General features: G+C 37.3%; 13 protein-coding genes across 22 annotated transcripts; 11 read left to right on the top strand and 2 right to left on the bottom strand.

Annotated features, from left to right (window-relative positions):
• Positions 1-5,646: 5,646 nt before the first annotated feature.
• LOC103978011 (putative lysine-specific demethylase JMJ16) lies at positions 5,647-19,686 on the bottom strand. 6 transcript variants are annotated; one of them, XM_009393719.3, is made up of 13 exons: positions 19,485-19,658; positions 18,881-19,015; positions 16,020-16,516; positions 15,522-15,593; positions 15,349-15,426; positions 14,746-15,246; positions 14,156-14,383; positions 13,856-14,017; positions 13,300-13,668; positions 11,877-13,230; positions 11,590-11,693; positions 11,112-11,309; positions 5,647-6,138 (listed from the first exon to the last, which is right to left on the bottom strand). In XM_009393719.3, exons 3-13 carry the CDS (start codon positions 16,509-16,511, stop codon positions 5,812-5,814), a joined length of 3,885 nt encoding a protein of 1,294 aa, XP_009391994.2. In that variant the 5' UTR covers positions 16,512-16,516; positions 18,881-19,015; positions 19,485-19,658; the 3' UTR covers positions 5,647-5,811. The 6 variants fall into 6 exon arrangements, 4 of the variants coding, with proteins under 4 accessions (XP_009391994.2, XP_009391986.2, XP_009392003.2 ...); XR_001978893.2 differs by lacking the exon at positions 18,881-19,015 and adding an exon at positions 7,667-8,103 and having other exon boundaries at positions 6,002-6,138; positions 19,485-19,659; XR_001978895.2 differs by lacking the exon at positions 18,881-19,015 and adding an exon at positions 7,667-8,097 and having other exon boundaries at positions 6,002-6,138; positions 19,485-19,659.
• Positions 19,687-21,651: 1,965 nt separating this feature from the next.
• On the top strand, positions 21,652-24,284 carry LOC135587009 (wall-associated receptor kinase 5-like). The gene is made up of 3 exons (XM_065091495.1): positions 21,652-22,558; positions 22,649-22,879; positions 23,116-24,284. Exons 1-3 carry the CDS (start codon positions 21,652-21,654, stop codon positions 24,282-24,284), a joined length of 2,307 nt encoding a protein of 768 aa, XP_064947567.1.
• Positions 24,285-29,115: 4,831 nt separating this feature from the next.
• LOC135597982 (putative wall-associated receptor kinase-like 16) lies at positions 29,116-31,776 on the top strand. Its single transcript, XM_065091494.1, has 3 exons — positions 29,116-30,031; positions 30,122-30,289; positions 30,548-31,776. The coding sequence occupies exons 1-3, from the start codon at positions 29,116-29,118 to the stop codon at positions 31,714-31,716; spliced, it is 2,253 nt and encodes a 750-aa protein (XP_064947566.1). The 3' UTR covers positions 31,717-31,776.
• Positions 31,777-35,981: 4,205 nt separating this feature from the next.
• LOC135597981 (putative wall-associated receptor kinase-like 16) lies at positions 35,982-38,745 on the top strand. Its single transcript, XM_065091493.1, has 3 exons — positions 35,982-36,942; positions 37,033-37,200; positions 37,457-38,745. The coding sequence occupies exons 1-3, from the start codon at positions 36,021-36,023 to the stop codon at positions 38,623-38,625; spliced, it is 2,259 nt and encodes a 752-aa protein (XP_064947565.1). The 5' UTR covers positions 35,982-36,020; the 3' UTR covers positions 38,626-38,745.
• Positions 38,746-43,108: 4,363 nt separating this feature from the next.
• Positions 43,109-45,652, top strand: LOC103978094 (putative wall-associated receptor kinase-like 16). The gene is made up of 3 exons (XM_009393800.2): positions 43,109-44,024; positions 44,115-44,282; positions 44,484-45,652. The coding sequence occupies exons 1-3, from the start codon at positions 43,109-43,111 to the stop codon at positions 45,650-45,652; spliced, it is 2,253 nt and encodes a 750-aa protein (XP_009392075.2).
• Positions 45,653-47,780: 2,128 nt separating this feature from the next.
• Positions 47,781-50,481, top strand: LOC103978082 (putative wall-associated receptor kinase-like 16). The gene is made up of 3 exons (XM_065091492.1): positions 47,781-48,696; positions 48,787-48,954; positions 49,208-50,481. The coding sequence occupies exons 1-3, from the start codon at positions 47,781-47,783 to the stop codon at positions 50,374-50,376; spliced, it is 2,253 nt and encodes a 750-aa protein (XP_064947564.1). The 3' UTR covers positions 50,377-50,481.
• Positions 50,482-56,386: 5,905 nt separating this feature from the next.
• On the top strand, positions 56,387-59,272 carry LOC103978071 (putative wall-associated receptor kinase-like 16). The gene is made up of 3 exons (XM_009393777.3): positions 56,387-57,417; positions 57,508-57,675; positions 57,877-59,272. Exons 1-3 carry the CDS (start codon positions 56,505-56,507, stop codon positions 59,043-59,045), a joined length of 2,250 nt encoding a protein of 749 aa, XP_009392052.2. The 5' UTR covers positions 56,387-56,504; the 3' UTR covers positions 59,046-59,272.
• Positions 59,273-63,086: 3,814 nt separating this feature from the next.
• LOC103978061 (putative wall-associated receptor kinase-like 16) lies at positions 63,087-65,816 on the top strand. Its single transcript, XM_009393768.3, has 3 exons — positions 63,087-64,005; positions 64,096-64,263; positions 64,522-65,816. Exons 1-3 carry the CDS (start codon positions 63,087-63,089, stop codon positions 65,688-65,690), a joined length of 2,256 nt encoding a protein of 751 aa, XP_009392043.2. The 3' UTR covers positions 65,691-65,816.
• An 8,778-nt stretch (positions 65,817-74,594) lies between these two features.
• On the top strand, positions 74,595-77,489 carry LOC135597979 (putative wall-associated receptor kinase-like 16). Its single transcript, XM_065091491.1, has 3 exons — positions 74,595-75,571; positions 75,662-75,829; positions 76,086-77,489. The coding sequence occupies exons 1-3, from the start codon at positions 74,653-74,655 to the stop codon at positions 77,252-77,254; spliced, it is 2,256 nt and encodes a 751-aa protein (XP_064947563.1). The 5' UTR covers positions 74,595-74,652; the 3' UTR covers positions 77,255-77,489.
• Positions 77,490-80,510: 3,021 nt separating this feature from the next.
• LOC135597978 (transcription factor MYB30-like) lies at positions 80,511-82,265 on the bottom strand. The gene is made up of 3 exons (XM_065091490.1): positions 82,073-82,265; positions 81,808-81,937; positions 80,511-81,173 (listed from the first exon to the last, which is right to left on the bottom strand). The coding sequence occupies exons 1-3, from the start codon at positions 82,254-82,256 to the stop codon at positions 80,681-80,683; spliced, it is 807 nt and encodes a 268-aa protein (XP_064947562.1). The 5' UTR covers positions 82,257-82,265; the 3' UTR covers positions 80,511-80,680.
• Positions 82,266-89,066: 6,801 nt separating this feature from the next.
• On the top strand, positions 89,067-93,194 carry LOC135598317 (actin-depolymerizing factor). The gene is made up of 3 exons (XM_065091909.1): positions 89,067-89,222; positions 90,059-90,324; positions 92,800-93,194. Exons 1-3 carry the CDS (start codon positions 89,208-89,210, stop codon positions 92,948-92,950), a joined length of 432 nt encoding a protein of 143 aa, XP_064947981.1. The 5' UTR covers positions 89,067-89,207; the 3' UTR covers positions 92,951-93,194.
• Positions 93,195-95,026: 1,832 nt separating this feature from the next.
• On the top strand, positions 95,027-95,392 carry LOC135597895 (protein SMALL AUXIN UP-REGULATED RNA 12-like). Its single transcript, XM_065091396.1, has one exon. The coding sequence runs from the start codon at positions 95,027-95,029 to the stop codon at positions 95,390-95,392; it is 366 nt and encodes a 121-aa protein (XP_064947468.1).
• Positions 95,393-100,199: 4,807 nt separating this feature from the next.
• On the top strand, positions 100,200-142,556 carry LOC135598316 (uncharacterized). 5 transcript variants are annotated; one of them, XM_065091905.1, is made up of 22 exons: positions 100,201-100,362; positions 100,608-101,433; positions 101,631-101,766; positions 103,168-103,246; positions 108,524-108,636; positions 108,776-108,833; positions 108,954-109,096; positions 109,332-109,504; positions 109,612-109,751; positions 109,848-110,132; positions 113,504-113,653; positions 119,519-119,773; positions 119,961-120,092; positions 120,177-120,497; positions 120,632-120,805; positions 124,297-125,296; positions 125,393-125,580; positions 132,529-132,633; positions 134,597-136,714; positions 139,024-139,587; positions 139,681-139,888; positions 141,315-142,556. In XM_065091905.1, the coding sequence occupies exons 2-22, from the start codon at positions 100,626-100,628 to the stop codon at positions 142,229-142,231; spliced, it is 8,067 nt and encodes a 2,688-aa protein (XP_064947977.1). In that variant the 5' UTR covers positions 100,201-100,362; positions 100,608-100,625; the 3' UTR covers positions 142,232-142,556. The 5 variants fall into 5 exon arrangements, with proteins under 5 accessions (XP_064947978.1, XP_064947977.1, XP_064947979.1 ...); XM_065091906.1 differs by having other exon boundaries at positions 100,200-101,433; positions 101,673-101,766; XM_065091907.1 differs by having other exon boundaries at positions 100,201-101,433; positions 124,357-125,296.
• Positions 142,557-143,062: the final 506 nt, after the last annotated feature.

Genomic DNA, 143,062 nt, shown 5'->3' with positions numbered 1-143,062 from the left:
ATTTATGCTATTTGAGGTGCTAATATTCCAGTAAGATGATGATATCTCCTCAAACTTCATAGTTAATCAACACCATTGTTAGCATGTCATAAGTTGAAGCTAAAGAACTACTTATGTGTGTTCTTTTCTACTCATATCACTTTCTAGGGCTTTGTGCATGTGAATCTCAGTGCATCTGCTTTCTTCCATATCCTAGAATCTGTGACCAATATTTCCTTTATATCCAATTCTACATTAGAGAAGATGGTGTTCTAACCATTATGAAGTTTCTGATATGGCATCATTGATGAAAACTTGAACATGCATGTCATTAGGGATCAATCACTTCATCACATTATTGCTTCCATTAATTAGATAGCTTATATGCAGCATTAATTATGCATGTTATGGTATAGACAAAGGTTCTATGGCAATGTTAAACAAGTTTAGTTTGAGTCATATTATCAGATGAATTTGGTTACCCTAAAGTGCAATATTTAGAAGTAGAATGATGATACTAAAATGTCCTGACTTCTCTTGATTACTACTATCTTCACTTGGTTACAAGCTCATAAATATCATTTCTCATGAAATTTACAGCAATCATTGATGAATGTCAAAAATGTTCTTATCCTTTTTCCCTTCCATTTGTTTTTAAGCTTAATATTCTGAGCAATCCCCACAAGATAATGTATTACCAAGTTTCTCTCACATAACCCATTTAGATTATGCTTGTGTTGACCTTTTGACATCCAATTTTTTTGTTTGACCATCTTAGATTTGTTAAGTACATGTGCATACTTGGAAGATTATACTCCTAATTTAAAACAAGGCACTTATGTGACTTAATTTGTGACATATCCATGCTATATTATAAATGTGATATCATGAGAAAATGAAGAACAAATCATGCTTAACATGTGAACAAGTGTTCGGGCACGGTAGATCGAAGTTTGATAAGCTTATTCATATGTAGATAAGTGAATGGAGTCTTGAAGTAACAGATGTAAGGTGGCTTTTCTTAGAATAGGTTTCTCTTGTTGTTTTCGTATGCTAATTGTTAGTCGATATTCGCGGTAAATGTATATCGGTAATGTTTTATCCCGGATTGCGAAAGAAACATGAAATTATTTGAGAGAGAAATAGAAAGAAAAAAAATTTAGGCAAAAACATGTCACCATTCATAAAGCATGGAGGCCAAAATTGTTCTGTTGCTTTTTTTTGGCTCTCCCATGTAGACCATTATGTGTTCTATGTATTCAAGATATGCTGACAGTTCTTATTCCTCTTGCTTAGTTGCATAGAAAAATTTGTAGGAAATCATTTTCTTTTACAAACATGTTTACTGATGATTGTTTAAAGGGAAGTAATTTTACACATTGTTTTGATGTAGAAAATGTTTTTCAGATTGATCACAGAAAAAGAAAACTTCTTCTGATGGTATGTCTTATTTTGCATACTTTAGAAATGACTGACTGGGCACATAAATCTTAGGTGACTTTATGTTTGTGTAAACAAAATAATACTTTGAATTTTCTTATGTGTTACTATTGGGATGTTTATGATGTTTGATGGTCTTCATATGATTGCTTAGCACACTGTCCAGGCTTTCATTCTTCCTGTCATTTCTTTCTCTACTAAATACCAAATTGAAATCAATAAATCATTCTGAATCTGTTATGCTAATGATCATCAGCAATGCTTTTCCTATCTTTTAAATGAAACTGGTAAAAATATTTAGATAATAATTTCTTAATTTAAACTAGCCATGTTCTCTACATGTCACAATCCCAGGGCAATAAATGCTGTCATTTTATCAAGGTTGGAGTACTACTAACCATGTGGCCAAACAGCTTACTGCTCAAGTTCCCAGTTAGATTATTTTATATTGTTAGGACATTTAGTAGTAATCTTTACTCTGGAAATAAGCACAAGATTGGTGTGTTGTTTGCAGTGTTTCATGGTTCCATTTTCTGGCATGGCTTAGGGAACAAAAGAGTTTGGCTGGAGATTGGGGTTTAATTTGTTTGTAATTTGTTGGCCTAAGGTTATGATTTGATTGATGTGCAATTGTCATGATATAATACCTCTATAAGATTGACATGGTTGAGTTGGAGATCAAATCAAAGAAACAACTTTGGCTTATATTATGCTCACTCTTGGAATTTATTTGCTTGTGTTTGATTACTCCCATTTGATTGTAACTCTTTGAGTTGTTCATCACCTAGAGAACAAGAAAAGAATACATCTCTATAATGAAAAGAAATGATGTATTCAATCACAACCAAATGCATTGTGATCCTTCTCTTTTATACCTGTGTGCTATCCAATTTACTTGCTCCAGAATCATATTCATAAATCATGAAAACATGAAAAGACTTTAAGAAATATTTCATTAAATATCATGGAAACTAATTAACATTTTATGCTTACATATGTGAGTGTGTGATGGTTAAAAATAAAACCTGGCGTATACATCATCTGTGGAAGTTTAGATACTGTTCTTGTTTCAGGGAGGAAGATACGCACAGACACTGAGAAAGAGAGAGAGAGAGAGAGAGAGAGAGAGAGAGTCCAGATGTACATTGAAGTCTTCCCTAAAACAAATGCTGCTGCTTTTCTTTTCAGGGAGCTGAGCTTTTCATTTGAGAGCGCCAAAGCGGGCACTTGCAGCAGCAGCAGCAGCAGCTTCCTTCGAGGGAATGTACTGCTCACACTTCACGGTTGACGATATATCATACCAGCATCCTTTCCACGCTGCCAACTCTCATCTCTCTCTCTCTCTCTCTCTCTCATCAAAGCGCTGCCACTGAAAATGGTAAGCATAAACTCTTCACTTCTTTTCTTTTTATATTATTATGTTAGAAATAAAATTAAAAAGTCAAAAAACAGTTTTTGTACTTTATTCTATCCCTTTTACTTCATTCACTTTTACAACCCCTTCTAATTGTCCATAAAGCATATAACTCATGTTTTAATTGCCTAAAATTCCTTTTATAATTAACTTTCATTCGATTCCTAATATTTAATTTCCCAATATTTATAAGGCACTATTAAAGTCAATTTGAATTTTATTTTAATTTGTTAACAATAGAGATTATCTATTTGATATTTGCTACTAAACTTAAATTTAGAGTGTTAATATAAAATTATTAACTCCGAAGCGATATATATGTATGTATGTATGTATGTATTTTTGAAGAAGAGATTGAATTGAGTATTACTCAAAATTATTTATTTTTTCTAAGAATTTTTTATTATATTAAATGACATATAAAATATTTATTAGATGAAATTGTATAATCATATTTTTTATTTTCTTAGATCGCGTAAGTCAATAATTTATCAATTTTTTTTATTTAATTATCTTTTTTTTTCTTATTGAGTGCTCTATGAAAATAAATCGATATTTTTTTTCGTTATATATAAATTAAAAATATATTCATGAACTAAACCCAAAAGAAATTATTGCAGTCATGGTGGAAACATCCATCCATGGAGCCTTGATGAGCTCCATGAAGATGGATGGGGACGATGACGTCCGTCACCCTCTTGGTAGGAACACCATGACCGAATGAGCCGAATCCTCCGCTTCAAAGAAAACGGCCCTTCGTCCCATTTGAGCCACCCTATAAAGAGTAGGGTTCCGAAGAGGCTTCCTTCTCACGCAGGAAGACGATGGATGTGACGCCGCTAATCATGGCAAGAAAACAAACGAAAGGAGATCGAGTAGTCAAGTAAAACATCAGATTCGCTCTGATCACCACTCCCACTGTCATCGGCTCGACCATACAACTCAGTCACCTCAAAGAATGACCATTGAGTCTTCGGATCTTGTTTTGGTAGGTGAGGTGATGTACTTCGTCGCTTATTATGCTTGCAACCTCGAGGGATGGATACTTTTGGTGGAATCATCCGACCATGACTTTAAACGATGACCTCCAAACATGGAAGATGATACGGTATACGTGGAAGCAAAGCAGAGAACGACAAGATGATGGAACATGACGCTTGTTCTGGAAGCAAGAGCTCACCTACTGTGTGCCTGATCCAAATTTGCTTCGCTGTCAAGCAGTCCTGCACAGGTTTTAGTTATATGTATATGATGTGAAGACATCTTTCAAGTGGTAAGAAGAGAGACAGAGAGAGAGAGATTATAGAAAATTTAGATGAGAGTTACAATACTCAATTTTGATGACTATATTCATACATTTTGTTAATGTGTAATCTATGGAATGTACTGTTTAACTCTTTTCTTCTCATCACCCATGAAATTTCCATTGGTCTAACGAGTAACTCGAGATTTATTGGGATCAACATAGAACCATCAAATGGATTTAATCCCTTTGACATGCCTATCGCAGAGAAGATCAAGAACAAGAAGTCAAGGTCAAGAATTCTTGTTGAAGGAATCATTGACTACATGGCTGGCACAGGTGTTTTAGGTCAAGAATGTACAGGAAAAGCATGTCCATATGCTGCAGAAATGTGCCCTCGCAGTTTGAATCATCTCCAAACTCGTGAATCCCAACTCTCACATTTAATATGGTCGACAAGACCTTCTCTATCCTCACATAGCAAAACCCTCATTGATGTGAAATAACATCTGACATTGTGGATCTGCTGCTGGTCTTTTATTACAGTCCAACAACATGTGAGGATAGGATGATCGAATGGACTTCGATCTTCTTTGCTTGCCTATATCTGCTCATCATATATATCAATAGAAAGTAAGTGTGTATATTCTTCAAACGAGCTGAAAGACAAAGAAGGCTCTCTTTGTGGCGTTCTTGACGGGTGACAAAACGGTGCTTGAGACGACATGGTGTGGTGTTGACAGGGGAAGGGGGGGGGGGGTGGTGGGGGGGGGGGGGGGGGCGCGGGGAAAGCAGGTAATGTGTAGTCCATCACTCTCCCTCCTCCTTTCTATTTATGTCCACAAGTTGGTCAATCTATCTTCTGCTTCACTACTATTTGGGCTACTATTCGATGATGAAGCTGAGGCTGTAGTCTGCAGCACAAGTACGCAGGCGCAGTTCGTGAATCAGAGTCATCTTTCTCTTCCTTTTTCTTTGATCGAGGAAGTGGTGCCTTTCTGATGTACCAGTAAAGTTGAAGTTGGAAGGACAGCAGCTAGTCTATGAGACTACACTTGTGTCAAGCTTCATGGCATCAGCTTTTGTTTAGGAGCCACACCATTTTTATCTCCATGGCTACGTCGTACAGAGGAGCAGTGGAGAGATGCATGCGTCCATGGCTTTGAGTTTGACCGGGTTGTACGTCCAGTTTGTGTCAAGCTCTGTCAGTCTCCCTCCTCCCTTTCTATTTATGTCCACAATATCATTCTTCCTCTCTCTCTCTCTCTCTCTCTCTCTCTCTTCTGATGCTGAGACTGAGACTGTACACGAAGTACAGAGCGAACTGTTGGTATCAGTAAAGTTGAAGTGCGAGATGGATTGGATGGCGCCGCTGGCAGCTACACTGTAGGTTGTAGGTTTGTACCTGTCTGCACACTCTCCTCACTCGTCAGAACACTTCCTACTGCTAAGCTTTCACCATCACGATATCATCATCTGCTGTGCAGGTTGGTGGGACTGCAGAGGCCTTTTCCTTTTGCTTGTTTTGGTTGTCAACTGGTACAAGAAAGTGGACAGGGAGAGCAGAAAGTTATGGACCTTCCGATCCTGTAAAGTATTTCTCACATTCCAATAGAAAGACAGCTAACAAAAATGAATTCGATGTAATATATATACAATAATCTTGGATTTCCGAGACAGAAACACAAATGTGATTTGAGGTCGGGACAGACAGACGGCAAGAATTCAAACATGTTCAGTATTTTGGATGCTTCCATCGGGAGAGACGACATGCAATTTCATCATTTATAAGTTGGACAAGTTCTTGAAGAGAGGCGTTTGCAAGATCATTATCTGGTAATAGACTTCGCAAAGCATGCAGCTCCTCCGGGTTGGCTTTCTTGAAGAGACACCTAACAGCCAATTTTGAGGCGGCAGGCTGCGGTGGAGTGTGTTGCTCGGTAGGACGAACACTAGGCCTGTGATCTGTTGCCATGATAGCTATATCAGATTGGTTCGATGTATTCGGCGTGGCCGTCCAGTACTCTGTGCAGACATGATTGCAATCAAGCTCCTCGATTGCCTGAGACGAATCAAGAGGCAGTTCTTCAGCTTGGCTCGAATGATCAGCGTGAGTGGAAGAACTTAAAAAAGATAAAAGATAAGGTAGTGTTAAAAAGCTCAATGGATTAAAAATAAAGAACGATGTCAAACAAATATATATATATATATATACATATATTCTCAAATTCAACAAATATTTGAAAGGAAATGTTGACTAAGTTTGTTTAGTTCATACAAACACAACTAATTATCAGCTCAATAAAGAGATTCAGGTCAAACAAACATAACTAGTTATTAACTTCGATAAATAGTTTTCAAGTCAAACAAGTTGCACCCATCGGTGCAGCTTGTTGTGATATGTGGAGCACCTATAATATTTTGAAGGTGGCAATCATCAGCTGGACCTACTAAGTCAAACTCGATCCAACCATTTAAGCTAAGATGACAAATCAAGACTGAACCATCATCCTTGTACTTGACCCACTTGAATGTCAAGTGAGGCCCAACTTGCCCGAACCAAGAATTTCTTGTAATGATAATATAGCATACATAGAAAATATCAATTGCCAACCCATTCAGTAGATAATCCAACCAACCCATTTGTCATGTATCTCAATTCCAATTTGGGGACAGAATTTTCTCAGCTTAATTTGTATGCCTAAGATAAATTGACCCATCTTCACTGCATGAGACAACTTGGCCCATCCTAAGTGTCCAGCCACAATTTGACCAATATTCTATCAATTGAATACATTGTTAAACCAAATTCAAAATTTAAAATTAGCATTATATTCTATTAGCAACTTCTATCAAGGAGCAATTTTCAGTTTCCTATATACCATATAAAAATGAAACTCTCCTATATGTCCCAATAAACCTTGAAATCCTCCCTTCTGAAAACATAGCACTAAATGTAGTTAGATGCCATCAAGACATGTTTGCTTTCAGCTGCCTCAAGAGTGTGAAGAATCCAATGATAATTTCTAAAGGCAAGTCAAATATTCTCCTTTCCATGTTGATATGTGCCAGAGGCCACATTTGATGAAACATAGGTCTGTAAAAGCTTTGGTTATGATACAGTCTAAGGTACAACATCAGTAGGATACAAAAGGCAGTTTAAGAAGGTTCGAATTATAAATCTATTTAGAAATAGATGCAAAGAGGTAATCATGTGTATGTATGTTGCTATTTGTCAATTGCATCATAAAGCCAAGTAACCACTAGAATTGAGTTTGCTTTTCTGTAGACTGATAAAAGATACATTAAATGGTTTTAAAACTAAGTTGATATGACACAAAGATAATTGTGCTCATGTCTTTTGGTTTTTCAATGTCTTCTGGTATGATAAGGACAAAAAGAATTTTGTGTTACAAATTCTGATGTAAACAAGTAAACATGCCAATACCTTCAACAATGACACTGGGATTGGCACTATGGATTTACTTTGATAGGGAAGAACGAAAGTTCAAGGAAAAAAATAACATTCTTAGAAGACGGAAGAAATTCAAGTATCCACCTCATGTGATATCCCAAAATCCTAAAATTACCTTTTTTTTTTCCTCTGCAGCTTGATGGTTTCCTTTTTTGTTCATTGTTCTGTTCCAAAAGCCAATCTCGCCCCTAACAATACCTCCCTTTCTACCAGAAGTTGTTTCACCCACCATAGCATATAAATGCAGATGCTGACCCTCAGTCAGCAATCACTACTTGTCTGAGTCCACATTAAGACCCTCAAAATTGTATGCCTTTGCCATGTCTTCAATTATTGCGACCACAACAATGAACGGGTGACCATCACCCCTAAACATTGACCTCAAGCCTGACATCAATCTTGTTAACCTCCAGCCGATTATAACCACCTAAATCCCCTCGGTTGTGCTAACCTTGCCTTTAACAACTTCGACAACATTGCACCTTGATGTGGTGAAACATCAAGCGACACTTGGCCAGCATGAGTTGTCAGAGTATAAATAGTTAACTGCATCTACCAGATAATCAGAATTGATATGACATGGAAGATAATTGAAAGATACTATTCAAATAGATTCATAAAAAAGAAAATTTCTTACCAACTACCAGTATTCAATTAAAATAACTTGTTTTTGGTTTGTCAGCATAATTACTTGTATGATGCTTCTCTTTGTATATTGGATGAAGTGTGGTCATAATCCTTTGGTCATACATACATTCTCCTTCGTGAGAAAAAGGGGCTTCAGTTTACTATTTTGTATGCAATGCCCTACTACCATAGTTGGAATTTTTCTTTGGTTAGTAACAATGATGATGCAGAGTTGTAATATAATTGTTCTCATGAATATGAATGAGATCCATGTCCATTTTCACAAGCATCCTTAGCTAGTTTAATATGTATATGAATGAGGTCCATGTCCATTTACATTAGAAAATTTTCAACATTGTATATTTGATTTCATACACCCTGATTTGTTTGTTTATGATTTAATATGCTCTAAGTATCACATAATCCTATTATTTTTATCTATAGATAAATGAATTTTAAACATATGACATAATCACTATTTGTATATGTCTGCATATCTAAATCTAGAATTTGTTTTGTATTTTACTTAATTCTCAAGGTTTTATATAATCTTAAAAGCCTTGTAATTTGTTTTCTACAGTCCTATGATATTAAAAAAATCAAAATTAGTAATTGGAAGTTTTATACTATCATGTCCTATATAGCTTCATAGGGCAACTAACTCTGTGTAAGATCATAAACAATTGGGTTAAGGTCCAATTTAGTCCATATGGTTTTAGTCATAGACTTCTTAAACCCTTATGGTTTACTTGTGTCTAAAATAATCCTTACATTTTAAAAAACGTAACATATAAGCCCCTCCCGTCAAGTCTGAGTGAACAGATGTTAGAGTCTACTTACGTGGTATGCTAACTTATAATAAATCATTAATATAATAACATATGTAATTTAAGGTTAAGGTTCATTTTAGCTCCTACGGTTTTCGTCATAGACCTCTTAAACCTTTATGGTTTACTCATGTCTAAAATAACCCATATATTTTAAAAAACGTAGCATATAAGCTTATCTCGTCAAGTTTGAGTTAACAGGTGTTAGAGTCTACTTACATGTCATGTTGACTAACAATAAACCATTAATATAATAATACATGTAATTTAAGTTAAAAAAATTGAGATCTCCATCAATGGCGGCAGGAGACGTCGTCATGGAAGCGACCACTAGCAGCAACACCGAGTCGTTGCTGCTTAATAGGGCATTTATATGCACGCAATCTCTCCCATGCTGACAACGAGCTCAGAAGCTTCCGGTCCTACCTCAAGTGGATGTGCGTCAACCAATCCGACACTAGTCACGCAGTGGTCTCTCGGTCCCTCTTCCTCCTCTTGAGCATCTTCATCCACACCGCCTCCCACTTCGTCCTCTCCTACACCCTCACCCGCCATGCCTACGACGTGATAGTCCAGCTCTCCCTTACCTCCACCTCTGACCTCTCCTACCTCTGCCGCTATGCCTTCGTCCGTCACTTCCTCTTCCTCGACAAGATGGTCGGGGAGAGAGAGTGCGGGAGGGCTACATGGACCAGCTTAACCGTTCCTTCCGTATGCTCTCTGTCTTCGTGATGCCATGCTTCGCGGTGGAGGTGGCTTTAAGGTATCGTGGTACTCGTCGGGATCGGAGTAGGTGTCGTTCGTGGTGGCGAGCACATCCACCTGAGGCAGGACCGGAAGCTTAGCTCATCGTCAGTGCAGGAGAGGCTGCATTCGTATGACGCCCTACTAGACAACAACGGCTTAGTGCTGCTACTGCTGGTCGCTTCCACAACAACGCTTCCTCCCGCCATTAATGGAGGTCTCAATTTTTTTTAACTTAAATTACACGTGTCATTATATTAATGGTATATTATGAGTTAGCATGTCATATAAACAGATTCTAATGTCTGTTAACTCAAACTTGACGAGAGAGACTTATATGCTATATTTTTTAAAATATAGGAGTTATATTAGACACGAGTAAATCATAAGAGTTTAAGAGGTCCATGACCAAAATCATAGGGGCTAAATTGGACCTTAACCCTCAATTACACATGTCATTATATTAATAATTTATTGTGAGTCAACATGTCACGTAAGCAGACTCTAACATTTGTTAACTCAGACTTGACGGGAGGGAGATAAATGCTACGTTTTTTAAAATGTACGAGTTATTTTAGACACGAATAAACTATAAGGACTTAAGAGGCCCATGACTAAAATCACAAGGGCTAAAATGAATCTTAACCCTAAATAATTTGTTCTGTAACAAATGGAAGATGACATTTATACTCAGATTTTCATCATAGGTGACATCATAGTTATATAAAAATGTAGTTTTCATGTTATAATGAAACACAAAGTATTATAAAAAACAAATGAAACACTACATCTATGAAATTATGCATTAGTATGCAGACCACACTGTACATATCCTATGTCATACCAATACAAGATTTAGTAATTGTATTGGTCAGTACCACATTTTTTTTAGTGTCTCATGCATCCATATAAATATAAGGGTGACTTGTCCAGACTGCAAAGATCATGTGAACCATATACATTGCTGGGCGCTATTGCTCTCAAGTAAACTTTAAATCATGATCTGATAACAGTTTCAACTTTCAACTTTCAATAACATCAAACCATTATGGTACCAAGATACTGAGCCAAATGCTACCCTGTACCACCGCAAAATGCATACACAGTAGCTTAAAATGCCCACATAACATGGCTGCCTTTTTAAATACTAGAATAAAGCATACATGTATACCAAGTTTTCTTCAATTCCAAGGGTTCAAAAACTTATAAATATGAAAAAATGTTTGTTAAAGATAATACAAATCTTCATTCACTAATCTAGTACATCGTTGAAAATGAAATAAAGAAAAAGAAATCATGACAAAAGCAGATAGGCATAGGAAACATTGTAACAGTAAGAGATAATATCAAAAAGAGACTAACCTGTATAACTGCTGGTGATAATAAACCAAACATTTCAAGACCATCAACTGATCCTGGAGGCTGCAAGGAAGGGAGATTAAGCGTTGCCATCTTTTGTTGCTTTTGAATTTCCTGGTTCACCCTCTCTCTCACCATATCCCAGCATTTGGTGGCAGAAACATGGAGAAACACTTCACTTGGACATTGCTCAACCACAACCTGATGTTGCAGGAATCTGTTAGAAAGCCCTGCAACTTTAAAATTTTCCTTGCTGGATTCACAAAATTACTATTTCAAATTAATAATAACATGTCAGAAAGATGAACAATTCAATTGTTGATGGAATATCTTTGGAGTTTGATTATACTGTGATAATGTGTCATGCTTATACTGTGATAATAACTTATAATGATGCTTCTTTATCTAACATCATGTACTATTTCTGGATGCATGATTGACATAAACAGTGAAATAGGTACAAAGAGACAAAATTACTCACCATAAATAGAGGCCCAAGTAATCCAGCATCCAAAATTTCAGATATATAGTAACACATCTGCGTTGGATCTAAAATGCTAATGTATTTAACTCGACTTCTATATCCTGCATAATGAGACAAATATCAGGAGAATGAAGAGACAAAAAGCAAAAGTACACAATAACAAGAAAAATTTTAGGTCCAGAGAAACTTTCAACTCCAGCAGAACCTTTGCTGAAATGCATCTAGCATTCTGTTCCCAACATCAACAACTTGCAGACACATAATAAAGTGACTTGCAAACAAACCTTTTGGGAATATGCGGTGGCACGTGGACCATAATTTTCCAGAAAGCACAATACCATACACCAAAACCTCAATATTGCAATTACTTATTTTCACCACCTTTTCCATTTGAGGGCCCATCTTCTCATAGTTACATATATCAAGATTTCTTTGTGTACAAGGTTGGATTTCAGTAGATGAATTGCTTCTATCAAGGTTAACCTCAGAGTTGAACTCAGATTGTACCTTCTTTCTTTTATCTTCTGGTTCTCCTCTTCCATAATTCTGGATAATTTGAAGATGAATAGGTTCAGTACCACAATCAGATGCTTCATTTTCAGGCAACATATCTGCACTTTGTTTTGCAACAGTTACTCTGGCAGAAGATCTCACGCATTCACTTTCCTTTCCAGGAAGGAATTCAAACAACTGTTGACCATGTAAATTGGAGAGAACCTCTCTGCAGTTTTCCTCTACCTGCTCATCATCATCAACCAGTATCACCTTTAACTTATTACGAGAAACTTCCGGGCCAGCCAACAGATCTTTTTCGTTTGCCAACAACACATTAGTCTGGGGCACTAAAAGAATTTTATCCTTGTGAGCATGGGAAGTTGTCTTATCATCACAATCTGTCTGCCTTGAAAACATGTCAGTGTTCTTTTCTGGGGACTCTGCAGTCATTTTATCCGATACCACTCCATTTGTACCTTTATGTTCATTACCATTTAATAAGATAGCAACCTTCTCAGCAGAAGATTCAATCAGTTCTATCCCAGATATCTTAGAAAGTGAGGAGCTGAATTTCTTTACCTCACCCATTGATTTAGAATTGTTTTGCAGCAAAGTGGTGTTCCGGGGACCTTCCGATAAAAGTTGCTGATCCAAAAAGGATGATGAGGTCATATTTGGATTTCCCAAATCAAAATTTTTGTCCATCCCAAGGCTAGGCTCCCTTGTAACAGGTTCAATATCCTTTTGCTCTCTTCCTTCTTTGTCAGTCATACCTATAAGATTTGGTTCATGTGTTTTCTCTCTTGAGATGTATGAACTCAAGCTTAGCCCAAGATCAAAACTGCCCCATCTATGAACTGCACTCGGCTTCCCTCCCAAAGCATCCAATAGGACATTCAATTCTCTGGTATCATAACGGAATAAAAATATCCGCGTGTTCCAAGCACACGAGCATAAATTTTTTGCATGAATCAGGCAAGCAAACCTATCTGGTGAACACAGACAACTAGCAGCAGAAAGATGCAAATCATAGTGGCACAGAACACATTCTCTTTCATTATTAGAATCAAAATCAGTATCCATTTTCTGTGACCGAGATGAGCAAAGGTATTTTCTTCTCATGCATTCCATCTCAATGCGTGCCTAATTAACAAAGAAATTAGTTGTGAGGACACTGAAGAACAGCATAATTATGTCAAGTATAAAGTTCACCTTAAGTGTCTTTGCAAGGATGCCATCTGATGAGCAAAACTTTTTCCATCTTGCATTAACTGAGGGGTTTTTCCTGAAGAACAGTAAATTCCAGTGGGCTCTAACAGCTTCCCTTGCAGCTCCTAGCAACAACTTGTCATGGGATATTGATATTTTTCGTCCCTGTTCACGATAAAGTTCCACAGCATTCTGCCCATGAGGTAACCAATCAAGAGGAGCCACATTTACAGCTTCTGCACAATTGAATCCACAATTAAAACCAGCGTGATAAGCCCGAGGGAAAGTGAGAACAAACTCTCCTGGCCTCTGAACACACCGGTAAACAGGTACACCTTCTAATCTTAACAGTGAGGGTGAAAATTGGGTTACCTAGAAAAGAGGATCAGACAGAAAGTAGTCATTTTAAAATGATATAAACTTGTAGTTAGCTATGAAGTATATACCAGACATGCTGAATATTTTCCAGTTGAATTTCTGACAGAAAATAAGCTAGAAAACATCATCTTCCCAAGATAACATTCTTGCAGAGAGAAAACATAAGGCAAAAAGTTATTACAAGATTGTGAAGCAAGTCTGGTTGTTCTTCGAATTGGTCTGGTAGATGCTTTTTCATAGTATCTTCTAACTTTGACGCATATTTTCCTGGGACCCCATACCAAATTTTGGGAGAACCCCAGTGCAAGTAATTCAATGAGTATAAGTGGTGATCTTCAACATGCTGTAGGAAAAAAAAGGTAACAGTTATAACATAAACCAGAAAATTGTAACAAGGTCTAACCGTTCCTAGATAAGAAAAGATTCACCAGATGCAAAAGACATTACTTTTGTAATAATAACTGAAGATCAACAATCTTACCCAACAAAATGAGGAAAAACACATTCCTATATACAACCATGGCACTAGAACACCAGGAATCTCTCCACTTTCAAAACATAGCATAGAGCCTGGAAGCCGAGCTAGGTTGTTTAGGTTCCAACCAGAATTTATATGTTGATCATCAATTTCAGAATTTTGTAAAGAGAATGATGCTTTGGGAAAACCACTGCCAAAAACGCCTGTGTCCAAATCAGCACCGTAGAGTACCTAAAAAAAGGAACTTTACCATAATAGATCAAGGCATATCAAGCGGATAAAATCAGTAGTTTTGATTAATGCAATATTCTTAAACTGTCAAAATAACAAAATCCAAAAGTCAAGAAATATATACAAGTTATTATTCCTTGAGCTAGCATGATAACAGCACTCTTGTCAATTAATATGTACTAATTTTCTATCAGTAAGAAACTTCATCTCATTGTAAAGAACACATGTATTGGAAGAAGAGACAAGTCCAAATATTTTTGCAATTTTATGCTAAGTATGAAATGCATCTCATAATACTATAATCAACAGAAACACTCATGCACAACAAGATCCGTTACGGTTTGTGAAACCTAGAATAGCACCTCAATCTCCTCAGTTGACTTCTCTACTATCCGCCAATATTCACCTTCAATATTCTCTACTGATGGTTCCTGTTGACCAGATATTACATCAAAGTCTGCATTTGTGTGAAAGTACTGCTCCTTGAAGTCATCTGCATATTTTTGAAATGTTTCCAGAGTGAAATCCGGACCAGTTTCAAATCCAAACCTCTCCGAACTGTTATGGTACCTTTGTCGATTAACTTTTGTAATATTCTCATCACTATTATCCCTCAATTCCTGATGTTTTTGTTTTTTTGTCCTCATAATGTTATGGTTTCCATTGATCTTCTTCAAAGAATCACGATTTTGAAGTTTGTCCACTGGCTGAACACGAGTTGTAAATTTTAAATTTTCCCACACATTCTTCTCTTTGAGAAGGCAATGTGGTCTCCAAGAAGAGGGTGGAACAATTCGACAAATTCCATACTTTTCGGCTCTTTGGCAAACACTTGAAATATATTCCAGGGTATCTCTAAATTCCTGTTCATAAAACCAAAATAAGCAGTCAACTAAAACAATGTATGCTCAAAGGACTAAATTATCAGCCTAGGCTTTAAAAATCTTTTAATAGACAACACGAACCTCTTCACTTGGATAGAATACAGGAGCTTCATCAAGGGTAGGCTTGCACGCATCTTGTGGATGCCATCTTGCTATGACCTGTTATGAGACTCAGCATTCAACTTAGTAATAATTAACGAGTCCTCCCAGAGCAATAAGAAAGAGCAAGAAGAGACATGATGATGTTGAACTACCTTCTGACATGTTTTACATTCAGTACATCCTCGAATAACCCCTTTTGGTAGGCAAGGGGTTGAAGGAATATCCTACAAGGAGAAATAAATACTTATGCATTACAAGCAACCAATGTAAAGGTGTATATAAGTTTGTGACAACAATAAAAAGAATGAGAACTGGCATTGAACATGGTACCAACTACCAAGTACAAATGAAATAACTAGCAATGCATCATGCATGGACATTGTTTACCCTTCCAAAAGGGTCCCTTTCACTAATAAGAGTTAATCCCCCACCTAAAGAACCAACTAGACCAAATCATTGGGCACCACCTGCACAAGAATTTGAACCCAGAATCTCCTCAACAGAAACAGGGGCCAACCACAAGGTTATGGTCCGATTTCTACCAAAAATTGCAATCAATTAGTTCTAATAATAAATGGTGAATTAGATTCATTGTTTCAGTCATCACCTAATTTATTGTCGATGAAACAACTTCTTAAATAACTACTTACCTGCTCAAAAGCCTCATAGTCACACTCTTTGCCTGAGCCATTATCAAATTCACTGTAGTTTACCCAGGGTCTGTATCGAAGATTCTTTCTAGATTTCTCATCTGATATCATGCAATGTACTCTGCAAGAAGCATTTGCAGAAGCCTTCACACCATCTTGCACCCTCTTTAAGGTAAATGATGTAAGAGATGAAAAACCAGGTGGAACTGGAGGTATTCCATCAATAGCTTTAGAAACATGCGCAGACGAAAAACCAGGTGGAACTGGAGGCATTCGATCAATAGCTTTAGAAACATGCACAGATGAAAAACCAGGTGGAACTGGAGGAATTCCATCAATAGCTTTAGAAACACGTGCAGATGAAAAACCAGGTGGAACTGGAGGTATTCCATCAATAGCTTTAGAAACGCGAGCAGATGAAAAACCAGGTGGAACTGGAGGTATTCCATCAGTTGCACCACTAACATCTGTTGTTACATGTTCTGTTCCCATTGGTACTGAAATAAAAGACATAACAATAGTTGACCATTTTAAAATATGCCATAAATAATTTCAATTCATTGCAAATATACATGCAATGATGCAAATCAATTAATTCATGAAAAAATTTGAACCATGTATCAGAATCACAAAAAGATTGTGGTTGCAACCAGATAAGCAATGTAAGGAGGACAAATAATTATTTGCACCACATGTTCAAGTGGAAACCCCTAAATGTAAACATTTTAATGTACAATCAACAAAAATGATGTGCCCGTGCATGGTCTTTAATCATGATTTTCATTCTACAGAACAATTTTATTGCAGATATTCAACAGGAAAATAACAAACATCATGATTCTTATGACTTTTGCTTGAGGTAAGTGACATATCTAAGTAATCGTAACCTTTCAGCAATAACACTCAAGCTGCACTAAAAGTATGGAATCGTCTTTTAGACATAAACACAACTTATAACTTATACCTTGAAAACATAAAGAGAAAATAAGAAGTTGCCAAGATAAACATTCAGATATTAGAAAGAATATGATACAGATACTTCTTTTCACATCCAGATATATGAATTTTGGACTCATGTGACAAGCCAAGGACCTGAAAGAATCATTAAGGAAATACCGCATCTAGAGGCTTATTTACCCTGCAATTTAGACAGAAATGGAATTGTGGTACTGGGATCTTGGGTAAAAGCAGGTGATATTCTTAATAGGTACATTAATGTCTCAAACATCAAACAAATAATTGTATGCTCCAGAGGATACAAAATAACTTGTTTTAAGCCAAGGACCTGAAAGAATCACTGAGGAAATATTGCATCTAGAGGCTCACTTACTCTGCAATTTTGAAAAAAATGAATTGTGATGCTGAGATCTTGGGTAAAAACAGGTGATATTTTGAAAAAAATGAATTGTGATGCTGAGATCTTGGGTAAAAATAGGCGAATTAATACCTCAAACAGAAAACAAACGTTGTATTCTCCAGAGGATATGAAATAATTTGCTTTAACTTTCTTCAATAATTTGTTTCATGTTAAAATCTTTTGATCAAAAGACCAGATGGATAAAGGAAAATCTACTTCTTGCACCACTTACTTTTAAATAATGTGAGGTCCTTGTTTCTAGAACATACCACCAGGTACAGCACAAGAATTTGTTCCTATTCATGAAGTCAAAAAAGCTCCAGCTAGAACTATCTGTCAGCTTTGGTTACAAACAAAAGTAAATTACACAAAACGTTAATGTGTTCCCTCCTCCTAACTAGTCTTCTACTCTCCAAAGGAGAGAAGTGCTTCACAAACTACCATTAAAAGGGAGCTAAACTAAACTCCATTAATTTTACTTGCAACAAAAGAAGTAACAACCATATTCCCCAGGGGAAATGAAGAGATTGCTAGGGAACAACCTACCATCAAGTCTTCTCTTGATGATAATAGACCTTCCACTGAAGAAGAAGGCTTTTTATTTCAAAATGAGTATGTTCTCACATCAAGAAACTGCATATGCATAATATTTTTTCTTAAATTACTGCATAACACAGTTCTAGGCTGGACTTCCAATTTCTAGATACCACTATGTCTTCTAAGTTGTGAGGAAACTCAAAAGCTCTGGGCTGAACTGGATCAGACTTTCAAACCAAAGCTCAAGATAGTAATCATACAAAAAAATAGACCAGTCTTTAGCCAGTCCAGTGGATTACCAGTTAGGATTGGATCAGATAATTAAGACCTTGGACTGAGCCAACTCGATCCTGATTTGACCAGTCTGATAGATTTAAAAACCTTACAGCAGGTAGAAAAAGTTAAATACAGGTAGGATCTGTGTTTAGACACACATTTACATACCAATAGTGAAAAATTAGTGCAATGCATACATTGACTACTAACCCTTAGAATAATAAAAATAAATGAAATTTAATTGAATTCTATATTCAGAACAGACAAGTACATTTACAATATATATGAACAAATAAAACTAATTATAAAACTTCCTAAAATATTCATCACCTTAAGCATAAACTAGAGATGCTATGCTTTGAACATCCCAATTGAAAGTAAACCCTTATGAATATGAATCAAATAGTTGAACTTACATTTATTTTCCACTAGTTTCCAAAAATTTTAAAAATTGCAAAGGAATTAAAATCTCAAAGCAAAAGATTAATAAGAATAAAATTGTGGCCATGTATATACACACAGAGAGAAATGAATGGAATACCTGGAGATCCCCAAAGACAAACATGAACATGAATGATATATCACAATAAACACCAAAAAAATGGCAGGTAAAAAACATATATGTAGCAAGGACATGAGTTTTCAAGTTGTAACAATTTCTCAAGCATTAACATAAGATCAAGGTACACACCTCAGTGTCACTTAAGGGCTCTTAACCACTCTTCCGTTATTCTGAACACACTCAAATAATCAACACAATTAAATGCCAAATAGTTCTCAAACAACAACTGTCATGGCGAAGATCATCCCCACCGAAAGGAAATACCTTTTCATGGCAAAGATTAACTAATTATCACGGAGATGCAACATCCAAAAGACTTGCGTATAATTTCACAAACATATGAACACATCAGATATTCAAGTGTTGACCATCCAAAAGATGCAAAGAAGATTACAATAGACGAAATGCATCACACCTCTCAATACAGAAAGAAATTTCAGTTACAAATTTACGCAACAAGAAAACAATTGCGTATGATTTCACCAACATATGAACATATCAAATATTTAAGTGTTGACCATCCAAAAGATGCAAAGAATATGACAACATAAGAAATGCATCACGCCTCTCAATACAGAAGAACCTTCAATCACAAATTTACACAAAAAGAAAACAATTGATAAATTTAAACCCATCTGAACCTACCAACTGCGATGAATTACAAACAAATAAAATTAATGACGATCAATTCTCAGTGCACCACAGGATGCGGACTACATATATAAAACCCTACCTGCAAATATCGCCGATATCTAGTAGCGAAGACGGTATTCTATCAATAGCTTCTAATGCACATCCGATCACGAGACGCCCCTGCGAGAGGGGCCGCCTGTGGTGGTAACCCTGGCGTCGTTTAGGGCCTGATGGCGAGCGAGCGAGCGAGCGCCGTTCTCTGTAGAGTACGGAGACAAAAGGGCAAAGAGAGGATTAAAGATCGAAGGGACGAATACAAAAGAGGAGAGAGATATAAGTGAGACGGAGGTCGGCCGTTCGCACTACTAAAACTCATGTTTTTATTTTCTTTTTCTTTTTATTATTTATTTATTATTATGTTTTTATTTTTATTTTTTGTTTTTATCTTATAAAGTCCGTCTAATTGAATTTTCCGAAATATCCCTTGAAAAGGGTCTTCGTTATCTTAAACAGGTTCAAAAAATAAATATTTTTTTTATAAATTTATATATATATATATATATATATATATATATGTATGAAACTAAATATATGATAATTTAAATAATAAATTTTGAAAATAAAATAAAAGTATATTTTTAGGATGAAAAGAACATAAAAGGTTTGGGATCAAATAATCAAGAGTAAATTCCTTAAGAGAAATACCTTATTTTCTTTTGAAAGTATTTGATTTTGCCAATAATAAGGTTTATTATTGGTAAGTAATACGGTACTTTTATATTTTTTTTTTAGATATTTGAGTTAATTAGTGTGATGTTATATAAGTAATAGGTCACAAGTTTGAGTCAACGTGTGAGTATTATATATATTATTTGGTATAATATATATTTTTTAATTCTCACACACATACGCGCAAACACACACACACATATATATATATATATATATATATATATATATATATATATATAATTTGATATAATATTTTTTTAATTAGCATATATGTGTATGTATGTACGTATGAATGAATGTATGTATGAAAATATTTATATATAAACATGACTATTATGATCAATAATGCAAAACATCACAATCAATAAGTCTAGGTGTAGGGGTCATAGAAAACCTATTATATTCAATTTTCTTCAAATAAAAATGATTATAATAAGTGAAGTTTAAGTTTTTTCTTTAAATAATTATCCTATTATATGGTATGAGAACAAAAAAAAAAGGTTTCTTTTTTTTATTTACTGATGCTAAAAAGATGTTTGAAAATTTGAGTTAACAAGTGGATTTTTAGAGTTTTCACATATTATCTTGTAAAGGAATTTGATATATTTTATTAAGAACAATTATGTGATTGGAGTTATAAAATAATCTAAATATTCTTCAACTCCTAATTTAATCGATTTATTTGTTACAAGGTAAAATTAATTTCAAAGGCTACATATGTTTAAGTCATACCACAACTTTTCTTTTCTGCTAATCATCAGGCAAAATATTAAAGATATATATAAAAAGTGGCATAAATATATAACACAGAAAATATTATGATAGATTATAAGTTTAGAAATTATAAAGGCAAAAGAATTCAAATCCGAGTCTCCTAAATTAATTTATGAGATGGCTTTCCTCACTTGTCTTTTTTGAGATAATTTTGTTCATAGAAATATTATAATTAATATATCAAAATTGTAGATTTAAAGTTCACAAAAAATCTAAGTCTCATCTGTCAAAAAATAGTGTGACGCACATCATAGCTTTGATTTAGTTGACACTAAGTCAAGATGTTCTAAGTAGGTCTGGAGAATCGAGGAGCACGTACACTAATTAAATACTATTATTTATAAGAACAACTTTTTTTTGTTCTTAGCAAGAACAACTAAATACTATTATTTACGAAATCCTTTGACTGATGGTTGGCGTTTAAGATTATATTTCTATATCCATCATTGGTCTTCGCGTTTTAATTGTTCTAGTCTTCGCCTGGGGCGGATTCCATGGTACTTCTTTGATGAGGCCTCCTGTACCAATCACGGCAATAGCCTTCAGGCTTCGTAATTTGCACGCGTCAAGGTCTTCTCGCATTTGTCGCATCCTGGCTTCGTCTTCGCAAGCCGTCACTTGGGCTGCAGAACGAGTGTTTGATCGAAGAATTATTCCATGTCACTCGATTTCGGAAGGAATTAAGCTCGCTTCGCCATCTGTTGGCTTATAAATCTGATGGAAGCCTGAAGGGTACCATTAATTTCAAGCTAGCATAAGCGATGGGATCCACGCTGCCACTGTTCGCGTTTCAGCTGTTGCTGTTGATGCAGCTGCAAGCAACGACTGCAGCAGCATTGGCACCGCCGTCGCCGAACGTGTTGTCACCAGGTTGCAAAGAGACATGCGGCGGTGTTAGCATCCCGTACCCCTTCGGCATCGGCGATGGGTGTTTCAGGGAAGGCTTCGAGGTCACTTGCGAAGCCATCAACGACTCTGCGACTCCCACAGCTTTCTTGGGCGGCAGCGAGAGGAACATTACAGTTCAGAACATATCCTTGCTCCAGGGCCAAGCACACATGCTGAATTACGTCGCCTGGGTTTGCTTCAACAGTACCGGCGACGTGGTGGATTTAAATGCATCTAATCTCGACCTCAGTGGCCTTCCGTTTAGGGTATCCAGCACGAGGAACAAGTTCACGACCATGGGCTGCAACGTCATTGGCATCCTCTTAGACGGGGACGACTATACATTCGGAACCGGCTGCGCCTCCTTCTGCTCCGAAGAGCCAAGCATCGAAAGCGGATCGTGCCGTGGCACCGGCTGCTGCGAGAAAACCATCCCGAAGCAGCTGGACAATATTACGGTCGGGCTTGCCCATTTCGTCAATCTTTCTTCCTACAAGACCTACAGCCCCTGCGCCTATGCCTTCATTGCCGAGCAGGACTGGTTATCCTTCGACAAGTCCGACCTCGGCTACCACACCTTCGGAGACAAGCACAATCACGTCGTCCCACTCGTGCTGGACTGGGTAGCCGGCGACCAGACCTGCGAGGAAGCTAAGAGAAACCTTTCTTCGTATGCATGCCGCAACAGTGACTGTATCGACTCCACCAGTCTACCTGGCTATATCTGCAATTGCTCCACAGGTTTCCAAGGCAATCCTTACCTCCCGGATGGATGCAAAGGTCAGCTTGCATCTCTCCCCCAACTCTCCTGTTTTCGATTGTCGTATGTGGTCTTACAATATTCCCTTGTGATTCTTTGACAATCCTTAGATATCGACGAGTGCAGCTCGCCAAATCTGTATACATGTCATGGAACGTGCAGCAACACAGCAGGCAACTGCAGCTGCTCATGCCCAAAAGGTCACAGCAGCAAGGACCCTAAATCCGAACCTTGTGTCCGAGATCAAGGAATTCCCGTCCCAGATCAAGGAATTCCTGTCCCAGCTCAAGGAATTCCTGTTCCAGCTCAAGGAATTCTGACATCAACGAAGATAGTTATAGGTGCAAGGTCTCATCCTTCCGTCCATATAAGTTTAAACCTTCTCTTAAAACTTCAATCAGAAGAAAAAATAATCTATTCGGATTCGAGTTTTTATTTTGAATACGTTGTTCTACTTTACAAAAACTTGAAATTTCTTTATCATGTTAATTTTCATTAATAGGCCTCGTCGGTACCGATCTTCAATTTCCGAAAGAGTTTCCAAAATAATTGACATAAAACTCATCCCTATGTGCAGGCAGTTGTGTTGGGCTTGTCTTGTTCATTACTTGTATCTTTTGCATAATATTTGCATTTCAAAGAAGGAAGCTTAGCAGAGAAAAAGATAAATTCTTCCAACAAAATGGAGGCTTGATATTATACGAAGAAATCAGATCAAAACAAATTGATACTGTCAAAATATTCACCAAAGAGGATCTAGAGAAGGCAACAAATAAATTCGATAAAAGTCGAGAACTTGGACGAGGAGGCCATGGCACCGTTTATAAAGGAAACATAGACGGTGACAAAGAAGTGGCCATCAAGAGGTCTAAGGTAATCACCGAAGACCAAAGTGAAGAATTCGTACGAGAGATGATTATTCTTTCTCAGATCAATCACAAGAACATTGTAAGGCTCTTGGGTTGTTGCTTGGAAGTGGAAATTCCCATGTTGGTTTATGAGTTCATCCCCAATGGAACCCTCTTTGACTTCATCCATGACAATAATGAGAAACTAATTCCCTTGACTACTCGTCTACGAATAGCCAGAGAATCTGCAGAAGCACTCGCTTACTTGCATTCATCGGCATCCCCACCGATCGTTCATGGAGATGTAAAGTCGCTCAACATACTTCTAGGTCATAACTATGTGCCAAAGGTATCGGATTTCGGTGCATCGAGGATGATGTCTATAGACGAAACCCAATTCATAACGATGGTCCAGGGAACTCTTGGTTATTTGGACCCGGAGTACTTGTTAGTTCGTCAACTAACAACAAAGAGTGATGTATATAGCTTTGGAGTAGTTTTGGTGGAGCTCGTCACAAGGAAAAAGGCAATTTATTATGATGGGAGCAATCAAGGAAAAGGTCTTGCCTCAAGCTTCATTGAAGCAATGAAAGATAGCCGACTTGAAGAGATATTGGATGATCAAATCACGGGGAAAGAAAACATGGACATCATCCACGAAATTGCCGAGCTTGCAAAGGAATGTTTGAACATGAATGGGGATGAAAGGCCTACGATGAGAGAAGTGGCTGAGAAACTGCATATGTTAGGAGGGTTCCTACAGGTCTCTTCAACACACCATGCACCAGAGGAATGTGAAGCATTGCTTGGTGAATCATCTATGAGCTCTACCTTGGATTCTGTCGGGTACCACAGTTTAGAGAACAAATTGAGATTTGATGTAAAAGCTGGAAGATGAAGAAGATAAAAGAAAGTAGGTTCTCTCTCTATGCTCAAATCGAACTAGCAGAACAGACTGATATTGGTTGCTTGTTTTGTAACTTATGTTACTTCTATTACATACATGATAAATAAATGTATAATGGATTGTAACTCTCGGTATTGTAATCTGTATTTCTTTTTCTATGTAAAACTCGAGTTTGAAGGAAGTATTGGAATATTAACTTAAGCTTTATGATTAGATTATATATTGATTTAAGGGTCCTATTTAAGGTAAGATTATTTGTAGTAGTTGAAATCAAAGTAGTGAAAATAGATGGCTAATGAAATACTAATTTATAAATAACAAGAAGAATGGAGGAGGAGATAAGTGGATGTAAAAGAGACTAAGAGATTTAATTTGAAGTGGCTATCCTTGTGGTTGACTATTCACCGGTCGATCCCAAGTCAACGTCTCGTCCATTGGTATGCATAATTTAAAGACCTGGGTGGCGAAGGTCCCTCAAAAACATGGACATCATCCACGAAATTGCCGAGCTTGCAAAGGAATGTTTGAACATGAATGGGGATGAAAGGCCTACGATGAGAGAAGTGGCTGAGAAACTGCATATGTTAGGAGGGTTCCTACAGGTCTCTTCAACACACCATGCACCAGAGGAATGTGAAGCATTGCTTGGTGAATCATCTATGAGCTCTACCTTGGATTCTGTCGGGTACCACAGTTTAGAGAACAAATTGAGATTTGATGTAAAAGCTGGAAGATGAAGAAGATAAAGAAACAAGGTTCTCTCTCTATGTTCAAATCGAACTAGCATAACAGACTGTTCTTGGTTACTTGTTTTGTAACTTTTGTTACTTGTATTACAGGCATGCTAAATAAATATATAATGGATTGTAACTCTCAGTTTTGTAATCTGTATTTCTCTTTCTATGTAAAACTCGAGTTTGAAGGAAGTATTGGATTGTTAATTTAAGCTTTATGATTAGATGTGATATTGATTTAAGAGTCCTATTTAAGATAAGATTATTTGTGGTAGTTGAAATCAAAGTAGTGAAAATAGATGGCTCATGAAATACTAATTTAGAAATAACAAGAAGAAGAGAGGAGGAGATAAAGGTAGAGGTAAAAGAAGCTAAGAGATTTAGGGTACGACAAATTATAAGATGCGATATTTAACAAAAAATAGATACAAGTCAACCTAAGTCTCTCTACCAAATAATTAAAGTCATGTGTATGCATCAAGACAAAAACAACAACAGGCTTACATACTTCCCATGCATATCCAAAATGATTCCCTTTTTTTTTTTGGCAAAATGAAAAAACACAAAGTAAGCATAAAATATACTAAAGATTTGTTAAAACAATGTTATATGATGACTTATAAACCAATGAATACTCCATATTAAATGATAGAGTTGAAAAAACAACAATATACAAGTTTAATTAGAGAGTTTATTTATCTACACATTCAAGATAGGATATTATGTTTGCATTTGGTTTGCTATATAGATTCATACTTTGTGTTTTTTCTTTTTGCCAAAAAAAAAAAAGAGTTTTTAAATACATTAAGAGAGGCGGAGCATATTGCAACTACAAGTACAGCATGTCGAATAATTTGTCTCGTAAGAATTCTAATAGATCTCCAACAAAAATAAGATGGACTAACTAAAATCTACTATGATAACAAGTCTGCTATTGCAATGATGAAGAATCTTTGTGTTTCATGGCCGCACCAAACACATCGAATAAATTCAATCGTGAACTAGTTGATAACGAAATAAATTCAAATGGACTATTAAGATCAACTTACCCATAAAATGTGTCATGCTTATACTGTGATAATAACTTACAATGATGCTTCTTAATCTAGCATCATGTTCTGGATGCATGGTTGACATAAACAGTGAAATAGGTACAAAGAGACAAAATTACTCACTGTCAATAGAAGCCCAAGTAATCCAACATCCAAAATTTCAGATTCATAGTAACACATCTGTGTTGGATCTAAAATGCTAATGCATTTAACTTGACTTCTATATCCTGCATAATGAGACAAATATCAGGTGAATGATGAGACAAAAAGCAAAAGTACACAATAACAAGAAAAAATTTATGTCCCGAGTAACTTTCAAATCCAGCAGAAACTTTGCTGAAATGAATCAAGAATCCTGTTCCCAACATCAACAGCAAACTTTCCAGAAAGCACAATACCATATGCCAAAACCTCAATATTGCAGTTACTTTTGCACCACCATTTCCAATTGAGGGCCCATCTGCTCATGGTTACATATATCAAGATTTCTTTGTGTACAAGGTTGGATTTCAGTAGATGAATTGCCTCTATCAATGTTAGCCTCAGAATTGAACTCAGCTTGTCCCTTCTGGCTTTTATCTTTTGGTTCTCCTCTTCCATAATTCTGGATAATTTGAGGATGAATAGGTTCAGTAACACAATCAGATGCTTCATATGCAGGCAAAATATCTGCACTTGGTTTTTGCAACAGGTACTACACTGGCAGCAGATCTCACACATTCACTTTCCCTTCCAGGAAGGAATTCAACCTACTGTTGATCACATAAATTGGAGAGAACCTCTCTGCAGTTTTCCTCTACCTGGTCATCATCATTAACCTATTACGAGAATCATGCAGGCCAGCCAACAGATCATTTTCGTTTGCCAACAACACATTAGTCTGGGGCACTAAAAGAATTTTACCCTTGTGAGCATGGGAAGTTGTCTTATCATCACAATCTGACTGACTTGAAAACAAGTCAGCTTCCCTTGCAGCTCCAGTTGATATTTTTCGTCCCTATTCACGATAAAGTTCCACAGCATTCTGCCCATGAGGTAACCAATCAAGAGGAGCCATATTTACAGCTTCTGCACGATTGAATCCACAGTTAAAACCAGCGTGATAAGCTCGAGGGAAAGTGAGAACAAACTCTTCTGGGCCTCTGAACACACCAGTAAACATCAGACACGCTGAATACTTTCCAGTTGAATTTCTGAAAGAAAATAAGCTAGAAAACATCATCTTCCCCAGATAACATTCATGCAGAGAGAAAAGAAGAGGCAAAAAGCTATTACAAGATTGTGAAGCAAGTCTGGTTGTTCTTCGAATTGGAAGAAGAGACAAGTCCAGATATTTTTGCAATTTTATGCTAAGTACGAAATGCATCTAATAATACTATAATCAACAGAAACACTAGTGCACAACTAGATTCGTTACGGTTTGTGTGATCTAGAATAGCACCTCAATCTCCTCAGTTGGCTTCTCTACTATCCGCCAATATTCACCATCAATATTCTCTACTGATGGTTCCTGTTGACCAGATATTACATCAAAGTCTGCATTTGTGTGAAAGTAGTACTGCTCCTTGAAGTCATCTGCATATTTTTGAAATGATTCCAGAGTCAAATCCGGACCAGTTTCGAATCCAGAAGTTCTATTCTTTTTGTCCTCATAATGTTATGGCTTCCATTGATCTTCTTGAAAGAATCACGATTTTGAAGCTTGTCCACTGGCTGAACACAAGCTGTGAATTTTAAAAGATAACAAGCTTGACGAGATGTTGGATGATCAAAAAATGTTGAAGTTGGTGCTTCTCCTGTAACTTGTTTATTCTCTGTTGGCTTCTTGATAATTAAGAATATTATGGATTCTAACACTATGCTATGTAGCAGCTGAGAATTCGTAATAAATTCTAAAAATAAAAATTATTGATGTGTCATGAAGCTAAATAATGAGAACATGCAAACTTTTTGCAAAACAATGAGAACATGGATGGCTCCAATATAGAGCAGTATGAAATATATTACTATCGTCTCTAATATTATTATATAATAATAAGTTTCGGGTTCAAGTGAACACTTGAATCTCAGGTTCAAATTCACAATGTGAACATCCAATAATGAGTCTAAGATTCAAACTCACACGTGAAATGTCATTTAATATAATAAAAATATATTTTATTTTTTTAAAATGTATTATCTTCGTAATAATATTTCTTTCGCTTTTAAAAATAGTTGGCTACGGGTTCAAATTCACATGTGAACTTCCAATAATGAGTCTAAGATTCAAATTCACATGTGAAATGTCATTTAATATAATAAAAATATATTTTATTTTTAAAAATATATTATCATCGTAATAATATTTCTTTGGCTTTTAAAAGGAGTTGGCTACACTCATACGCTATATTCTCATGAACTCTCATATCTAAAATAGATCATCGTCGTGACAAATTTGATGACTACTTCTCGTGATAATGAGATGTATAAGAATTCCTTCAAATAACACATTTACTTGTTCATCAATTTTTGATTTTTTTTTAATATTTATGAACTCCTTATTCAATAGAATAATCAAATTTGACCAGGTCAAATTCCTTACTTACTTCTAGCTCTCTTGTTTTTTCTCCGACTATAAATTTTGAGATGGTGACTTGTTTGACTTTTGATCATTTCAAAAATGGCAATTAAGAAGGTAAGATGATGATGATGATAGGAACTACATAAATTCAACGTTGGGTGTGGATTCTAGAGTCAAACTGCGAGGAGGCCTCCTGTACCCCTCACAGCTCCAACCTTCAGGAATCTTAAAGAAGACTTGGACGGGATCTGTACCGGTCACTGTCCAGATTTCCAAGCGACAGGGTCTTCTTGTATTTGCCGTGTCATGGCTTCGCCTTGACAAGTCTTCACTTGGGCTGCAGAACGAGTTTTCGATCAAGCAATTATTCTAAGCAACAACAGTTGAACGAGGAATTATGCTCGCTTCCCCATCTGTGGGCTTATAAATCTGAAAGAAGCCTGAAGGGTACCATTAATTTCAAGCAAGCATAAGCGATGGGATCCACGCTGCCACTGTTCGCGTTTCAGCTGTTGCTGTTGATGCAGCTGCAAGCAACGACTGCAGCAGCAGCATCGGCACCACCGTCGCCGAACGTGTTGTCACCAAGTTGCAATGAGTCATGCGGCGGTATTAGCATCCCGTACCCCTTCGGCATCGGCGATGGGTGTTTCAGGGAAGGCTTCAAGGTCACTTGCGATGTCGGTAACGGCTCTGCGACTCCCAGAGCTTTCTTGGGCGGCAGGGAGAGGAACATTACAGTTAATAGCATATCCTTGCTCCAGGGCCAAGCAAGCATGCCGAATGACATCGCCTGGATTTGTTTCAACAGTACCGGCGGCGTGGTGGATGATCAAAGTTATTCATTCAACCTCAGTGGCCTTCCGTTTAAGGTATCCAACACGAGCAACAAGTTCACGACCTTGGGCTGCAACGTCGTTGGCATCCTCTTAGGCTTGAGAGACAGTACATACGGAACCGGGTGTGCCTCCTTGTGCTTCGAAGAGGCAAACATAGAAAGCGGATCGTGCCATGGCACCGGCTGCTGCGAGACCACCATCCCGGAGGAGCTGGACTATTTTACGACGGACTTTGTCTATTTCGTCAATGTTTCTTCCCACGTGAACGACAGCCGCTGCGCCTATGCCTTCATTGCCGAGCAGGACTGGTTATCCTTCAACAAGTCTGACCTCGACAACGACAACTTTCGCGACAAGCACAAGGACGGCGTCCCACTCGTGCTGGACTGGGTAGCCGGCAACCAGACCTGCGAGGAGGCTAAGAGAAACACTTCTTCATATGCATGCCGCAGCACCAACAGTGAATGTTTCAACTCCACCAGTTTACCTGGCTATATCTGCAATTGCTCCACAGGTTTCCAAGGCAATCCTTACCTCCAAGATGGATGCCAAGGTCAGCATGCATCTCTCCCCCAACTCTCCTGTTTTCGATTGGTGTATATGGTCTTACAATTTTCCCTTGTGATTCTTTGACAATCCTTAGATATCGACGAGTGCAGCTTACCAACGCAGTATCCATGTCATGGAAAGTGCAGCAACACATTTGGCAACTACAGCTGCTCATGCGCAAAAGGTCGAAGCAGCAAGGACCCTAAATCGGAAACATGTGTCCCAGATCACGGAATTCCGACATCAACGAAGATCGTTATAGGTACAAGTTCTCATCCTTCCTTCCGTATTAGCTTAAACCTTCTCTTAAAACTTCAATCAGAAAGAAAAAAATAATCTATTCGGATTCGAGTTTTTATTTCGAATAAGTCATCCTAGTTAAAAAAAGCTTGAAATTTCTTATCCTTTTAATCTTCATTAATAGGCCTCGTCGGTAACAATCTTCTATTTTGGAAACTCGTAATTTGATCTCCGGAAGAGTTTGCAAAATGATTGATATAAAACTCATCCCTTTGTGCAGGCAGTTGTGTTGGATTTGTCTCGTTCATTACTTGTATCTTCTGCATAATCTTAACGTTTCAAAGAAGGAAGCTTCTTAGAGAAAAAGATAAATTCTTCCATCAAAATGGAGGCTTGAGATTATACGAAGAAATTAGATCAAAGCAAATCGATACTGTCAAAATATATACCAAAGAGGATATAGAGAAAGCAACAGTTAATTTCGATAAGAGTCGAGAACTTGGGCGAGGAGGCCATGGCACCGTTTACAAAGGAAACCTAGACGATGGTAGGGAAGTGGCCATCAAGAGGTCTAAGGTAGTCACCGAGGACCAAAGTGAAGAATTCGTACGGGAGATGATTATTCTTTCTCAGATCAATCACAAGAACATTGTAAGGCTCTTGGGTTGTTGCTTGGAAGTAGAAATTCCCATGTTGGTTTATGAGTTCATCCCCAATGGAACCCTCTTCGAGTTCATCCATGATAATGATGGGAAACTAATTCCCTTGACTATTCGTCTACGAATAGCTAGAGAATCTGCAGAAGCACTCGCTTACTTGCATTCGTCGGCATCCCCACCGATCGTTCATGGAGATGTGAAGTCGCTCAACATACTTCTAGGTCATAACTATGTGCCAAAGGTATCGGATTTTGGTGCATCGAGGATGATGTCTATAGACGAAACCCAATTCATAACGATGGTCCAGGGAACTCTTGGTTATTTAGACCCAGAGTACTTGCTAGTCCGTCAACTGACGGCAAAGAGTGATGTCTATAGCTTTGGGATAGTTTTGGTCGAGCTCATCACAAGGAAAAAGGCAATTTATTATGATGGGAGTAGTCAAGGAAAAGCTCTTGCCTCAAGCTTCATTGAAGCAATGAAAGATAGCCGACTTGAAGAGATATTGGATGATCAAATCATGGGAAAAGAAAACATGGATGTCATCCACGAAATTGCCGAGCTTGCAAAGGAATGTTTGAACATGAATGGGGATGAAAGGCCTACGATGAGAGAAGTGGCTGAGAAACTGCATATGTTAGGAGGGTTCCTACAGGTCTCTTCAGCACACCATGCACCAGAGGAATGTGAAGCATTGCTTGGTGAATCATCCATGAGCTCTACCTTGGATTCTGTCGGGTACCACAGTTTAGAGAACAAATTGGGATTTGATGTAAAAGCTGGAAGATGAAGAAGATAAAGAAACAAGGTTCTCTCTTTATGTTCAAATCGAACTAGTAGAACAATAGACTGTTCTTGGTTGCTTGTTTTGTAACTTATGTTACTTCTATTACAGGCATGATAAATAAATGTATAATGGATTGTAACTCCCAGTATTGTAATTTATATTTCTTTTTCTATGTAAAACTCGAGTTTGAAGGAAGTATTGGAATATTAACTTAAGCTTTATGACTAGATTGGATATTGATTTAAGAGTCCTATTTCAGATCAGATTATTTGTAGTAGTTGAAATCAAAGTAGTGAAAATAGGTGGCTAATGAAATACTAATTTAGAAATAACAAGAAGAAGGGAGGAGGAGATTAGGTAGAGGTAAAAGAGGGTAAGAGATTTAGGGTACGATAAATTACAAGTTGTGATAATTAACAAAAATTAGATGCAAGTCAACCTAAGTCTCTCTGCCAAATAATTCAAAGGCATGTGTATGCATCAAGACGAAAACACAACAAGAAGAACACAAATCCAAACCGGAAGAAAGACCAAGCCCTCCACGAGCTGCTATATTTCGTTCGTTCCAAAGATACATTAATTGTGGTTGCTATCCTTGTCGTTCACTATTGAACAGTTGATCCCAAGTCAACGCCTCGTCCATTGGTATGCATAATTTAAAGACCTATTTATATGGGCGGCGAAGGTCCCTCAACAAATCATACATCTCGCTTCTGATTTCAATCTCAATTGCCCATTTGATTTCATTGTATCGAATTTTTATTCTTTCTTTTTATTTAAAAGAGAGATGATCAATTTCTTTCAAAAAAAATTTAAAAAAATGTGATAGAATAAAATAAAAGAGTATGATATATAGTTTTACCGAGTCCCTTAAAAATTTCACATGTTATATAAATAACATCTTCTTTTAAATTATTTACATACTTATGAGAGTAAGTGATATAATTAATTCTTTTAATCTTTGTTGAGATTCGTAAGTTGGTTAGTGTATTATTATACAAGTGATAGATTTTAAACTCAAATACACGTGTTTGATTAGTGTATTATCCTACAAGTGTTAGGTTTCTGACTTGGATCCATGTGTGAATATTATATGCATCATTTCATGTCATGAAATTTGTTTTCTATTTTTATAAAAAAATTAAGTGTATATATTTGAATTCAGACTTGGATAATAAGATGCTCATAGTATATTTGAATTCAGTAAAAATGAATTCAGACTTGGATAATAAGATGCTCATAGTATCCCAATCTCTCTCAAAAGGAAGGAGAGAAGAAGACTTCTTCCAACATCTAAGAAGGAGCTAATTATCTTAGTTTAATTTTAATTTAAATAAATTAAGAGACTAATTATCTTATCAGATTGCACTCCTTCCATGCTAACTTATTAGCTAGTAAAAACTTTGGATGAGGTTATGAGTTTAAATCTCATTTCATCACTTACCCTCAGAAAAATAATCCTTGGATTTCTTTAGTTCTATAACTAATTTATGTCAAAGCTTACAAAATTAAAATGAAACGACATCTTGATTAAATTATTATTGTTTTGTGTATTCATACTATTCATTCTCTAATTGTGTTTTTTTATAAGCTTTCTCTCTCTATGATTAATTTGTTTAGTTGTTCTAGTTCTTTATAGTTCTTTTAATACTTATGTTCTTTTGTCCTCTCGATCTCACTCAGAGGGAGATCTCTTGGCAATTCGGTGGCAATAAGGATGATGTAGCCAATGCGAGCGCAAAGCCATAGATTTCACATACCGTCTTCAACCCCAATCATCTTAGGGTGAGGGCAAAACCCTAGTAGGAGGCATCACAACGATACCTCATATTTTGGCAAAATTCTTTAGGAATCGTAGAAGAAGCTTTCATTCCTCAACAGTAGTAAGGTCTCTTGGATCTAGATCTCGCCTGACAATGAGGGCCCTGAATCGCTAGAGGCTCAAATCTATTGTCAAATATGGCACCGGAGGCAGGATCTCTTGTAAAATTTGTTCTTTTTTCTTTAAGTTTATATAGTAATAGAAAAGATTATGATAGTAATTCATACTGCCGGTAGCTCAATTGTAGTAAATATATATTTTTTTATGATGAAGGACTAAAAGGATGAGAAGGTTTTAACTAATGAAAAATACTATGAAGATGAAGATCCCATATTTTCATAAGTTTCTCATGTGGACTATGAAATCATTCCATAAGAAAAACAAATACGATTCCTACATTGACACATGCGAAGAACACAATTTATTGATCAATTTTTGGTTATCTATTATAATGTTCCAGTCCTTTTTAAGGGCTCAGAATATATATATATATATATATATATATATATATATATATATATAATTATAATTATATTAAATTAAATATATGGCTCCAATATAGAGTGGAGTAGTGTAGTCTCTATTAAAATATCTGATTCGTTAACTTGTTATTGTACAATAATAAGTCTCAGTTTTAAATAGCATCCTGTGAGTCATTTAATATAATAAAATTTTATTTTATTTTTTAAAAATATATTATCATCGTAATAATTTTTTTTTGCTTTGAAAAATAGTTAGCTACACTACTCATACACTATATTCTTATGAACTCTCACATTGAAAATATATCATTTTTTGTGTCTCAACAAATTTGATTGATATATAAGAGATCCTTCGATACGTCATCATCAATGTTCCAATAAATTTGATAACTCCTTCTCATGATAACGAGATTTATAGGAGATCTTTTTATAGGTCATCATCAGTATTCCAACAAAACAAATTTGATGACGGACTACTTTTGGTACTAATGAGATATATAAAAGATCTTTGATAGGTCATCATCAATGTCTCATCAAATTTGATGATTACTTTTCATAATAATAAAGTATATAAAAGATCTCTAGATAACACATTATCTTCTTCTACTCTTGATTACTTGATTACTTCTAGCTCTCTTTTTTTTTTCGATTATAAACTTTGAGATGGTGACTTGCTTGACTTTTGATCATTTTAAAATTGACAATATAGAATGTAAGATGACGATGATGATGATAAGAACTATATAAATTCAATGTCTTTCTCTTTAATCTTTCGAGGCCTATATTCACTTCCCCTTCTTTTTTGTTTGTCTTTGGAAGTAATTTTCATCGAACGATCGAATTTAAATATATCCAAGCATTTGACTAACTGCTTAATACAATATATCTATCGAGACATTTTAATGGTTATTGTACTGTTTCACAATCGATGGATCTCGATTCCAATTCATGTGAGCATCTTATACACCATTTAATGCAATAAAAATTTCTTTAAAAAATTATTAATATAATATATAAGATTTCGTATAATTAATAATCATCAAAAACTTTATTGGCCTTAATTATTAAAACACAGTGCAAGTAACATGTCGCCATCTTTGAGTAGCTAAATATTCCACCTCTCGTCCATATCAGTCAGTGAGCAGTAAGCAGGAAAAGTCAGCAATCAATGTTGCTGATGTGACTTTTCATGTAGAAAAGTCAGCAATCAATTTTAGGTTGACTCCCGTGAAAAAAAGATAGCAGGAAAGTACTGTTACAAAAATGCTCAAAAACCATCATTTTATATTTCTTTGTATTTTTGCTAATAATAATAATACTGTGTATTAAGAGTTTACTTGGTTGAATTCAAAGACTAAATATGTTTTAGCAACACCGCAGCTTTTTCTTTTCTGCTAATCCTCATGCAAAATGTTAAAGACAAAAATAAAAAGTGGCAGAAATATATAACGCAGAAAACATTATTAGTGTACATTTCTAATAGATTAAAGGTCTAGAAATTATAAAAGCAAAAGAATATTCAGATCCGAGTCTCCTAAATCGTTTTACGAGATGGCTTTCAAGTGTCGCTTTAGGAGGGAAACTTGGTTCACAGAAACATTATAATCAACCTATCACAAGTCACAAAAATCTTTGTCTCGTCTGCCAAGTGATTCTTCTGACACACTGCGTTTTGCAATCGACGCTGGTAATTTTCTTCCATACCCATCCGGCTTCTATCCTTGTCGTTGACGGACTCTCTTGGCAAGTCTTCGTTTTGTCTTTTGGCACCAATTAATTGGAGCTTCATGTCTTATCGAATTTATGTAAAAGGATCTTTGTATTTGCCGTGTGCTGGCTTCGCCTTGACGAGTCTTCACTTGGGCTGCAGAACGAGTATTCGTTCAAGCAATTATTCTATGCCACTCGATTTTGGAAGGAATTAAGCTCGCTTCCCCCATCTGAGGGCTTATAAATCTGATGGAAGCCTGAAGGGTACCATTAATTTCAAGCAAGCATAAGCGATGGGATCCACGCTGCCACTGTTCGCGTTTCTGCTGTTGTTGTTGTTGTTGACGCTGCTGCAAGCAACGACTGCAGCAGCAGCATCGGCACCACCGTCGCCGAACGTGGTGTCAACACGTTGCAATGAGACATGCGGCGGTATTAGCATCCCGTACCCCTTCGGCATCGGCCATGGGTGTTTCAGGGAAGGCTTCGATGTCACTTGCGAAGTCGTTAAGGGCTCTGCGACTCCCAGAGCTTTCTTGGGCGGCAGGGAGAGGAACATTACAGTTGAGGAGATATTCTTGCCCCAGGGCCAAGCAAGCGTGCTGAATGACATCACCTGGGAATGTTTCAACAGTACCGACAACTGGATGGCTGGTGAAAAACCTTCTCTAGCCCTTGGCGACAAACCATTTTGGGTATCCAGCACCAAGAACAGGTTCACGACCATGGGCTGCAACGTCCTTGGCTACCTCTTTGGCGGGGACAACTATACATTAGGAACCGGGTGCGCCTCCTTCTGCCTCGAAGGGGCAAAAATGGCAAGCGGATCGTGCTCTGGCACCGGCTGCTGCCAGACCACCATCCCGGAGAAGCTGGACAATTTCACGACCGGGTTGGTCTATTTCGACAATCTAAATACCTACGAGGAGTACAGCCCCTGCACCTATGCCTTCATTGCCGAACAGGACTGGTTCTACTTCAACAAGTCTGACCTTCGCAACCACACCTTTCGAGACAAGTACAAGGACGGCGTCCCACTCGTGCTGGACTGGGTAGCCGGCAACCAGACCTGCAAGGAAGCTAAGAGAAACCTTTCTTCATATGCATGCCGCAGCATCAACAGTGAATGTTTCGAATTCACCAGTTTACAAGGCTATATCTGCAATTGCTCCACAGGTTTCCAAGGCAATCCTTACCTCCAGGATGGCTGCAAAGGTCAGCATGCATCTCTCCCCCAACTCTCCTGTTTTCGATTACTGTATACGGTGTTACAATTTTCCCTCGTGATTGTTTGACAATCCTTAGATATCGACGAGTGCAGCTCGCCAAATCTGTACACATGTCATGGAACGTGCAGCAACACACCAGGCAACTACAGCTGCTCTTGCCCAAAAGGTCACAGCAGCAAGGACCCTAAATCGGAACCATGTGTCCGAGATCAAGGAATTCCAACATCAACGAAGATTGTTATAGGTACAAGTTCTCATCCTTCCTTCCATATTAGCTTAAACCTTCCATTAAGACTCCAATCAGAAGAATAAAAAATCTATTCGGATTCGAGTTTTTATTTGAATAAGTCGTTCTACTAAAACAAAGCTTGAAATTTCTTTATCCTATTACTTTTCATTTATAGGCCTCGTCGGTAACAAATTTTAATTTTGGAAACTTGTAATTCGATCTATGGAAGAGTTTACAAAATAATTAACATGAAACTCATCCCTTTGTGCAGGTAGTTGTGTTGGGCTTGTCTCGTTCATTACTTGCATCTTCTGCATAATTTTAGCATTTCAAAGAAAGAAGCTTCTTAGAGAAAAAGATAAATTCTTCCATCAAAATGGAGGCTTGAGATTATATGAAGAAATTAGATCAAAGCAAATTGATACTGTCAAAATATATACCAAAGAGGATATAGAGAAAGCAACAGTTAATTTCGATAAGAGTCGAGAACTTGGGCGAGGAGGCCATGGCACCGTTTACAAAGGAAACCTAGACGATGGTAGGGAAGTGGCCATCAAGAGGTCTAAGGTAGTCACCGAGGACCAAAGTGAAGAATTCGTACGGGAGATGATTATTCTTTCTCAGATCAATCACAAGAACATTGTAAGGCTCTTGGGTTGTTGCTTGGAAGTAGAAATTCCCATGTTGGTTTATGAGTTCATACCCAATGGAACCCTCTTTGACTTCATCCATGACAACGACGGGAAACTAATTCCCTTGACTACTCGTCTACGAATAGCCAGAGAATCTGCAGAAGCACTCGCTTACTTGCATTCATCAGCATCCCCTCCGATCGTTCATGGAGATGTGAAGTCGCTCAACATACTTCTAGATCATAATTACATGCCAAAAGTATCGGATTTTGGTGCATCGAGGATGATATCTATAGACGAAACCCAATTCATAACGATGGTCCAAGGAACTCTTGGTTATTTGGACCCAGAGTACTTGCTAGTCCGTCAACTGACAGCAAAGAGTGATGTCTATAGCTTTGGAGTAGTTTTGGTGGAGCTCGTCACAAGGAAAAAGGCAATTTATTATGATGGGAGCAATCAAGGAAAAGGTCTTGCCTCAAGCTTCATTGAAGCAATGAAAGATAGCCGACTTGAAGAGATATTGGATGATCAAATCACGGGGAAAGAAAACATGGACATCATCCAAGAAATTGCCGAGATTGCAAAGGAATGTTTGAACATGAATGGGGATGAAAGGCCTACGATGAGAGAAGTGGCTGAGAAACTGCATATGTTAGGAGGGTTCCTACAGGTCTCTTCAACACACCATGCAGCCGAGGAATGTGAAGCATTGCTTGGTGAATCATCTATGAGCTCTACCTTGGATTCTGTCGGGTACCATAGTTTAGAGAACAAATTGGGATTTGATGTAAAAGCTGGAAGATGAAGAAGATAAAGAAACAAGGTTCTCTCTCTATGTGCAAATCGAACTAGCATAAAAGACTGTTCTTGGTTACTTGTTTTGTAACTTATGTTACTTCTATTACAGGAATGATAAATAAATATATAATGGATTGTAACTCTCAGTATTGTAATCTGTATTTCTTTTTTTTAATGTAAAACTCGAGTTTGAAGGAAGTATTGGAATATTAACTTAAGCTTTATGATTAGATTATATATTGATTGAAGAGTCCTCCTTAAGATACGATTATTTGTGGTAGTTGAAATCAAAGTAGTGAAAATAGATGGCTAATGAATTACTAATTTAGAAATAAGAAGAAGAAGGGAGGGGAGATAAGGTAGAGGTAAAAGAGGCTAAGAGATTTAGGGTATGATAAATTATAAGTTGTTATATTTAACAAAAATTAGATACAAGTCAACCTAAGTCTCTCTGCCAAATAATTTAAAAGCATGTGTATGCATCAAAGACAAAAACAACAAGAAGCTTACATACTTCCCATGCATATCCAAAATGATTCCTTTTGGCAAAAAGAAAGAACACAATATAAGCATAAAATACGCTAAAGATTTGTTAAAAGGGTCTTACATGATGACTTATAATCAGATGCTTCATATGCAGGCAAAATATCTGCACTTGGTTTTTGCAACAGTTACTACACTGGCAGCAGATCTCACACATTCACTTTCCTTTCCAGGAAGGAATTCAACCTACTGTTGATCACATAAATTGGAGAGAACCTCTCTGCAGTTTTCCTCTACCTGGTCATCATCATTAACCTATTACGAGAAACATGCAGGCCAGCCAACATATCATTTTCGTTTGCCAACGACACATTAGTCTGGGGCACTAAAAGAATTTTATCCTTGTGAGCATGGGAAGTTGTCTTATCATCACAATCTGACTGCCTTGAATACTAGTCAGCTTCCCTTGTCTGCACGATTGAATCCACAATTAAAACCAGCGTGATAAGCTCGAGGGAAAGTGAGAACAAACTCTTCTGGCCTCTGAACACACCAGTAAACATCAGACATGCTGAATACTTTCCAGTTGAATTTCTGAAAGAAAATAAGCTAGAAAACATCATCTTCCCAAGATAACATTCATGCAGAGACAAAAGATAAGGCAAAAATCTATTACAAGATTGTGAAGCAAGTCTGGCTGTTCTTCGAATCGGAAGAAGAGACAAGTCCAGATATTTTTGCAATTTTATGCTAAGTATGAAATGCATCTAATAATACTATAATCAACAGAAACACTAGTGCACAACTAGATTCGTTACGGTTTGTGTGATCTAGAATAGCACCTCAATCTCCTCAGTTGGCTTCTCTACTATCCGCCAATATTCACCATCAATATTCTCTACTGATGGTTCCTGTTGACCAGATATTACATCAAAGTCTGCAATTGTGTGAAAGTAGTACTGCTCGTTGAAGTCATCTGCATATTTTTGAAATGATTCCAGAGTCAAATCCGGACCATTTTCGAATCCAGAAGTTCTATTCTTTTTGTCCTCATAATGTTGTGGCTTCCATTGATCTTCTTGAAAGAATCACGATTTTGAAGCTTGTCCACTGGCTGAACACAAGTTGTGAATTTTAAAAGATAACAAGCTTGATGAGATGTTGGATGATCGAATCACAGGGGAGGAGAGCATGGATATCCTCCAAGTAATTGCCGAGCTTGCAAAGGAGTGTTGAATGTTGAGGGAGATAAAAAGTGTTGGAGATGAAGGAGCAAGGAAAAACAGAATACTACGATACGAGTAAAAAGAATCCTTTCGACTCAAGAAAACTGTTGTAGTATTAAAAGCAGGAGGATTGAGAAGAACAATTACAAGATACCAAGTGCACACAGACTCTCTATCTATCTGTCTCTTTCTCTATATCTCAATCTCTATACCTTGCTACATGAACTACAGTCCTATTTATAGGACCTAATGACAACTACCCTATAACTACTAGATACAACTACCCTATAACTACTAGATCATGAGGTGGTTAATGAAACCACCTTATAACTACTAGATCAAATCATCATGTAACCACTAGATCATGATAACAATCTAGATAAATAACTATGAATCAAATCTCAACAAAAAGGCCTCCTCCAATGAGAGAATTGGCCGAGAAGCTCCATATACGCGAAGAGGGCTCTCCAACAACGCTCTTCGATGCAACATGTTCCTGAAGAGTGTGAAAGACTGCTTGGTGAATCATCAACGGTTCCCACCTTACACACTACAGGACACCATAGTTTACAGAACAAAATAGGATTTGATATAGAAGTTGGAAGATGAAGAACTTCCAAGTAAAATGGCAACACTTCCTTTGTTGAAAAGACAATATTAGCAGGATAAAAAAAATATTTAATTTGGTGCTTCTCCTCTAACTTATTTATTCTCTGTTGGCTTCTTGATAATTAAGAATATTATGGATTCTAACAGTATGCTATGTAGCAGCTGAGAGCATTCGTAATAAATTCCAAAATAAAAAATTATTGATGTGAATAATGAGGACATGAATGGCTCCAATATGGAGCAGTATGAAACATATTGCTATCGTCTCTAAAAATATCTGATTGGTTAACGTATTATTATATAATAATAAGTTTCAGGTTGAAGTGAACGCTCGATAAATGAATCTCGTATTCAAATTCACAATGTGAACATCCAATAATGAGTCTAAGATTCAAATTCACACGTGAAATATCATTTAATATAATAAAAATATATTTTATTTTTTAAAAATATGTTACCATCGTAATAATATTTCTTTCGCTTTTAAAAGTAGTTGGCTATGTGTTCAAATTCACATGTGAACTTCCAATAATGAGTCTAAGATTCAAATTCACATGTGAAATGTCATTTAATATAATGAAAATATTTTTTATTTTTAAAAATATATTATCGTCATAATAATATTTCTTTGGTTTTTAAAAATAGTTGGCTACACTCATACGCTATATTCTCATGAACTGTCATATCCAAAATAGGTCATGGTGATGACAAATTTGATGACTACTTCTCGTGATAATGAGATATACAAGAATTCCTTCAAATAACCCATTTATTTTTATATTTACTGGTTCCTTATTCAATAGAATAATCAAATTTGACCGGGTCAAATTCCTTACTTACTTCTAGCTCTCTTGTTTTTTCTCCGACAATAAATTTTGAGATGGTGGCTTGTTTGACTTTTGATAATTTCAAAAATGGCAATTAAGAAGGTAAGATGATGATGATGATAGGAACTACATAAATTCAATGTCTTTCTCTTTCTTCTTCTTTGTTTGTCTTTCGGAATAGTTTCCATTGGACGACTGAACCAAACTATAACCAAGAATGTGACTAACCACTAAATATAATATATTTGTCGAGACATTATAATGTTTACTGTATGGTTTCACAATTGATGGATCTCGATTCGAATTCATGTGAGCATCTTATACTCCGTTTAATGTAATAATGTTTTTAAACAAATTGATAATATAATACGTAGGATTTCACATAATTAATAATAATCATCAACTTTATTGGCCTTAATTATTAAAACACAGTACAAATAGCATGTCGCCATCTTTGAGTAGCTAAATATTCCACCTCTCGACCATGCCAATCAGCGAGCATTAAGTAGGGATAAAACTATTGATAGAGAGAGAGAGAGAGAGAGAACGTCTACGGTTGGGTGTGGATTCCATAGTCAAAACTGCGAGGAGGCCTCCTGTACCGATCACAGCTCGTGTAACACTCCTGATTAGTTTCACATCGAAAATGGGTAAAATTAAGATTGACTTATAAGGATACGATGAGTGTACTATTATCAACTTCAGCTTAAGTATTTTGGTCAGTGGATTAGACCAAACGAAGTTGATAGACTAATTAGCTCATCAGGCTCGAGTCATAATATTTGGTATCAGAGCCGACCTAGCATTTGGGCATAGTGAGGGGGCTCGAGTAGGAAAGGGGGACTTGTCACGACGTGGAGCGGTCTGATCTGGGTTATGTTGGGGCTTGATGTGGACGTCAAGTCTTTGAGTGGGGGTGATTGTAACACCCCTGATTAGTTCCACATTGAAAGTGGGCAAGATTAAGATTGACTTATAAGGGTCTGACGAATGTATTATTATCAACTTCAGCTTAAGTATTTTGATCAATAGATTAGACCAAACGAAATTGATAGGGCTCATGCTCGGGTCATAATAGCTCCAACTTTCAAGAATCTTAAAGAAGACTTGGACGGGATCTGTACCCGTCACTGTCGAGTTTTCCGAGCGACAGGGTCTTCTTGTATTTGCCGTGTGATGGCTTCGCCTTGACAAGTCTTCACTTGGGCTGCAGAACGAGTATTCGATCAAGCAATTATTCTAAGCAACAACAGTTGAACGAGGAATTATGCTCGCTTCGCCATCTGTGGGCTTATAAATCTGATGGAAGCCTAAGGGTACCATTAATTTCAAGCAAGCATAAGGGATGGGATCCACGCTGCTACCGTTCGCGTTTCAGATGTTGTTGTTGACGCTGCTCCAAGCAACAACGACTGCAGCAGCATCGGCACCACCGTCGCCGAACGTGTTGTCACCAGGTTGCAAAGAGACATGCGGCGGTGTTAGCATCCCGTACCCCTTCGGCATCGGCCATGGGTGTTTCAGGGAAGGCTTCGAGGTCACTTGCGAAGTCGTTAACGGCTCTGCGACTCCCAGAGCTTTCTTGGGCGGTCGCGAGGGGAACATTACAGTTAATAGCATATCCTTGCTCCAGGGCCAAGCAAGCATGCCGAATGACATCGCCTGGATTTGTTTCAACAGTACCGGCGGCGAGGTGGATCATCAAATATTTTCATTCAACCTCAGTGGCCTTCCGTTTAGGGTATCCAACACGAGCAACAAGTTCACGACCTTGGGTTGCAACGTCGTTGGCATCCTCTTAGGCTTGAAAGACAGTACATACGGAACCGGGTGTGCCTCCTTGTGCTTCGAAGAGGCAAACATAGAAAGCGGATCGTGCCATGGCACCGGCTGCTGCGAGACCACCATCCCGGAGGAGCTGGACTATTTTACGACGGAGTTTGTCTATTTCGTCAATGTTTCTTCCCACGTGAACGACAGCCGCTGCGCCTATGCCTTCATTGCCGAGCAGGACTGGTTATCCTTCAACAAGTCTGACCTCGACAACGACAACTTTCGCGACAAGCACAAGGACGGCGTCCCACTCGTGCTGGACTGGGTAGCCGGCAACCAGACCTGCGAGGAGGCTAAGAGAAACACTTCTTCATATGCATGCCGCAGCACCAACAGTGAATGTTTCAACTCCAAAAGTTTACAAGGCTATATCTGCAATTGCTCCACAGGTTTCCAAGGCAATCCTTACCTCCCAGATGGATGCAAAGGTCAGCATGCATCTCTCCCCCAACTCTCCTGTTTTCGATTGTTGTATATGGTGTTACAATATTCCCTTGTGATTCTTTGACAATCCTTAGATATCGACGAGTGCAGCTCGCCAAATCTGTACACATGTCATGGAACGTGCAGCAACACAGCAGGCAACTACAGCTGCTCATGCCCAAAAGGTCACAGCAGCAAGGACCCTAAATCGGAACCATGTGTCCGAGATCACGGAATTCCGACATCAACGAAGATTGTTATAGGTACAAGTTCTCATCCTTCCTTCCGTATTAGCTTTAAACCTTCTCTTAAAACTTCAATCAGAAGAAAAAAATAATCTGAGTTTTTATTTCGATTAAGTCATCCTTCTTAAAAAAAGCTTGAAATTTCTTATCCTTTTAATTTTCGTTAATAGGCCTCGTCGGTAACAATCTTCTATTTTGAAAACTCATCCCTTTGTGCAGGCAGTTGTGTTGGGATTGTCTCGTTCATTACTTGTATCTTCTGCATAATCTTAGCGTTTCAAAGAAGGAAGCTTCTTAGAGAAAAAGATAAATTCTTCCATCAAAATGGAGGCTTGAGATTATATGAAGAAATTAGATCAAAGCAAATCGATACTGTCAAAATATATACCAAAGAGGATATAGAGAAAGCAACAGTTAATTTCGATAAGAGTCGAGAACTTGGGCGAGGAGGTCATGGCACCGTTTACAAAGGAAACCTAGACGATGGCAGGGAAGTGGCCATCAAGAGGTCTAAGGTAGTCACCGAGGACCAAAGTGAAGAATTCGTACGGGAGATGATTATTCTTTCTCAGATCAATCACAAGAACATTGTAAGGCTCTTGGGTTGTTGCTTGGAAGTAGAAATTCCCATGTTGGTTTATGAGTTCATCCCCAATGGAACCCTCTTCGAGTTCATCCATGATAATGATGGGAAACTAATTCCCTTGACTATTCGTCTACGAATAGCTAGAGAATCTGCAGAAGCACTCGCTTACTTGCATTCGTCGGCATCCCCACCGATCGTTCATGGAGATGTGAAGTCGCTCAACATACTTCTAGATCATAACTATGTGCCAAAGGTATCGGATTTTGGTGCATCGAGGATGATGTCTATAGACGAAACCCAATTCATAACGATGGTCCAGGGAACTCTTGGTTATTTGGACCCAGAGTACTTGCTAGTTCGTCAACTAACAACAAAGAGTGATGTATATAGCTTTGGAGTAGTTCTAGTGGAGCTCATCACAATGAAAAAGGCAATTTATTATGATGGGAGCAGTCAAGGAAAAGCTCTTGCCTCAAGCTTCATTGAAGCAATGAAAGATAGCCGACTTGAAGAGATATTGGATGATCAAATCATGGGAAAAGAAAACATGAAAGTCATCCAAGAAATTGCCGAGATTGCAAAGGAATGTTTGAACATGAATGGGGATGAAAGGCCTCCGATGAGAGAAGTGGCTGAAAAACTGCATATGTTAGGAGGGTTCCTACAGGTCTCTTCAACACACCATGCACCCGAGGAATGTGAAGCATTGCTTGGTGAATCATCTATGAGCTCTACCTCGGATTCTGTCGGGTACCACAGTTTAGAGAACAAATTGGGGTTTGATGTAAAAGCCGGAAGATGAAGAAGATAAAGAAAGTTGGTTCGCTCTCTACGTTCAAATCGAACTAGTAGAACAGACTGTTCTTGGTTGCTTATTATACAAGTGATAGATTTTAAACTCAAATACACGTGTTTGGTTAGTGTATTATTATACAAGTGATAGGTTTGATTTTTTACTCGATCTCACTCAGAGGGAGATCTCTCAGCAATTCGGTGGCAACAAGGATGATGTAGCCAATGCGAGCGCAAAGCCATAGATTTCACATACCGTCTTCAACCCCAATCATTTTAGGGTGAGGGCAAAACCCTAGTAGGAGGCATCACAACAATGCCTCATATTTTGGCGAAATTCTTTAGGAATTGTAGAAGAAGCTTTCATTCCACAACGGTCGCAGGGTCTCTTGGATCCAGATCTCGCCCGACAATGATGGCCCTGAATCGCTAGGAGGCTCAAAACTATTGTCGAAGACAGCATGGGAGGCAAGATCTCTTGTAACATTTATTCTTTTTTTTTTTTTTTAAGTTTATATAGTAATAGAAAAGATTATGATAGTAATTCATACTGTTGCTCAATTGTAGTAAATTTTTTTTTTTTTATGATGAAGGACTAAAATGATGTGAATGATAATAATCAAAAGATAAATGATTTTAACTAATAAAAAATAGATGAAGATCCCATATTTTCATAAGTTTCTCATGTGGACGATGAAATCATTCTATAAGAAATAAATGAATCCAGGTTCAAATTCAGTGAACATCCAATAATGAGTCTAAGATTTAAATTCACATATGAAATGTCATTTAATATAATAAAAATATATTTTATTTTTTAAAAATATGTTACCATCTTAATAATATTTCTTTCGCTTTTAAAAGTAGTTGGCTATGTGTTCAAATTCACATGTGAACATCCAATAATGAGTCTAAGATTCAAATTCACATGTGAAATGTCATTTAATATAATAAAAATATATTTTTATTTTTTAAAAAATATGTTATCATCGTAATAATATTTCTTTGGCTTTTAAAAATAGTTGGCTACACTCATACGCTATATTCTCATGAACTCTCATATCCAAAATAGGTCATCGTCGTGACAAATTTTATGACTACTTCTCGTGATAACGAGATATATAAGAATTCCTTCAAATAATACATTTACTTGTTCTAGGCTCACATTTATTTCTTTTTAGCTATCACTCAATTTTTTATTTTTTTATATTTATGAATTCCTTATTCAACAAATTTGACCTCATCAAATTCGTGGTTACTTCTCTCTTGCTTTTTCTCTGACTACAGATTTTTAGATGGTGACTTGTTTGAGTTTTGATCATTTCAAAATTGGCAACTAAGAAGGTAAGATGATGATGACCGGAACTATATAAATTCAACGTCTTTCTCTTTAATCAATTGAGGCATATGTTCACTTCGCATTCTTCTTCTTTGTTTGTCTTTCGGAGTAGTTTCCATTGGACGACTGAACCAAACTATAACCAAGAATGTGACTAACTACTAAATATAATATATTTGTCGAGACATTCTAATGGTTACTGTATGGTTTCACAATTGATGGATCTCGATTCGAATTCATGTGAGCATCTTATACTCCGTTTAATGTAATAATGTTTTTTAAAAAATTCATAATATAATACATAGGATTTCACATAATTAATAATAATCATCAACTTTATTGGCCTTAATTATTAAAACACAGTACAAATAGCATGTCGCCATCTTTGAGTAGCCAAATATTCCACCTCTCGACCATGCCAATCAGCGAGCATTAAGCAGGGATAACACTAGAGAGAGAGAAAGAGAGAGAGAGAGAGAGAGAGAGAGAGAGCAAGTCTACGTTTGGGTGTGGATTCCAGAATCAAACTGCGAGGAGGACTTCCGTACCGATCACAGCTCCAACTTTCTGTAATCTTAAAAGAGGAGTTGGACGAGTCACTGTCGAGTTTTCCAAGCGACAGGGTCTTCTTGTATTTGCCGTGTGATGGCTTCACTTGGGCTGCAGAACGAGTATTCGATCAAGCAATTATTCTAAGCAACAACAGCTGAACGAGGAATTATGCTCGCTTCGCCATCGGTGGGCTTATAAATCTGATGGAAGCCTGAAGGGTATCATTAGTTTCAAGCAAGCATAAGGGATGGGATCCACGCTGCCACCGTTCGCGTTTAAGCTGTTGTTGTTGACGCTGCTCCAAGCAACAACGACAGCACCAGCAGCATCGGCACCACCGTCGCCGAACGTGGTGTCACCAGGTTGCAATGATACATGCGGCGGTGTTAGCATCCCGTACCCCTTCGGCATCGGCGATGGGTGTTTCAGGGAAGGCTTCGAGGTCACTTGCGAAGTCGGTAACGGCTCTGCGACTCCCAGAGCTTTCTTGGGCGGCCGCGAGGGGAACATTACAGTGGAGGAGATAATCTTGCCCCAGGGCCAAGCACGCATCCTGAATTACATTAGCTGGGATTGTTTCAACAGTACCGACGGCGTGGTGGCTGGTCAAAGGCCTTCTCTAGACCTTGGCGACAAACCATTTTGGGTATCCAGCACCAAGAACAGGTTCACGACCATGGGCTGCAACGTCGTTGGCATCCTCTTAGGCGGGGACAACTATACATCAGGAACTGGGTGCGCCTCCTTCTGCTTCGAAGGGGCAAACATCACAAGCGGATCGTGCTCTGGCACCGGCTGCTGCCAGACCAACATCCCGGAGAAGCTGGACAATTTTACGACCGGGTTGGCCTATTTCATCAATATTTCTTCCTACAAGGACTACAGCCCCTGCACCTATGCCTTCATTGCCGACGAGGCAAGGTTCTCCTTCGACAAGTCTGACCTCGGCAACCGCACCTTTGAAGACAAGCACAAGGACGGCGTCCCACTCGTGCTGGACTGGGTAGCCGGCAACCAGACCTGCGAGGAGGCCAAGAGAAACCCTTCATATGCATGCCGCAGCACCAACAGTGAATGTTTCAAGTCCCCGAGTTTACAAGGCTATATCTGCAATTGCTCCACAGGTTTCCAAGGCAATCCTTACCTCCAGGATGGCTGCAAAGGTCAGCATGCATCTCTCCCCCAACTCTCCTGTTTTCGATTGTTGTATGTGGTCTTACAATTTTCCCTTGTGATTCTTTGACAATCCTTAGATATCGACGAGTGCAGCTCGCCAAATCTGTATACATGTCATGGAAAGTGCAACAACACCCCAGGCAACTACAGCTGCTCATGCCCAAAAGGTCACAGCAGCAAGGACCCTAAATCGGAACCATGTGTCCGAGATCACGGAATTCCGACATCAACGAAGATTGTTATAGGTACAAGTTCTCATCCTTCCTTCCGTATTAGCTTAAACCTTCTCTTAAAACTTCAATCAGAAGAAAAACAATAATCTATTCAGATTCGAGTTTTTATTTCGATTAAGTCATCCTACTTAAAAAAAGCTTGAAATTTCTTATCCTTTTAATCTTCATTAATAGGCTTCGTCCGTAACAATATTTTGGAAACTCGTTATTCGATCTCCGGAAGAGTTTGCAAAATAATTGACATGAAACTCATCCCTTTGTGCAGGCAGTTGTGTTGGGCTTGTCTTGTTCATTACTTGTATCTTCTGCATAATCTTAGCGTTTCAAAGAAGGAAGCTTCTTAGAGAAAAAGATAAATTTTTCCAGCAAAATGGAGGCTTGAGATTATACGAAGAAATCAGATCAAAGCAAATTGATACTGTCAAAATATACACCAAAGAGGATATAGAGAAAGCAACAGATAATTTCGATAAGAGTCGAGAAATTGGGCGAGGAGGCCATGGCACCGTTTATAAAGGAAACATAGCCGATGGAAGGGTAGTGGCCATCAAGAGGTCTAAGGTAGTCACCGACGACCAAAGTGAAGAATTTATACGGGAGATGATTATTCTTTCTCAGATCAATCACAAGAACATTGTACGGCTCTTGGGTTGTTGCTTGGAAGTGGAAATTCCCATGTTGATTTATGAGTTCATCCCCAATGGAACCCTCTTCGAGTTCATCCATGACAACGACGGGAAACTAATTCCCTTGACCACTCGTCTACGAATAGCCAGAGAATCTGCAGAAGCACTTGCTTACTTACATTCATCGGCATCCCCACCGATCGTTCATGGAGATGTGAAGTCGCTCAACATACTTTTAGATCATAACTATGTGCCAAAGGTATCAGATTTCGGTGCATCCAGGATGATGTCTATTGACGAAACCCAATTCATAACGATGGTCCAAGGAACTCTTGGTTATTTGGACCCGGAATACTTTCTAGTTCGTCAACTAACAGCAAAGAGTGATGTATATAGCTTTGGAGTAATTTTAGTGGAGCTCATCACAAGGAAAAAGGCAATTTATTATGATGGGAGTAGTCAAGGAAAAGCTCTTGCCTTCAGCTTCATTGAAGCAATGAAAGATAGTCGACTTGAAGAGATATTGGATGATCAAATCATGGGAAAAGAAACCATGGATGTCATCCACGAAATTGCCGAGCTTGCAAAGGAATGTTTGAACATGAAGGGGGATGAAAGGCCTCCGATGAGAGAAGTGGCTGAGAAACTGCATATGTTAGGAGGGTTCCTACGGGTCTCTTCAACACACCATGCACCCGAGGAATGTGAAGCATTGCTTGGTGAATCATCCATGAGCTCTACCTTGGATTCTGTCGGGTACCATAGTTTAGAGAACAAATTGGGATTTGATGTAAAAGCTGGAAGATGAAGAAGATAAAGAAACAAGGTTCTCTCTTTATGTTCAAATCGAACTAGTAGAACAATAGACTGTTCTTGGTTGCTTGTTTTGTAACTTATGTTACTTCTATTACAGGCATGATAAATAAATGTATAATGGATTGTAACTCTCAATATTGTAATTTATATTTCTTTTTCTATGTAAAACTCGAGTTTGAAGGAAGTATTGGAATATTAACTTAAGCTTTATGACTAGATTGGATATTGATTTAAGAATCCTATTTTAGATCAGATTATTTGTAGTAGTTGAAATCAAAGTAGTGAAAATAGATGGCTAATGAAATACTAATTTAGAAATAACAAGAAGAAGGGAGGAGGAGATTAGGTAGAGGTAAAAGAGGCTAAGAGATTTAGGGTACGATAAATTACAAGTTGTGATATTTAACAAAAATTAGATGCAAGTCAACCTAAGTCTCTCTGCCAAATAATTCAAAGGCATGTGTATGCATCAAGACGAAAAAACAACAAGAAGCTTCCATACATCCCATGCATATCCAAAATGATTCCTTTTGACAAAAAGAAGAACACAAATCCAAACCGGAAGAAAGACCAAAGCCCTCCACGAGCTGCTATATTTCGTTCGTTCCAAATACACATTAATTGTGGTTGCTATCGTTGTCGTTCACTATTCAAGAGTTGATCCCAAGTCAACGCCTCGTCCATTGGTATGCATAATTTAAAGACCTATTTATATGGGCGGCGAAGGTCCCTCAACAAATCATACATCTCGCTTCTGATTTCAATCTCAATTGCCCATTTGATTTCATTGTATCGAATTTTTATTCTTTCTTTTTATTTAAAAGAGAGATGATCAATTTCTTTCAAAAAAAATTTAAAAAAATGTGATAGAATAAAATAAAAGAGTATGATATATAGTTTTACCGAGTCCCTTAAAAATTTCACATGTTATATAAATAACATCTTCCTTTAAATTATTTACATACTTATGAGAGTAAGTGATATAATTAATTCTTTTAATCTTTGTTGAGATTTGTAAGTTGGTTAGTGTATTATTATACAAGTGATAGATTTTAAACTCAAATACACGTGTTTGGTTAGTGTATTATCCTACAAGTGATAGGTTTCTGACTTGGATCCATGTGTGAATATTATGTGCATCATTTCATGTCATGAAATTTGTTTTCTATTTTTATAAAAAAAATTAAGTGTATATATTTGAATTCAGACTTGGATAATAAGATGCTCATAGTATATTTGAATTCAGTAAGAATGAATTCAGACTTGGATAATAAGATGCTCATAGTATCTCAATCTCTCTCAAAAGGAAGGAGAGAAGAAGACTTCTTCCAACATCTAAGAAGGAGCTAATTATCTTAGTTTAATTTTAATTTAAATAAATTAAGAGACTAATTATCTTATCAGATTGCACACCTTCCATGCTAACTATATTAGCTGGTAAAAACTTTCGATGAGGTTATGAGTTTAAATCTCATTTCGTCACTTAACCTTAGAAAAATACTCCTTGGATTTCTTTAGTTCTATAACTAATTTATGTCAAAGCTTACAAAATTAAAATGAAAAGGCATCTTGATTAAATTATTATTGATTTGTGTATTCATACTATTCATTCTCTAATCGTGTTTTTTTATAAGCTTTCTCTCTCTATGATTAATTTGTTTAGTTGTTCTAGTTCTTTATAGTTCTTTTAATACTTATGTTCTTTTGTCCTCTCGATCTCACTCAGAGGGAGATCTCTTGGCAATTCGGTGGCAACAAGGATGGTGTAGTCAATGCGAGCGCAAAACTATAGATTTCACATACCGTCTTCAACCCCAATCATCTTAGGGTGAGGGCAAAACCCTAGTAGGAGGCATCACAACAGTACCTCATATTTTGACAAAATTCTTTAGGAATCGTAAAAGAAGCTTTCATTCCTCAACGGTAGTAAGGTCTCTTGGATCTAGATCTCACCTGACAATGAGGGCCCTGAATTGCTAGGAGGCTCAAATCTATTGTCAAATATAGCACCGGAGGCAGGATCTCTTGTAATATTTGTTCTTTTTTCTTTAAGTTTATATAGTAATAGAAAAGATTATGGTAGTAATTCATACTACTGGTAGCTCAATTGTAGTAAATATTTTTATTTTTTTATGATGAAGGACTAAAAGGATGAGAATGATAATAATCAAAAGATAAATGGTTTTAACTAATGAAAAATACTATGAAGATGAAGATCCCATATTTTCATAAGTTTCTCACGTGGACGATGAAATCATTCCATAAGAAAAACAAATACGATTCCTACATTGACACAACATAATTTATTGATCAATTTTTGGTTATCTATTATAATGTTCCAGTCCTTTTTAAGGGCTCAGAATAAATAAATATATATATATAGAAATAAAAATAATTATAATTATATTAAATTAAATATATAATAATTTTCTTTTCTTAAAAAATAATATTCTTGATCTTTTTTTTAGAAAAGTCTTTCAATATTTTAAATTTATAGAGATAATTACAATTATTGATTAATAAAAAAAATTATATTTGTATAGATAAAATTTTAAAATCTTTAATCAAGATTTATAATCTTCGATCAATAATGAATTTAATTTCTTCCCCTTTTTTTTTCTATATTCATTGCCTTGAATAAATGCTACCTCATGACAACTTATGTGATATGCAAATTATCCCTAAATTAATAAAAAAATTCAAATAATACATAAACTAAATTATTTCTACATCATATATTTTGGATTTGCACCTTATTCTTTCAGCATGTGGATAGTATCAATATGGTAAGGCCTTTCCAAGGAAGGCATCACCCGTGTGGCGGCGTGGATGCTCTTTCGGGCGGCCTTACCGGTGTGGGAAGCACCGACGTGCGTGTATGATCGACGAGTTACACCTTCCCTCGTCAATTTCCATGCCAAAATCTAAGTGTGACAAAGCAACTCCAACAATTACTCTCCAACAAATCTACTTACTATACAATATTCGAGGTGATGGTATTACTATATGTATATATTACCTCTACTATTTTGCTTGGGAAATTAAACTGAACACCAAAACTTCAAAGACAAGAAAACTGAGATGATCATTCTTTGTCGGATCAATCATAAATCATAAGAAGGTGATAAGACTTGAAGGTGAAGATTTCCATATTAAATTATGATTTTATCCCCAATAAAACATTCTTTTAACTTTATCCATGCGGATGACAGAAATTAATTTCTTTGGCTACTTGTCTAAGGATAGCTGAAGAATCTACAGAAGCACTTGCCTACTTGCACTCCGTTGACTTCTCCTCCCATCCTTCAACGTAGTGCATAATTTCTGTTTTGGTGCATCGAGACTATTATCTATTGATGAAGCTCAGTTCATAATGATGATTAACAATAAAGTGTGATGTCTACCATTTCGAAATAGTCAGAAGATAATTTAATTTATTATGATCGAAGTAGTTAAAGAAAATGCCTTGCATCAAGCTTTATTGAAGCAATGAAAGATAACAAGCTCAAAAGAGATGTTGGATGATCAAATCACAGGGAAGGAGAGCTTGGATATCCTTCAAGAAATTGCCAAGCTTGCAAAGGAGTGTTTGAGTGTTGAGGGAGAGAAAAGCCCACAATGAGAGAATTGGCCGAGAAGCTCCATATACACTAAGAGGGCTCCAACGACGATCTTCGACGCAACATGTTCCTGAAGAGTGCCAAAGATTGCTTGGTGAATCATCAACGTTTCCCACTTATACAGTACAGATTACCATAGTTTACAGAATAAAATAGGATTTGATATAGAAGTCGGAAGACGATGAACTTTCAAGTAAAATGGCATCACTTCCTTTGTTGAAAAGACAATATTAGCAGGATCAAAAAAAATGTTTAAGTTGGTGCTTCTCCTGAAACTTATTTATTCTCTGTTTGCTTCTGGATAATTAAGAATATTATGGATTCTAACACTATACTTTGTAGCAGCTGAGAATTCGTAATAAATTCCAAAAATAAAAAAATATTCATGTGTCACGAAGCTAAATAATGAGGACATGGATGGCTCCAATATAGAGTGGAGTAGTGTAGTCTCTATTAAAATATCTGTTCCGTTAACTTATTATTGTACAATAATAAGTCTCAGTTTTAAGTAGCATCCTGTGAGTCATTTAATATAATAAATTTTTATTTTATTTTTTAAAAATATATTATCATCGTAATAATTTTTTTTTGCTTTGAAAAATAGTTAGCTACACTACTCATACACTATATTCTTATGAACTCTCACATTGAAAATATATCATTTTTTGTGTCTCAACAAATTTGATTGATATATAAGAGATCCTTCGATACGTCATCATCAATGTTCCAATAAATTTGATGACTACTTCTCATGGTAACGAGATATATAGGAGATCTTTTGATAGGTCATTATCAGTATTCCAACAAATTTGATGACTACTTTTCGTACTAATAAGATATATAAAAGATCTTTCGATAGGTCATCATCAATGTCTCATCAAATTTGATGATTACTTTTCTTAATAATAAAGTATATAAAAGATCTCTAGATAACACATTAACTTCTTCTACTCTTGGATATACTTTTTTTTAGTTATCGCTCAATATTTTATTTTTTATATTTATGGATTCCTTGTTCAATAGAATAATCAAATTTGACCTCATCAAATTCCTTGATTACTTCTAACTCTCTTTTTTTTTATTATTATAAACTTTAAGAAGGTGACTTGCTTGACTTTTAATCATTTTAAAATTAACAATATAGAATGTAAGATGATGGTAATGATGATGATGATGATGATAAGAACTATATAAATTCAATATCTTTCTCTTTAATCTTTCGAGGCCTATATTCACTTCCTCTTCTTCTATTTTTGTTTATCTTTTGAAGTAATTTTCATCGAATGATCGAATTTAAATATAACCAAGCATTTGACTAACTACTTAATACAATATATCTATCGAGACATTTTAATGGTTATTGTATTGTTTCACAATCGATGGATCTCGATTCGAATTCATGTGAGCATCTTATACACCATTTTAATGTAATAAAAAATTCTTTAAAAACATTATTAATATAATATATAAGATTTCGTATAATTAATAATCATCAAAAACTTTACTGGCCTTAATAATTAAAACACAGTACAAGTAACATGTCACCATCTTTGAGGAGCTAAATATTCCATCTCTCGTCCATATCAATCAGTGAGCAGTATGCAGGGATAGAACTATCTTTCATGTCGACGATGTGACCTATGTGAACTATCTGTCATGTTGATGATGTGACTTTTCATGTAGAAAAGTCACCAATCAATTTTAGGTTGACTCTCGTTAAAAAAAGATAGTAGGAAAGTAATGTTACAAAAATGCTTCAAAACCATAATTTTATATTTCTTTTTCTTTTCGCTAATAATAATAATAAATAATAATACTGTGTATTAAGAGTTTAATTGGTTGAATTCAAAGACTAAATATGTTTTAGTAATACCGCAGCTTTTGCTTTTCTGTTAATCCTCTTGCAAAATATTAAAGACATAAATATATAACGCATAAAATGTTATTACTGTACATTTCTAATAGATTATAGGTCTAGAAATTATAAAGGCAAAAGAATATTCAGATCCGAGTCTCCTAAATAGTTTTATGAGATGGCTTTCAAGTGTCGCTTTAGGAGGGAATCTTGGTTCACAGAAACATTATAATCAACCTATCACAAGTCACAAAAATCTTTGTCTCGTCTGCCAAGTGATTCTTCTGACACACGGCGTTTTGCAATCGACGCTGGTAATTTTCTTCCATACCCATCCGGCTTCTATCCTTGTCGGTGACTAAATCAACCGTTGACGGACTCTCTTGGCAAGTCTTCGTTTTGCCTTTTGGCACCAATTAATTGGAGCTTCATGTCTTATAGAATTTATGTAAAAAGTTCTTGTATTTGCCGTGTGCTGGCTTCGCCTTGACGAGTCTTCGCTTGGGCTGCAGAACGAGTATTCGATCAAGCAATTATTCTATGCCACTCGATTTTGGAAGGAATTAAGCTCGCTTCCCCCATCTGTGGGCTTATAAATCTGATGGAAGCCTGAAGGGTACCATCAATTTCAAGCAAGCATAAGCAATGGGATCCACGCTGCCACTGTTCGCGTTTCTGCTGTTGTTGTTGTTGTTGACGCAGCTGCAAGCAACGACTCCAGTAGCATCGGCACCACCGTCGCCGAACGTGTTGTTACCACGTTGCAAAGCGACATGCGGCGGTACTAGCATCCCGTACCCCTTCGGCATCGGCCATGGGTGTTTCAGGAAAGGCTTCGAGGTCACTTGCGATGTCGGTAACGGCTCTGCGACTCCCAGAGCTTTCTTGCGCGGCAGCGAGAGGAACATTACAGTTCAGAACATATCCTTGCTCCAGGGCCAAGCAAGCATCCTGAATGACATCGCCTGGGCATGTTTCAACAGTACCGGCGACGTGGTGGATTTTAATACATCTCATCTCGACCTCAGTGGCCTTCCGTTTAGCGTATCCGGCACGAGGAACGAGTTCACGACCTTGGGCTGCAACATTGGTGGCATTCTCGTAAGCGGGGACAACGATACATTGGAAGCCGGGTGCGACTCCGGCTGCTTCGAAGAGGCAAGCATCGCAAGCGGATCCTGCCATGGCGCCGGATGCTGCGAGACCACCATCCCGGAGAAGCTGGACAATTTTACGGTCACGTTTTCCAATTTCTTCGATATTTCTTCCTACACGGACTACAGCCCCTGCTCCTATGCCTTCATTGCCGACACGGACTGGTTCTACTTCAACAAGTCTGACCTTCGCAACCACACCTTTAGAGACAAGTACAAGGACGGCGTCCCACTCGTGCTGGACTGGGTAGCCGGCAACCAGACCTGCGAGGAGGCTAAGAGAAACCTTTCTTCATTTGCATGCAGCAACAGTGACTGTATCGACTCCACCAGTCTACCTGGCTATATCTGCAATTGCTCCACAGGTTTCCAAGGCAATCCTTACCTCCCAGATGGATGCAAAGGTCAGCATGCATCTCTCCCCCAACTCTCCTGTTTTCGATTGTTGTATATGGTCTTACAATTTATCCTTGTGATTCTTTGACAATCCTTAGATATCGACGAGTGCAGCTTACCAAATCAGTATCCATGTTATGGAAAGTGCAGCAACACATTAGGCAACTACAGCTGCACATGCCCAAAAGGTCACAGCAGCAAGGACCCTAAATCGGAACCTTGTGTCCGAGATCAAGGAATTCCGACATCAACGAAGATTGTTATAGGTACAAGTTCTCATCCTTCCTTCCGTATTAGCTTTAAACCTTCTCTTAAAACTTCAATCAGAAGAAAAAAATAATCTGAGTTTTTATTTCGATTAAGTCATCCTTCTTAAAAAAAGCTTGAAATTTCTTATCCTTTTAAATTTCGTTAATAGGCCTCGTCGGTAACAATCTTCTATTTTGAAAACTCATCCCTTTGTGCAGGCAGTTGTGTTGGGATTGTCTCGTTCATTACTTGTATCTTCTGCATAATCTTAGCGTTTCAAAGAAGGAAGCTTCTTAGAGAAAAAGATAAATTCTTCCAGCAAAATGGAGGCTTGAGGTTATATGAAGAAATCAGATCAAAGAAAATCGACACTGTCAAAATATACACTAAAGAGGATCTAGAGAAGGCAACGGATAATTTCGATAAGAGTCGAGAACTTGGGCGAGGAGGCCATGGCACCGTTTACAAAGGATACCTAGACGATGGTAGGGAAGTGGCCATCAAGAGGTCTAAGGTAGTCACCGAGGACCAAAGTGAAGAATTCGTACGGGAGATGATTATTCTTTCTCAGATCAATCACAAGAATATTGTAAGGCTCTTGGGTTGTTGCTTGGAAGTCGAAATTCCCATGTTGGTTTATGAGTTCATACCCAATGGAACCCTCTTCGACTTCATCCATGACAATAATGAGAAACTAATTCCCTTGACTACTCGTCTACGAATAGCCAGAGAATCTGCAGAAGCACTCGCTTACTTGCATTCATCAGCATCCCCTCCGATCGTTCATGGAGATGTGAAGTCGCTCAATATACTTATAGATCATAACTACGTGCCAAAGGTATCGGATTTTGGTGCATCGAGGATGATATCTATAGACGAAACCCAATTCATAACGATGGTCCAGGGAACTCTTGGTTATTTGGACCCAGAGTACTTGCTAGTCCGTCAACTGACAGCAAAGAGTGATGTCTATAGCTTTGGAGTAGTTTTGGTGGAGCTCGTCACAAGGAAAAAGGCAATTTATTATGATGGGAGCAATCAAGGAAAAGCTCTTGCTTCAAGCTTCATCGAAGCAATGAAAGACAGCCGACTTGAAGAGATATTGGATGATCAAATCATGGGAAAAGAAAACATGGATGTCATCCACGAAATTGCCGAGCTTGCAAAGGAATGTTTGAACATGAATGGGGATGAAAGGCCTACGATGAGAGAAGTGGCTGAGAAACTGCATATGTTAGGAGGGTTCCTACAGGTCTCTTCAACACACCATGCACCCGAGGAATGTGAAGCATTGCTTGGTGAATCATCTATGAGCTCTACCTTGGATTCTGTCGGGTACCACAGTTTAGAGAACAAATTGGGATTTGATGTAAAAGCTGGAAGATGAAGCAGATAAAGAAACAAGGTTCTCTCTCTATGTTCATATCGAACTAGCATAACAGACTGTTCTTGGTTACTTGTTTTGTAACTTATGTTACTTCTATTACAGGAATGATAAATAAATGTATAATGGATTGTAACTCTCAGTATTGTAATCTGTATTTCTTTTTCTATGTAAAAACTCGAGTTTGAAGGAAGCATTGGAATATTAACTTAAGCTTTATGATTTGATCTGATATTGATTTAAGAGTCCTATTTAAGATAAGATTATTTGTGGTAGTTGAAATCAAAGTAGTGAAAATAGATGGCTCATGAAATACTAATTTAGAAATAACAAGAAGAAGAGAGGAGGAGATAAAGGTAGAGGTAAATGAAGCCAAGAGATTTAGTTTGAAGTGGCTATCCTTGTCGTTGACTATTCAACGGTTGATCCCAAGTTAACCTCACGTCCATTGGTATGCATAATCTGAATACCTATTTATATGGGTGGCGAAGGTTCCTCAAAAAACCATACATCACACTTCCGCTTTCAATCTCAATTGCCAATTTGATTTGACTGTATCAATTTTTTATTCTCTCTTTTTTATTTAAAAGAGGGTGATCGAGTTTTTTTTTACAAAAAAAGAGAAGTGGGGTGACCAATTTCGTTTGAAAAAAATAAAAAAAAATGTTACAATACGAGTAAAATACAATAGTATGATCTATAATTTTTCCAAACCCCTTAAAAATCTCACATGTTATATAAATAACATATTCTCTTAAATTATTTACATACTTATTGCAGTAAGTTATATAATTAATTCTTTTAATTTTTGTTGAGATATCCGAGTTGATGAGTGCATTATTGTACAAGTAAAAGGTTTCAAACTTGAATCCATGTGTGAGCAATATATACGTCATTTCATATAATAAATTTTGTTTTTAATTTTTATAAAAAATATATATATATATAGCCACCGAATCGTAGAACAATTGATGGAAGACCAATGGTTCGAGCATTTGAAAGGTGGGTGCAGTAGGTTTGACTATCGATCTTTTCTAGCTAGAAGTGCCAAAGTAGGTAGGTTTGGAATAGGGGCATTTAACCCGATCAGTTCAGTCGGGTTTGGATGTTCAAGATTTAGTTGAGATGATGTAGTAAAGTTTTTCTTAAACATCTCAAACCGTCCTTCTAGCGTCAAACTATTAGTGTAATTTTTAATTGTTTGATCTAAAATGGATTCAAAGCCGATGCTCCTTCCCATGTTAGTCTCATCATAAATTCTAGCTATTACTGACTCTATAGGTGTCAAACTTACAAAATTACATCGAGATTATTCTTGACCAATGCTCCTCTGATACTCAAGTCAATTTTGGACTCGGATAGTTTGGATGAGCACTTGAAGAGAGTTCCTTTTACGGAGTCCCTTTTACGATGGACTCTAAGGATCATTACTTTCAAGATCATCAAATATAATTGGGGTCTTGGTGTCATGATGCGCCAAATGCAAGACACACATTGATTATTCAAACTTAGTCCAAATGTCAAGGTGTCCATCGTGTCTTGTCTACGTGACCTTAGGTTGTCGGCATGTCGACCACTTGTCGTCAATATGGTGTTGACGCTTGCCACCTTTGTGGTGTCAAGATGTCGACCACACATTATATATATAGTCTCGAACTATCGATGGGTCTATCATTTATCACCTACGTATTGTTGAGTTATCGGCCAAGGGCATTAATTCCATATTAGTACTTATATTTTTCATATAATAAAATTTTTAAAAAGTATGCATAGGATTTATCAATAAAATAAAACATTTGAAAATAAGAAAATTTTGTCATCTATGGTTTTAATAGAAAATTATAGTTAATTAATGAATTTAAAAACATATGTTAACATCAATAGGAACAATCTTTGGCAAGTTTATATATATATATATATATATATATATATATATATATAGATTTGGCATCTCTTACTCCAAAATTCAATAGCATGGAAGTAAACCACATTTATACATACATGTTATCCAACATTTTGGTTCTAATAAATGAGATCAATGCACTACCTGTTGTTGTTGAAATAGAACAAATAGCACTACTTGATGTTGAACAAATAACAATCCCTGTTTGCTCGATTGTCAGCCTGTGGAAGTCAACCTTGTTTGCATTTGAGTCTATCATACATAAGTTTGGTATAAGAGAGCGTGAGGGTTCAGCAGGGATCATATATAAATGCAGGGCGTGCATATGCTTTAAGTTAGCAATGCTGGGGAAGAGTCATGATGTAGACTTCATAGGGTCTTCGGAAAGGTCTGCACCAATCACAGCTTCAGCTTCCAACGAGTTATGTTGCCGGCTTGCTCATTAATGTGCTTATAAATCTAATAGAAGCCTGAACGAAAACGCCACAAGCAATGGTGTTCATGCTGCCAGTGCTCTCGTTTCAGCTGTTGTTGCTAATGCTGCTGCTAACAACAACTGCAGCAGCACCGGTACCACCGCCGCCGAACGTGTTGTTACCACATTGCAAAGAGACATGCGGCGGTATTAGCATCCCGTACCCCTTCAGCATCGGTGATGGGTGTTTCAGGGAAGGCTTCGAGGTCACTTGCGATGTGGTTAACGGCTCTGCAACTCCCAGAGCTTTCTTGGGCGGCGGCAAGAGGAACATTACAGATAAGGACATATCCTGAATGACATCGCCTGTGATCATTTAAACAGTACCGACGAAGTGGTGGATCCTAATGCATCTCATCTCGACCTCAGTGGCCTTCCGTTTAGGGTGTCCGGCACGAGGAACTTGTTCACGACCATGGGCTGCAACGTCGTCGGCTACCTCTTAGGCGGGGACAACAATACATTCGGAACCGGGTGCGTCTCCTTCTGCTTCGTAGAGGCAAACATCGCAAGCGGATCGTGCCATGGCACCGGCTGCTAAAAGACAACCATCCCGGCGAAGCTGGACGATTATTTGACGACCTGGTCGGCCTATTTCGTCGATCTATCTTCCTACGATGACTACAGCCCCCGCACCTATGACTTCATTGCCGACCAGGACGGGTTCTCCTTCGACAAGTCTGACCTCGTCTGTAAATGGAGGGCGTGCATATGCTTTAAGTTAATAATGCTGGGGAACAGTAGTTGTCAGAATGTGATGAATCGTCTGAACCAATGAACATTACTATCGTGTCATCATATAAGATATTGATTTAGGAGTCCCATCTAAGATTGGCAAATAATAAGAAAAAGGAAGGGGAAATGAGGTAGAGCCAAATAAAATAAATAAGTAAAAGCTAAATATTCAACGGTACGTTAAATTATAAGCAATGATGTTCAATAAAAAAAAATTAATTTGAAGTTTCTCTATTCTTCTCCTCTACAGGTCTTATCTTTGAAGCTGACATCAAGACAAAAATAACAAGAAGCTTACATCCCATGCATATCCAAACTGATTCCTATCGGCATAAAGAAAGAACACAAATCCAAACCAGGAGAAAGACCGAGCCCTCCATAAGCTGCTAGATTTAGTTCCAAACACGCAGTCGCTGCTCTCCTTGTACTTCACTATTCAACCGTTGATCCCAAGTCACGTAGGGAATCAGCGGCCAAATGACGCCGGAAGCGCCTCCTGTACACAGAGAGAGAGAGAGAGAGAGGGGGGGGGGGAGAGAGGAAGGGGGGCTGTTACTGAAAAATTGGCGTTACTTATTTGTATTTGGATTAAGCAAGCAAGTCTTCGGTTGGGTGTGGATTCCAGAGTCAAAACTGCGAGGAGGCCTCCTGTACCGATCACAGCTCCAACTTTCTGTAATCTTAAAAGAAGACTTAGAAGGGATCTGTACAAGTCACTGTCCAGTTTTCCAAGCGACAGGGTCTTCTTGTATTTGCCGTGTCATGGCTTCGTCTTGATACGTCTTCACTTGGGCTGCAGAACGAGTATTGGATCAAGCAATTATTATATGCCACTCGATTTTAGAAGGAATTAAGCACGCTACGCCATCTGTTGGCTTATAAATCTGATGGAAGCCTGAAGGGTACCATCAATTTCAAGCAAGCATAAGCAATGGGATCCACGCTGCCACTGTTCGCGTTTCAGCTGTTGTTGTTGTTGACGCTGCTGCAAGCAGCAACGACTGCAGCAGCATCGGCGCCACCGTCGCCGAACGTGGTGTCACCCCGTTGCAATGAGACATGCGGCGGTATTAGCATCCCGTACCCCTTCGGCATCGGCGATGGGTGTTTCAGGGAAGGCTTCGAGGTCACTTGCGAAGTCGTTAACGGCTCTGCGACTCCCAGAGCTTTCTTGGTCGGCCGCGAGAGGAACATTACAGTTGAGGAGATAATCTTGCCGCAGGGCCAAGCACGCATCTTGAATTACGTTAGCTGGGATTGTTTCAACAGTACCGGCGACCGGGTGGCTGGTCAAACAGCTTCTCTAGACTTTGGCGACAAACCATTTTGGGTATCCAGCACCAAGAACAGGTTCACGACCATGGGCTGCAACGTCGTTGGTTACCTCTTAGGCGGGGACAACTATTCATTAGGAACCGGGTGCGCCTCCTTCTGCTTCGGAGGGGCAAACATCACAAGCGGATCGTGCTCTGGCACCGGCTGCTGCCAGACCACCATCCCGGAGAAGCTGGAAAATTTTACGACCGGGATGGCCTATTTCACCAATGTTTCATCCTACAGGGACTACAGCCCCTGCACTTTTACCTTCGTTGCCGACCAGGACGGGTTCGCCTTCGACGAGTCCTACCTCCGCAACTACAACTTTCGAGACAAGTACAACGACGGCGTCCCACTCGTGCTGGACTGGGTAGCCGGCAGACAGACCTGCGCGGAGGCTAAGAGAAACCCTTCTTCATATGCATGCCGCAGCACCAACAGTGAATGTTTCAACTCAAAAAGTTTACAAGGCTATATCTGCAATTGCTCCACAAGTTTCCATGGCAATCCTTACCTCCCAGATGGATGCAAAGGTCAGCATGCATCTCTCCCCCAACTCTACTGTTTTCGATTGTTGTATGTGGTCTTACAATTTTCCCTCGTGATTCTTTGACGATGCTTAGATATCGACGAGTGCAGCTCGCCAAATCTGTATACATGTCATGGAACGTGCAGCAACACAGCAGGCAACTACAGCTGCTCATGCCCAAAAGGTTACAGCAGCAAGGACCCTAAATCGGAACCATGTGTTCGAGATCAAGGAATTCAAACATCAACGAAGATTGTTATAGGTACAAGTCCTCATCCTTCCTTCCGTATTAGCTTAAACCTTCTCTTAAAACTTCAATCAGAAGAAAAAAATAATCTATTCGGATTCGAGTTTTTATTTCGATCAAGTCATCCTACTTTAAAAAAAGCTTGAAATTTCTTATCCTTTTGATCTTCATTAATAGGCCTCGTCAGTAACAATCTACTATTTTGGAAACTTGGAATTCGATCTCCGAAAGAGTTTGCAAAATAATTGATATGAAACTCAACCCTTTGTGCAGGCAGTTGTGTTGGGCTTGTTTCGTTCATTACTTGTATCTTCTGCGTAATCTTAACGTTTCAAAGAAGGAAGCTTCTTAGAGAAAAAGATAAATTCTTCCAACAAAATGGTGGTTTGAGGTTATACGAAGAAATCAGATCAAAGCAAATTGATACTGTCAAAATATACACCAAAGAGGATATAGAGAAAGCAACAGATAATTTCGACAAGAGTCGAGAACTTGGGCGAGGAGGCCATGGCACCGTTTACAAAGGATACCTAGACGATGGCAGGGAAGTGGCCATCAAGAGGTCTAAGGTAGTCACCGAGGACCAAAGTGAAGAATTCGTACGGGAGATGATTATTCTTTCTCAGATCAATCACAAGAACATTGTAAGGCTCTTGGGTTGTTGCTTGGAAGTAGAAATTCCTATGTTGGTTTATGAGTTCATCCCCAACGGAACCCTCTTCGAGTTCATCCATGATAACGACGGAAAACTAATTCCCTTGACTATTCGTCTACGAATAGCCAGAGAATCCGCAGAAGCACTCGCTTACTTGCATTCATCGGCATCCCCACCGATCATTCATGGAGATGTGAAGTCGCTCAACATACTTCTAGATCATAACTACGTGCCAAAGGTATCGGATTTCGGTGCATCGAGGATGATGTCTTTAGACGAAACTCAATTCATAACGATGGTCCAGGGAACTCTTGGTTATTTGGACCCAGAGTACTTGTTAGTTCGACAACTAACAGCAAAGAGTGATGTATATAGCTTTGGAGTAGTTTTGATGGAGCTCATCACAAGGATAAAGGCAATTTATTACGATGGGAGTAGTCAAGGAAAATGTCTTGCCTCAAGCTTCATCGAAGCAATGAAAGATAGCCGACTTGAAGAGATATTGGATGATCAAATCATGGGAAAAGAAAACATGGATGTCATCCAAGAAATTGCTGAGCTTGCAAAGGAATGTTTGAACATTAATGGGGATGAAAGGCCTTCAATGAGAGAATTGGCTGAAAAACTGCATATGTTAGAAGGGTTCCTACAGGTCTCTTCAACACACCATGCACCCGAGGAATGTGAAGCATTGCTTGGTGAATCATCTATGAGCTCTACCTTGGATTCTGTCGGGTACCACAGTTTAGAGAACAAATTGGGATTTTATGTAAAAGCTGGAAGATGAAGAAGATAAAAAAACTAGATTCTCTCTTTATGTGCAAATCGAACTAGCAGAACAGACTGTTCTTGGTTGCTTGTTTTGTAACATATGTCACTTCTATTACAGACATGATAAATAAAAGTATAATGGATTGTAACTCTCAGTATTGTAATTTATATTTCTTTTTATATGTAAAACTCGAGATTGAAGGAAGTGTTGAAATTTTAACTTAAGCTTTATGATTCGAGTAGACATTGATTTAAGAGTCCTATTTAAGGTAAGATTATTTGTGGTAGTTGAAATCAATTGCCCATTTGATTTGATTATATCAATTTTTTATTCTTTATTTTTATTTAGAAGAGGGTGATTGAGGTTTTTTCAAAAAAGATATCAGTGGGATGACCAATTTCGTTTGCAAAAAAATAAAAAAATATGACAATACTAGTAAAATACAGGGGTATGATGTACAATTTTACTGACTCTCTTAATAATCTCGCATGTTATATAAATAATATTTTTTTCTTAAATAATTATTTAAATTATTTACAATTTATTGATCAATTTATGGTTATCTATTATAATGTTCTACTCCTTTTTTAAAGATTCAAGTATGAAAATAAAAAAGAAAAATATAGAAATAAAAGTAATTACATAATATTTTCTTTTCTTTAGAAAATATAATATTCTTGACTAAATTTGAAAAAAAAAATATTTCAATATTTTATATTTGTAGAGATAATTGCAATTATTGATTATTTAAAAAATTTATATTTGTAGAGATAAATTTTTTAAAATCTTTAATCAAGATTTATAATCTTCAATCAATAATGAATTTAATTTCTTCAATAATGAATTTCAAAATTCAAATTTAATGACTTGGGTTTAAATCTTGCTAGAATAATTTTCTTTTATCAATCAGAATTGGTGATTTGAATCGAAAATTACGGGTTATCGGGTTCAAACCAAAATCGATGGCTTCGTAATTGAAACCGTCTATAATCGATCAAATTTAGATGTCGAATTTGGTAGAATCACTATATATGTTACCTGTACTATTTTGCTTGGGAAATTAAATACAACACCAAAACATCAAATACAACAAAACAATAGGTTGGTTCAATTATTCCAATCTAATCAAAATGGAATCGACCAAAATAATAATAATCAAAACACAAATAGGTTTAAGTGGTTAGCATTTTAAATTTAAAATTTAATAACGGGTTTAAATATTGTTAGAATAATTTTTTTCTTTTTGTATCAATTGGAATAAGTGATTTGAATTGAAATCGATTGTTATGGGATTTGAAAACCAGAATCAATGGTTTCGTAATCGAAATTGTCTATAGAATCGATCTAATTCTGATATCAAATTTGGTAGAATCAGAGCCGTGATAAGGTTAATTGTTTTCACGAGATCAATGGAATCGGTTGTAGGACGGAGAAGTCAGTCTTAGGATTGTGTGATCGGAATCCTGAGAAGAAAAATGGGAATTAGTGCTCCCACTTTTCATGGTGGAGCGGAGACAGTGACGTGCATGAAATGGAAGGCGAGCTGTGCTCGTCTTTAACCTCGTGCCTGCTTTTAGATGATGGACATAAACTTTTGGCTTGCCTTTTATTCCCGAATCAAGATTTATTCCAACTCCCATAATTCAATACAATATAGGGGTTTATCATGATGCGTGATGACTTGTTCCCAAGTCGTCATTATGGGCCTTCGGTAAGGTCTACACCAATCACAGCTTCAGCTTCCAACGAGTTGTGATGCTGTCTTGCCCATTAATGTGCTTATAAATCTAATGGAAGCCTGAACGAAAACGCCACGAGCAATGGTGTTCATGCTGCCAGTGCTCTCGTTTCAGCTGTCGTGGCTGATGCTGCTGCTAACAACAACTGCAGCAGCACCGGTACCACCGCCGCCGAACGTGTTGTTACCACATTGCAAAGAGACATGCGGCGGTATTAGCATCCCGTACCCCTTCGGCATCGGTGATGGGTGTTTCAGGGAAGGCTTCGAGGTCGCTTGCGAAGTGGTTATCGGCTCTGCGACTCCCAGAGCTTTCTTGGGCGGCAGCAAGAGGAACATTACAGATAAGGACATATCCTGAATGACATCGCCTGTGATCATTTAAACAGTACCGACGAAGTGGTGGATCCTAATGCATCTCATCTCTGTTAAAATAAAGAGATAAATGAGTTGTAGAAGAAGAAGTTGAATGTTATTGACATATCCTCCGTCTTTATATACAGGTTAGAAGGAGAAGTTTCCTCAACGGGTTAGAGGATTTCCCTCAACAGAGTAGAGAGATTTCCTCAACAGTTAGGGAAATCTCATCTACTTATCATGCCCCCGCAAGATGGTGCTCCTATCAAGGAGGCCAATCTTGGACTGATGTAATGCAAACAGCTTACGAGCTATAAGCTTCGTAAGTGAGTCGGCCAATTGATCAGCCGTATGAACATGAGAAACACGGAGTTGACGGCGGACAACTTGATCACGTACAAAGTGGAAGTCAATAGCAATATGTTTCATGCGGGAGTGGAATACCGGATTAGCGCACAGATAGGTAGCTCCAATATTATCACAATATATTGTAGGAGTGGAATCGATGTTGAGTTCCTGGAGAAGATTTGTGATCCAATTGAGTTCTGCAGTGGTAGCGGCAATGGCACGGTATTCAGCTTCAGTTGTAGACCGGGCGACTGTCTTTTGCTTCTTAGAACTCCAACTGATTGGATGAGCACCAAGGAAGATAATATACCCCGATGTGGATGTTCTATCATCAAGGTTGCCCGCCCAATCAGCATCGGCAAATGCATGAAGACGAAGTGGAGAGTGTTTACGAAAAAAAAGTCCATGATTTAGAGTCCCTTTAAGATATCGTAGAAGTCTCTTGACCGCAGACCAGTGTAGAGTAGATGGTTGCTGCATAAACTGTGATAATTTGTTCACAGCAAATGAGATGTCTGGACGCGTGAGAGCTAAGTATTGTAAAGAGCCAACAACTTGGCGGTATTGAGTGGGTTCCGTAGCAGGACTTCCATCTGATAATTTGAGAGAACCGCTAGTAGAGATGGGGGTTGTAACTGCATTTGCATCTTGCATGTTTGTCTTTAATAACAAATCTTGAATGTACTTGCGTTGTGATAAAAGGAGACCGGAAGATGTGAAGGTAGCTTCGACGCCCAAAAAGTAGCTCAAGGGTCCGAGATCCTTAAGCGAGAATCGAGCTGCCAGCTGTTTGACGAACGCTTGGATGCTGGCGGGATTGTTGCCTGTGACAATAATATCATCCACATATACCAGAATATACATTGTGTTTCCATGATGATGTCGCAGAAACAACAAAGTGTCAGATTTGGAGTTAAGAAAGCCGACAGAAGTCAAAAATGAGCTAAGTTGAGTGTACCAAGCTCTCGGAGCCTGACGAAGTCCATAAATGGCTTTCCGAAGTTTGCAAACATGCTGTGGATACTGAGGATGAGTAAAACCGGGGGGTTGTTGCATAAAAACATCTTCGGATAGAGATCCCTGTAGAAAGGCATTATTAACATCCAATTGTCGTAATTGCCAGCCTTTAGTGGTAGCCAGACTCAAGATAAGCCGGATTGTAGTGGGTTTAATAACAGGACTAAACGTCTCAGTGAAATCAACTCCAGGTCGTTGATGGAACCCTTTGGCGACCAGGCGTGCCATCTGGGTTCCGCTTAATTCTAAAGACCCACTTACACCAGATGATGTTTTGTGAAGGATGAAAAGGAATTAGATCCCATGTTGAATTATGGAGGAGGGCATTATATTCCTCGCTCATGGCAATACGCCAATGCGGAGATTTTTGGGCTTGAGTGAAGGTGGTGGGTTCAATGTTGGGGGATGAGGAAACGGGCAAGTGTTGAACTGGAGTGATATAGTGCGGATCAGGAGGGGAGGAAGTAGACGAAGACATGGGAGGCTCGTCCGATTGATCCAAAGGTATACTCCAGTGAGATAGTGAAGTGGTCCGTATGGCAGGATATGGAAGGGTTTGGAAAGGAAAGTTAGACTCAACAAAGATAACGTGACGTGATACAAAGATTTTGTGAGTGTGGAGATTATAGCAGCGGAAAGCATTATGGTCAAGTGAGTAACCAATAAAGACGCAAGGAGAAGATCGGGATGTTAACTTATGAGAGGCATAGGGACGTAACCAAGGATAACATAAACAACCGAACACGCGGAGTTTACGAAGGTTAGGGGGTTTGTGGAACAGTGTGTCAAAGGGGGACTGGTGTTGTAGAACTGGTGTAGGCATCCGATTAATTAGGTAGACAGCAGTTTGAAAGGCTGCTGTCCAGAAAGTTGAAGGCATGGAAGCCTGATATAAAAGTGTGAGTCCAGTTTCTACTATATGCCGATGTTTGCGTTCGGCAGAACCAACTAGTTGAGGAGTATGTGGAGGAGACTTGAGGTGTTGAATGCCACAAGCTGAGAGATGAGACGCCAGGGCTTGATATTCACCGCCACCATCAGAGTAGACTGTTTTAATGGTAGACTGAAAATAGTTTTCGACTTCTGGAAAGTGGAAAAAACGCGAGAAACGTCAGATTTATGAGAAAGAGGATATATCCATGTGTACTTGGAGAAGTGATCTACAAAAACAACATAAAATCGAAACTTATCAAAAGATAAGATTGGAGCAGGACCCCAAACATCAGTATATATAATTTCAAAAGGTTTAGAGGAGGAAATTGAAGATGAACCAAAAGGCTGCCGATGACTCTTATTACTAAGACAAGCATCACAATGCATCATAGAATTAGGGGACTTAAAAAGAGGAAGAGAGTGACGAGATAATAATTTCTGCTGAATAAAGGGTGAGGGATGGCCAAGCCGACGATGCCACACATCAACTGGAGCCGCAACAGAAGAATGAACAGTGGGCTGGGTCATTCGAGAGGCTGACGGCCATTCATAAATGTTGTCTTTATTCGGGCCTTAAACCAATGATGCCCCCGTGCTCAAATCCTTAACAAGAAATGAATCAGGAAAGAATTCAATGGAAGTATTGTTATGTTTGCAAAATTGAGAAACAGAAATGAGGTTGCGTTTAATATGAGGGGCGCATAAAACATCATCGAGAGTAAATGTATTAGAGTCAGAATTAAGCGTTGTGGAACCAGTATGAGTTATAGAAAGTCCTTTACCATCACCGATGATGATATCTTCATTGCCGCCATAGGGATTGTGAAGAGACAAATTCTGAAGATCAGCGGTGATGTGATGAGAGGCACCAGAGTCGACAATCCAATTGGACTAGCTAGGTGTCGGAGTAGTTAGGAGATTTGCCTGTGGCTAGTGTGACGGAGTAGGGAGGCGGGGACGAGACCGGCAAACTTTAGCGGAATGGCCGACTTTGTCACACAGTTGGCAAACGACCCGTCTCTGATGGCTCGGTAGGCCAGGACGCCAAGACGGATGATGGCTGGAGTCGCCACTTTGCGAGAAGGGATGACTAGGAGGATAGGAGGGGTGTTGCATGGAACTCACAGAATCAAGAGGCGTAGTAGCCAAACCTTGGGTGATGTTCGGTGAGTACCGAGTGTTCTTCCGTTTAGACTTGTGACTGACTTGAGCTGTGACAGTTGATCCAAGCAGTTTGTCCGCACGCTTCAAAGACATCTCGTAGTCAGTCAACTTATCATAGAGATCTTCAAAAGAGATTGGCGAGTCGCGTGCCCGAATTGCAGCAGCCAATTCTTTGTAGTCGGTGTCGAGACCATTGAGGGTATGAATGACAACCTCTTCGTCACATAGGGAATGACCTATCAAGGCCAAGTCATCGATGATAACCTTGATAAGTTGTAAATAATCAGAGATAGTACTTCCCTCTTGTTTTGTCTCCATAAGCTTGGATAGAAGACTGAGCTTGCGAGTACGCGAATGATTTGCCAGGGTGGTTTGCAGTTTAAACCATGCATCGGCAGCTGTCACACATGAAGATATCAAGGGAGCAACGGATCCAGCAACTGAAGCTTGAATGGCTTGGAGAATGAGACGATCTTGACGTAGCCATAGTTTGTGAGCTGGATTGGGTACTGGATTAGGATCACCGGGGATGTTGAGCATGGCCGGAGGACAACTGAAAGAACCATCAACGTAACCTAACAAATCATATCCAAATAAAAGATTAGAGAATTGAGCTCGCCAGGACGCATAGTTGCCACCCTTTGATAACTTAAAGGGGATCAGCGTGGCAGCATTGATGGAGATAAGCCCTGTAGAAGAACAAGAAGTGGGAGTCCCTACAGGAACTAAAACATCAGAAGAAGTGAACGAAGACATTTTCCTTCTTCTTCTTCTTCTTTTTTTTTTTTTTTTTTTTTTTTTTTGTAGAAGGCAGCGAACCTTGTGTGATACTCAGGTCACACAAGGTGGAGAATGAGGGAGGGGGCTGCTGCTATAGATTGCTTGCTTTTGCTTGCTGTAGCAGATTGAGCAATCTACAACAGTGCCAAAAGCTGCCGGCAGCTGCTGTGGATTGCTACTTGCTGCTACAGATTGTAGGGACTGCAGTTCGCCGGGAGATGGCTGCAAAAACTACAGCAGTACTCAAGACTGCAGTTCGCTGCTGTGGATTGCTGCTTGCTGCAGCAGATTGTAGAGGATGCAGTTCGTCGGAAGATGGCTGCGAAAACTACAGCGGTACTCAAGACTGCGGTTCGCCGGAAAATGACCGCAAAAATCTACAGCAGTACTCAAGGAAACTGCAGTGAGAGAAATCTGTAGCAATTAGGTGTATAGAGAAAAGCGGCAATGAAAGCTGCTGCGATAGAGGAAGGAAGATGCAGCGGTTGCGGCTGCTGCTGACCGGGAAGTGGCTGCGACAGCAAAGGAGGAAGACGCGAGAAAGACACCGTCGTTCGCCGTTCGTCGCTATTGAGGAGGAAGACACCGCCGTTGAGGAGGCGCCGTTGTGTAGAGGGAAACGGTAGCGAAAGCTGCTGCGGTAGAGGAAGATGCAGCAGTTGCGACAGCTACTGGCCGGAGAAGTGCAGGAGGCGGCTGCTGCGATAGAGGAAGATGCAGCAGTTGCGACTGCTACTGGCCGGAGAAGTGTAGGAGGCGGCTGATGTCTTCTCTGGTGCTGCCCAACGTGGGGCTGAAGGACCACGTTGTCCTTCCGGCGAAGAAGAAGGAAGAGGAAGGTGCAGCAGTTGCGACTGCTACTGGCCGGGAAGCGAGGAAGACACCGCTGTTCGCCGTTCACTGCTATTGAGGAGAGAATGTTTTCCTCCTTGCGTGACGGCGACGGAGAGTGTCTGCTGTAGGCAGCAAATAGGAGAGGGAGCAAGGCCGGCGAAGAAAAGCAAGACCGGTTAGCACCGGCTCTGAATCCGTGTCTTGGTGCTTCTTCAATGACTCCGCTTGAGGCAGCGTGCTACTGTGGCCGCTTGGCTAACACATGGCGATGCTGCTGTCGCCAAGAGGAGCTGCTCTGATACCATGTTAAAATAAAGAGATAAATGAGTTGTAGAAGAAGAAGTTGAATGTTATTGACATATCCTCCGTCTTTATATACAGGTTAGAAGGAGAAGTTTTCTCAACGGGTTAGAGGATTTCCCTCAACAGAGTAGAGAGATTTCCTCAAAAATCTCATTACTTATCAATCTCGACCTCAGTGGCCTTCCGTTTAGGGTATCCGGCACGAGAAACTTGTTCACGACCATAGGCTGCGACGTCGTCGGCTACCTCTTAGGCGGGGTCAACAATACATTCGGAACCAGGTGCGTCTCCTTCTGCTTCGTATAGGCAAGCATCGCAAGCGGATCGTGCCATGGCACCGGCTGCTAAAAGGCAACCATCCCGGCGAAGCCGGACTATTATTTGACGACCTGGTCGGCCTATTTCGTCGATCTATCTTCCTACGATGACTACAGCCCCCGCACCTATGACTTCATTGCCGACCAGGACGGGTTCTCCTTCGACAAGTCTGACCTCGTCTGTCAATGGAGGGCGTGCATATGCTTTAAGTTAATAATGCTGGGGAACAGTAGTTGTCAGAATGTGATGAATCGTCTGAACCATTGAACATTACTATCGTGTCATCATATAAGATATTGATTTAGGAGTCCCATCTAAGATAGGTTTTTTGTGGTAGTTGAAGTCAAAAGTAGTGGAAATAGATGGCTAATGTAATAATAATATACTCTACAAATAATAAGAAAAAGGAAGGGGAAATGAGGTAGAGCCAAAAAAATAAATAAGTAAAAGCTAAATATTCAACGGTACGTTAAATTATAAGCAATGATGTTCAATAAAAGAATTTTAATTTGAAGTTTCAATATACTTTGTTGATGGACAAATTTTGGAAGGGAGAGAAGCTTCGTTTTGGCTCATAGATATGTAAGATGAAGCTGACATCAAGACAAAAATAACAAGAAGCTTACATCCCATGCATATCCAATCTGATTCCTTTCGGCATAAAGAAAGAACACAAATCCAAACCCGGAGAAAGACCGAGCCCTCCATAAGCTGCTAGATTTCGTTCCAAACACGCAGTCGCTGCTCTCCTTGTCCTTCACTATTCAACCGTTGATCCCAAGTCACGTTGGGATTCAGCGGCCAAATGACGCCGGAAGCGCCTCCTGTACACAGAGAGAGAGAGAGAGAGAGAGAGAGAGAGAGAGAGAGAGAGAGAGAGAGAGGGTGGGAGGGGGACAGTGACTGGCACAGATCCCGTCCAAGTCTTCTTTAAGATTCCTCGCAGTTTGGACGGGATCTGTGCCAGTCACTGTCCGGTTTTCCAAGCGACAGGGTCTTCTTATATTTGCCGTGTGATGACTTCGCCTCGACAAGTCTTCACTTGGGCTGCAGAACGAGTATTCGATCAAGCAATTATTCTATGCCACTCGATTTTAGAAGGAATTAAGCTCGCTTCGCCATCTGTTGGCGTATAAATCTGATGGAAGCCAGAAGGGTACCATTAATTTCAAGCAAGCATAAGCGATGGGATCCACGCTGCCACTGTTCGCGTTTCAGCTGTTGTTGTTGTTGACGCTGCTGCAAGCAGCAACGGCAGCAGCAGCATCGGCGCCACCGTCGCCGAACGTGGTGTCACCACGTTGCAATGAGACATGCGGCGGTATTAGCATCCCGTACCCCTTCGGCATCGGCGATGGGTGTTTCAGGGAAGGCTTCGAGGTCACTTGCGAAGTCGTTAACGGCTCTGCGACTCCCAGAGCTTTCTTGGGCGGCCGCGAGAGGAACATTACAGTTGAGGAGATAATCTTGCCCCAGGGCCAAGCACGCATCCTGAATTACATTAGCTGGGATTGTTTCAACAGTACCGACGGCTGGGTGGCTGGTCAAAGACCTTCTCTAGACCTTGGCAACAAACCATTTTGGGTATCCAGCACCAAGAACAGGTTCACGACCATGGGCTGCAACGTCGTTGGTTACCTCTTAGGCGGGGACAACTATACATACGGAACCGGGTGCGCCTCCTTCTGCTTCCAAGGGGCAAGCATCGCAAGCGGATCGTGCTCCGGCACCGGCTGCTGCCAGACCACCATCCCGGAGAAGCTGGACAATTTTACGACCGGGTTGGTTTATTTCGTCAATGTTTCTTCCTACAAGGACTACAGCCCCTGCACCTATGCCTTCATTGCCGACCAGGACGGGTTCTCCTTCGACGAGTCCGATCTCGGCAATTACACCTTTCGAGACAAGTACAAGGACGGCGTCCCACTCCTGCTGGACTGGGTAGCCGGCAACCAGACCTGCAAGGAAGCTAAGAGAAACCTTTCTTCATATGGATGCCGCAGCACCAACAGTGACTGTTTCGACTCCACAAGTTTACAAGGCTATATCTGCAATTGCTCCACAGGTTTCCAAGGCAATCCTTACCTCCAGGATGGCTGCAAAGGTCAGCATGCATCTCTCCCCCAACTCTCCTGTTTTCGATTGTTGTATGTGGTCTTACAATTTTCCATCGTGATTCTTTGACAATCCTTAGATATCGACGAGTGCAGCTCGCCAAATCTGTATACATGTCATGGAACGTGCAGCAACACACCGGGCAACTACAGCTGCTCATGCCCAAAAGGTCACAGCAGCAAGGACCCTAAATCGGAACCATGTGTCCGAGATCACGGAATTCCGACATCAACGAAGATTGTTATAGGTACAAGTTCTCATCCTTCCTTCCGTATTGGCTTAAACCTTCTCTTAAAACTTCAATCAGAAGGTAAAATAATCTATTCGGATTCGAGTTTTTATTTCGAAGAAGTCGTTCTACTTAGACAAAGCTTGAAATTTCTTATCCTTTTAATCTTCATTAATAGGCCTCGTCGGTAACAATCTTCTATTTTGGAAACTTGTAATTCGATCTTCGGAAGAGTTTGCAAAATAATTAACATGAAACTCATCCCTTTGTGCAGGGAGTTGTGTTGGGCTTGTCTCGTTCATTACTTGCATCTTCTGCATAATCTTAGCATTTCAAAGAAGGAAGCTTCTTAGAGAAAAAGATAAATTCTTCCATCAAAATGGAGGCTTGAGATTATACGAAGAAATTAGATCAAAGCAAATCGATACTGTCAAAATATATACGAAAGAGGATATAGAGAAAGCAACAGATAATTTCGATAAGAGTCGAGAACTTGGGCGAGGAGGCCATGGCACCGTTTACAAAGGATACCTAGACGATGGCAGGGAAGTGGCCATCAAGAGGTCTAAGGTAGTCACCGAGGACCAAAGTGAAGAATTCGTACGGGAGATGATTATTCTTTCTCAGATCAATCACAAGAACATTGTAAGGCTCTTGGGTTGTTGCTTGGAAGTAGAAATTCCCATGTTGGTTTATGAGTTCATCCCCAATGGAACCCTCTTCGAGTTCATCCATGATAATGATGGGAAACTAATTCCCTTGACTATTCGTCTACTAATAGCTAGAGAATCTGCAGAGGCACTCGCTTACTTGCATTCATCGGCATCCCCACCGATTGTTCATGGAGATGTGAAGTCGCTCAACATACTTCTAGGTCATAACTACGTGCCAAAGGTATCCGATTTCGGTGCATCGAGGATGATGTCTATAGACGAAACCCAATTCATAACGATGGTCCAAGGAACTCTTGGTTATTTGGACCCAGAGTACTTGTTAGTTCGTCAACTAACAGCAAAGAGTGATGTATATAGCTTTGGAGTGGTTTTGATGGAGCTCATCACAAGGAAAAAGGCAATTTATTATGATGGGAGTAGTCAAGGAAAATGTCTTGCCTCGAGCTTCATTGAAGCAATGAAAGATAGCCGACTTGAAGAGATATTGGATGATCAAATCTTGGGAAAAGAGAACATGGATGTCATCCAAGAAATTGCCGAGCTTGCAAAGGAATGTTTGAACATGAAGGGGGATGAAAGGCCTACGATGAGAGAAGTGGCTGAGAAACTGCATATATTAGGAGGGTTCCTACAGGTCTCTTCAACACACCATGCAGCCGAGGAGTGCGAAACATTGCTTGGTGAATCAACTATGAGCTCTACCTTGGATTCTGTCGGGTACCACAGTTTAGAGAACAAATTGGGATTTGATGTAAAAGCTGGAAGATGAAGCAGATAAAGAAACTATGTTCTCTCTCTACGTTAAAATAGAACTAGCAGAACAGACTGTTCTTGATTGCTTGTTTTGTAACTTATGTTACTTCTGTTACAGGCATGATAAAGAAATGTATAATGGATTGTAACTTTCGGTATTGTAATATGTATTTCTTTTTCTATGTAAATAAAACTCGAGTTTGAAGGAAGTATTGGAATATTAACTTAAGCTTTATGATTAGATTAGATATTGATTTAAGAGTCCTATTTAAGGTAAGATTATTTGTAGTAGTTGAAATCAAAGTAGTGAAAATAGATGGCTAATGAAATACTAATTTATAAATAACAAGAAGAATGGAGGAGGAGATAAGTGGACGTAATAGAGACTACGAGATTTAGTTTGAAGTGGCTATCCTTGTCGTTGACTAGTCAACGGTTGATCCCAAGTCAACGTCTCGTCCATTGGTATGCATAATTTAAAGACCTATTTATATGGGTGGCGAAGGTCCCTCAAAAAATCATACATCACACTTACGTTTTCAATCTTAATTGCCCATTTGATTTGATTATATCAATTTTTATTATTTATTTTTATCTAAAAGAGGATGATTGAGATTTTTTATTAAAAAAAATAGAAAAATGGGATGACGAATTTCATTTGGAAAAAAAATTAAAAAAAGTGACAATACCAGTAAAATATAAGAGTATGATCTATAATTTTACTAACTCCCTTAAAAATCTCACACGTTATATAAATAATATTTTCTCTTAAATTATTTGTATAGTAATTAATATAAGTGGTTTTATAATTATTTTTTAATCTTTATTGAGACATTTGAGTTGATTAGTACATTATTATACAAGTGATATGTTTCAAACTTGGATTTGAGCATTATTAAATAAGTTTCAAACTCGAATCTATGTGTAAGCATTATATACATTATTTCATGTAATAATATTTTTTAATTTTTATAAATTTATTTTAAGTAAAAAAATTATATATTATGAATCAATCTATACTAAAAAAAAGGATATTCGCTTCCAACCATGTTCTAGTGTGAGGAGAGCCCAGCAACCTATAAAGGTTAGCATATCTAAACAAGTAAAGTTTCTATCAAAATGACTGAATCCAACTATATACAATAGGAGGAAAGCTAATGCTCCCTCATATCTTTTGTATCCACATTGTTATAAGTGATGATCTTAATAGGGAAAGAGGAGTAGATCCATAATTTACTGCTAACAGCTTAATTGTAGTAAATTTTTTTTTTTTTTTTTATGATAGAGGACTAGAAGGATGAGAATAATAATAATCAAAAGATATATAATTTTAACTTATGAAGGTCTAATACCTTCGTAAGTTTCTCACGTAAACGATGAAATCATTTCATAAAAAAAATAAATCTGATCTCGTACCGCTAACACATGAGAACAATATAATTTACTGAACAATTTCTGATTATCCATTATAATCTTTTAGTCCTTTTTATAGGCTAAGTATCAAAATAAAAAAATAAAAATAATTACAATCATATCAAATTAAATATTAAATATTCTTTTTTTCTTTTTAAAATATTATAATATTCTTGAATTAATTTTAAAAATGATTTTAAAAAAAAATATTGATTAATAAAAAATTATATTTGTAGAGATAAAATTTTTAAATCTTAAATCAATAACGAATTTAATTTCTTATTTTTTCTATATTTATTTATTTACTGACTTGAATAGGCATGACAACTTATGTCATATGTAAAATATCTCTAAATTAATAAAAAAAAATTCAAATAATACATAATCTAAATTATTTCTACATCATATGTTTTGGATTTGCACCTTATTCTTTCTGCATGTGGATAGCATCAATATGGGAAGGCCTTTCCAAGGAAGGCATCACCCGTGCGGCGGCGTGGATGCTCTTTCGGGCGGCCTTACCGGTGTGGGAAGCACCGACGTGTGTGTATGATCGACGAGTTACACTTTCCCTCGTCAATTTCCATGCCAAAGTCTAAGTGTGACATAGCAACTCCACCAAAACATCAAATACAAGAAAACATAGGTTGATTCGATTATTTGAATCGAATTAGAATTAAATCGATTTGGAATCGGAATAGAATCTGATCAATAGTTTGATGGTTCCGAATCAAATAGGAACCGAGACCACGCACTTTGATTGTGGTTCTTGGAAGTTGGAATCGACTAAGAACAGATGATCAAAACACAAATACGTTCCATGGTGTAATGATTAGCATTTCAAATCTAAAATCGTAATCGAAACTGTCTATATAATCGATCTAATTCCGATGTCAAATTTGGTAGAATTGTTTTCACGAGATCAATGGTTGTAGGACGGAGAAGTCAGTCTTGGAATTCTGTGATTGGAGTCCTGAGAAGAAAAATGGGAATCAGTGCTCCCACTTTTCATGGTGGAGCGGAGACAGTGACGTGCTTGAAATGGAAGGCGAGCTGTGCTCGTCTTTAACCTCGTGCCTGCTTTTAGATGATGGACGTAATATACAATCCAGAGATTATGATGGAAGAGAGACTCCGATGCACTCACTTCCTAAAACTACAATATCTTTAGATCCTCTAAATCTTTTGCTTTTCACAGAGGCACACTCAAAGCTGAACTTTGCATTTAGCTAAAAGAAAAGCTGCAACGTTGAATTGGTGATAAAGGCTTAGATGTTCTTTTGGTTGGATTAGGTTAGTCACAAGGAAGGAAAAGAGGTTCCAAAAGAGGGTGCGACGGCTAAACAAGCCGTGAAAACAGATGATGTTTGAAATGATCATCTTTGAGGACTTGTGAAAGCAGTATGATATATTTTATTGTGTGTTCATTAAAGTTTTGACAGAACATATTAGTTTAACATCAGGAAGATTGGTGGGGATGATAAAGTTAATGTCTTTTTGCTCATGTCCTTTCCAATCCATGGAACATATGTTTCACCAATTTATACAAGTTGAGGATAATTCTAAGTTGAATGCATTTAAGAACAAACAATGAATTGTTAGATGGCAAAAGCAATATCACAGGCAATCATTTACATTTACCATTATATTTACATTTACCATAACTACTGGGGATGGTAGCTCAATAAATTTTCTGCTAATACAATCTTTATACAAACATTAAATTTTATGGTTTCAGTGAAACACAAATGAGCAATCATTTCCACAATTTACACTGGCAATATCACAGGCACACCACAGGCAGAATTGTTAGATGGCAAAAGCAATGACCTCTGGATTAAATTGCACTTGTTCAAAGATCCCTTAAAAATGTTGATCTCTTTCATCTGAAGTCTGTCATGATTATACTATCTTGAGTCTCTCCCTGTGGTAAATGACAAAAGAAATTATCTACAAAACATCTCTGTTTTCAGGTCCTAACCTTACATCAGTAGAAAATGTAAATGAAAAGTGTGAAATTCCTGTGATTTCAGATCTCAGGCAATTCCTCGAGGTGTCCAGCTTCCATGAACACCTGCAACCAAAAGTCTATTCCATCATCATCTTTGTTACTGGATGAGCGGAATGACGCGAAGGAATCGTCCAACCAGAAGTTCTGATCGATGTCTGAGAATTGATGAGCTGAAGAAACCACAGCTTCCTCCTTAATCCCTGCACTGTTAGTTTCTCCCCTCTTATTATTAGACGAAATGGTGACAGAGGATGAGATCTCGCTGTAGGACTGTTCTAGGGACACAGGAAGAGGAGTCGGGCTCTCTAATTTTGGTCGCGTTGCAGCTTGTAATGCTTGAAAGTCGATGGCTTTAGCACCTGACCGTGTTGCTTCTACATCACTTCGGCTCCTTCGCTTGGATTCTTGGACTGTCTGATTCGGTTTGACTCGTTTCTTCAGGTGGGTGTGCCATACATTCTTGATCTCATTGTCTGTTCTTCCAGGCAGCCTCGCTGCGATTGCTGACCATCTGCAGACAAAACAACAACAATCTTGTAAATGGTGATCGATGGATGCTATAGATGTCATCACACATGTAATCTCTTAAACTTTTGTAGAAGCTGACAAACTCCAAGTGAATAAAAATGATTCATGTGGCATCGGACATTGTGCTGAATAGGTTTCATCAACCTGGAAGACTACAATAGCTGTTGATAAAGACTAAGAATCTTTTGGATGCTTTCACTGCTTTTATTTGCCCAATTTACGTTGCAAACCAAACTCGACAAGAACAAAGGTAGAATTTTTATATGGGCTGACAAACTCCAAGATGAAGAAAATGATTTTTGTGATATCGAAAGATGTGTCGAACAAATTTCATCGACTTGGAAGACCACAATAGTCGGCAAAAGGCTAAACAAAATGGAATCTTTTGGAATTGGACGCTTTTACTGTTTTATTGCCCATCTAATGTTGCAGACCAAACCTGACAAGCACAGAGCTCTTCTTCTGCTTTTTGCTTGCTTGATCCATTTTTATGGTAGCTTAATTTCTTTCAAGTAAAATCTGAGACTGGTAAACACAAAACGCTGAACAATAAATCCTTCTCTTTTCTATGTTTCTTCACAGACCCAAACCCGGTGCAGAAAATTACTGAAGCTTACCTATTGCCAAGCATTTCATGCAATTTGATGATGGCCTCCTCTTCTTCCTTGGTAAAGTTCCCTCTCTTGATATCAGGACGGAGATAGTTCGTCCACCGAAGCCTGCAACTCTTCCCACACCTCAGCAGCCCTGAAGTTCAAAGGAGTCCGACCATGTTACGGGACTCGAGCAGTATCAGCTCTATATTTCTTTGACGGAAAACATCGAACAATAAGACTGCTTCCCTCAGGTGAAGAACACACAAAGTGAAGTTGATAGGATTACCTGCTCGTTTGGGGAGAGCGCGCCAGTTCTCATGACCATGCTGCTGTATGTAGGCAACCAGAACCTGGTCTTCTTCTGCTGTCCATGGCCCCTTCTTCAGACCCATCTTCTCACAGCAAGGAGCTCTCACCATCTCGGAGAAGTTACCACTCTTGCCTCTCTTCTCCTCTCTCTTGCTTTCCATCACAACCAATGGATAGAGAGTGGTATTTATACCCTCCAACCCAACGTGCCATGGTGCCAAGTTATTATTTAAGGTCGACAGCAACAACTCCATAGAAGACTCAAATGGCATTATGAGCTGTCCTTTTATTTCTTCTTTTCTTCTTTTCTTCTTTTCTTTTGAGGTAGAAATTTCTGTCTTTGCTTTGGCATTCTAAGTAGGTTTCTTGAAGTCTTTAGATTCTGTTCTTCACCAAAGACTAGAGTTTAGTCCTGTTTTGAGTAATGATGGTATATGCTACTACAGTAACTTTTTTTTTCTCAAATTTTTTTAGACGTAAAATTTATATTCTTCGAAAGTGTATCAAATACATTATCATCGAGCTAATGTTTTCGGTGTAAAAATAATTGAACGATGTCTTCCGACCGGTATAAGTGATTGTATTATAATAAGTAAAGAATATTCGTCTCAACTAAGTATCGTAAGTAAATTAATCATGATATTTTAATGATTTAATAACAATAGTTAATTGTCGATAAATATTTACTATGAATCGGAATTAATAGAATTTGATCAATAACTAAATCAAGAATTTTTTTTTCTTCATCATAAATCATATATATATAATAATAATATCAACATCGTTTGAATGAATTCTCGATCATCTAAAAGAGATTCCTACTGTTCCAAACGAGTCAAAACAGTGTCCGGACGTGGGAACATGAATGACTTGTTTGGGTTCCCATGACAAAGAGGCAAAATGGAGCTCAGGATAGACATCGAGGTCAACAATGGTTGTTCACATTCACTCGTTCGTTTGTGAAGCTTAGTGAGTCAAAGAAATGGAGCTGACACGGCGCCATGTTTGCCACAGGCGAGGCTTTAATTCACCGGCCGAAGTCTCCAATGGGAGGAAGAGGAGACAAGAAGGACCGGTCAACCTTCGAGTCTAACAATGGATGACTTCGTTTCGATGGAATGCGGCGTTCACAAATGTTGACTTCGTGGAATCATTTAAAGCTTTTTTTTATTGATTTCTAAGAGCAATTTGTTTGTCTTTTTTAAGCAAAAAGAGTTTAATTCTGATTTCCATCCCAAATCGATACGATATTTCTTTTTCTTATTAGTTCATTATAAGATATACTAAATTAATTTTTTTATTATATATATATATATATATATATAATATAAAAGGTAAATGACATAGACAATATTCGAGCTAAGGATCGTATAATAAACTATGAAAATATTACCAACCAAATTAGCTAATATCTCTCATCTATTAATGACAAAAAAATCCAACTAATGAATTTATCATCTCAATGAAATGAAAATAAAAAAATATATATTTCTCGTTATAAGGAACCAAAATATTTTTATTACAATGATCATTTTATAATCGTAAACATTTAGAGGAAGAACGATTATAAAAGATAAGCACGAGTATAATTAACAAGATTAGATATTTTCTTTTCAACTTTTAAACTCATAGCATATTTAATTTAAGTATCGAAAAGACTACGTTGAAAACCACTCACATCGGTTTATAACTTTATCAATATTTTCATCTATAATAATAATAATAATAAGATGTAATATTTCATATATTTTGAGGTATAATACGAGTCCTCTATGTAATATGATATCTCTATTTAAATAAAGAATATTCATCTTTTTAGTTTGGTAGATCTTCTTATACCCTTTTCTTACATCACACTTTCCATTCACAACATCTATCTGCGAACATATTCATATTATAGTATATGATCATTTTTCTCTCTTTATCTTTTATCAAAATTATATCTAACGATTCATAAATAAAAATATCGATATATATATATATATATATATATATATATATATATATAGTTTATTATTAATGATAACATCAACAATAACTTGTAGAAATTTCTTATTCTTCAATCCTAAATGAACTTTAGGCTCTTCTTCCTAGTATTACTAAATTGAGATATTTAGCTTCTAAATTTTATATTCCTAAATAAAATTTAAATTTTATTTGAACTCTTATCAATAGTAACATTATTTGATCGTAATATCAACGACTCGTCTTCCATCTCTTTCCTTTTATAAAAAAAAAATATTATTAATAAATAACACACAATATAAGGTTTATTATGTTTAACTCAACAATTCATCTTTAATATAGCCTTAAAATTCATTAGTCACACTTCCATAGTTTCCTTAATCGATCAAATTAAGTTTAAATCTTTCTTCATCTAATGCGTTCATAAACAAAAACAAAAGGCATATTTGAGATATCTCTATCTTACCCAAGTGATAATTGGATAATTGTCATACAACCTCTAATTAATCAATATCTATTCTAAACTAGTCATAATGGTAATTCACAAGCCACTTATTTCCACCACTACTACATGCGTTTGCCTTTTGATCAGCTCAAACTTTTGGACTAATCAAACTCCTTTTCTTCCTTCCTTCCATCTTCTAAATATAAAACCTATTGCCTTTGAAACATAGACTCCCGATTTCGAAGGCTATCCTTCCACCATTGTATTAAATGCAAATAAATGAGATTGTCCGACTACCACCTGCCTCTCTCTTTACGGTGGTACAAAGACAGAAGAGTGACGTCGGAGTGATGAAGGTGATGCGTTTGTGGGTTTAAATTTAGTAGTATGTGGTAAAACTTGGAGGGCTATCACTTTAACTTGATACCAAAGTAGTATACAAACAAAACAGCACACCAAAGTAAAGGTTAACTTTGGATGATCAATATTATGATATGACGAGTTGCTAGTCTTACTTGCATAACACATGCATAGAATTCCTCTATCAAAAGTTCGCCGTCTCTCCTCCACTATTGCTTTTCATATGGAGGAGTGGATTGGTAAACTTTGTAATCATTTAGGTAACTAGCTTGGTTGCTGAATATTTTAAATTTAATTGTTAAATATGTTCATTGTTGATCTCGTGTCAAATCTTTCATCACTTTTAAATTATTTATTATTAAATAAGTTTTTGATTGTCTAAGTGAATTATGAGCCAATCATGTCTTTTTTTTTCGTGTCTGTCTTAATCAAGATATGTGATTAGCGGTCCTCAAAATATCGAATCATGTAAAATTATATCAGAGGTATTTTCGACTTATATTCTATGATAATTAAATCTAGTTCAAATGATTCAAGTTTTTTTTGTCATATTAAAGTGTACGGGGAATTATAGTAGACTCTTATGATTATTATTGTCGTGATTGATATTGATTATGGAGAGTAGTAATATATTTCTCTTAAGTATGATCATAATTCTATGATGCTTAATCCGAGATACGATAACAGTTCCACCGATCCAACCACGAAAAATCATCTACATGGAACCGAGGTTTTTGGTAGGTGTCAGGTAGGTGTTATTGAGGTGTTCATATGATTTTAAAGTATCGATTCTTTATTCCTATATTATTTTTATATATATTTTCTTAAACGACTCGGATAACTTGATTTATAAAGATTTTGACTCTTAACTGTAAGATTCTATATTCACAATCAACTCATATATTTTAATGTCATAATATTTTAAAAAATACTATTGTAAAAAATAGAATCGAGGAAAAATTGAAAAAATAAAAAGTATAAGCTTGAGTTTTTTCCCATAAATATATCCTCGTTTGCGAAAGATGATGAGTATGGTCCGATCGCACTTGACGTAGAATAATATTTAGCATTTAAAAGTAGCACCCCATAATAGTTCCATGTTAGGAATCCTAACTACAAGTCCACTAAAAGTCACTAAGCTAAGCTAAGGTAATTAAGATATTAAAGCGATCAAACCACAAGCATATGCATAATTTTGTATCTTTCTTTGCAATCATAAGATAATACGTGATTTTAGTTAGGTTAGAAGCTAATCCAAATCAACTATTAAGACTAAACCTTTTGCCTCTCATGCAACCTTGGATCAATACCTCCTATGGTCAAGGTCTTCGAATAGACTTTGTGCAAGTCATTGCTAATTGTTGGCCTCGTGTGAAGTGCTCGGACTTAGCATGCATGACTAGAATGGATGATAGAGAAAGGAGGGAATGAGACATGCATATGTGATGAAAGATTTGGTTGACGTAAAGAGCCATCGGATCATGGTGACATAGGTCGTAAGACTCGAGTCTAGTTGGATAATGACTCATACGTAAATTAGATATTTGGTCTCCATACCCAACTAATTAGATCGAATCGAGGTGTTGTGCAAGCTAATAATGCAATAATACATCCTTCGAGCTTCATTTTTTCAATCACTTAAAAATGTTTCTTCTTCGATCCAAACTTCATATACTCCTTGAAACTCTGAAATCTAACCTAATAACGCAATAATACATTCTTCGAGCTTCATTATTTGATTCACTTAAAAATATTTCTTTTTCGAAACCTTCCTATGCAATACAAGCGAAACTAATATCGAGAGAACCTTCCTAACCGATATAGATTTCATATACTCCAAAGACCAATGTTGAACGTATATTTAATAGAGTCCTTCAATACTTAACATACATCTTTAAATATCTAAGATAAGAAAAAGAAGCAAAAAGAAATAGATAGCTCGAATTCTAGATGATTGGATGAATATTTTATGTCACAATCCATAGTAACATGACAAGATTTTTTGTTCTTAGCCTATTGACTACCATGTCGAACAAGAAAGCTGATGATCGGTAAACAAAGAAAAGGAACAAATCAAAAGAATGTGAAATCATAAAGAAATCATCCTTCATTTTCGTCGCCATCTTCATGGAAAACTATGCATCAACTTTTGGGAAAGAAAAGATTGGAACTTTGTGATGTTAGATAGAAAGCCACAGTGAGGACTTTCAAGACCAATTTGGCACCACAAGCTATTGGTCATTATCTATATTCATGCAAGGAGTATGAGGAGGAACATCTAGAATAGGAAGTTGGACCACTGACCAGCTTTCTATCCTGTGGTTTCCATGGATTCCTTTACCTATGATTAATAATTCACATTTCCTAAAGTTAGATGCCTCTTTCATTGTTTTCAATTAATGGTAGCTGCTTTTTGACTTGCTCATTTTTGCAAGTCATGGGACCTATGTCATATGGTGTACTCATCCACTAAAGCTTTTTCCTAAAGGAAGGAGAGCTATACATGTTCTTAAGATAAAAGGCTAAACAAAGAAATCTTGCATTCTTCATTCATTGTTTATTTGTTTCTTTGGTTTTTTATGATCATACAAACAATGAAGTCCTAAAGTCTTTGGAAAATAAAATTGTCAAGTCTTAATATTCATGTTCATTCGATATAATATAGTTTTACGTTTAGCTATCCTAACATAATCATATATCTTTTTCATCTAGAATTGGGATTAGCATTAGCGATATATTTTTTTTTCTAATCATAAGTACTGAAATATTAAATTATAATTTATGGGATATATGTGCTAAACTTAATTTAGAGTACTTAAGACAAAAATCCAATTATAATCTCGACAATCCCTATCACGAGGCCAAGAACAATTATGGGCTTTCCCATCACAGGCTTCGACCCATGAAAACCGAACCAAAGCTTTGTCTACGTGATCTTTAGCCGCTTCAACATTTGTAAGCAATTATTCTTAATTTTTTTTTGTTGCTTTCGCATAAAGACATAAATCTTAAATATTCTTATGAATATATATATATATATATATATTAAAAAGATAATTTTAATATCTCTTTCATTTCTAATAATTTTATCAGCAAAAAATAATTTAAATATTTCACGTGTTGAAAAAAAAAAAGGATATTAAAATTATCTTTTTGTTCATCACATTCGTGATACGTGGTATCACATATTATGTGTTTCCGTTACTATAGCAAATGAAGTTACTTGTTTTATCTTCAAAATTATAAAAATCTTAATATAATTTTTTTTAAATACAACTGTGATACTAATATAATCTAAATATATAAGGTAATATATAATCAGTCCCAAGAAAGTAGGTAAGGTAATCATATTAATTTTCTTTTACTTGTAATTATTTATCTTCATAAATGGATATGCAACATCCCAAATTATCAAATTTTCACTTCAAACATATAAAATTTATATAAATTTCACTTCTAACATGTATATAATATATATGTATTACGTCAAAAATCAAATACTTATAAGTAAAAGAATATTTACTAGCTAGATTTCAATTCTCTATACTCCTTATTTAATTATTATTTAATTATTTTAATCGAAATTAGATTTATATTATTTGTATAATATTATTAATTTTAAAAAATAATTTTTATTTTTTATTTAAAATTTTTAATAAATTATTAAACTTTTTACAAACTAAATTAATTGATACCTTCTTATATATATATATATATATATATATATATATATATATATATGTTTTGAGAAGCGAAAAATTGATCGAATGATGCCGATATCTATCACATCAATCCCACAACGGAACTCATGAAACTAAACATGAGGCTACGAGCCATGCTTCGTTGCCACCGCTCCCTCAATTATTGATGGGTGCCAAAGCAGCGTCGATTCCACGCAGTGTTTTGTATATTATTATTATTTTAATACAAAAAAGTTCAAAAAAATATGAACGCTCACGTGTAGGCGGACCCTACCAGAGGCAGGACACGTGTTGTCATCTAGACGAACGTCGCGGAACCGTCCTTGGACCGGCAACCGTTCGACCTGGTTGACGCAACCAAATCAAACCGGGTGCGCCTCTCGGTACATCCGAACGACCTATGGAACCTTGACAAGTATCTAATATTTCAACGTGGCACAAAATGGTTCGCTAGTTATGCGTTTCGTGCTTGACTCCATCTACCCTGTGCGTGACGCGGCGATCCGCAGGTGAGAAAGAATTCTCACTTTCCTTTTTCCTCGACCACTATCAATATAATCGCCTCTCCTCCCTCATTTCCTTCCACATTTCCTCCTGTTTCCCTTCTCACTCCCCTCCGTCTCTCTCGGGATCGAGGCGCCATGTCTTTCCGAACGGTAAGAATTCCGATCTCTTCGTCGGTTGTTGTTTGTCTTCTTGAGTTCGAATTGTTGAGATTGTGTGTGGATTTGAGGCTTGGAATCAATCCGATAACCCTCTGCGATGAGATGCAAGGGTTAACTCTCTTTTACGGCTTGATGATGCGTCTGCAGAGTATATTTAGCTGTTTGAATTGGGATTTTTTTGTGTTTTCTTTTAGTACTCTCAGTTGCCACAGATCCTGATATGGGTATTGTTGTACTTCCATTATGAGTTCTTCCCACCTTGCTTGATGGCGTGGACTGTTAATCTAAAGCTGGAGATTGACTGATGCGCCCTCATTGTTGTCTAAAGCAGGAAGCTTTTCTTCGGAAAATGCAAAGTTGTCGTGTCTGATGCAGTGTTGTGTATCTTTGTAGATTTATAGGTTATGCCGATTCATCTTGGTAGGAATTTCCTCAACGCCAACTCAGTAGTCACTATTGCCTTTATTTAGCTTCTTAACCGAAATACTGTGGTTAGATTGGTTCAAGTAAAGTGTATATGAGGATTATTTGTTGTTTGTTCAGCAAGTTAAGGGTATCCTTTTAAACTTGCTTCTCTCTTTTCATCATTTGTAATAATCTTTAGTAAATTTGTCGATGATTGTCAATTTTCATCGTAGCATGATAGAATCTCATCAGTTTGGGTAGTCGGCATTTATGTTCTGGCATTTGTGAAGGTGCCATGAGACTTACCGGGGCACTTTCTTGTTAATTTTTTTGCATGAGGTGTTGATGGCATCATTTACATGGCTATATTTTTTCTGCCTCCAAATTTTCTTTGGTTCTTTACATTTATATCTGATCTGCAGTCAAATGCATCATCGGGCATGGGAGTTGATGAACACAGCAAAAGCACTTTTCTGGAACTTCAGAGAAAGAAAGTGCATCGATATGTCATATTCAAAATAGATGAAAAGAAAAAGGAGGTAGTTGTTGAGAAGACAGGAGCCCCAGGAGAGAGCTATGACGATTTCACTGCTGCCCTTCCCGAGAATGATTGCCGTTATGCTATTTATGATTTTGATTATGTGACTGAAGACAACTGCCAAAAGAGCAAGATATTTTTCATTGCATGGTTAGCCTCTTTTAACCTATACATATCACAGTTCAGTAATATACATTACTTTCCATCTATCTGTACCTTCTTTGTTGACATACTGAATTATCTAATTGATCGGGTTCTTATCTGATTGTAATCTCTTCAGTGATGGAGGATTCTTTTTTTTGCCTGTATCCATGATTTTGGTTGTAAGAATAGAGATAGTCTTTTTGTTTTTTCTTTGTAGTGAAAATGCACATATATCTATAGGCTTTCTTGATTGAATTTATTGTTCATGTTTCGGCTCAGATTGTGTGCCTAATAGGAGTATGATTCTGACCCAATATGTTGAAGCTAAGTAGCTCCAACATATTTTATTTGATAATTGAAACAGCTGTTTGTTTCTTTTAGAAGCATGTGTTAATTAAAACTTATAAGTTGCTTAACTTCAAAGTTATTTAGTAGACTGACCTAAGGTTTTCCTTTTTTTTTTTTAATTTCATCTGCATTGTTATAGGGCATATGATATTTTAGCTTATATAAACTTCAGAGGCATCGTATGTTCCTCATAGGAATTTTCTTCCTGAACTATGTCTAATGTTTTAATTTGTGCTTCTTTTGACCATCACAATCTTCAACAACTCCTGAACAATTCAATACTTCCACAAACAACTGCAGTTTCCTTATCCATCAAAACACAACCTGCAGGATACAGCTCCACAACATTTAGGTGCGAATTTCATACGCTTTAGGGAGAGCGGGCTTCTATAAGGGGTGTAGAAAAGATATGTGTGAATCCTAGCTGCTGCCATTATACTTCATAACTGTATTTCATACAAATGAGAAGCTGAGGAACAAAGTTCCTGGTTATGGATTGTCGATCTGGAATGTGATGGAACTTAGACGAGTTGCCTTGGGTGAAGTAAGTTGATAATGAAGTAGGACATAATTAAAGTCAATCAGATAATATGCATGTAATAAGCATCTTGCATATTAACCCTGCCTATACACTGTATTGGCAGAATGGTGAAAAACCAACTGATGCAAAGCAAAAATTAACTAGATACTTCTGGTTTTCAGGATTTGATGCTTGGTTCAATATAGCATGTTTTAAACCCTTAATAGTTTTACTCTCTTTTCCTGTCTCGAATCTGCCTCATCATGATGCAATCAAGGAACTATTCAGAATAGTAAAGAAGCTGGCTTGTATGATTTAAAGGTTCTCTCAGCATTTGCAATCAAATCCATTAACCTTTTTGTTACCCTAAGGTTAAGTAGAACAAAGAAAATAAGGAAGGCTCTATCACTGATGTTTGTCTTGTTTAAGCATGGATTTTAATTTGTCAAGCATGGTGGGCAAAATTCGGGTACATTATGAATATAAACTATAAACATACTACTCAGTAACTACTCAGTAACTTTGACTTTTATCACCAATTTTTCACATGATCAAAACAGTTTTTAACCTATAGTATCTTAAGTTTTATTGTTTATCATTCTCCACTCATTAATTATGTTGTAGTTCCCTGGATTTTTTTCATCCAAAAAAATGAGGTGAAATTGATAAATGCACCATGTTATGTGATTGGAAATGTGGCCAACAATTATTAATGACACAAAAGATTGATTATAACAAAAGAACAAAATAAATAAGAGAATATGGATTGCTGGATACAACAGCCATAGTGAGGCAAACAGAATGAACAATTATATTTGAAAGGAATCAGTGTATAGCCATTCTTTCTTATAGAAATTGTCACCTACCTTATAACAACGAGTATTTTAGCATCTAATTTATTTTATGAAAAAAATAAGAGCAATTGTGATATTTTAGCTCAATGATTTGGCAAGACTTTTAAAAATAATTCTTTTAAGCTGGACACAATGCCTCAAATTTTTCCACACGAGGATAAGTTGTTAAAGAGCTCACTTTTGATCAAAACTCGACAGTCAAGGCTAAAATCATGTTCTAGGGCAAACATGAAAGATCACTCATAGTTTGTTAGGGTACCCAAATAAATTTATGTACAAATATACATTAACCCAATGTAGGAGTATAGAAACAAGTACATGTATATATATACATACATATATATATATACATATATATATATATACATATATATGTATATATATACATATATATACATATATATATATATATATATAAATATGTATATATATCATTATAAGTAAAGGAACTTGCTATGACGTATATAATTATTTGCCAAATATTCACATTATGTATAGCAAACAAATTTACAAGTATAGGATTTACCTACAAATATAGACAAAAGTAGATGAACTTAGTTTACACAAACTAAAAAGGAAATTTTATATTGTGATATTGTATCAATCATGCTTAATGTAAGACATATATCAACGCAGTTATTTATATGTCATATTGATTTCACTATAAACAAGATAGGAAAACATTCTATATGTATGTGACAAATCACAATGTTGATTTATTTTGTTTAATGCACTCATTTATGCCTTCATGCTCATCAGGTCACCTTCCATCTCTCGCATACGTGCAAAGATGCTTTATGCCACATCAAAGGATAGGTTCAGGCGTGAGCTTGATGGCATTCATTATGAGATTCAGGCTACTGACCCTACTGAGATGGAGTTGGAAGTGCTTAGAGACCGTGCAAGCTAATGCTCTGAACTTGCACAAACTTCTTCCACAACAAGACTGCTTATTTTGTGTGCCATGGCCTAGATGTATTGGTTTTGCAGCGATTGGTTGTGGGATGACTGTTCACTAGAATAAGTGTCTACACCTGAGAGGCTAATGTATAAGCTGCTTATTCTGGATGATAATGTTTGAAGACTGGGATCCTCTTCTGGATGATAATGTTAATGCATTGCATCTCAGTAATGCAATGGATGACTGTTCTGGATGGTAATGTTCACTAGAACATTGCATCTCATCGATGACTACTTGGTTCTCATCTCGATCAGATCATATTAGATGGAGAAACTTTGCAAGATTCTGTGATGAAATTGTCGAATGCTATCTTTGTGGCTGTTGAAAATTAGATCATAGCTTTTGCTTTAAAGATATGATTGTTTTAGCATGATTCTTCTCTGTTTGCACATCGTGAGCCCATATCATTTTGGTGAGGCAATTCTACCAGCCATAGCCTCCATGAGCCAAACTGAGAGAACAGATTCCACCCCCTATCTGACTTTTGCTCTCTTTCTCTATTCTCTTGATCTGGTACACTTATCTCTTTCCAGTTACAAGTTTTTTTTTTTCTTTATCAGTAGATGCTCCTCAAGATCTGCTGTTACGTCAGAATTGAAGCAGGGGAAATAAGAAACGAGTCCTTTCCAGTTCCAGCAGAAATCCAGAGAGGTGGTATAGAATTTTCTCTTCATATTATTCTTTTCTCTATCTGCAATAGTGCATTCATGCATGATACTACTGTGTTACTTATCCCAAGTATCATCAAACTTCAATTATTTTATGTTCTCAAGTAACATTGGCTTGCTAGTCTGATCATATTTGTTATGTTTTTGAAGCTTAATTATGCCTGCTGTGGATAATCCAATATAACACCGACACAGATTCAACAGAGGAGCATGAAGAAATGCAAAAGGATGGAAGCAGGTTAGTATCTAAATCTGGTCGGTATTTTTCTCTGCTATCATCGCAAGTTAGATGCTGGATTAAACTGCTGCTGCATTGTTGTTATATTACATTTTCAACATGGGTTCAATTCAAAATTAAAGTTCAAGTAAAGAAAATCCATATGTCAAGTCAAATAATAGGTCAAACCGTAGTTTGACTTATTAGTTAGCCCACAACTTAATCATTGGTACCAAATATATGTAACAGTCAAAAAAATGAGATATGAGCCGTGCTCAAATGACGCTCTGCATCTAAAACAAAGAGCTCCGATTTCTTCTTCTTGCCATATGACACTAACAATTGTGGATCGTGACACTAACACATCACCAAATTGAAGATCATGTCAATCAGATTTCTATGGGGTTGATTATTAGTTTCAGTATTGATTTTGGGTTTACTATTCCTATTCATTTCTTGAAGATCACAACACAATGCAGTAGGTGTCCATTAGGTTAGAAATTGCTGGTTTTAGAATTGGTCGATTAATTATTAATATCAAAATTAATCATCGATTCACAATCCAAAAAACTTCTCTAACACAACTGTTTCCACCTCTTCATCTCATGGAGTCACAACAGATCATATACTACATGCAAATTGGTCTCATAAGATTGCATCGTATCTGTTATCTGAAATCTGCATTGCGATTCTCTACCCAGTAGACACGCAAGTGGTGGTGGTGGATTCATGAGAAATCTATTGGCCGGCAACCCCATTCCATCCCAAGTGCAATGAACTGACACCTTTATCTATTCTATCCTCACCCGCTTGGCCAATATAAATATTGTAGTTCTCTCTATCTCATTGAGGCGGCAGATGGATCGCTCTTTGACGGATCCTTTCTCCCGTACGATATCCGTGACTCCATCTCCTCTTTCCCATTGCAATCTGCATAATGCTCACAATCTATACATACGTGTGTATATATTATCAATGACACTGCACCTTCTTCCGTTCTGCTTCTCAAATGAAAGGGAGAGGCTTTACAGCTGCTATGATCACGTAATGTAGCTATCAAGCCATGCTCGCCTCCGCATTATATAAGCACGTACGTACCTTGGATCTGCTCTCAAGCACACACAGTCCGTCCTCCTCAAGATGCTCCAAGGGGGGCTCTTCGAGGCGTTTCTGAGGAGGTGGAGAAAGCTGAGCAAGCAGGCCAACCATGGCTACCGTCGGCGGAGTACTCCATCAGGGTGCTGCAGCCAGGAAGAGGAAGGCGTTCCCGAGGACGTCCCCAGAGGCCACACTGTGGTGTACGTGGGGGAGCGGCGCAGGCGCTTTGTCGTCCTGGTTGCCTTGCTAGAGCACCCGCTGTTTCGAGCTTTGCTCGACCAAGCTCGGGAAGAGTTCGGATTCGGCGACGGTGGTAAGCTTCGCATGCCTTGCGATGAGGCTCTCTTTCTCAGCGTTCTTTGCCATGTTAGCTCGCGGCGGCGCAGAGGGGTCTGGTTGTGCCTCTGAATCGCTTCTTCCTTCTCCTCAAGGGGATCTTTGTTTCCGGTCTCCCTGCAACTGAGATGCCAACCCGTAAAAAATCATTGAAACCAACTTGTATTTCTAAATCGTTATAATAGAAACACAATAAAAACTGATGCGGAAACAAAATAGCATACCTCCTGCCATTGTCGTCAAGAATTTTTGCAGAAGTTTCTTCTTGAACTTTGGTATTTCTCGACTCAGAACTTTCGCTTTAGATGGTGTAGAAAAGCATTTCGCTTCAAAGAGATGATTGAGCCCAGGGACCAAAATTCTCATATATATATATATATATATATATATATATATATATATATATGTTCTCCCATCAAGAACATTTATTATCATCAAATCATAAAGTTCAAGAATTAATTCAAATTTGTAACGTTTAGATTATAATTAAGAACTTTAATGATATTAAATATTCAATTTAATAATAACGGTTTCTTACATAAAGAATAAAAAATTAAAATCATTTAAATCATAATAAATAAAGAAATTCATGATAATAAATTATGAATCATAATGAAAACAGTTATATTATTATTAAATTAGATATTTAATAATAACGGTTACACAACCTTATTGTACAAAATTGAGTGTAATAAGCACTTCCCCTGTTTCTCGAGACAGAGCGAAAGTGAGGCCAAAAGGGCCTTATCTTCTTCAGATCAATATAGCTTGCAGTTATTCTCTGTTCTTCGAGCATCCAAGGAGTACTTTCTATACTTTTCGATGGATCCAGGAATTGTTCTAGTTTATACAGAAGACATGGGAAGAAGAACAAGGACTCAGAAATGTTCAAATAAGCTTCCACGGAGCAAGGAATGGTGTCATTCCTCATGTGTAACCAAAGCAAGATGGGTCCGAGAACAGCACATAGAGGCCATATCCACAGCAAACTTTTGTCCAAAGATCTTTCTCTCTCTTTTCAACAAGTCAGATCTCAGTTTTGAATGAGTCCTTGTCTTGCCAACAGGATTCAAGATAAGTTTGGAGGGGTCCTTAGTCAGGAAGAAGAGTAGTATATGTTTGGAGGGATCCATGACTTTCAAAATCTAAGGAAAAAGAAATAAAAATATACATATTGCTCAAAGTGTGTGTTTCTTTATATTTCTCTTACCAAAGTCTTAAGATATATGAAGCGTTTATAATGATAAATCTTAATTATTGAATAAATAGTTTTATCTTATAATAGTTCTATTTTTAAAGTTTGTTCTATTTCTTTGGAACTAAAGTTAGTGAAGTAATTGGAACTAAAGTTTGTAGTTTCACTCACTTTTCCTTTTTCTTTTTTATGATTGCTTCTCTTTTTTATTGTTCCACATTTATAACACATCTCGAGATGCACGTGATTAGTATGACTAGTATTCTAATTAGAGAGTGATAGAACCTTTAATCTCTTTGAATACATTCACTTAGAACAAATTAATAATATATGGTTTATTATCTAAGAGCTAATTATAATATTATCATTTATAATTAGCTATCTTTAACATCATGATCTCTATACTTTCAAATATTATATTGACATCCTTATATTTATAAAAATAAAATATTTAATCTTATTTCTCTCATCGATTTTATACGAAAATACTATTGGGTTTATCGTACTAATTCCATTTTATTGCAACATTGATGCAAAAGGAAAGTAACTTAAAATAAGATAGAATACTGCCAAGTGTAGTTGAAAGAGATTGCTAACAAACAAAAACATGAAAATAGCATTGATGCAAGTGGAAATTAACTTGGATAAATCCCAATTTGTATTCATGACCCTATTTGTAGGAGTTATATCTCAACTACCTTGCCCATTATTTCATTAGTGGTAATAATAATAATAATAATTTTAGGCACAACTATGTTAGTATTATGAATCACTACTATAATTAGAGTTGTTAAGCCTAGTGGTACTTTAACTAACTAGAACATGAGTATAGCACGTGATCACTATTTAACCATGCAAGGAGAGAAATTAGAGTCATTAACACTAAAGTTAATTATAAATCATTTTTAATACTTCCACTTGATTCATAATCATATGCACCAAGCTACATCTAAAATATATATATACTTTTCAAATGAAAGTGTTTTAATGAGAATATCGGTTAGTAGTTCATCTGTGTCATAATATTTTAGTGTTATAATTTACTATAAAATCTCATATGAAATAATAATATATTTATTTATGTTACAATTTTTTTTCATACATTGCTAGTAATTATAGATTTATATTATAAAAGATTTTAATTACCTCTTCTTGGTCAAAATGAAGACTTCAAACAAATTCCTTGCTGTTATATATTCAAATTGTTTACTACATTGTATTTCAAAATATAACTCTAGATTTGATATTAAAAATATTATATAAATTACTCTTTCTATCATCCAAAGCTCATATATATAATAGTTGATGTGAGGATAATGAGTTGAGAAGTCCTCATTGACTTAATGTCAAGCAAGAACTACAAATAGTTTGGGTGCAAGGAATTTAGGTTAGAATAAATCCCCAATACATGATTCAAAGATACTTATTAGCAGGACTTACATTTCAGCCACTTTAGCCACTACTCCATTAGTAGTCAAAGTAAGTTTAGGCTCCACTTCATTAGTGCTTCAACTAAATTACATCATACATGACCCCTATTCAACATTAAAGTCACTTATGCAACTAAAACTAAAGCTAATTATGAGTAAAATTCAACTCTCTCCTTTGATTGCTGCATCTAAAATCAATATATTTCTCAAATATGAGTGATTTAGTTATAATATATGCTGTTTTCTTGTTTATGCTGTAATAATTTAGTGTCATAACTTCACTAGATACAAAAATCTCAATAGATTATATCTAGATTAAAATCTAAAATTATCTTTTAAAATAATGATAAAATTTTAATTTCTAATCCAAGAAGAACTTCGGCTCCCTATCAAAATTAAATACTTGCAGGGGAAGACTATTGTTGATTGAATCTTGACTTCTATTTTAGTTTAGCCTACCATAAAGCATGATATTGAAGTGGTAAAGGGTGGCCTCATTAAGAAATATTATCTCTTACCTTAATTAAAATTTGGAGCATGATTAGGCATTGAGGATAAGAATCGTCATATGATGATTGATTGATGGAGTCCACCATTGGACTTATCCAAGTATTATAGGACCCATTGTGAATTAAGGCCAATTCATTTTGATCATTAACACCTAGTTTATTATGTTTTATGTATTATCTTTTGGTTTGAGGAAGGCATCATTGTATACACCGTTCTTTCACCAACTAAGATAGTCACTAACTTCTTATTCTATATTATTTTTAAATAATTTTAGCATACAATAAAATTGTTTCTTTCATTAGATACCACTGAATTTGATTTTAAAGTTTAAGATTTTAAAATATTCATAATTTTTTATTAATATAATCAAATATATTCTGATAATATTTCATAAAATTTTTTAAAGATAAAAATTTGAGCAAAAGAAGCTAATATAAAGTGACTTTAGATGAGTGTACTATTCTCTTATTGAACCCTTTGGTGGTTAGAAATGTGCGATATATTAAGGCATCCAAGATGAAATATAGTGATATCCGAGTTTGGAAGGCGATGTTGTGCTCCACTAGATCAGTAGTAGCATCGAAGGTTTCCAATGACAGGAGGCGGAAGTTAGTGAGGATCAACTCCTCCTGGATATCCTGAATAAATGAGAACTAACTTGATGTTGAGTCAATCTGCCCATCACCCCTGGATTGGTGAAAGTTACAACGCATTTCTTCAAGGTGCCGATCCATTTACTGTAGTTGGATCCTCAAAGAGTTGTTTGTTGAATCGATCGAGTCGGTATCAGTTTCAAGAGGAGCGGAGGTGTAGGGTGATCTCTCAATCAGTGGTTTGATAAGTCTTATTTGCCCATGAGAGATTAGCAATTCATTGGGTGGAAGGGCCCTAGCAGATGTCGATGGTTACCACACTATCATCGATGGTGTCACCTACTAGTTTGATCGAGATAACAGTGGAGCAACAACATGTATTATGTCTGCTAATGCTTGCATTTGCTAAGTAAGGTTCAAGCATACCTCGGTAGGAACAAGTAGATGGTTCGACGATACTTTGAATGGGCGCATGCATTGGTACTCACAATGAGGTGAACGTATCTATATGAGGAAAGGGTAGCTATTGCCTTATTTAAGTGAAAGTATTATGGGTTGGAGGTAGAACCTCGTCCGAATGTTCATAAACAAGGTTGTCTTGCAGATGCTCCTATGATATCGAGCCATCGTTCTAACGTCAAAATGTTAGGAAAAAAATATTATTGACGTTTTCGTCAGCATAATATGACCTTGATCTGTATGCGAGGAGTTATCCGGAGTAGAGCATGACCTCTCTCGACTTGTTACTTGCATAAAGACCGAGATCAAGGGTAGCTTCTCGAGTTGATCCCTCCGATATTTAAGTCAATATCGAGATCCTCTCCTCTAATCTAAAGTGAACAGTGTGTTATTATAGAGGAGAAAGAATATCTCATAAAAATTCTACCGAGAAGATAGTTTGTAATCTATCAGAATTACCCTCTAGACTTTTAAGAATATTTCTACAAATATTTCATAGGGGAGTCGATTTGTAACCTAACGTGCCCTAAATTTTAAAAAATATTTCTAAGGAGAGACAAACTATATTTTGGATTCCTATTATTTATGTGATTAGGAGGGCGTTTGGGCTTACATGTTACACAATGAAAGGTGGCTTTGGTTCCTCTCACATAATTCCATATATTATTTGGGGACAAAATCCCTTCTTTTACCCTCGCCGTATTATGTAGAATGTAGTGTTTTCTTCCCTTAAGTATCTCTCTCCCTCTCGGCGATCTCCCCAAAGCCCCGCGCTGCATCGTTCCCTCCGCCTCCGGCGACGGCTGCTGCACCGAACACCGGTTGGTCGTGGTGGCCTCTACCAGTGAACGGCGGGTTAGGGTTTTCCTTCCCGATCCTTGATTATTCCTTTGCAATCGTCTTCTTCTCCTTCTATCTGTCTTCCTTCGCTGACGTTGCTCTGCAGTGTCCTACATCCTCGTTTTCATCAACCAAAGAGCATCGTTTCCTCCTATTTCTTACCTTTTTCTTGGTACCAATGGCCCAAATCGCGCGTGTTTCTATCCATTGCGTCCTATAGTTAACTGGTTTGCGCAAGCTGAAGCCTGTGAGATTTTCAGTGACGCTAAAGTTGAACAATGGCCCGCGGACAATCTCAGAAAGACGAAGACACTAGCAGCTCGAGCAGCAGGGGTGCTGCTGGCAAGAAAAAGGAAGACATTAGGAATGCTAGCCCTAGAAGCAAGGTTTTGGGTGGGAGAGCGAAGGACAGCAGGACTACGGCGACCACGAGTTCTGCAGAAACGGAGTCTTTCACTTTGATAAGGTCTTCTATGGAGACACCCACGAAGAAAGTGAGCATGCCGTCCCAATTGGAACAGCTTGAGAAGCAAAACATGTCGACCCCTTTAAAGAAAAGGAAATCAGAAAGTCAAGTCCAGAAAGGCCCTCAAAACCCGCTAAGAAGGTCAGATAGAATCGAGAAGTTCTATGCCTCAAGTTTGGGTGGGAAAGCGAAGGACAGCAGGAGTATGGCTGCCTCGAGCTCTGCAGAAACGGAGTCTTACATTTTGAGAAGGTCTTCTATGGAGACACCCACGAAGAAAGTGAGCATGTCGTCCAAATCAGAACAGCTTGAGAAGCAAAACATGTCAGCCCCTTTGCAGAAAAGGAGATCAGAAAGCAAAGTCCATAAAGGGCCTCAAAACCCACTAAGAAGGTCAGATAGAATCGAGAAGTTATGTGCGTCAAGTCCCTTGGAGAAGGAGAAGAAAGCGAATGATGTGAAGAATGGCAAAAGGAAATCAATTCTTGGCACCACAGAGGAGACCAAGACTAACAAGCTTGATAGTGGCAGTACCCTATCGGCTAAAAAGACAAAGAGAATGGATGCCCGAACCTATAGAGCTTTATTTACACCAGTGGTAAAGAAAGCTAAAATTTCAGGTATTTCATGTCTGTTACTCAAGTATTTTTAATATAGGCACCTTTTCTGCTATCTAATTCCTAAAGTAGTAACTTGATTAAAGTATGCTTGTTTAGTAACTTTTAGATTATTTAAACCGTTACATTCTGTTGGTTCGCTTCTCATCACAGTGCACAGCATCTGACTTTTTTGTCTTGGATATTTCTCGATTCCATAGAAACATTGCATTACTGTGATTCAAGGGCTGCTGATTCTGCAGCAGCGCTAGAGGGTGGAGATGAGTGCACTCGAAGAAAGTTTGATGAGCCTGGGGAGAGTTTTGAGCAGCGCACGAAGTGTTCCGAACTTCGAAGGTATTCCTCGTCTCATGTTGTTATTTTGTCTAAAATGCAGACATGATTCAGACTTCAAATCGTGTCTTATTTTGATGTTCCATAGTACTATCATGTACCACAATCTGATATTCATTGGTTTAACCTGCCATTGGATATCCACAAGATAAGAACTTAGTTTCTGTGAGTAGTTTAACAATATATCTAACTGAACATACCGCAAATCTGAAATTGTATTCAGGCAATTTTTTCCTGGGCTTATTGAATCAAGACAATCACTTGATAATAAGAGAGGGGTGGATTGTCAATCCCATTGAATTTTTAGATGTAAATCATCATTCCTGACAGGGAGGGGTGGATTAGAGTTAGTTGGAAGAGTGGAATTTAGTAGCCTTTGGATGGGAGTTGAAAATTGTAGATCTAAATTAGCCATTTGTGGCCACATTTTTGGTTCAGCTGTAACTTCATACGGCTACGGGATTAGGTCCAACCATTTATGTTGCCTCTTGCAAATGGGAATATCATCATCAAGACAGAAAGACTGGTACTGGCTTATGATAGCCAGTATTGTTCATTGAGCATTTCTTTGTTCATGATTTTTAGAGATTACAATGTGTTGATAGTTGAGATAGTGTATTTCTTCTTAACAATTTTATCAAGGAACTAGCTCATATGTTTAATTTGTGTGTACAAGAGAAGTGATGACAACTGGAGATTATTTCTAATCTGGCATGCCTCTCTCAGCATGTGTCAAGGCCCATGCATTCCTTAATGACATGCCAATGCATAATGGGGCGTGTGCCTTTATTGACTTAATACCAGTGCATAACTGGTGTGTGCCTCACAAGCATGCTCTTACATGCTTGGCAGATGCATTAGGATGAAGCTGCTTCTTTATTGTTGATTAACTTTTTGGTAATTTACATGCTGCCATTAATACCAATGCTGTAGCCATTGCCGGCAACTCAGTGTTTTCATGACTGAGATGTAATCTGAATGCTCCACGCTTGGCATATTAGTCATCATTTTTTTTAAATATTGGCCCAATATTGATTCAACAACTTGTCAGATTGGTATGGTACCAACACCTGATATCTCATTTGTATGTAATCTGAATGGCAACTTAGTGGTTTTATGACTGGGTGTAATCTGAATGTTCCATGCTTGGCATATTAGTCATCAAGTTTTTAAATACCAGCCTATTACTGATTCAACAACTTGTCAGATCAGTATGGTACCAACACCTGATATCTAATTTATATGCTTAATACAAGTTTCTGTGATGACTTATAATTAGTTAGAATCTAGTTTAGAGAGATTTTCTTGCTAAGATTCCTTTGTATATTTTAAGAATTTTGATGCTAACAATTTAGGTTGCTAATCTGCTTATTTCTTGATAAAATTTTTTGCAATCTTGTTTAGGGTGCAAGACATGCAAGCTAAGGAACTATGCTCATGTATTGCGAAAAGGAGCCATGATTCATCCTTCGCTTTTTCTGAGGTTTGATTGATTGTGCTATTTTTCTTCACCTGCAATTTGTGTTATTCTCTAATTTGACTTTTAGATATTTTGCGGGTTCTCCTATAAAGAATTCTTTTCCTCTGAGATTTGATGTCTTTCATTGCTGTCTTGTTACAACTATTTGGTCTTCCGAATGGCTTGTAATCAAATTCAACTCAAGTGTTGCACTTAGGTTCTGGTTGCGCTTTTTTGACTGAGATACACAGCAATGGGGCCTGACATGTATAGTTGCTTGGCAACTGTTAACTGGATGGTTGATAGGACGAAGGTTTTAAATTTTGGCAATATCCCTGCATGATTTTGAATACCAGTCCTGTACCTCCCCCAATATCCATGCAAAATACTAAGAAAACAAATGAATTATATACCATGCAGTACCAATCTATATGTGCCAATATTGTTGCTTTATCGGATTGGTAAATACCAGTCGATCAGTTTGTATCAGTCTTTTGGCATATTAAACGATGGTCCCAGGTTATAAGAATGATGTGCTGGAATATGTACCATTATGTACTGAGAAGACACTTAGCATGGGGGAGGGAGTTCTCGGAGCTGAAGATTAAACAATTGGGTGGAAAAGACCTCTATCGAATTGGTTTCAATCAAGGTATGAAATACCGTACCGGTGTTTCGAGGTTGGCTCGGTATGGTATGGTACAGGCGTACTGAGCGGTACACTAGGACATATCGAACGGTACATCAGGGCTTACCGAGCAATTTTCTCTTACTGTGGTGCAACTACAGTGTAACACTGTAGCACACGGTCCGTCCGGTAGCGGGCGGCCCGTGTACCGGTATGTCATCGGACCGGTATGCACCGTTTGTACTGGGCGGTACCATTCAAAATTGCATACCGTGGTTTCAACTAACAATAGAAAAAAAACATACCTGTCATGTCTTCTCCTGTGGTATCTGGCTCTTCTTCCAGTCCCTTTTGGTGGCAGGAGTGTGGCATCATGCAACAGTGCTTGAAGGGCAGTCGCCTCTTCGGATGGTGAACTGGTGCTCTAGCTTGGAGTTAAAAGTGAGCTGGTTGGTCTGCTTGCAATCAGACACCTGCTTAGGAAACAAGTCAGGTTATTTAAATATGTTCAATATTTTTTTGATTTTTTAAAATCCTTGATAATTAATTCTATGGATGGGTCATCTTTCTCTGTTGTCTTCGTCAAATGGGGGCTGAAAATTTTGATCTCTATTAGCAGTCTTAGATGAGATAGTGGCTTTCATCTTGACTAGCTGAGTGTTATTAATTGGCTTGTGTTGTTTCAGATAATTATATTTTCTTTGGTAGTATTGGTCAAGGTTTTATGATTTTGAGTAATGAACCTGTATTGGTCAACCATGTGTTAGCACACCGTTCTTTTACCTCTTTCTTGGCATATACTATCAAATTAGAGAACAATAAAGTGAATTCAAACTATAAAAATATAAAACCAAATTGGAACATATACCTGTTCGAAGTTGGACTGATTCAACCTGTGATAGGTTTGGGTCCGGTTTCCGAAGTTGAATTAGCATGCTGAGGTTGAATTAGCATATGCTGCTCCAACTACCAAAATGAATGACATGAGTGAGTCGATGGCAGGTGGATTGGGGTGCTTGATTTGATGAAACCATAGATCGATGTGGTGAATCTGCAGGATCCATGCATGTAACTAATCCAATGACATCTAATCTTGGAAAGCAGTGTGTCATTGATGCTATAACATTGCATGATAGCAATCGTCATTGTATCATCGTGGTAGGAGGTTCCTGTGGTAAGTATGACAGTGACAGATACTTCTCTGTAGAATGCAGTGCTGTGGAGCTGCGATTCTTGTCATTGCACTATAGTTGCATATCCAACTTATGAAAAATGACCAGTTGTAACCATGTGTCTGTTGATTATGAGATCCACCATAGTAGGAAGGCTGTGAATATGCCAAAATTTAGAGGTTACATTAAGTCCTAAATCAGGTCTAAAATTTGAAATTTGGCCTAAGCTTGCAAGAATAAACATAAAGCCTAACCTAATTGCATAAAATTAATTTAAAATTCGGGTGTGGATATACTTTGATTTGAAGAGAATGGACCAGATCCTTGTTGTGGAAATCAACCTCCCCTAAAGATCTTCAATCAAATCAGTTTAGAAGTAAAGACAGAACTAAATGAGTTTGAGAGAGATTAAACAGAAATGAGAGTGAGAGGGATTGAGAGAGAGAAGGTGAAGAGAGAGAGAGTCTTTTTTTTTTTTGTTGAAAGGAGGGGGGAGGATGGGGCTTGTGGTGGTGGGTGGTACAAGCCCATACCAGTTTGTATTCCTCATACTAGGCTTGAATCACTTGGTATACCCTGGTCTACATGCTGGTAGACTGTTGGACCAGGCAGTATTGAAAATATTGGTATTGGTACATCTGAATCACCGTCAAGATGTATTTCCTAGTTCATCCAGAGACAAATTGATTTGTGTGAAGACTAGAAGACTGTTCGGCCTCTGTTCTACAGCTGGTTTCTCCTGATAAAGTTTTGTTCTAATTCTCTGTGGAAGTACATTTGTTGTTGAAAGCTGTTGTCTTATGGTTTCTATTAGCAGGAAAAGTTGAAAATTGTGTTTGAGAGAGAAATTGAAGTGTGAAAAAGAAAATAGTGTAGAGGGACAAAAAAAATACAGAAGGGAAGGATGGCTACGAAAGTCGGTAAACTTGATCATAAGTCATCAAAGCATGCTTTTGCTAAGTTGATGAGACTTTATAGTTGATTGTATCCTGCATTATAACGAAATAGGTTAAGAATGAAATTCAGTTTGGTGTTTTTCTAATTCTATTTTTGGTTTAGAGAGGATAGCATGTTGGGATATACTTAGATAGTTATTGCCTGTCAATCTATGTTCTGCTGTAATAATTGGATGAGATACATGGTCAAATCTCTCGAGTCATAGTAGGTAAGAAATGTTTTGTAATCAAATAAGGCGTAGGAAAAAGATCACTTTGCAGTTCAAGTGTTATGAAAGCCATGATATTGTAAGATCTGGAGTCAGTTGTTTCCACTAGAGATAATTGTTTGCTATTTTATTGTTCTGGTACAACTTTTTGAAAGTCCATTTGCAGTTTATAAATAAAAAAAGATTGATGGGCTTTTTTCAGTAGCCAACTGGTCTTGTTTTTATCTTCTTTATTTTTCTCGTATATTTCTTCCTGCATCTTTCTTCTGTTTTGCCCATCACATTCCCAACTCTTTGTATTCGAAAAGACTGGATAAGTGGTATTGAGGCATCTCAGATGTAAATTTCTATATGGAGGCTCATGTGGTGCCATCTACTGTGGGTTGAACCAAAGAACCCTGTACTTTGTACTTATCTTAGGCTGATTGGCACAGGGTGTGTGGTTTAATTTTCCAGCTATGCTGTAACCATGGTAGCCTCACGGTGTCTTTTTGTCATCTTGTTAGTGTGAGGTGCTTAGAAGTTTGTGCTAATGAGACAAGGCTCTTGAATAGTCATGGTGTCCAAGGATGAGACTTGGAACTCGGTTAAATCTTGAAATTCATTTAATTTGTTATAGGGATAGGCTTTCACAAGTTGGTGGAATGCAATCCAATTTAAGTTGAAATTCAGACTGGACCTCTTTGGGCTTCACTCTAGATTGAATCAATGTTTTTAAAAGCACTAGGCGCCAAGGACCCAAAACGCCCAAGGCGCTAACTGTCTGCTCGAGCGAAGCGAAGTGCTCCCGAAGTATTAAATTTTAGAAAATATATGGGTGCTAACTGCAAAGCAGTGTTTTTCTAACAGCTGTAATATTCTAACTAGTGTTTTGATATCAATGTAATGTTCCTACCAAGGTGAACTTAGAACATCTAAGTTCTAACTCCTAACAGTGCACCACCTCAAGTTAGTGGAACAAGTTAATCGACGAAAGACTTACCTATAAAATGAGAGAGAGGATTGAGGAGATGGAGAAGTAACTGGCAAGGCTGTGGAGGATGGTGGAAGTCGGGTTGCGTACAAAGCTGGAGATGGCAGCGGACAAAGCTGCAGCGGCGAATGAAGCTATCGACAGCGACAACAGACAAAGTTGTTGACGACAAGGGACGAAGCAGAAGAAGCTATAGCGGTGGACGAAAGTTGTGGACAAGCGGTAGGGTTTCGCTTTGCTGGTTTCTTTCGTTGGGTCGGGTCCGCACGTGGGGGGTTATTAGGGTAAGTGACATTAGTTGGTTTGATCGAACCAACTTACACGCCCAGTCAACCCCAGGCTCGAAGTCGACCCCATTTGGTTCGGACACACTCTAGAGGTGCCCAGTGCCTGGGCTCAAGTGCATGCCCAAGCGGCGCTTCATTGACACCTCGCCCGAAGGTGTTGCGAGGTGCTGGGGTCGTACCTTGCCTTGTCTGAGTGCCTTTTGATTTGAAAACACTGTATTGAATTACTAATAGTTGTGGTTTGTGTCGATTGAATCTTAGTAGTTCTTTGTTATGATTTTCATCCTTATTTTGGTGCTGTTTTTGAGTTCAAGTGATTAGAATTTGTTTTAGTTAGGTAACACTGATCTTCATTTTGGGGTTCGTGACTGAATATGATATTCAACAAGATCTTTCTTAATTTTAAAAATTTTTGATGAGATACGTGTTTGGTGAAAATTATCTTGGATAAAAGGTTTACTTTACAGCTTTATTTTTATGGGAGTTGATATGGTACTCTTAAATTTAGTATTTACTAGAGATGATTGTTTAGTTGATTATATATTACTGTTCTTTAGTCTTAAGAAATTATCTTATAGTCTATGAATAAAAAGAATTGGTAGCCCTTTTTTAGGTTATACCATTATAATGTGGACTTTATTCAGTAAAAATCTTCTTTCAATGGCCACATTAGCCTTGCTTTATTTTCTTGATTATTCTATATTTCCTTTCACTATCACTTGTGTTTTTTGTATCATCATGCTTCTACCACCATATGTATCATTTGTACTTTTTACTTATTGAGATTTTTATATTTTAAAGTAATCTCTGTACTGATAATTTACAAATTTGGTATGTCTTTGCATGGGGTTGATGACCCAAGCCAACAATCAACAAAAGCTTGTGTTAGGCATGAACCACTGCTGATATTTTGATTTATGTTTTATTGATGTTTATTAAACTATTCTTAAATTCATGATGCTTCATTCTACATGTATTAAACATGAATTTATACTAAGAAAGTATCTTAAACCACCACATCACATGTTATCATCAACTGCCAGTTGGTTCCTCACAGCATTCCTATCTTTCTGTAGGAAGCTCATGATAAAATTGCTTCGGATAAACATGAGAATGCTGCTAGTTGTTTGGAAGAGTATAAAGGAAATTCTGTATCAGAAGCTAAAAGCCAACTAGCTGGAGCAGAAAAGTACTGAATATCTTTGCTTTCTTTTGTCTACAAGTTACATGAATTTTTAACTACCTTGTAACTTTGATAAATGTCATAAATGAGTGGATGGGTGTTAGATGCATCTGTATGTATCCTAATGATATTTGTTCTTTAATAGGCCCAATTGTTCTGTAGCTTCAGCCTGTACAATTAGTGTAAAGATGTCTATGGAAGAGGTAATATTTTTCTTGGTCTTTTTAGCTTCCTTTATTTGTTTTATAATACTTCTTTGATGAGCAGTTCCTTAAGCAGATTGATGCTGTAATTTTTATTTTCCTCTTGATGTGTTACATTAGAATAAGGCGAGATCAGTGGACTGTGATTTCATGGATATATCAAAGCAACTTGTTGGCTCAAATATTTTGGAGTCCTTCGTTGAAATTCAAAAGGATGGTGGTCCCACTACATGTGTTGTCTGCAGACGCCCAGAAACAGATTTGTGAGTGACATGGAATTTCTGTCAAAATTAAATTTTCGGCACAAATTGCGCCTCCTAGCTTTCAGATAAAAATGGTTACCCTTTTTATTGTCACTGATTAGTTTCTCTATGTGCGTGCACACGAGTCTGTGCATGTGCACATTTATTTTGCTGATATGGCTTTTTCAACATGTAATATCTACTTAATTTTGTTCATTTTGTAACAAAACTTTTGGTAATTTTCTCTGTAAGCTAGGTCCTGTGATGGAAAGGGTTGCAACAGAAGCTACCATCTTTCTTGTCTTGATCCACCCCTGCAAGATACTCCTCCTGGTGTTTGGTTGTGCATTTTTTGCATAAAAAGGAAAATAGAGTTTGGTGTATACTCCGTGTCTGAAGGAATTGACTCCATTTGGAATATTAAAGAGGGTGAGGATGATAGGCAATCATTAGACAACTGAAGCTTGGTATCCTTGTAATGTTATCCTAGGTTGCTAATATGTTATTTGTCTTTTTCATGGGTGTCATGGTTCTAGGATTGCAGATTGGCAAGCATTACCTTGTCAAGTATAAGGGTCTTGCTCATGTCCATAATCAGTGGATTTCAGAAATCCAGATGCTTCAAGAAGCTCCTACAGTTTTGTCTAAATTCAGTATGAAATATCAGATAGAGAGGGTTGGTTACTATTTTTGCAATTTATTTTCTTAACATGACTTTTCAATATAAAGTGTATATTCTGTTAGTTTCTTAATTTAACTAAATTCTTCTCAGGCTATAAGATGGAAGCAGGAGTGGACTGAGCCTCATCGTCTATTGCAGAAAAGATTGCTGATGCCTCAAAAACTGGCTGATGAGTTCTTCAGTAGGCTTGGTAATAACTTTCGAAAATGCTATTATGAGTGGCTTGTGAAATGGAAGGGTCTTGGTTACGAGGATGCTACGTGGGAGTTTGAGACTTCACCATTTTTGTGTACATGTGAGGCTATGGCACTCATGAAAGATTATGAAGCTCGTATCGAAGCAAAGGCAGCATTTGTTTCTTCCAATGCTGACAAGGTAATTCATGATCTAAAGAAATAAACTTATGTCCAAGCAGCATTTTTTCAGTCCTCCATGAAACTAATCGCAGCAAAAATTATGAGGAAAAGGACTATGCCTCTCTACATATTTTGAGTGGGTCTGTTAGCATTATAACCTGAACCATTTAGACGAACTGTAAAATTGAAATATGCTCGTGACTGAAAGGGCTTGAAAAATAAACTGCTTTTTAATTGTGATATACTTGCATAATAGCTATAACAAAAAAAAAAACTATATGTACATTTTTTTTTTTTGCTATATGTAGTGGAATCTGAAGTAATATGGACAAATAAACATAGAAGTAGAATGCAATTAACAGAAATGAAATGACTTGTTTCAGTAAAGAAAGTTTTTCTCATCTTTTTGTTCTGTGGTTAACTAATCAAACTTGCATATTGTTGCTAACAATATTTTCTAATTTATGAGCATTTACTTGAGATTGATTTTGAATTTGAGTTCCGAAAGCTGACAGTAAAGATTAAGGGTTTGGAAATTTTAGATATCTTGAGGTGAGATTGATGAAGATGTTGTCCATGAAGTAAGTGGGGTGATTAGACTGTAGAGGAGTTCTGCACTTAGATTGCAGGGAAAATTTTATAAGGTATTTGTTGCTAGGTGTGCTTTATTCATTAGGATGCTTGGAAGCTAGAAAGTTCTCATGTGGTTGTTGATATGGATATGTGGAGTACCATGGGAAGAATAATGGATATTCATAGATCCTTTTAAGGATAAAATGAGAAAGAACATAATTTAAGATGGATGTGCTGTCTAAAGGAAATCCTCTATATATTATTAATCATCTAAAATTCATAATTTGAGGAGAGGTTGTGGTCGACCTAAGAAAATTTATTAAAGATACGAAATAATTCGATGCATCTTAATTTTAACCGGTGTTCTTGTCTTCAATTAACCACTTGTTCACTAGGTCCATGCCAAACAAAACATCAATTTGAGCTTGGTTTTTGGTTGGAAAGTTGGACCAGTTTATTCAGTTCTGGTTCTTGCACCAGTCAGGTTGCAATAATAATATAGGAGTTTGGTTTGCAATATACATCATTGATCTGTTCGTTGATGTTTTTCCTTCACTAAAAAATCAAGTTGTTAAACTCATTCTTTTATGACCAGTTTGATTTTCCAATTTAATTGGAGAAACCTTTTACTAATAGATGCTTTGTTTTTGCTTAGATCTCTTCATGTTTTATAAGTTTGTTCTCTTTCTTAAAATTGTGTTGTTTGCACGCATTGATTCTGACCAAACTAGGATTTGGTTTCTCATACATTAGGTAAATTATTTTTTAGCATTTGCTTGTCAAAGCATGTCCTCCCTCAGGGGTATACAAGAACATAAATTTATCATTGGAAATATTATAGTCTAAAGATTCAGATGTTATGAAATTGAATGCAGTGCTGACTTGTATAGGCAAAATCTATGTTTAAGTGGAATACTATCTTGACGATCTATGGTTGTCCATAACAGTTGTTCATCAGGCTTATTTTAGAGCTGCATACTCCAAATCTTTATTTTTGAGTGCAATAAGAGGCTGTTCACTTCTTTAGAAGCTTTTTATAAAAACATTTGTTTCTAGTTAACTAGACTGGTGGTAAGCTTTTAGGGAGCTTCTTGATTATTAGTTATAGATGCTTTCCATGTTGATCCACATTGCTGGATGTCTTCATAGTTCCATTGGACATTTTGAGTTGTTTCTATATACCTTAGAAACTAGTTTTTTAAGTTGTAAATAATGGCTAAAAGGTCATGCTTCTGGTTTACTATGAGTCATGGAGATTGACTCTGGCCATGGGCATGACACAACACGAACAAACCGGCATGACAAACCTTATAAAAGTAGAACATATCATGTCATGGACATGGCAATTAATACATCTATTTCTTCTATACATTGTTATAATTTTGTTGCTCTATACAATTTGGACACTTCATGGTCATGAGAGGAGTAATAGTAATTTGTATTAGTAAAATTCACAGAAGTAATTAATACGTATATATGAAGTAAATCAACAACCCAATCTACTAGTGTTAATATTTGACATCTTGAAGCCTTGTATAGATGTTATACATCTACCTTAATACATTAATATAAACTAATGCAGATGATAGAGAAGTCACAGTCATGACACAAACATGGCATGACAATGATGGCATGTCAATAATGATATTATAATTGATAATAGTGGCATGTTGCATTATTCTTTTGAACCTTGTAGAATCAATTTATTGAATAAAGAGCCATGAAAAAATCTCGTTTGCTTGTAGCCATAAATGGCAACATGAAATTCATTGAGCATGACATGCCAAGTGTAGTGACAATTTGACATGCAGAGTTATCAATTTATGTGAGATATTGCAACTTGCAGTAAGCAAATTGAGAAGTCTGATTTTGTTTCTTCAACTTTGTGGATGGGTGTGTTTCCAAATTCAGTGTAAATTTTGGCATTTGAGCCTGAACTGTGTGTAAACAGTTAATTTTAAATGTAATTTCAGCCACATTTTCTCTGGTAGAAACTTTTATTTATTTATCTGCACCTTTATCCTTTAATAAACATTAAATTGTGTTGAATCAAGTGTTAATCAAGCTATCTTGATTTGGCACCAATCTTATCTGTTTGCATCCTTTTGTGGCATTATATTCTCAAATAGGTAGGTTTCAGTTTGTTCACTTGCATTTTATTTACCATCATTTGACACGAAAACTTTTCACTAGTCACAATACGTACCTTGCCAATGTGTATTTCCTGTGGCATCAGTATGTTCTATCTTATTTGGTGTCCAATTACTTTATTTGGAAGGTTGTATATACTCATGGTTTAAATATTGGTTGGATGTTGGTGGGGTTCATGTAAAGCCCACACTTGGCAATTGGCACATTTTTCTGCTGTTGCAAAGTCAGTGTGCCTTTAGCATGAAAGGATTATCTTTTTTGTTGTTGCCTAGATTTTTATTTAATTGCTTATGATGCTCCTGGTAAATTGTCTGCTTTACAAAGTTGTGAATGTCTGGCAATGTTCATGAAACAATGAGAGGTTTGGCATACATATAATGTGGTCATGCAACATTCTATTCATGCTTGAGTGTTGCCTCTTTGTTAATGTGATTTGATTATTATACATACTGTTTTATGTTTATTTTTTTTTAACTTTTTATGATATGGGATGCCTTTTCCTGCATTTTGCTAATTATTTTTGTTTGGTTGTATATTTCATTAGTCATTTTATCTACCTTACATGTTAACTGATTAGTTTTCTTTTTTATTTATTGCATTCAAATGTAAAGCGCATCACAACATAATTTAAACATTTTCATTAACCATGAAATTTGTTATTCCCAGGCTCTAGAGTTCAGGAGTAATCGTTATATTAAATTGACAAGGTTCCCTGATGGTTTTCCACCTGGACTCGATAATGATCATCTGATTTCTATCAACAGGCTTCGTGAGTTTTGGCATAGGAACCAGAATACTGTTTTCTTGGATGATCAGGTATAGTTTCTTATGCTCCTTGTATAGCATATTGTAAAAGTTCTGAGGCATGCTTGATTAGGTAGAGACATAAATAGCCTATTAATTGTCCTTTACTCATGTGGCACATATACCATTATGTTGTTGCTTATGCATTCCACAGATTATTCAGGTGTTGGCTTCAATGGTTTATTTATATGTGCATGTTTACATTACAGGTATATTTGTTGGAAAAGCAATTAACATGTTTTTGTTCAGTAATCAAATCCTGCTTAAAGTTACTTGCTCAAAATTTAGACATTATACATATTAGGCATTTTGGAAGAATGTGATGCAACAGCTAAAGCATAGCAGTTAACACCCAATTTAGGAATATCAGAAGGCTCTGTGATCATGTAAAGAATGTTTTTAGTAGCTTCTAGTGTCCCTTTCTTAGTTGGCATTTTCCATGGTTATAGTGGATATTAGTTTCACTGGCCTAGACAGTTGGCAACAACTGTTCTATAACTGAATTCACATACTTAGATTATATGTTCTTGCAAGTGCCCATTGGCAAAGTTCAATTTTTTTTTTAAAGTTGTAAATGCATTGTGAATGTAAGTTGAGCAGCAGAAGACTTCATTATTAGCTTGCATAACAATTCACTCCTATCTATGTGTTTATCCCTGATGGATCATATTGTTTTAAGATAAGGTAAGTTTGTTTAAGTGAACCATGATTTATGATAGCTTCTGATGGATCAAATTAATCTTTATGATGGCTTAGAACCATGATTCCTTTTAACACTGGCATTTTTGAATTTTGTCCTGTTCTACTACGATAATACTAATAACTTGGAAGATTCTCACTCCTATGCTAGCCTTATAGCACTCAGTGATTTAAAAAGCATTAGACGTCAAGGTCCCAAAACATCTAAGGCGCTAGGCGCTCTGAAATATTAAAATATAAAAAAATATATAATATAATTGATAAATATGATTATTTAAATAAAAATATGATATTAAATTAAAAAGATCTAAAGTACCAAATCATATTATTCATCTTCTAATAACAAAAATGTCAAAAGACTCAAAACAATAATGTTTTACATCAAATTCATTCATCATCATAATCAACATCATTATTTTCAAACATAACATCATCCTTCTCTTCCTCTTGTTCTTCTTTATCAAATATATGTTTCATCCTTTTCAACAATAGTAGGAGATGAGCTTGAGACATTTGCACTTATTTTTCTCTTCGTCATCTGTATTGTATATGTTTGTAATTCTCCAACACCTGAAGTTTTTGCTACATCTCCCCATTTCAAATTGTCATTCTTCAAATACAAGCTCGTCTTTAGCATTTTGCAAGTTTGCACCCTTTCTTCTCTTTGAGTGAATCTGTCATGTTATATAATTTGAAAATATATTAATACATCTATCTAAAAAAGAATAGGTTAATTGAAATAAAATTATTTTATGATCCATACGTGCTTAAAGACACTCCAGTTTCGCTCATAACCCACAACACTATATGTCAAATTAAGAATTTTGATAGCAAATTACTATAAGCTCAGGGTGAAATTTTCAAATAAACTCCATTCAGCTGCAAAATTTATTTTATTATTAACAATAAGTAATAACATACTATAAATATAATTAATTATATCAATTTATTAATGCTAGGGGATGTAGTTGTCCCAGATCGAACTGCCATTGAAATTTTAAAAAGACCATCGACATTCTTATATAAAGATAATTCACGTATGATTTTATCTTGTACCTCAAGGTTTGGAACTAATATTGCAATGCATTGATATAACCGATTTAGAACTTTTGCATCAAACCCAACGGAGGTGATCTTATAAAAGAATTCTGGGTTCAAATAATATTCTGTTGCTTGTAATGGATGATAAAGTTGACAATTCCATCTTTTGTTTATGATTACAAATATTTTCTTATATTTTTCTTCATTTTCATTAAAAAACCTTTGAATCGTCTTTTTTGCTCTATCCATAGTCTCATAAATATATCTCATTGTAGGCTTATTTTCATTATTCGCCAACTGAATGGCTAGAACAAGAGGGCCCATTACCTTTAATATATAAACTACAAGATTTCAAAAGGATTACATTAAGATGATATCACTAGCCCTCTTGCCTTTTGTTTCTTTTGTCTATTTGCTTGTCACCCATTTCTCTGAGGTAAACATATTTCTCAGGTTATGTTTTTAACGATGCACACTCTGTAATGTTAAGAAAGAAGTAGCAAATCGAGTGACACTATATCTCACCAATTTTTTGCTGCCTGTAAATTCTCTCATCATATTCAAAGCCCCTATATGATTATAGAGAAATCCAACGATAAATATTGCTTTTTCTATAGTCTTCTTGATTTCAGGAATCTTTTCAATATCCTTTAACATTAAATCAATACAATGTGTGATACATGGAGTTCAATATAAATGTTATCTTTTTTGCTTCAAGGAATTTACTTAAGACAAAGCATAACAAAATTGATAAGACCTAGGAGTTTAATACATCTTCCATTTAATTGGAGACAAAGTAATTAAAATAATAAATTCAAAAGATAAATCTTACTAGCTAACACATAGTTGCTTTCATTATTGATAACAAGGATTGAAATATCGTATCGTACCATAGTTTCAATATTCTCTCGGTACGGTACGGTACTGTATACCGAGCGGTATACCGTTATATATATATAATTTTCGGTGATTACGCCTCCCTTCTCCCCCACACGAGGCGACGTCACCTTTCTATATATATATATATAAATATAATTATATATATATATTTATATATAAAAGTTAAAAAAAATATGCGACGTCACCTCTCTTCTCCACAAGCGGGGTGACATCGTCAAAAAACGAGGCAATGTTGCCTCTATATATATATATATAATCTTTTATTTATATATCTATATATATATATATATATATATATATATATATATATATATATATATATATATATCTATCTATTTATATATAAAAGTTAAAAAAAAAAGTGCGACGTCGCCTCTCTTCTCCCCAGGAGGGGCGATGTCGCCTTTATATATATATATATATATATATATATATATATATATATATATATAGTAAAAAGAATCTGTGATGTTGCCTCTCTTCTCCCCCACGCAGGGTGATGTCGTAGATTTATATATATATATATATATATATATACATATATATATATATACATATATATATACATATATACACATATATATATACATATATACACATATATATATACATATATACACATATATATATACATATATACACATATATATATACATATATACACATATATATATACATATATACACATATATATATATATATATATACATATATATATAAATATATAAAATATCATTCATTAGTGCTCGGTTTGCGTATCGGTTTACTATCGGATCGGTACGTTCCGCCCGTACGAGCAGTATCATTTGAAACTACATACCTTGGTTGATATTTTGATAATAACTTTGGACGATATTTTGTTCACCAATTTTTTCACAAATTTGTCAAGCAAATCATATATCTTTTCTCTAGATTTCACGAAAGATGATGCATCTATTGACATCACAAACATGGTTTCTAAAGAATAGTTAACCATAAAATTAATTATACTCCTATGTCTCCTATCGGTCCAAGCATATGACATAATAGAGCGACCATGCTTTACCTATAATTCTTTGTAGCCCTTCAATAAATCATTCGTATAATCCAACTCCTTTTTAAATAATGGAATTCACATCTCATAATAACTTAGAGGTTTATATCCCGCACCATATCTTCCAATAGCTTCAATCATCTCCTTAAAACTATCTAGAAGAGTTATATACTAAGGGGAAGGCTAGCCTGATTGAAGTAGCGAACAATGCGTTGAATTATTCATCCCCTTATTTCCTTATCGCAAGCATCACTCACTTATATTTGATTGTATTAATTTTGCTCCTGCTTTCCCTCATTGCTTCTTTGATCCTTCATACATATATAGGTCCATCGGTCCCTTTTTACCCTTCTTAACAGTCATTATTTTTTTTCTTTTTGTCATATATTTTTTTCCCACTTCGATTGACACTTTCAAAATAATATTCTTCTTCATCATTTTTGATATGTTCAACACTATCCTCTGGTAAAATCTCATAAGATTCATTCTTTTGCATCTTTTTTTCATCCATATAAGCCAACAACTCTTCTTTTATATCAGGTGGACACTTCTTGCAGGCTGATGCATTCTTGAATTTCCTGTTAGATGTTGCTTTGCAAGAAAAATGCCACCTCTAATAGTCTTATCGCAGAAGATGCAAGTAACTGTATTAGGATCTTTAGGATCCTTTAGATAATTGTATTTACAAGCAGGATCCCTTCTTGAATTTTTTGAAGAATCTACTGAATTGCTCTGTACACTTGCCATTTATCTTGAAACCCTAATAATAATTTTGAATAAACAAAGATTAGCAGTGTTAAAATCTATATTCTCAATCTAGTAAATAAAGATTACTTTGTACGGTAGTTAACAATCTACAGTTAATAGTGTATTATTACTATTAATAGTAGTTAGAGGGGGAGAAAAGAACTATTTATGGATAGTAAGGGGGATAAAATTATCACCAACAAACAATGTCGAAAGTGGGAAGGAGAGGTAGCGGTGAGAAGCTGGCAGCAGCAGCGGAGGATTAGTTTAAGACAACTGCCGCAACATTGCGAATGGTAGCGGCAGAAGCTATGGGTAGCAGTGGCGGCAACGGAAGTTCCAGAGAGAGTTTGTTGGTGGCGGAGGAACCTGCGGTCCTCTTTCTCGACAGGTTGAGGAACTGCACACGGAGCGGTAGCGGAAGGAAGCTACGGGCTCTTGCGAGGGCGGACCCGTCCGTCGACGATAGAGGAAGGCTCGGTCTGCTGTGTCTGTGGTGGAGGCAACAACATATAACGTCGGCGGCGTAGGCAGAAGCAATGCTAGGGTTGGCATGGGGTTGCACGAGCATGAATTGTTGCTTTTGAGGGTAAGTAACTTTGTTAGTTGGTTCAATCGAACCAACTGACTATTATTGAACCGAACTAGACTTAAAAGTATGGTTCGGTTGCCTTATTTGAATCGGGCGCTCGCCCGAAGCACCCAACGTTTGGGTTCGGGCGAGCGCCTAGGCAACGCCTCATTGAAACGCACTGCCTGGTCCACACACAAGGTGCTCAGGCCTCGCCTCGCCTCGCCCGAGTGCCTAATTAAATTACTGACAGCACTTGACCAAGATCCTTTATCTTGCTCGATTATTCTAGTTTGAGCTTGAAAATCCTAATTGGTCAATCACTGCCATTGCTTCCTGTCAGAGTTTGGTCTGGCTCTCCACCTCATTTTATCCATTTTTCCTTTTAGTCTTAGACCATAAGCAATATATATGTTTTATATGTATCTCTTAACCCTAGTCATATAACCTCGTGTGCATGTGATGCAACTTATGTGATCTTCTTATACGTTCATTTGATGTCGTAGATTTTCTTTATTTCTTATTTTAAACTTGTTATTTCTGCATTAGTTGAGACCACAGCTGCACTATTGGAAAATTTGAGTCCAAATCAATAATTTTCTTTCTGCCTTAAGTGTTAGTTACCACTTGCAAGTTTGTTGATTATCAGACATAATGTACCTGCATATTCCATATGAGACATTATTTAATCTATTTCTGCACAGATCATACCCTTGTGTTGAGATAGGTCATAGGAGAGAATAGGATTTGGTAGTTTATTCTTGTTATGTATGATCCTTTTAGTTGTTAATTTTTACAGTTGTTAGTCATATAAAATCTAAAATTTAATTTTATACTATGCTTTACATACAGTTTCTATGCCTGACTAGAAGGATATATTTTGCAGGAGCGAGTTATTAAATCCATCTTATTCATATTGTCCTTGCTATCTTATGCATGTCGACCTTTTCTCATCATCTCACCTTCTACTTCTCTTCCATTATGGGAGGCTGAATTTAATCGCTTGGCACCTTCCATTAATCTTGTTGTCTATAATGCAAGCAAGGATGTCCGGAAGATGATTCAAACTCTAGAGTTTCATCAGGAATGTGGTCCCATAATGTTTCAAGTGCTTTTGTCATGTCCTGATGCTATTGTTGAGGTATCATTCTTTTTTTTTTGTTTTGTATTTAGCAGTTGAGCTATAACATTTTAGCCTAATGCTATAATTTCGTACTTCCTGTTTTGTGATGGTCCCAGACATTTCTTTTTTGTTATGCAGATTTTTGATATGTTATTTGTGTGATTCATGTATCTACCTATTTGACATGATCCTGAATAATATCCAGGATTTTGGAACACTAGAATGCATTGCCTGGGAATCTCTCTTTGTTGATCAGTGCCAAAATTCGATACATTTGGAACTGTTTAAGCGTCTCTCAACTGATTTCAGGCTACTTCTTTTAAGTGGTCAGTTGAAGGTATGTGGAAGTACTAATTCTTCATGCAGTTATTGTTCTCTTTTAAAACTCTAATAATGTTTAATGAACTCTTGGAACTTTCAGGATAACATTGCTGAATACCTCAACCTGCTCTCATTCCTTGATTCAGGGATTGATGGAAATTCAGCATGCACTGTGGAATCTGATGCCATTGATGCTGCTGGTACACTTGCTTTATTGAAAGAGAAACTGTCACATTATGTTGCATATGACCGTAAACCAGATTCCTCGAAGTTTTTGGAGTACTGGGTTCCTGTTTGCCTTTCCAATGTGCAGCTTGAACAATATTGTGCGACTCTGATTTCAAACTCCATACTTCTTCGTTCATGTTCAAATTTTGATCTTGTTGGAGTTCTTGGTGACATTCTTATATCAGCCAGAAAGGTTGGCTTCCAACTACTGTTTGATAAAAATATTAGGAACATATAGTTTATTGGTTGGAGTAAAGCTAACTTGTTCTGTATACTGGAAGCTAATAACTTCTGTATTGTTTTCCACAAATTTTGCCTTTGTTCCAGTGCTGTGACCATCCTTACCTTGTTGATGAACATTTGCCAAGCTCACTTACCAGAGGTCTCCCAGTGACTGAATATTTAGATATTTTAGTAAATGCAAGTGGCAAGCTGCTTGTACTTGACAAGATTCTCCAGACGATTCGGAATCAAGGATTGCGAGTTCTGATTTTTTTTCAGGTTTGTGATGTGTTCTTTCAGATTTTGCTCTTTCTATGGCTTGTGAATTCTATTTAAGTCATAGCCTCATAGGGTCTATTGGCTTATGGCCATAGGTTGAACGTTTCATACTTAGTGTCTACAAGTGATTATGTTATTTGCCATGAATTCCACATAAATCTTGAGTGCCTAGAAACAATTTATTGCAGTAGTATGCATTTTTACTAATGAAATGAGGGTAATTTGTATGATAAAACTTCAGATGGAAAGCAATCTTGTGTGACTGTCATCCAACTTGTTTTGCTCCATAAAAAAAAGAAGATTTCTATTTAAATGCAGAGAGATCGATTATGTTCCTATGGTTATTGAATAATGAACTAATCTGAACTGTGAAAGTTTTGAAAAAGAAACTGAGGGTTACTGCTTATGATATAAATTTTGCTTTATTTCTATTATTTTAACTAAGGTTATCCATTTTGAGTATTGAACCTATCCCGAAGATTTGTTGAACCAACACTTACTAGTTTGTATTGGTGTACCAACACACAATACACTGGTAGGCACCAGTGTTTCAGAGAGGAAGAAAAAGAGGGAGAAGAGGAAGAGATGATGGAGGAAGAAAGAGGGAAGAAGAGGAAGCGGTGGAGGAGGAAGGAGGAAGGAGGAAGAGGAGAAGAGAGATACCTGAGAAGTGATTAGGGTAAATATCTTACGTGGTGGTGTCCAACTAGGTCGCGATAAGTGGAGGTCGTTGGTAGCCACTTGCGTGAGAAATAGAGTCGATCGCGATGAGAAGATAGAGGAGAGAAGTCGCAATGAGAAGTCAAAGCATCGATTGCGGTTGCATAAGAAGCGAAGACGATGTGGAAGTGGGATTTAGGGTTTCTCACTTTCCCTTTTATATAACGGACCAAATCGACATTCCTACAACTAACTTTCTAAGAAGATTTTGGCCTTATTTGGTTCTCGATTAACCTACAAGTGCTAAAGTACTTCCATTTCACCAAGACCGGTATGGAACAAGCAACACGTACCAATTCGAGCAAGCTTGTGTTTGTTGATGCTTTGTGACAAGGTTTGCCTTATTGGTTCAAATCAGCGTGTTGGTCGGTCAATGAAATGGTACAAAAAAAACCCTAAAAACCCATCCAAAAATACTTGGAAAATAGGAAAAAAAAAACTTAGGTTAAGGTTTTTAAGATGGAAATAATTGTAAATTTAGTATAATTTAAGCAACAATATTCTAAATTAGGAAAGAATAGTGACACATCTTTTTCTCGTTTTGAGAAGCTGCTTTGTGGCACGTTTCAGACCATACTTCCATTGATATTGAATCATGTAAAAAGAAATAATTTGAATTGTTAAACTTCATGTTGAGCTTTAAGATTCAAATAAATGAAGTAATAAATACATGGTTCTACCCAGTGATTGCAAAAGGCGCTCGGGCGCTCGCCTAGGCGCTCGGGCGAGGCGAGGCGAGGCCCGAGCGCCTCGCTAATGTCCCAGGCGGCGCGCTTCAAACAGGCGCCGCCTGGGCGCTCGCCCGAGCCCAGGCGCTGGGCGCTTCGGGCGAGCGCCTGGGTAAACCAAGGCGACCGAACCAGAATTTTAGGTCTGGTTCGATCCTGGTTCGGTTATTAGTTGGTTCAATCGAACCAACTAAACCGATATAACCCCAACCCTAACCCTAACCCAACACTAACCTGCTGCCGCTGCCGCTCTCGATCCCGATCCCGATCGTGATCTCGTCGCTCGCTGCCGCTGCTCCCGCTGCCGTTGCTCGCCGTTGTCGCTGCTCGCGCCTCTCGCGAGCCCTCCCGCGAGCCTTCCCGCTGCTCGCGCCTCCCACGAGCCCTCACGCTGCTCGCGCCTCCTGCGAGCCCTCCCGCTGCTCGCACCTCCCGCGAGCCCTCTCGCTGCTCGCGTCTCCTGCGAGCCCTCCCGCGAGCCTTCCCGCTGCTCGCGCCTCCCTCGAGCCCTCCCGCTGCTCACGCCTCTCGCGAGCCCTCCCGCTGCTCGCGCCTCCCGCGAGCCCTCTCGCCTCCTGCGAGCCCTCCCGCGAGCCTTCCCGCTGCTCGCGCCTCCCTCGAGGCCTCCCGCTGCTCACGCCTTCCGCTCCCTTTCCCTTTCCCGCTGCCGCTGCCGCCGCTCGCCGCTGCTGTTGCTGCCGCTGCCGCCGCCGCTCGCCGCTGCTTCCTCGTTTCTCCATCAGGCTCAGTATACTCTTAATATTAAGTTTATTTGAATTTTGAAATGATTAATTTTCTGTTAATAGATTAATAATATATTATTTTGATTTTAATGTTGTTAATTTTTATTTATTTGAAATTATTGTTATAATTATATTATATATTTTTATAATTTAGATAATTTTAAATAATTATATTATATATTTTTATAATTATATTATATATTTTTATAATTTAGCGCCTCGCTTCGCTCGGGCGAGCGCTTGGGCGAGCGCCTAGCACCTCGGGCGTTTGTGGACCTTGGCGCCTTTTAGCGCCTAGCGCTTTTTAAATCACTGGTTCTACCACAAAAAAGAACAGTAGGACTCCACGGGCAATGGATTGGGGACCACGATCCTATGTATCTATATATCAATATGATATTTTTGATAGACCCAATCTTGAAATTGATCTCATGATATAGGATACTAATACATCGTATGCCATTGGTGCATCAATGTGGTGATGATCGTAGTCTGATCGTCATGAGCCACACGTATCCAAGGTGGCACCTGAGGCAAGTACAATTGTGGCATGTATTGATGTGGAGGTTGGAGAATGTCGGAACTTCTACTTTTGCCATTGATCTGTTGCTTTGTATCATATGATCGAATATCATACTGTTGCTCAGAGAAGAATGACCAAATGAGAGTGAGAAAGAGATTGAGAGAGTAGAAGTGTTTGTGAGAGTGAAGGGGGAGGGAATGAGGGGGTAAAAAGGGTTTAAAAACCCTTAGATTTGGTTCAAACGGTTAAATGGACCATTTGAATTCAACAAATCCCAGCCATTGATCACTATCGGTTGAAATTCGACCAGTATAGGTTGATAACGATCGTATCAAGCGATACGAGGTCATATGTAATGAACTGCCCGGTACAAGGCAGTCTTTATATGGTGATAGCGAAGTTAGGTAGAATATTATCTTCTTGCTCTTTATATGGTGCCTATATCTCAACGTGCGATACAGCTAAATACCAAGATGTGGTGGAATTTAAAGTTTATGTGTTGGAGTTGTCTCTTTGTATGATCCTATGAAGGACCAGAATTCTTTCTGCTTCACTTTCTTGCTGTTAGGTTAAATCAACGTATTTAAATAGTTCAAATGTCTTCCAAGAATCTAAGCATGAATAATCATTTTAATTTATAAGTTCGTCTACGTATCTGATTTTTCAAATGTAAACATTTTTGAAAATCTGATGCTGCTGGCAATTTTTTTGTTTCAGAATAACTTTAACAGTTGAACTTCACAATTTCCTTTTCTCATTTTCTTTTATATATCATAGTCATTTGGCAGAGCTGGAAAGTTCTCAATTGGTGATATTTTGGATGACTTTCTTCATCAGAGATTTGGTGCTGATTCGTATGAGCATGTTAAACGTGGAATAGCCATGTCAAGAAGACTAGCTGCATTGAAAATTTTCAATGATAAGGCAACAGGAAGATTTGTCTTTTTAATTGAAAATCATGCATGCTTACCAAGCATCAAACTTTCATCTGTTGATGCTATTATTATTTATAATAGTGATTGGAATCCATTGAATGACCTACGGGCACTTCAGAGGATAACTGTAAAATCACAGCACAATTCTCTGCTTGTCTTCCGTCTATATTCATCCTTTACACTGGAGGAAAGACTTCTAATGTTTGCAAAGGAGAACATGAAACTTGACAGTGATATAGAAAACATAAACCCCAGTGTCTGTCATTCTTTGCTTGGTTGGGGTGCTTCGAATCTCTTTCATCAACTAGAAGAGTTTCATCAAACTGATTGCTCAGAGAATCAGTCTCAAAGTTCCTATGATAAAATGATTCTTAATGATATGCTGGAAATATTAACTAAGTTTCCATGTGTTCCTACCAAATATTCGATTGTGATAAAGGCCCAGCAGAGTGGAGCTTCTTATTCAAGAAAAATTATTTTGGCTGGTGAGGAAGGAGGATCCTGGTTGGACAAAGATCCACATAGTTTCTGGTCAAATTTACTGGAAGGAAGGTGTCCGCAATGGCGATATATTTTTGAGCCATCTCATAGTCATAGGAGATGTGGAAAGGTTCAGAATTGGGACGAATCTACATTGTCATCTGAACCAGAAAATGATGTAGGAAAAAAAAGGCTGAAGAAGGCAGTTAGCAGTAATACTGTTGATCCAATCTCTCTCAAAAGTTGGTTCCAAGGAAAAAGAGAAGCTGAAGGCAATAATAAGTTGTTGTCTGGAAATCCAGATGGATCTTCTCATATTTCCATTACTAAAGGAGCTTTTGTTCCATTCCAGTTGGAGACTGGTATTACTATACTGTTAAGAATTTGGATTATAATGTCATCTTTCTTCAGGATTTTGATATTCTTTTTTTTTTGTTATGTGGGATTGAATGTTGCAGAGGCACAATTTAATAGTCAAGGAAATGCTGTATCACAAGTGTCTTTAATGTCTGAAGGTACTAAAGATATAAACAGGCGTCATGAGATTGACTGGGAAGGGAGAGAAAGCTTACGGACTGCACAGAGGAATCTTCATCTTATATTGAAGCCAGAGTTATCAAAACTATGTGAGATATTAAAACTTCCGGTAAGCAATTTGAACAGTCTGATTTAGTTTAACCTTGTGGATAGGTGTTTCTGAATTTATTATGAATTTTGGCATTTTAACCTGAACTGCACATAAATAGTTAATTGGCAATGTAATTTCACTCGCATTTCCTCTGGTAGAAACTTTTATTGATGCTTCTGTACTTTTGATCCTTTAAGAATGTTAGATTGTGTTGAATCAAGTGTGAATCAAGTAATCTTGATTTGGTGCCAGTCTTATCTGTTTATATCCTTTTATGGCATAATATTCTCAAATAATTATGTTTCAGATTGTTCACTTGCATTTTACTTACCATCATTTGGCATGAAAACTTTTCACTGGTAGCAATACACTCCTTGCCAATGTGTATTTCCAGTGGCATCAGTATGTTGTATCTTGATTGATGTCTAAGTACTTTATTAGAAGGATTGTTCATACTCATGGTTTAAATATTGGTTGGATTGATATGGACTAATCGGTATTTATGGGTCGACTATACTGCTTGATACCGCTTCATATACTGCTCTTTTTATTAATATTCTATTTAGTGATATTGGATGGCACAATCATATACTGCCAGATAACTCGTCGTACTGATCCAATAGGTTGCCAAAATCGAGATACCTAAAGCCTTCATTATTTGCATTAGGATTTATTGTAATGAATAAATGAGGTATAAGAAGATTTGAAATGAATGAAAATAGCCAAAAGTGTAAGACCTTATGGTATCACTACTTAGGTTTGCAACTTGGTTTGCATATCTGTGGTTTTTAATTTGATATACTCAACTTGTATCCAAGACTCACCTATTTAGACTTATTTTAAACCTTATGGTCAAAAATTAGTTAGAGAGAGTGTAGATAAAGAGTAGTCAAAGACGAGAGCAACTAGGCGCCCAACGAGCCTGAATATTAAAATTGTAAAAATATATATCATATGATTAATAAATATAATCACTAAAACAATAATGACAAATCAAATTGCATTAATTTAAAGTATCAAATTACATTGTCCAGATCCATATTAATAAAACAATTAACACAGTAGGAGGATGGAGTGGGGTTGTTGGGTACGGGGAGGGGAGCAAGGATAAAGGATTCAAGGAAAGGGAGGAGGTATGGGAGAGGGTTGTTGTCCGTTGGGTTGGCTGTCTTGTTGTCACTTGAGTTGAGGTGCTACTAGTTGGGTGGCTATGGGTTGTTGTCGGTTGGGAGGGGAAGAGGGAGGACACAAGGGAGCAATTAGCGAGGAGTAGGCTCTCAGGGAAGTCGGAGGAAGTTGGCAAGAGATTGCAGCAAAGCAAAGGGGGAGAAGACGCTAGCTGTTGGGGTGAAAGGATGATGCAAAGGAAATCGTTAGTGTAGGGAGGAGAAGGGAAGATGTGGGAGGAGGACGCTGCCGATACGAGGAAGGGGGAAGACTATTGCGACGAGGCGAAGAAGAGGGGACACGGAGGGGGGGCTATGACAAAGGTGGGGGAAGAGGGAGGGGACAAGTGGGTGGAGATGTTGTCAGGGAGAGAGGAAGAGCATTGTGGCGAAGTGGGAGGCGAAGACGGTGGTGGATGTGGCGGAGTGCATGACGACGAAGGAGGAGAGATACCAACGATGAGCTCACTGGAGGAAGATGCTACTATCGTCGCCGTTTGCCCATGCAAAGGAAGAAAGGAAGAGTTGTCGTTCGCCGATTAGGTTTCTAGGTGTCATTGTCTCATCGTGTCTAATTCGTGTTTGCAAATGAACATTCGTTGATTTGGTTCCATACGAACAGATCTAGTGATTTGGCTCGTTTCGGCTTGATTTGAACCAGTCAGGTGCTTGGGTCGCCTAATGTCTGGGTCCAAGTGCACGCCTAAGCTGTGCTCAAGTGAAGGCGCTCACTTGGCCCACTTATTGGGTGCTCGGGCCTTGCCTCGCCTAGGCACCTAGGTGAGCACCCAAGGAACTCCTTAACTTTCCTGGTTAGAGTAATAATAAGTTGGCCAATTTTTACCCAATATGACTACCCTAAAAAAGAATAAGAGGAGAGGCGTGGAAGTAGGGGAACTTAAGGTTCTCTTTTTTTTCAGTTTTAAAATAAAAAAAAACAAAAAAATAGACTGAGCTGATCTTACCACTCAATCCAAGCCCATTACCAAAACTAGGTGTTAAGCTCGGTTCACAAGCCTTATGGCCCAATTCATAGTGCTTATCGAGTGGTGAGTCATAAATTGCACATGAATTGCTCGAAATTGGGCTGCTCCATATGTTGGTCAGAAGTTGAATCGGTGAATATTGGCCGGTTGCATTCTTTGATTTAAACCATTCCATTTGTCATATAGGACCTTTTTTTTATGTTGGCCTTCTACTTTGTCATAGACAAAGAGGAAAGAGTCAAAGGGTGAGGATAAAAGAAGACGGAGAAGCTCTTAGTCTCTTAAGCAAATATTGATGCCATCATAAATTATAATAGGATTTGAGTTTAATCTTGAAGTCTTAGGTGCTTGTCTAAATCTTTTGTTTGACATATATGACATCTTTTCATTACATGATTAATTTTTTAAACTTTCATAATTATTGAATTAATCTCTTATTTTTCATAGTATTTTTATATGCCTGTTTCATATGTTTTCTTTCATTAAAGTTAGGCATTTTCAATAAAGTTAGCTAAAAGAATCTTTTAGCATATAATATTTTTATTTTCATAATTTTCATTAATAAGTTTCTATTATTTTGTTATTTTTATGATTTTACATTTTGTTTTTGAATTTTTTCTCTAGCAATCTAGATTCCGCCATTTGATTTGATTGATTTCATCGATCTCGATACCTATCTTGTGAATCATGAACTAGAAGATTGCCTTATACTTAGATTTTCACTTGGATTTAACTATGGGTAGTAGTTTCAATTTTTGTTTAGGGTGGCCTTCCTAATTTGATCAGACTGTACCAGTGTACCGACTAATTGTCGCTACGGTATATACCGAACTATATCGATGTATTAACATTTGGTACAGTGGGGCATACCGACAAACCAGTATGTATCGTCTGTACCAGTTCTCTATCGGATCAATATGTACTGCTTGTACTAGGCAGTATGCCACGATACGGTGAACCTTGGATTTAAGGAAAGAATTTTAGTTGATCTAAAACCTAGATTCTTAATTCGATTCTAAATTTGGTGGATTAGGATTTTGAATTGAGAGTTGGAGTTGGTCATCCTTTCTACAGATTCCCATATGATCGCCCTCCTCTTGAATTTTCAAGGGAAGCAAGACTATTGACAGAGAGTAGAATATGGTGACATCACCAAGAGGGAGAAAGGTAGGAATCCTATGAACTTGAAATCGTGTCTTCTCTTATTGATTTTCTCCGCGATTGATATCTTTTATTTCTCATAATGATTTATTTAGCAATTGGTTTGTTCATGTTGATTAAATAATATTGGTCGTTGGTTGTAAGAATGTCATCTTTCTATACTTCCAATCATGGTTTGCCATACCGATGCATACCGTCTTATACGAGAAGTACATACCGGTCTGATAGGATACTAATACATGGATTGCCCTCTATCTGGTGGTACTGATCATTTGACTACGTATCAGGCGATACGGGGTCTGTATCAGGCGATAATGGTCGAAATCTGATTGTTATACTTTCAATCATGGTTTGTTGTACCGATGCATACTACCCTGTACAGGTGGTACATATCGATCTGATAGGGTATCGATACACGAATCTCCCTCTCTTAGGTGGTATCGATCACTTGACTTCGTATTGGGCGATATGAAGTTTGTACTAGGCGGTAATGGTCGAAAGCTGACCATTCTCGACCTGTACTAGCTGGTAACGATTGTATTTCAACCATTACCGATCAAGGGCTAAGATTGTCTTATTTTTTCAAATAGTCAATTTGACCGTTTAAGGCTTAGAAAAGGGTTTTTAAACCCTTCCCGCCCCCTTATTTCAACTCATATCACTCTCTCATTCTCTTAAACTCTTTCAATATTTTTTCACTCATATGTCTTTCTTATTCTCAAATTTTTACTCTCCTAAAATCAACAAAGCTACGATTTGTGAATTGGATCAAATTTAGGAGACTAATTTAGGATGATTAAGAGGAAGAACACTCTAATCAAGAGATATGCATTCTCTTTCTAGATTTTTATTGATTTATGAGATGATTAAGCCTATTTTATGGGGTGTATTACTTAATATCTAATATGTTGTTTGATATGTTTTTAATGGTAGAATAGTATTAATTAGGGAGTAATTAAGGTCTTTAATATTATGATTAGTATGCTTAATATTGATTTTTTTCATGATTAGACACTTAATAAGTCAAATCTTTATATTTCATGTACATTAAGGATTGGATCATATGTTTGTGATGGTATTTTTAATTAAGATTTTTAATGTTGTGATTCAAGGTTCTTAATTTTGGTCCATACTGGTGTACCAAGCCTTGTTCGGTACGGTATGTATCGAGACGTACCAATAGTACACGAGGGCATATCGGCGATACACTAAAAAAGAATTGAAAAACCTCCAAAAATACCTGGAGTTAACAATTGGTACGCATTGATAACGATCAAAATCCGAGGCGTACCGATCGGTACACCTCGGTAACAGTCAAACTTAACCGTTACAGTTCGGTACAGATCCCGTATCGCCCGATACGAGGTCAAAACACTGGTACTACCCTGTAGAGGGCAGTCCATGTATTGGTATCCTCTCGGATCGATATGCACCACTCGTACTTGGTGGTACACATTGAAATTTAGAACCCTACTGTGACCAGTGATTTTAATGATGATTTAATCAAAATTTGATCGATATTGGGTCAATTTATTTTATTTTTGCTAAAACTATACTAATATATTTATTTCTAATTTAAAAACCCTACTTTAACTTTTTTTATTTTTCAAGTATTTTTAAAGTTTTTTTAATGATTTTTGGTGTACTGTCAGTATGCCTTGGCGTGTAATCGATATGCATCAGTACGGATCGAAATTGCAATCCTTGCTTTCAATACATTCTTTTTTCTTTTAGGCCTTGTTCGTCCATGTGTAGGTGCATTATTGTGATTTAACTCAATCTAGATGTCTTTTGCACTCTTGTTTCTTTGTATCAAGTGAGTTTAGAACATGGGAAACATTATTTTTGTCTAGGTCATTAGAAAATAAGAAAAGAAGCTTGTCGTGGATCCTTGGAGAAAAAAGGAAAAAAAAGGAAAGGAATGAAACATGACATGATGATTGAGTAACAACGGATTTTTTTTTTGAAAATAGAGAGATAAGAAGAGAGAAGAGAAAGATAATGCCAAATGATAATAGAAAAAATAAAGGATAATTTCCGGACTCACTTTGGCTCAAGGAGCAAACTCCTTGTATAAAGGTCTCACACCTCCACCACGTCTCGCATGTGAACAATGGACACATTCCATCGAAAAAATAATTGTGACCTCGTACCACTCACATAAGGTGGGAAAGGACTCAGTTCATCTTCTCATTGATTCCATTACATTGTTCTAGCCCTTTTTATAATCTCAAGTATAAGAATAAAAAGAAAAAAAATACAAGAATAAGAAATATTACAATCGTATCAATTAAATATATAATGTGTTCTCATTGAAGAAGGTAATAATTCTACTTTGATTCGAAAAATAATCTCCCTTTATTGATGATATTCTTGATTGATAAACTTCCATTTTTATAGAGATGAGCCTTTAGTAAAGATTTGCAATCTTCAATTAATAATGAATTTGATTTCTTCCACTTTTAAGCATTTGTTTTCTTTTTGTTCACCTTGAGTAGATATTGCCATGTGGCAACTCGTGACAAATGCAAAATATATCTAAACTAATAAAATTTATTCAAATAATATATAAACTAAATTACCTATGCATCACATGAGCTAGCCAATAAGGGGACCTGGCTGGTAGTAAATTACAGTTGGGCTGCAAACATGTTACTGTAGCTAGCCGACAAGGGGACCTGGCCAGCAGCAAATTGCAGTTGTGTTACAAACCAAGATTTGTTGTATCATAACATACTGTCCAGGATGAGCATATGTACTGATCCGACAGGGGACCGGTATGACCAGTATATATCAGTTTGTCGGTATACCCTATCATATTATGTGTTGATACATCAGTATGGTTTGGTACGTACCGTACCGATGGCCGATCGGTGCACCGGTAAGGCGAACCATGCTGCAAACATGTGATTGTAGCTACAGCTTGGGCTGCACAAGCGCAGCTCAGCCTACAGCTTCAACCAGGCGCATCAGCTCAGCCTGTAGCCCTGAACCCGGCAGGCTGATTAGCAAGTAGCTGACCCACAGACTTCTGGTCTCACATGCGCAGTAGCCTGCAAATCACCTGATGCTACATGCCCTATTGCCACATAAGGGCTGCCTGTTGTAGCTAGCTATCTCATGCTTTCCATAGGATGAAATATTTGAAGGTCATGAAGATAATTCGTGGCAAGCCATCATGGAGTAATCTGTTGTGATAGTTGAGGCAGGTAGATTAGAGGGAGAAAAGGTTCAGTTATCTTTAATTGATTTTGCTGCTTATCTGGTAAATAGTTTTACCATCAACTTATATGTTGTTGACATAGATGACGCAGCACTCATGTCAATAGGTGGCAGTGGCAACATTAGCAAACAGCCTCCTAAATATAAGCTTGCCCTATGTGCTTGGATCACATGTTGCACTATAATATTGTTAATTAGTTTTAGTTAAGGTGGTCATAAGAAACTTAGTTGAATGTTTGTTAGATGACAAACATGTGAGTTAATCAGCATTATGAATCTTGTGGTGAAATGAAACTATAGTTCAGAATAATACGATTTCGTGAGTGTATTCTTTTGGCGATAAGATACTTGATTCATTTATAGTCATGATACATGCATATGATATGTTTTATGATGTTCCTTTGTTGGATGCTAATGAATTTTATGTGCAGGTGAATGTCAGTGATGTGGCTCAAGTGTTTCTCGACTACATAATGAATAATCATCATGTTAGTCCCGAACCAGAAATGATATTGCAGGCCTTCAAGATATCACTGGTTAGAGCAACCACCAGTTTTCTACTAGTTTTAATGTGCAAGTATTTAGCATGTTCTTGGACTTCAAATTGATAGCTTTTGATGTGTGCTTTCAGATATACACTATGAGGATTTTATGGCTACAAGTTACTAAAAAGAAGTTTCTGAAAAATTAAGGGCCACTATGCCTTTTTTTATTTCATTTTTCGTCTTAGAATGTAAGAAGAGTTTTTTGGAGGAAGAGTTTTTTGTGGTGAAACTAAATTGGTGGGGAGAGACCGAAGAAAAATGGGTAACTTCTTTTGTTTTTTTTTGGGTACTTCTTCTTTTCCTGTAACATTCTATAAAACCACAATTTAGATAAAAGAAAAACAATTCATAGGAGAAAAACATAAAATTGTTATTTAATATCCATGTTTCAGTTGTGTTTTGGATTTCTGAATTTCCTTTTTAAAAATGTTACAAGAAATTAAGCACCCAATTGGTGTTTAATTTATTGTATCAACAAAGTCCAATCCTGTTACTACTTTGACTACCTTAACATTAGATACTTGCATTGCTTATTTCTATATCTCATGGTCATTGGTTTTATGTTTTTGATTTTAGTGAAACAAATACTTTTGCTTCCAAAATTTTCAAAAACATGAATTAATTTTATAAGGTGAAATTCTTAACAGATGGGTTTGTTTTAATTTTTTTTGTGTTGGTTTTTGCCCAACTAAGCTTACAATTGCTCGAAAATTGCCCCATAATTTTTGATTGATTGTTGCATTATTTCTGGTGTATCATATAATGTGACCGACTAGTTGGACTGGGCTAATCACTATTTGCTTTTAATATAAGGATCAATATCTAAAGAGTGGACTTGGTACAATGTTAAGGTTGCTCTTTACGACTGGAGTGACCAGAATTCAAAACCTGGAAATAACCTCTTTAGTTATAGAGGTAGCATACATCACTCCATCCCAAGCATCTTGTAGCATTCCATACTTCATAATATCATTGCGTAAAATAATAATAAAATAAAAACAAATGGTATTGTGTCCAGTGAAAAGTCATCGAGCACTTGAGTGCTTGCCTAGGTGAGGCGAGGCTCGAGCACTCGCCTATTTGTCGCCGGGGGTGGGCATTCAGAAGTGAAGTTGGATGGTTTTCACTAGGCAATCCATATTTTGTACATTAAACAATTGGAACTTAGGCAGGGATTTGACCATTATAAATAATGACAGTCTAGGGATATAGACAGCAGATTGTATATACTTATAAAGCAAAGGTGATCATTGGAAAATAGTAATCAATTTGATATTTAACCTGATTCTTCAATTAATTAAATTTGGGATCGTGCTTTACTTTTAAAAATACTGTGAGGAGAACTTAGGTTTTAACTAGGATGAATGAATAAGGTCATTAAGTGAAAGTTTTATCTATTTAGATCTGTTATTCGACAGGTATGAGAGATTGATGAAGACATTATTCTATAAAATTGGCTGGATCACGTGGAGAAAGATGCTATGATTTTGTGTCATCATCATGCCTTTTTGAAAATTTTATAAGACAGTTGTGCGGTCAGCCTTGATTTATTTGTTGAAAAGATCCATACAACTGACTCCAAATAATTGGGACATTAATTTTTTTGTTGTTGTTGAATTCTGCAATTTGGTTATTTCGTTTTGTATGCCAGACCCATTACTTGAAAATTAAATGTTCTGGTGGCTTTCCATGTTTCTTACTATAGTTCTGTTCTAAGCTTTTATAGATCTTCCTAATGACTTTTGGTCTATAATTCTGTAATTTGGTTGTATGGCTATTGTATATGCCAGACCTATTAAATGTTCTGGCAGCTCTCTGTGTTTCTAACTGTAGATTTGTTCTAAGCTTTTATAGAGCTTTCTAATGGTTTGTTTGAGTTTCTATTAGCAAGTAGTGTGAAATCTACTGCTTTTGTAAATTTCTAATTGTTCTTAATGTGTTTGGGAACCATAAGTGTTGGCGAGCTGCTTCTTTCTTAAATCAGAAGATTGATCACAGAGAATCACTCACACTTGCAAAGAAGTACTTGAACTACACATGCAATGAAGAGCAGGCTTCTAATGTTTATTCTAAATTGCGAAGGCTAAAGAAGATTTTTTTAGGTCAAAATAACATTTTCATGAGGAAAAATGAGCCCAATACATCAGAACCAGGGCGGTCAGTATCTGGTATAGATCTTACTGGAGAACCTTCTTGTGAGACAACTCCAAATTCCGCAGAATCTAATCTTCATGATATTGAGAAAGGTGAACTTCAAGAGAGTTCCCAAAGTCATTGTGCTTTTGAACAACCAATGTTTCTGGGGCAGGTTCCTGTTCTTGGAACTCCTGCAAATCTGAACGAGGACCTTGGGTCTCTGAAGGACAAACTTCTAAAGAAACGAATTGATTTGATTAACAAAGTTTGTTCAAGAAGGGAAGAAGATCTCTCTCTCAGGCAACAGCAAGAAATTACAGACTTTAATATGCACAAGGAAAAGTTGGAATTGAATCTGAAGAAGGCACATGAGAAAGACTTAGAACTTATTAATGATTTGGTTATGGATTCAGCTGATAAAAATGACAAGATTAGATTGCTTAAAGAAGAGTTTATGAAAAAAATGACTGGACTTGAGAAGCAAATGGATTGCCAGTATAAAAAACTTAGAGACATGCAGTTATTTGCAAGGGACAAAGAGCAACAGATAAAGAATCATTGGATAGAAGAAGCTAAGACTGGCAAACTAATAGAGTCTTTTGATAGCATTCCTTTGTCTGATTCTGGATTCAGGTTGGAGGAACTCAAATTAGCGAACCAGGATGAAGCTCATGATGGTTTGCGAAACAGAATATATGACTCCAGGGAATCTGGGCCTTTTCAAAATAAGCAAACTGGTGAGCTGATCACTGTGGCTGACTTGGTAACAAGTGGGTTGAATTCGAAAACCTCTGAAGGGCCGACAGTTTATCCTCCTGAAGGATCTGGATGCCTGCCAAATCAAATCGATTCGTTGGTTTCTCAGTCCAATGTCATGTATGTAACTGAAACTGAATCTGAACCAAGAGAGACACCTTTGGAAGTTCCATCAACTCTTCCACCTTCAAAGACAGTTGACTTGACCATAGGAACTGAATCTGAGTCTCTTCCTTCTGAGGCACCTGTCATGAACTCAGTGATCATTGAGGCTGAATCTCTTCCTTCTGAATCCAGGGAATCTGGGCCTCTTCAAAATAAGCAAACTGGTGAGCTAATCACTGTGGCTGACTTGGTAACAAGTGGTTTGAATTCTAAAACCTCTGATGGGCTTACAGTTTTTCCTCCTGAAGGATCTGGATGCCTGCCCAATCAAATTGATTCATTGGTTTCTCAGTCCAATGTTATGTATGTAACTGAAACTGAATCTGAACCAAGAGAGACACCTTTGGAAGTTCCATCAACTCTACCACCGTCAAAGATTGTTGACTTGACCATAGGAACTGAATATCTTCCTTCTGAGGCACCTGTCATGAACTCAGTGATTACCGAGGCTGAATCTCTTCCTTCTGACTCCAAGGAATCTGGGCCTCTTCAAAATAAGCAAACTGGTGAGCTAATCACTGTGGCTGACTTGGTAACAAGTTGTTTGAATTCTAAAACCTCTGAAGGGCCGACAGTTTTTCCTCCTGAACGATCTGGATGCCTGCCCAATCAAATCAATTCATTGGTTTCTCAGTCGAATGTTATGTATGTAACTGGAACGGAATTTGAACCAAGAGTGACACCTTTGGAAGTTCCATCAACTCTTCCACCTTCAAAGACAGTTGACTTGACCATAGGAACTGAATCTCTTCCTTCTGAGGCACTTGTCATGAACCCAGTGATCATTGAGGCTGATGACATACCTATCAACTCTAGCACACCAGCAACTGTTGAAACTGAGAAGCAGAGAGGTGCAGAAAATTCTGATATTTTATGCTCGAGTTTTTGTCCATTGGGAAGCATTGAAGAAGGTAGAAGTATGAATGACGGTGAGGATGCAAGCTTCAATACTGCCCTCTTGCAAAATCAGGCAGACTGTCATACTGGTTTTCAGAATGATGGTTCACCATGTCAGGTGCGTTTGTGGAACTATGAGCATGTCCAAAAAGGATCTTTTAATTATCCATAATTTTCAGTTTTTGGAAGAAAGATCAATAAACTTGTACTATGTTAATTGTATTAAATATTCTGAAAAGTGATACCTTGTTAAACCAACTGATCTTACTTGACTTTGGAACATCTGTAAAAGGTTTAATATGTTCAAGTAAATTCTCAATCAATTTTGCTTGTTCTGTTAGACAGGTAGTTGTTGTAATATAGATGGATGATATATCATTAGAGATCAATTTTGATAGTCATGATTAAGCAAAGTCAATTATGTCAAATTTCAGATATCCATTAAACAGGAGGGCAGAGGTGACATTTGATGTTGGGATGAAGAAAAAATCACGCTTGCTTATTTACATATTCTGGTGCAGGTGCATTAATCAAAGAAATTTAATCCTTGTTTGAGCACTTGATTGCACTATCAGTATTCTGCTTAGTTAAACATATACAGGCTCATACTAGTTTTTGCAATGGCAACACTTTATGTTGGTCAACACACCAGAGTGGCAATCCTTGCATTTAGTTGCATGTGAACATTAAGTCTTGAACTATCACTAGCAGTTTAAGAAGCACATACATGGGAATCACATACATGTCATATCTGACAAGTGTCTGACATGGATAAACATCAGATATAGCAAGAGCATGTCCAATTTTATGCTGTGCTCATTGAGTCTGCTAAAAGGGGAAAAGGAACTCCGCTGAATCCTGTTCGTTCCCCTTCTGCCCAACAATCAACTGAGTAATGGTGGACAAGATAGAAGGTAAACAGACCCAAATGTTGCTGAGGTTGTACCTGCAACTGGTGTCACTTGCTCTAGTTTTTCAGGGAAGCTGACAGTTATGTGGCCATACGTAAGAAGAGAAGGGGGAAAATGGGGCCCTTCGGGGAGAATAGGGAGCTGTGTTTTAGGTTGGATAGGATAGGGTTGTTACTTTTTTCCCTCTTTAACACGGTTATTATTTGAACCATCAAAGTTGTGGCTTTTGGGCTGACTTGTGGTCTATGGTAGCATCGTTCTACATTTTCTATGGCAAGTCTGAGATAAACTTATAGGACCTTGTCCCGCAGAGTTTTTTTATATTTGTTAGTATAAAAAACAAAGATTTAATAGAAAGCATTTCGAAGTAATAGCACAATGTGAGGGACTTCTAAAGCACAGCTACAAGTTATGATCCCTGTTTTTAGTTCATATATTGTAGTTATAAAATATTTTACTTTGATTGTTGTGGACGTGCCATGCCATGATCCCTGCTTTGAGTTCATATATGGTAGTCATAAATATGTACTTTGATTGATGTGTATGTTCCATGCCATGCCTGCTTTGTATTTTTGAATTTTTTCAGTGTGTGTGCTGTGTCTCATGTGCACATCCATGGTTCCTAGTTAGCAGTCAAATATCCTGCATCGTGCATGGAAGTATTGCAATCGCATGTACCATATTTTGTAAATTTTAAAAGAAAGCAATATCAGTTGGGTTGTTGCAGCTAAACTTCTGCCTCTTTTTGAAGGACTATAAAATATCTTTAGTACTTAAACTGGTATTTAATGTCAATAGTACCTGGCATTTGTAAGTAATGAAACTGAACATTTATTGTCCTATAAACAATTATATTTAGGATTGTAATTAAAATGCACATTTTATTGTCTGAGTGGATTAAATTGACTGTAGCTTTTAAATAGTTGGGACTGTGCTTTTATATCACTGCTTATTCCGTCAATGTAACACAACTTTAATTTGAACTTAGAAGTGTTTTTTCGAATCTGGCTAGCAGTGAACTGAACTTGGAGTATTCATAATTTTCCACTGAATTCCATTTCATTTATTACCATTATGATGTACAGTTATTGATTATCAGCTCCAGATTTTCATGCAACCTATAAATGGCTATAAAATTGAGCACTTTTACTGTCTTGATGTTTATCTTTTTTTCTCTCAGTGCTGTTGGTTTCAGCTTCATTTTTTCTCTCAGTACTGTCTTGATATTTAATTGTTATTTGTTGATTTCTTTCTGTAGGCCTTCAGTTAGTGAATTTTGATCGTTTTCACATTAATTGTAGCTAGGTTTCTTAATATGAATATTCAAGACCTCTTTTCAAGTATCATCTGTCACTTCAGTTTAATTTAACTTTTATTCTCTCAATTCTTTGGTGCCATTAGTACAAGTTTTGATTGATTTAGTTGGACAAGGGGGAGTTATGCCAGTTAGGTTTGTGCATTATTGTATTTGTACTGACACACTGAGCAAATTCTACTTCTGGTTGTGCATGAACAGGCACCACATTTTAGTCGGCATGAGAGGCTTGAAAACTCTGCTGGTTTAGAGGTCCAAGGCAGTGGCTCTCTCCAAGAAACTCCAAATTTGGCTGATTTTGGCACCGTTGATCTTACCAATCATAACATGACTGTCTCAAATTCTTCTCACGATCCATTGCCTGTATGTACCGTCGTGCCCTTGGTATCACACGTTCAAGAAAGCATAGCTGCATCTGGAACTGAAGAAGAGCTTTCTGATCAGATACAGCATTTATCCCATCAAAATGATATGCCAATGCAGGAACCAATTGTATTGTCATCTGAACTGGTTGGGCAGGCTAATCCTCATCCTCTTGTAACCCAGTTTGTTGATCATTCATTTTTACCAAATTCAGATACAAGATCACAAAGAAGCATCATTGAAGAGCCAAGAAGCACTTCTCAGCCAGAATCAGTTCACTACCCTCTCTTTCCACTTGCACAGTTGATGCCAACGCAAGGGCTTCAACCTGAACCATTGAAAAATGAACTGACTAGCATACGGATGCATCAGGATAAAATTACTAAGATGCATGATGATAGGGTTTGTTTTCTGTCACCTATTTCTGAGTCATTTTGCCTGTTAATTTATGCTCAACTATTATTAATAGTTGTGTCTTGTTTCATCTTTTCACAGAAATTGCGTCTTAAATATGAGTGTGATCAAGAGTTGGAGAAGGTCAGGAGAAAGTATGATATGTTACTTCAAGATGCAGAGTCAGAGTTTCTTTGTAGCAAGGAGGTTCTTGAGACCATTTACAACAAAGTTTCCATGAATCAGGTTTTAGCTGAAGAATTTAGAGCCAAATTTATTGAAAATAAGGGAGGAACTTCATCTTCTAGAGGTATGGAACACAAAGCTAATTTAAATTAGCTTGGCACTTAAGTTTTATGGATGAAAACAGTGCAGCATCTTCTTGTCCTTTTCAACTTTTTTTGTCCAGCTAATGTATATGTGTATCACATCTAACTTTCATGGCTTTTAAAGTTCTACCTTCTTCTTAATAATCACGTATATCTATTATTTATCAATATATAAAACTATTTGCGTTTAAAATTCTTGTAGAAAGTGTTTTAACTCAGTTTATAGATGCAAATTTTCGTGGGCATATGTATGAAATGTTTGGTGGAGGAAATGGGGGTTGTCGTGAGTGGTTCATGTCAAAAATCCTAAACAATTATTCTAGTTCTTTCAATTGAACTATATCATAATTAATGATATGCTTGGAGGACTTGGATAGATCATCATTGACTTCATTGGACAACCATGTAAAATCAAACGATGTTTAGGCCCGTCTTATGTTATATGTATGTTTGTATGTACATTTATATATGAAAACACATTCTTGTAATATGACCACTTATTAAGTGCATGCATGTCAAATGCATGATGACATTTTGTTTTTCCCACCTAGAGTAGTAATATAAGTTAGTTTGAAAGGTGGATATGATTCCATTATTCACAACCCATTCACATAACATTACTTTTCCAGTTGATCCATCATTATATGTATTTCATGTGCATTGAACATCATTAAGTCTATATACAAATACAATAGGTCCTTTCATAGCATTGAATTTGGACTATCAACTATCTTCATGATTCTGCTGTCGATTAAGGAAAGAACATGCAATGGGACATTATTTAGTAGAGTATTTTACAGGAGGTGGGAGGATTGCTAACAAAAGCCATGTAGTTAGCCGAATAACTTGGTACTTGGAATCGTGGCTGCCATTGGGTTTTTCAATATGTGCATCTAACTTGATGAAGTCAAATTATATACAGACAAAATTGGTTCCCTTTTCAATTGGTTGAACATGGTCAAATAAGTAACTTCATGAGTTTGCTGTGGAAGTTAGGGAAAGAACAGGTTAATGGGACACTGTTTACTGGTTTGTTTTACCACTGATTGGAGGATAGCCACCAAGAATCAAATTGTTAGTTTATAGCCACATTTCTTTATTCGATTTCTGAGACTTGCTTAGCAACTTAGGTGGAGGGAGACCTAAAAAAAATTATTAGAAACTATATATAAGGATTTAGATACTTAGTTTAACTGAGTAAGGACATAGCTTTATTATTGTTGTTGCTGTTGATCTTTTTTCTCTCAGAGCTTGAGGCTGTCATCTCATTTCTTCTACTCTAGCATAGGCTCGAACATATTTTCTTGCTCATACTTGTTTACTTATGTGCTAATTTGTGTTGATCATTATGTCATTGTTGAGCAGAAACTGATATCATTCTTTTCCACTCTACTCTTTGAATTCCAGGTCACCAAACATTGCAGCAGTTACTTCAGTCATCCCAACCTCAGTTTATCCAGAGATCTGTGTCAGCATCAACTTCCACGCCTATGCCACTCCCAGCTACCCCACCACCAGCTGCAGCCCCGTCCTCGCTCGCATCAGTCAGACTCCAAACTCCAATGATCCCTTCTAGTCAGACCCCAGGATCGCTTGCATCAGTCAGACTCCAAACTCCACTGATCCCTTATGGTCAGGCCCCAAGCTCGCTTGCGTCAGTCAGACTCCAAGCTCCACCGATCCCTTATGGTCAGGTCCCAAGCTCGCTTGCGTCAGTCAGACTCCAAGCTCCACCGATCCCTTATGGTCAGGTCCCAGGCTCGCTTGCGTCAGTCAGACTCCAAGCTCCACTGATCCCTTCTGGTCAGGCAGCCCGCTGGACATCTTCAGTCTACCCAAGTAATTCAGCTAGAGCTCACTTATGCCCAATGGTTCCCCCACAGCCAAACCTTCAAATCAGAAGTGAAACCCGTGCGCCTGCTCCACATCTCCAACGATTTAGAGCTAACACATCCATGACCAGTCATCAGCAGCTCCATGCCGATGTACTTTCGGCCACCATGGGACAAGTTGCGCCTATGCCAACTGCACAGCCATGCACGGATCCCCATTTTGGACAGTCACACATTTCCAACACTGTATCAGTTTGTCGGGATGCCTCCCCATTTTATTCTGAGTTGCCCATGGGTGTTGGGAACTCCATAGGAGGTGTTAACCGGTCTATCTCTCAGTTTACTGATTTGGTTTCATCATTTGATAGTTGGCTTGCAACCAAACCTACATCGACAGCTCCTGCATTCTCTCAGCCTTGTGTTGAGCCATGTGGTGTTGTCGACGTGCCCCCTTCTAACTCGGATGTAGTTTGCATATCAGATGATGATTGATCATTTTGTAGATAAGCATATTTTAGTTTGTCACTGTAACTAACACAACCTCAGATATGTTGAGCCTGAAGCGAAGACATGAGCCTGAAGTGATATCTTACAGGTAGCAACCTTGCTGTGAGGGGTTGCTGCTGGTAAATATTTTACCTCAGCCTCTTTTATTGTATTCCATCATAGAATTGGAGAACACGATCAATTTTTTGTCGTGGCTCCGTCTAATCCCGGAGTCAGCTGACCATTCTGGTCAGAATGTTTGTAGTCCCTAAACAGCAATGCTAAGATATTTATTTTTTTATATATATTTTCTTGTACAAGTTTATACAAACTTTTGTAGTCAGCCTCCATTGTGGAGCTTTTGTGAATTCAGACAAAACTTGATGCATGCTAATTGTTAACAATTTAGCTTAAGAAAATGTTAATGTTATATGTGCATCACATTGTTGAGAAATAGTCTGATGGTACTTGATATGCTGTCATTGAAAGCATATCAAGCATGATTATTTTCATGACGATGATAATCACTGTGATTATATAATTTAGGTCTGTCGACTTTTTGAATGCATATTAAATTTTTCTTCTGATCTTTGCATCAATATTTCAAAGAATGTCATTATTTCATGTGTTAGAACCACGGTATGTAATATCGTATCGTATCGGTGTTTCGAGGTTAGTTCGATACGGTATCGTATCGGTGTTTTGAGGTTAGCTCGATACGGTATCGTATCGTGTACCGAGCGATAAGCCATGACATACCAAGCGGTGCACCTAATTTAGGATGTAAAACCCTTTGATAATACTTGAAAATAAAAAAAAGTTATGATAGGGTTTTTC

The sequence above is a fragment of the Musa acuminata genome, chromosome BXJ2-1 (assembly GCF_036884655.1).
Source record: "Musa acuminata AAA Group cultivar baxijiao chromosome BXJ2-1, Cavendish_Baxijiao_AAA, whole genome shotgun sequence".
In the NCBI taxonomy this organism is placed as follows: Eukaryota; Viridiplantae; Streptophyta; class Magnoliopsida; order Zingiberales; family Musaceae; genus Musa; species Musa acuminata.
Note: the sequence above shows the minus strand (reverse complement) of the source record. Positions and strands in the feature narration are given on the sequence as shown.

Coding starts and splice junctions, on each gene's coding strand:
- LOC103978011 (XM_009393711.3), bottom strand. CDS start 16,511: ATGGGAACAGAACATGTAACAACAGATGTTAGTGGTGCAACTGATGGA. Junction 15,427..15,521: donor AATGTAAAACATGTCAGAAG/GTAGTTCAACAT, acceptor GTCTCATAACAG/GTCATAGCAAGATGGCATCC. Junction 6,139..11,111: donor TATCACCAGCAGTTATACAG/GTTAGTCTCTTT, acceptor GATTCGTCTCAG/GCAATCGAGGAGCTTGATTG.
- LOC135587009 (XM_065091495.1), top strand. CDS start 21,652: ATGGGATCCACGCTGCCACTGTTCGCGTTTCAGCTGTTGCTGTTGATG. Junction 22,559..22,648: donor CCTCCCGGATGGATGCAAAG/GTCAGCTTGCAT, acceptor GACAATCCTTAG/ATATCGACGAGTGCAGCTCG. Junction 22,880..23,115: donor ATCAACGAAGATAGTTATAG/GTGCAAGGTCTC, acceptor CCCTATGTGCAG/GCAGTTGTGTTGGGCTTGTC.
- LOC135597982 (XM_065091494.1), top strand. CDS start 29,116: ATGGGATCCACGCTGCCACTGTTCGCGTTTCAGCTGTTGCTGTTGATG. Junction 30,032..30,121: donor CCTCCAAGATGGATGCCAAG/GTCAGCATGCAT, acceptor GACAATCCTTAG/ATATCGACGAGTGCAGCTTA. Junction 30,290..30,547: donor ATCAACGAAGATCGTTATAG/GTACAAGTTCTC, acceptor CCCTTTGTGCAG/GCAGTTGTGTTGGATTTGTC.
- LOC135597981 (XM_065091493.1), top strand. CDS start 36,021: ATGGGATCCACGCTGCCACTGTTCGCGTTTCTGCTGTTGTTGTTGTTG. Junction 36,943..37,032: donor CCTCCAGGATGGCTGCAAAG/GTCAGCATGCAT, acceptor GACAATCCTTAG/ATATCGACGAGTGCAGCTCG. Junction 37,201..37,456: donor ATCAACGAAGATTGTTATAG/GTACAAGTTCTC, acceptor CCCTTTGTGCAG/GTAGTTGTGTTGGGCTTGTC.
- LOC103978094 (XM_009393800.2), top strand. CDS start 43,109: ATGGGATCCACGCTGCTACCGTTCGCGTTTCAGATGTTGTTGTTGACG. Junction 44,025..44,114: donor CCTCCCAGATGGATGCAAAG/GTCAGCATGCAT, acceptor GACAATCCTTAG/ATATCGACGAGTGCAGCTCG. Junction 44,283..44,483: donor ATCAACGAAGATTGTTATAG/GTACAAGTTCTC, acceptor CCCTTTGTGCAG/GCAGTTGTGTTGGGATTGTC.
- LOC103978082 (XM_065091492.1), top strand. CDS start 47,781: ATGGGATCCACGCTGCCACCGTTCGCGTTTAAGCTGTTGTTGTTGACG. Junction 48,697..48,786: donor CCTCCAGGATGGCTGCAAAG/GTCAGCATGCAT, acceptor GACAATCCTTAG/ATATCGACGAGTGCAGCTCG. Junction 48,955..49,207: donor ATCAACGAAGATTGTTATAG/GTACAAGTTCTC, acceptor CCCTTTGTGCAG/GCAGTTGTGTTGGGCTTGTC.
- LOC103978071 (XM_009393777.3), top strand. CDS start 56,505: ATGGGATCCACGCTGCCACTGTTCGCGTTTCTGCTGTTGTTGTTGTTG. Junction 57,418..57,507: donor CCTCCCAGATGGATGCAAAG/GTCAGCATGCAT, acceptor GACAATCCTTAG/ATATCGACGAGTGCAGCTTA. Junction 57,676..57,876: donor ATCAACGAAGATTGTTATAG/GTACAAGTTCTC, acceptor CCCTTTGTGCAG/GCAGTTGTGTTGGGATTGTC.
- LOC103978061 (XM_009393768.3), top strand. CDS start 63,087: ATGGGATCCACGCTGCCACTGTTCGCGTTTCAGCTGTTGTTGTTGTTG. Junction 64,006..64,095: donor CCTCCCAGATGGATGCAAAG/GTCAGCATGCAT, acceptor GACGATGCTTAG/ATATCGACGAGTGCAGCTCG. Junction 64,264..64,521: donor ATCAACGAAGATTGTTATAG/GTACAAGTCCTC, acceptor CCCTTTGTGCAG/GCAGTTGTGTTGGGCTTGTT.
- LOC135597979 (XM_065091491.1), top strand. CDS start 74,653: ATGGGATCCACGCTGCCACTGTTCGCGTTTCAGCTGTTGTTGTTGTTG. Junction 75,572..75,661: donor CCTCCAGGATGGCTGCAAAG/GTCAGCATGCAT, acceptor GACAATCCTTAG/ATATCGACGAGTGCAGCTCG. Junction 75,830..76,085: donor ATCAACGAAGATTGTTATAG/GTACAAGTTCTC, acceptor CCCTTTGTGCAG/GGAGTTGTGTTGGGCTTGTC.
- LOC135597978 (XM_065091490.1), bottom strand. CDS start 82,256: ATGGAAAGCAAGAGAGAGGAGAAGAGAGGCAAGAGTGGTAACTTCTCC. Junction 81,938..82,072: donor CGCTCTCCCCAAACGAGCAG/GTAATCCTATCA, acceptor TTTGAACTTCAG/GGCTGCTGAGGTGTGGGAAG. Junction 81,174..81,807: donor CATGAAATGCTTGGCAATAG/GTAAGCTTCAGT, acceptor TTTTGTCTGCAG/ATGGTCAGCAATCGCAGCGA.
- LOC135598317 (XM_065091909.1), top strand. Junction 90,325..92,799: donor AAGATATTTTTCATTGCATG/GTTAGCCTCTTT, acceptor CATGCTCATCAG/GTCACCTTCCATCTCTCGCA.
- LOC135597895 (XM_065091396.1), top strand. CDS start 95,027: ATGCTCCAAGGGGGGCTCTTCGAGGCGTTTCTGAGGAGGTGGAGAAAG.
- LOC135598316 (XM_065091905.1), top strand. CDS start 100,626: ATGGCCCGCGGACAATCTCAGAAAGACGAAGACACTAGCAGCTCGAGC. Junction 108,637..108,775: donor CAACTAGCTGGAGCAGAAAA/GTACTGAATATC, acceptor GTTCTTTAATAG/GCCCAATTGTTCTGTAGCTT. Junction 120,093..120,176: donor TTTTAAGTGGTCAGTTGAAG/GTATGTGGAAGT, acceptor TGGAACTTTCAG/GATAACATTGCTGAATACCT.